The following is a 142,896-nucleotide window of genomic DNA, read 5'->3' as shown; positions in this document are numbered from 1 at the left end:
TTTTTGTGCTTCCTGATACAGATAAGTAACGCAAGACCGGCATTCAGTCTCACAGCGCTGTAAGCGCACCTGATTCTCAAAAACTGGATCCTGCTTGCTACTGTCGATGTAACTTAGGGTGCTGATGGCGACTCAGTGTGTTTGGGCTTTCAGTTTCCACCCTAAAGACAGTGAGTGTTCATATATATATATATATTTGGTCTTTTTGAGACAGGGTCTTGCTGTGCAGTTCAGGCTGGCCTTGAACTCACTTTGCAGCCCAGCCTGGTCTCAAACTTGCAATGATCTTCCTGCCTCAGCCTCCTGAGTGCTGGGAACAATGAGTGTTTTGCGATGCTGAGCATCACGAGGTCCTTGTGATGGTATTGGAGTAGGAACTCTCAGGGCTGCTCTCACGGGAAGCCTGTGTCGCACTGGTTGCCTGGCGTTATCACTCTTGAAGCTCGTTCTTGGACTCCTTGCTCCGAGCTGGAGAGCCGTGCGGGCCCGGCAGGCCAGGTGTCCACACCGCCTGTGCACATCAAGACCACGAACAGAGGGAGCTGCCTGATCTGGAGCCCACATTGGCCCTGTGCAGGCCCCCAGCTCAACAGGAATCACTTCCAGTGTGACCAGCGTTGATTGCATCTGGGTGGTTTGCTTTTCTAGCTCCATTTTAGGAGCAGACGACTGCAGGGTGCAGTGACCGTGTTCTTCGTGGGAGCTGGTCTGTGCACAGAACTCATCTCCGCTCTTGTGACATCCCGTCCTCCTCCCTCCTGTCATCCCTTGGTTCCCCTCCCGCTAACAAAAGATTAATCAGTCTGATTTAGATTTATTTAAATTTAAATGGCAGCACAGAGCTAGTGGAGCCCATGTTGGATGATGTGGGCCTGGAAGAGTCCTTGCTCGGTGTTGCTTTTTAAGTCTAGAACGTTCTCAGTAGGGACATCAAGCAACACGGCGTAGAACGGGTGACAGTGGTGGGCCAGCGATGGCATCTGTGTGCAGAGGTGACACCTGTGCTTCTCCTTTCAATGTACTGGGCCGTAGCCGGTTATCCATAAAGACAGGGAGACCTGGTCCCTCTTTTCAGGGTGCAGATGGGAGGCTCAGGCTTTAGCAGGACAGTGGATCAGCAATGCAGAGCGGTCCAGTCTGGAGGACACACGCACACACACTCACACTCACATGCATACACACTTGAATCCAGGGAAAACATGCACATCCTGATCAGTATTGATCCCTGTCCTGAGGAGCATCACCCACCACTGCACCTAGCTGTTCCCATAGCTCTGATCAGCAAGATATCTGCTTCACACACACACACACACACACACACACACACACACACACGCACAAGTGTGACACGATTGTCCTTGAACTGCTACCTGTTTGCTCTTACTGACCGCTGCCTGTTATGCAGGCAATGTGTGAGGTTGGGGAGTGGGGAAAGACACAGCTCAGTCAGGAGCGTGGTGGGCATCCTTGTGTGTCCAGGTGAGATTGCGTGGGGGTTTCTCGGCAGAGGCTGAGTGTGAGAGGTCACCCACACATCAGGGGAGGAGCCTGGTGACCCAAGGACCTTGGTGTCCTGACAGCGTGCTTTGAACTCCACATTCAGTGCTTGAAAAAGGTCTGCATGCTGATTAAGAAAGTGAGGTACAAGCCTGTCATCCCAGCACTCGGGAGGCTGAGGCAGGAGGATTGTTGCAACTTCAAGACCAGGCTGGGCTACAAAGTGAGCTCAAGGCCAGCCTGAACTGCATAGTGAGACTGATTGGCACAAAGGCCTCCCTTCTCCCTGCATTCAGATTTACTTTACTTTACTTTTTTCTCAAAAACAAAAAAGAAAGAAAAAAAGTGAAAAGGTAACCCAAAGCATAGGAGAAAACATTTTCACAAAAATCTGCAACATGAGTCCCTTTATGACTCATCAATAAAAATAAGCAAAGGATTCCAAAGATTCAATGGCCAATGAGCCAATGAGCATGCATAAAGCTGTTCATTAACCATTAGGAAAATGCAAATCCAAACCTCCAGGAAATACCGCTTCATGCCCAGTATAGTGGCTACAGTCTAAAACGTGGATAATTGCAAGTGTTGACAAGGCAGGGTTGATTTGAACTGTCGTACAGTAAAAGTGTATAGCACAGCCCAGTCGCTTCTGGAAAAGTCTGGAAGTGCACGAGAAGCCAAGCATATGACTTTGCAATTCCACAGCTAGGTGGGTACTGGGAGAATTGCGCACATCCGTTCTCACAAAGATTTGTCCATGATGACTCAAAACACTTTGATGCATGATAGACTCAAAATGGAAAAGCCCCTGATGTTCACCACTGATAAATACAGACAGGAGCTAGGGACCCACGCCCTGGAATGTTACCCAGCCACAAAGAGGGCTGAGTGCTGACCTACTCTGCCCACACGGAACCTTGAACATGTTCCACGCTGAGTGGGTCGGTCTCTCTCAGGGATGAGGGAGGCGTCCTGGACGTGGCTGTACAAGCTGGTGCAGACACTGAGGTCATATCGCGGTTCATGTTACATCCTGAATCCTATGGCATGGGGATTACATCTCAGGGTTTAAGAATCCTGTGATGCACATGTCATCTAGGTGTCCTCTGCCACGGAACCTGGTGGTGCTTTTAAGCACCAGGGTGCTGCAGCTTCTAATGGGATATTTCGGTCTTTCTAACCCTGAGGAATAAAATCTTTGATCAGTTCTGGAATTCCGTAGCCACTGTCACTACGCAGCTTACCTCCTTGCTGTGTTTTCTCTGCTCATACGGGGACTCCAAGTAGATGCATGATTCCATACTTACCTCTTTTTCCTGTGTGTTTTTTTTTTTTTTTAAATCTCTTTTCCTCTGTCCACAGTATACTGGGTGAGTTCTTCAGATTTACTTTACAGCTCTGCTTTGGGTGATATCAAATTAACTTTTAAATCATCTATGAAGGATCTCCTTGAGTTTACGTGACCGCCCATGTGGCGGGAATTTGGTCTCTGTGAGACCTTACGGTACCGTGAAAGCTCATTTCACCCTCTGCTAAGTGTGAGAATACCATCCTCTGCCAGGTTACTCTGTGAATGTTTTCACATTTGCATTTGCAAGCAGGCAAAAACTCCAGGCTTCTAACCTCAGGCAAGTTGGAGGTGTCTCTTCCCTGGGGCCGCTTGTTTTCGTTCCAAAGGGCTGTAAACCCTGAGGGCCCGTCCCTCTGCTGCCAGCTGGTTGTTTAATTACACAGCAGAAGTTTCCCTCCCTCTGCAGCATAGCCAGACGCAGATCCTACACAAGCTCACAGGTTCTCGTTTTTGGAGTGCCCTTCTGGTGGGGTCCCTCTGTGCATGCAGGGGTAAAGGAGCACGGAGATCATGACGTTATTGCTGCAGGAGGGTGACCGTCCGGGCTCTGTTCGGGACAGAAGCACAGCCAGGCACAAAGGCCTCCCCTCTCCTCCCTCCAGGACAAGCGGTCTTTCCACTTTGGTCTTCTTGTCTTCAGCCTCGTGCTGTGGTTCCAGCTGGTACCCTTTTGGACACTGAGATGAACAGTGTTGTCCTGCGCGTCTGCGGTCAGCGTTAAACCCCTCTGCACGCACTCATGTGTGAGTTACCTCAGTTTTATTTATTTTGTTTTTTATTTCTTAACTTGTCTGTGTTTGCAGTCCACAGTGGTCACCCTCATGGGGGAGCTGCTCCCTGGGCCCAGCCCGTTTTAATCCTTTCACCTCTCGTCCCCTCCCCTCCCCCTCTCTTGAATTAAGGACTTCGTTTCTGTGCAGCTGAAATGCTGTAATCTGCATATATTTGATCAATCTTGGCTCTGCCCATTCCTGAAACTGTCCCTAAGGTCAGTGTGATGAACGTTTTCTTTACCCAAAGGTTTTGTCTGTTGCTTGGTAAAACAACCGAGGGACCGCTTCCGTGGGGATGGTAGGGCACGATCCTGTCTCTGTGGACTCACAGTCTCTGGACTTTGGCGGAGCGGACCCACTCCGACTGCAGGCTGTCGCCTGGCTCCTCCTCTCGCTGCGGTGGTGTTGGGGCGGAGGGTACCGCCCTCTGCCTTTGAGCTTGTCCCTTTTATACACTTTGGTTTTGGTCTCTGAAGTCCGCTTTTTAAGTTTTCCCAGCTCCTCTTGCTCTTTAAGAGACATTTGACCCAGACTTCTGAGTTGTTTTTGGTAGGGAAGGTCAGGCTGGGCATCTCGTGTGTCACATGGCCAGAGACGGAGGTGGCACCCTTGGGTCTTGCTGAAGGAGGAGACCTCTGATCACCCTGACCCACAGATCTTCTCAATGTCTGGTCTCCTGCCCAGGATTATTCCTTCTGCTACTCTTTGCCAACATTTCTGGCACCTCTGCCTCATTATGGGGGACAGAGCGGTATCTAGAGACCTCCGGGGTGGTCTGAGGCAGTATTAACATCCTCCATGGCTCCCAAAGCCATTGGTCAGTTGGTTGATTGATGGTGGCACTGGGGATTGAACAAGGAGCTACATCCCCAGCCCTTTTTATTTTTTTATTTTGACATGTCTCACTAGGTCTCTAAATTGTCCAGGCTGGCCTCAAATCTGTGATCCTCCTGCCTCAGCCTCCCATGGTGCTGGGATCACAGGTGTACGCCACTCCTGGTGGCCCTTTTATTTTTTCAGTTTGGATGATTAGTATTTGAAAGTTCAGTGTGTACTAGGTCAGCAGACCAGCCCCAGGGCCAGAAGAAAGGAACTGGGAAGTAGAAAGGGCTCTGAGAAGGAGCAGGAGGCTGAGGCTGGCCTGCGGCAGCCCAAGTCTCCTTGGTTGTGTGTCCTTGTCCCTTCCATCCCCCTCCCTCCCGAAAATGCTAGACATTTGCTGTGCCCCGTGTTAGCATGGAGTGACCGGTGAGTGTCCACACTCAAGATACTCAGCACAGAGAAAGACTTGAGGCCTGTCATCTCCCTTGGAGCCTTCCCGCTCACATCTCACCCTCTCCCCCCTCCCCTCGTTCTCGTCACTTTCCTGAGTCTGAAGTCCTCTTTCCTGAGTGTCTATCAGGTGGGAACAGAAGTGTAGTGGACATTGCTCCCAGATGCCTTCTGCCAGAAAGGGAGACTCATAAAAATGTGACGCTGTGTCCTCCTCCATCTTGGCCACTGAATCTGGCACCGTGTGACTTCTGGTGCCAGGAAAGGGCCAGACATTGAGGCAGCCAGGACAGCGCAGCTAAAGACCCTCAGGAGAGAGCACTCCAGGGAGGCTGCAGGAAGCGGCCAGGATGGTGGGACGGGTGTGTTTGAAGTGAGGGGACTCGTGGCAGTGTGGCTTCCACTGTAACACATTTTTAAAACTAAACACTCACCATGTTTTCGATCATACCTGGCATTTCAGTGCCCAGCTCCTGTGGACACACAGGTCCAGCTGGAGGGGACCATGTGTTTCCTCATCCCCATGACCTCAGCACCCAGAGCAGGAGGGAAAGCAGCACAGGCTCAGCAGGTGTTTGTTCAGAGGCTGAATGACCCCCGAGTCCTCTGCCCAGATGCGGCTGTGCTGCAGGGTTTTCTCCCAATGTCCGGAGATTGGTGCCCAGGTGGGTGGGGGCTGGGCTGGCATGGGCAGGGACATTGCTGGAGGAAGAAGTTGCTCTGATGATGAAAAGGGCTTGTGACTTGGGGACAGGCCAGTGGCAGTTGGGGAGAGATGAGGGTGGAATGAAGGGAACCCCAGGCCTGCCCCAGGAGCTATGGGTTTGCTGAGCAGGCAGGCTGGCTGCAGAGGGTGTCCGGGCGGGGTGTTGTAGGATGAAGAGAAAGGGGGGCTGGATGTGGACTCTGGGGTGTACAGAGGCTGGGATATGTCGGGTGAGGAGACCATGGCCTCCCGGGGGGCCTTTCTGAATGCAAATCCCGCCAGTCACCTCCCACCTGCGCCTTCCAGCAGCTCCCACTTCCCTGCAAGGACCGTTTCAGTCTGATGCCCAGCTGCCAGCCAGCCCTGGCCCAGCCGTCGCCTTTGATACCTGGCTTTGTGGCTTCTTCCACGAAACCCTCTCTGCCTCTCCTGGCGCTGAGGTCTGTGCCCCTCGGCCTGCTGTTCCGCCCAAGTGCCTGCGGCTCCCTGCCCCACCCTCGGTGCTGGGCCTGCGTCTGTCGTCTGTCTCTCGAGGAGGACGCCCTCAGTGCTTGGCTGGCCGAGTCCTTCCTCTCCCTTCCCGCGGGCTTCCTCCTTCCTGCTCTTTCTGCTGGCAGTAAATGTTCCTTCACCGCAGCAGCTGAGGGCCTGGGGAGTCGACCTGGGACAGCACTTGTCTCTCTGGCTCAAGGTCTTCTTTTTCTTTTTCATGTACAAAATAATTTATCATAGCATCATCTAGGTTGGCGTGTCACAGTGAGTTTTCTTTCTCAGCAATAGGGACTCTAGGATGATTAGAGTAATAGGTTTTCTAAATTAAATCTCAGTTTTGGTTTACCTTTATTTAAAGGTACACACTGACATTGCAGTCATATTTACACAGTTCTGAGACATTCTACATGGTTATTACTGTTTTATTTACAATATGCAATAAAAAGCTACCTTCCCAAAATTGTTGGACAATATTATGACTTAATGGTTAAATTCATGATAGTTTAAATTCTCATTTTACTGAGAAACATAAAAATGTATTTAATGTATTTCTGCAATAGTAACAGAGTTTGATTTGTGTTTTCTGCGTTGTGACATACTTTAAAACATGCTTCTTAGGATTAACTACTTGTTAACATGCAAAACAATTAAGGCAAGAAAACATAATTCTTCTACGTGGGTTGCAAATCTACTTTGTGAAATGCAGTAAACCTACCAGTGAGCCTCGCTGACTAAAAGGCAAACCAAACTCATATCCTGAGTGGTCTCCCGGAATGAAGTAATCTTAATCATCTATAAAGCATAATTTTTATGGATATTACAAAATAAATAGTAAGAGATGAAAAATCAGGGTTTCAAAAAAAGCAAATTGATGTTAAATCTCACTGTCTCCTAAGAGGAATTCTATTTTTTAAAGAAATGCTAATACTTTAAAAGAAGACCAAAAAAAAAAAAAAAGGAAAAAGAGAGAAACAATGATAAAACAAATCAGTAAAACAAAGGATCAAAACAGATCCAGAAGCTGGGATGAACAGGAAATGACACTGGGAGGACACATACAACTTATCTTAAAAATTAAATTGCCTTAAGTATGATACTGAAGCCACAGTAGCTAGTACAGTGCTGATAATTTAAGAGTTTACAAAAACTGTAGGTGTATAAAAAGGTAACATTAACAGATGCGTGTGTAAGTTAGCAGTCACAAAAAGAGAATACACTTACAGGACAGTTCATTTAAACATTCTTTCCAAAAGTTGCATTTCACCCCTGTATTAAGATGTGCGCTGCAAAACACACTGTGAAGTAACTCAGTTTCCATCCTGTAGGAGCCAGCTTTCCACATGATCAGATTTCACCGGCCAGTACATCAGAGTTAGCCCGACGGTTCAGGGCCTGGCCCAGGACCTTGCACCGAGGCATTGCTTTTTCAGAGGAGGTGGCTGAGATTTGCAGTGGCGAAGGGACTGTAAAATCCCAAGAGCGTGTGTGTGGTTGTGCCTAGAATCTCACGGAGAAACCCACTCTGTCTCAGTGACCTTCGGTCACAGGAACAGCCAGCGCATGCCCCTGTGAGGGTTCTGAAGTGTGTAATGAGGGTTTACATTCCAAAAACTGTTACACTAAGGACACATGGCACAGACCCTCCCCGGGCTTCTCTCCGCTGCTGCACACGCTGAGCCTCGTGTTCCTCCGTTTTCTGCAGCAGCTCTGGAGTCCTCTTTCCTGAGTATCTTCGGGAGGTGTGATAAATAATTTGGTGACAGTTGCTGCCAGTTGCCACACAGCAGAAAGGCCGCTCGTGAAACCATGGCTCTGGGTCCTCGTCCACTTTACTCAGTGGGTCTGGCACCGTCTGACCTCTGGCTCCTCCCCAAAGCCACAATGGCCCGGAAAGGGAAATGCTTAGAATCAGCTTAGGACTAGAGGCAGCCAGGCCAGTGCAACCACAGACCCTCGGGAGAGAGGACAGCAGGGCCACCGCGGGGAGCGGCCGGGACTGCCGGCTGAGTGTATGCAAAGCGAGGAGGAGGATTCTGAGGGGAGTTCCTGGCGATGGGGCTTTTACCTTGACACATTTGTAAAACTGAAGTTTGGAGTCCCAGCTGGTAGATGAACAAAGCAGGCTGTGGGCAGCCTGGAGCCCGGCATGGAGAGTAGGTGCTCGTCAGTGGTCTGCTCCTGCCATGGCCTTGGGCTTTCCTCTGTGCCCTGCAGAACAGCGACAGGGAGGCTGAGCAGCACCCAGGGGACACAGACTGTCAACCCTGGGGCAGATGGCCGCCGAGTGTGGCTCTCAGGCCTGTGGTTTCTTGTGTCTCCTCATTCAAAACTCAGCGTTGATCAAGAGTGGCAAGAGCCCGACTTCCTAGACTGAAGAAGGCTGACCAAACTCAGGAACAAAGAAGAGCATTATGAGATAGGACTCATGACTCGAGGTAAGTGGACACAAGAAGCCTCCGTGATGCCATGCCTGATAACATCATACTCAACAATGAATCAAGCCCAGTGACATCATGCCCAAATGATGTCACACCTGATGATGTCATGTCCAGCGACATCATGTCCAATGACATCACTCCCATGACATCATGCCCAGTGATGTGGACTCTTGTGATGCAGTGGCTGATGACGTCATGCTCAGTGCCCAAGGGGCCTGCACTTGGACGATGGCCCCATCTCCCTCCCACTTCCTCTGTTCACACTGCTACGAGTCAGAGAGACCAGGATAAAATCAGGATGGAATTCAGCACCCTACTCATGTTCTTACAACCTTTGCTTTCTCAGATCTACAGCTGGGAAATAATCACCCTCGTCCTCTCAGGGGTTTGTTAGGACTGAGTCAGGGAGGAGGAACTGAGCTGTGCTACTGTAATCCCAAATACTGAGTATCATAATCCAAGTATCGTAACCCCTTTTCCAGCCTTCCTCTCAACCCAAAAAGCTGTGTTTGTAATCATGCCGAGGCATTATTAGAATTCCAGCAAGTCAATTCCAATCTACCACCTCTAATGGGCACACAGCGAGAGTAAAGACACCAAGACATCCTGAAAGGTAAGGGCGGCCAAAGGGTCCTGAGCCTGATACCTGTGAGGATGTGTGGATGGAGGCCCTGATCCTAGGCCTCTCTCAGGATTTATTATTACCCTGTGAAGAAGGGCTTAGCTCAAGGACGAGTGACAGTGAGGATGGCGGGAACTCCGAGAGTAACCTGAGCTGGCCAGGTGGGGAGAAAAGCAGATCTGCAAAGTGTGGGGAGAAAGACATGGAGAAAGGTGAGTCTGCATAACTCAAGAAAGGTAGCAACTGAATGGTTTTGGTAGCCTTTGCTTCCGTTTCTGACATGCAGACTTCTGTGCCCTGGGGACTCAGCCTCTTTATCTCCAGGCTCGCACCCAGCTGACATTTCTGGAGCTGACTGGCTCTGCCATCCCACTGCACTCGGATATTTTACAGAGGGCACCACACTAAGAAATGGAGAGGGTCAGGCTGGCCCCCAAGTTTACATATCTGTATTTTAGCTGGCCTTATTTGCATTGATTAGAGCCAGTCGAAGAAAGAAAGATAAACCACAGCCAGCTCCATACAAATCAGGATGTGGAAACAGACTCGATTTAACTAACACTGCAGTGACTGATCTGCACTCATCACGTGGATTAAAGAATGTCCTTTAAAACCTGTCAGTGGCCTGAGACGGCTTCCAAAGGCCCAGGGTCTCCAGCTGGACTTGTTGGGTCCAGCAGCTCAGCCCCATCTGGTGCCAGCCTGGCTCATCCTGCATCCTGCCCACATTGCTGTCTCTGTGTCCTGCCCACATGTTTGACAGATAGGTAAACGGAGGCACACAGCAAATCAGCAAACCTGCCCAAGGTCCCACAGCTAGAAAGTGCCAATGCATGAATAATGTTATTATAAGCAATATGTCCTCTCCGCCTCTTGGCCTGTAGCACAGTTGTGGGTGCTGAGGCACTGATCTGTTTGAGGTCTCATGCAGGGAAGTGAGGAGGGTGGGACTCCGGGCTCCTGAACCCGAGAAAGGACTGGGGAGGAGGAAATGGCCAGCGAAACCCGTCTCTGCCCCAACTCGTTGTGTGCCTGAGGGCAACTGCCCGAGGGCCTCGGTTGCCCCTCTGTAGTCGAAGCCTCTGTTGGTAGTGTCTGTCCTCCTGAGCCCCGGACGTGAGCATGTCTGTAGGGCACACAGAGCAGGGCCCACATCAAGGGCAGCAGCTGCGGTCCACCCGTGGAGAGGACCACGGAACGCGGCCGCCTCCACCTAACTCTTCCCTGGGGAGCATTCGTCCTGGCTTAAAATGTCAGAGCTGACCCCCAGCTAAGCTGTTCCTGCTCATCACGCAAATCAGGAAACCAGGACCGAGATGCAGATCACCGGGCAGAGGCGAGGCGGGATCCTGGGGAGTCTCTCAGAAGCGTGGGCCCGTCTGTCTGTCTGTCTGCCACAGGTTCTGGAAGACAGGACAGAGAGCGCCCAGAGCTGGGGAATCAGGCATCTTCTGCGACTGGCAGAAAAACCTTCCTGATGGATTCCAGGCAACTTCTCAAAGGCTGAAATGTGGGGCTCGAAGAGAATCAGGAATCCTCAGGACCCTCACTCACCTTCTAATTTTATCCTTCCCTTTTATTTCTTTCGCGTTCCCCTGGCACTGCTCCTGAGGAGTAAATCTGCCAAGTTAGGGCTTATCAGAAGGAGGCAGAAAAGGGAGAGACATTTCAGGTCGTCAGGCTCTATCAGTATGGTTTCATATTTGGAAGCCGGCCCAGCAGTAAGGTGTCTGAGAACTCGGCCCCATTCTTTACAGATCTGCTCCCAATTCCCTTCCTTTGGGTCAGGAGCTGAAGGGCACCGCACTGGTCCTCCTTTTCGCTCCCACGCGGCGACTCAGCTGCCTCCCGGCCCACTGAGCAAAGCGTGTGCAGGCCGCCAGTGGGACTTCTGCCCTGCACCGCTGCAAATGCAAATCATTGCAATTTTTTTCCCAAAAAGCAATCTGGAAATACAGTTTAGGAGGCTTAAAAACGCTCCTGCCCTTTCACCCGGTGACTTAACGCCTTAGGAACTGGGCCCCAGGAAATAGAGACAGGGCTAAAGGTGACACGCAGATGACTCCCATAGACACCATACGCAGCTGCTGAAAGGCAAAAAGGACCCAAGGGCAACACCTGACAGCTCAGAAGAGCTTTGCTGTCCCAGCCCACCCACGTGTGACTGCTCTGTGCGTACTCGTGGCGCGGGGAAAACATGAGGGGGAGAACCCAGAGGCCGAGGACCAGCAGGCTCCAATTTTGTCAGCCCCATCCCTTCCCCTCCCGCCCACCCTCACCCTCAGGCTACCGTGTGGAAGAATGGCTAGAAAAATGACTGAAAATACATAAATAGGTGAACTGTATTTTAAAATATTTTCCCACGTGTGTTTTTTCATTTTTATACTTTTCTGTATTTTCCAGTTTTCCTAGAGTGAGCACTCGTGCTTTAGAATAATAGGGGCAGTGTTAGAAGGAATTTTCTCTGCAGGAACAAACCAGCCCTTACACCTCCCGGCTGTGCCTTCTCCTGCCTTCCTCAGCCCTCCAGCATCCCTGCAGCTCTGCCCGAGGTGTCACTTTTCCTGAGCCAGTCCTTTATTTATGTCATTCTTTTCCTTAAGAGACTCTCTAGCTCCTCGCTGCATATATAAATGATGGTGGAATTCCTCAGCTTAGCCTTCCAGATCTTTGGCAGCCTGGCCCTGGTATCCTACCTGGATTCGTCACCTATATATTGCTGTGACAAAAACACCTGACACACCCAGCGTAGAGAGAAATGGTTTGGTGCACGGTTTCCGAGGTTCTAGCCCAGGTCCTGGATGGTAGGCCAGGAGCATCATGGCGGAGGGTGGGACAGACGGAAACTGCCCCCATCACACCTGCCAGGAAGCAGAGAGGAAGGGGAAGGGCCAGAGAAGAGGCGGGGACTGGGTCCAGTCCTCAATGTCAAGCCCATGTGCCCCCCAGACACACTCAGGAGGGCCTTTGCTACTCCCCTGGCCGCGAGGACCATCAAGGGGAAGGAGCCTGGGCTACCCAGTGAAACCTGTTTCAACAAACAGACAGACAGACAGAATCAGGGGAAAATCAGCAAGTTGTAAAAACAGCCAATTTACCTGAGCCACTTCATGTGCCAGGCATGGCGATGACACTTTTCATGCTTTTATTCTGTCAAAAACCTTAAGTGCGTTTTGAAGCAGGGTGACCACGTCACACCGCTCCGTCCTCTGAGTCCCCAGCTGCCCTGTCTCCCGCCAGACGTCTTTCCTGCTCTCTGCCCGCTGTCCGCTGTTCCTGTCCCCCCCTGTTTTGCTTCGTGGGTCTCTGCCATCAGCCACCCAGGTCCAACACTTGGGAGTCCCCTTCCTGCCCCTCCAGCCTCCCGGAACTCATCTCTGGGTCCCACCAATTCCACCTGCTCAATGCCCGTGTCCCCTGGCTCCTCAGATTCACCCCGGACTCCAGGGCTCCTTTTCCTAACAGCGACAACCTCCCCGCTGCTGTGGCCCACCCTAGCCCTCTAGTCTCCTTTAGTCCTTGCTAGGGGCACAATCTTTCCAAACTAAAGGTGACCCTGTCCCTCACTGCGTTCCCAGCCCTCTGTGGCTGGGACCCCATCGCACTCCCATCCTCTTGGTCCCTGCGCTCTCCAGCCTCCTTTGGCCACCTTATGTGTCCCCACCCACACTGGAGTTTGTGCAGGACGTGAGAGATCTGCAGAGCATGGTAGGGGACCCTTGGGGTCCCCAAGTATTAGGGGCAACTAAGTCAGGTAAAAACAGCACAGGCAGTCGGGTAGGAAGTCCGCACAGAAGGTGAGACGTTCCGCCCCGCCGCCCCAGCTGTGGCTGGAGGCACTTTGGTTGAAGGCCAGGCCTCAAGATAAAGACACAGTGACTCCACCTGCTCTGCAGGCCTGTGAACGTCCCCGGGGATAAACAACGACCCCTACTCAGTCACCTGGGCAAGGACCGTCCCTTCCAGGACTGCCTGTAGTAACAACAAAACTTTGGAAATAAAACCCGAAAGCACAGTGTTACTTAAAATTACCCCAAAGAATGCAATCACTATGACATCACAGACGTCACGGGTTTTGCCTGCTGAATTAAAAATCACATATCAAGGAAACCAAAGACACCTTCACTAAACGGCAAGACCTACTTTGTCCGTAGGCTGAAAGACTTAAACTAGCACAAATGTTAAGCTGATTGACAGGTTGAGTGTGAGTCTCAGCCAAAGCGAGGCTCCATAAATACAGATGAGCTGACTGTAAAATTTATGTGGAAAACTGCAGGACACAGAATAGTTTAGGAGTGTGTACTGATCTCCGATGACTGCTGTAAAAATTTACCACCAACTCTCTAATTTAAAACAACACGCATTTATTGGCTCATCGTGGTGGCAGCCTAAAGTCCAAATTCATGCCCCTGGGCTAAAGACCGGAGCAGGTTCCTGAGAACCCTACGATGACTGCCGTACCCCAATATCTTCCCACATGGGGCTGTCCTTTCCTCTCCTGTGGGCAAACCTTCCTTAGCCCACAAAGACAAAAATAGGTAAAGGTCCCATTTCTCAAGATCTGAAACTGTATCCGCCATCTAAGGTAACATCCTTGAATTCTGCTGGACATGGTGACACACGCCTGTCATCCCAGCCCTTGGGAGGCCGAGGCAGGAGGATCCTGGCCATTTCAAGGCCAGTGTGGGCTACAAAATGAATTCGAGGCCAGCCTGAACTGCATAGAGAGATCCTGTCTCAAAAAACTAAACAAACAGCAAAGAAATGTTTCCAGATTCTAAGCATTAGGGCCTGGAGATCTTTGGTGCCATTATTTCGCCTCCCCAAAGTGGGAGGAGTAACTCTAGCTCATGCTGAAGTTCCCCAGGTAGCTACAGAAATCCATGCAATGTTGTTCTGGTGGAGAGAGAGTCGTGCAGATGAATGGGGTAGAACAGGGAACCCAGAAATAGACCCACACAATTATGCCCAGCCGGCCGTGCAAAGTGTACGGTGAGAAGGGCCGGGAATATGGTCTTCTCAGCAAGCACTGCTGGAGCAGTGATTCATTCACACGTTCGTGAAAATTAATAAGCTTCTGAGGCAGGTTTCATACCTTATGTAAAAGTAACAAGGGATTGTGGCGTTGCAGACAAACACACAGCTATAAAACTTAGAAAGCAGAGAAAGCTCTTCGGACCTAGCTGATGAGTTCTTAGCAGCAACAACATAACCAATGAAAGAAAAGCTGGATAGATTCGATCTCATCAAATGTGAAAGTTTCGGGCCACCCAAGCTGCTGTTAAAAAGATGAAAAGACAATGCACTGGTCAGGAGAAAACACTGTAAAATCACGCCGACAAAGAATTAAGAGCTTCCCGCCATGGGTGCAGTCACTATATACTGCAAACAGGGACTGATATGAACTATAAAACTTAACAGAATGAAAATAAACACATAAAACCACAAGCTGAAAAAGGAGCCGGACACAGAACACACAACGAACTCTTAAACTCTTAAAACTCAGCTCTAAAAACCCAACAGTCCAATTAGAAAAATCATCTATACATCATTGAAGTTCTAGACCGGTGAGTTGCATGAGTAAAATGTTCAGCATTATTTGGAAAATACATTTTTATTCAGAGCCTCTGGTCCCTCAGCTTTTACAGGCGCCTGAAAAGTCCTACCCTGCCAGCCTCACCCGAAGGGGATGAGAGGAGACCGGAGGCTGTAAGAAAAGCCCAAGGGAAAGAGTGCTAAGCCAGGTCAGGGAAGACAGCGGTGTCCATCATGGGGAGGACGCGGGAGCACTGGCCATTGGAGCTGGGCTTGGGGCTGAGTCCTAGCCCCCTACATAGAGGACAGCTTCGCAGGGCGCCTTGTTCTGTCCACACTTGTTAAACTGCCGTGAGGTCAGAGTGTTTTCTGAAGGTGAGACATTTCACACTGAGGGGCTCTTACTAAAAACCAGTTCCAGAGTTAGTTACTTCCAACTGTTTGCAGTAGATCTGAACTGTCACAGTGACCACAGCACAGCATCACAAGGAGGAGCAGAGCTTCCCTGCTCACCCGTGGTGTGTGTGTGTGTGTGTGTGTGTGTGCATGTGTGTTTAGTCCTGTGACTTTTATCACATAGGTAGGGTCACGTCATCACCACACCACTCAAGACCCACATGACAGCATCACAGGGAGGGCCCCGCTCTGCTACCTTCCAGCACAGCCTCCTCCAGAGACACTGTGCAGCCGGACTGGGAGAGGAGGGGTGATAACCCCGCCGCCCTGCTGCCCACGCTGCTGGACCATGAAGGCTGCATTTCAGCTCTTGGAGGCCTGGTGCTGTGTGAGGCTGAGACCCAGCCTGGCTGGCAGGCCAGCAGCGGGCTGGGCCTCGGAGAGCTTGGGTGGGAGAGAGCCCTGGCTGAGAGCCGCCTTCTGGGCCCCTAAAGGAAGTGGGGGAAGGACGGCTTCGGGGGAGGTGGGTTCGGTGTGCGTGGCAGGCGTGGGCTCGGATTTGGGGGCACCTCGGATTTGGGGTGCCTCAGATTTGGGGGACAGGCTTCACAGGAAGAGGCAGGGTGGTAGCTCAGGCCCAGAGGCGGGGGTAGGGGGTAGAGCATAGTTTGTGGGGCAGAAGCCCAGCCCTGCGCCTGGTCACATGCAGAGACTTCCTCCTGCCCCGGCACACAGGGCCACCTGTTCCCAGACCCCAGCCCTGAGGAAGTCTGGCTGTGTTCAGAACGGGCAGGTTCTCTTTTCCTCAGGTTCACTCATTCCTCTCCCTCTTTGTTCTCCACTTCTGGGGTTGTTGAACCCAGGGCCTTCACACGGAGCTAGCTCTCCCCCAGCCCTCTGGTTTTTGAGACAGGCTTTCTGTAAAGTGTTGCCCGGGTTGGCATTCACAGCAGGTGATTCTCCTGCCTCAGCACCCAGAGCCCTGGAGCTACAGGCTATCACCCCCACTCTCCTACAGAGCCTGTGACGTGATGTTTTGATTTTATTGACCTCATCTTTTTCATGAGATGTTTTTTAAAAAATTAATTTTATTGGTGCAATTAAAGTACTCGTAGTGATCACACTGTGTGTTCACCACAGGGAATTTGTCCTGTAGGAGACACATCCTGATTCTTCTTCTCTCCTCCATCTCCTCCTCGCCCTCCAACCCCCACTCACCTCCCCTTTCCCAAAGCTGCTTCCATTCCATCGCATCTTTCACAGCTGTCACTTCCACCCTTTCTTTTATGACGTCTACCTCTTTGTATTGAGATTTTTCCAAAGAGAATTCAGCACTGCTGTTTTAAAATTCTCCACAGACAGTTCCGTCTGGATCACCTTGGTGTTCGTGTCCGAGGTTCTGGTTGTCACAGCATGGAGCCCTGGCTCCTGAGTCCAGCAAGCAGCCCTGTCGGGTGTGTGACGTCTGCGGGCCGGTGGCTGTCAGTTTCCCACTGGCCTCGGTCAGCACCCTGGAGGGAAGTAAGGCTGCCTCGAACCTCCTCCATGGAGGAGGGGGAGCCCTGCTGTGCTGTGGGCACAGAGCTGCACCCGGAACAGCCTGTAGGATCAGTGCTCCTGGACACCACGGAACTGCATGGCCGGATGTGGCCTCCTGTCCACGGGGCCTCTCTTTCCACCAGTGGTCTCAGAGTAAGGCCCTCGTCTCTGTCCCCTCTAGCAGTGTCCCAAGCACCAGTTCCCAGTCCCACCCTGGGCCACTCTCAGCGCTGTCCAGTTTGTCCCCCTGCCTTTCCTTGTGACCTGTTCCACGCAGGTTGCGTGATATGGGCAGAAAAATGACGGACTCCAAAAATTCAAAAGAAGCGCTTTATTAGCTGAGCTCAATGAGCCACACTGTCCCAGAAAAGCAGCCAGGGAAGTGTGAGCCCAAGCCAGGGCTGCAGGGAGTTATAAAATAGCAAGCCACAAGGGGAGGGGTCAGGGTCTTAGGGTCAGTTTGTGTCCATAAAAGGAACCAGGGAGGTGGAACAAGCAGTTACAGGAACCAGGGAGACAGGGAGGGGGTTACGTGGTGGGTATGTTACAGGGTTGCAGCTTAACTGGCAGTTATACAAGTTTTATGGAAGAGAACAAGTTATAATGAGTACAGCACATTTTGGGTTTTCGAGCTTCTAACATTGCAGGGGAGTGTCTTGCAGTGCAAACCTGACTAGCTGTGCTGAAACACTGGGCAATTCTCACTGCCTCCCTCCCGGGGATCAGTTCGGCTCCAGCTCTGCAGGCTGCTCCTTGCACCTCTCTCTGCCTACCTCCAGAGGAGGTCTGCGGTCTCTCAGAGCCCATGCTATGTCCCCAGCTTTGCTCTTGGTTATCCTGGGTGCCTCCCTTGCCCAGTCCCACCCTGCCTACCCCAGCTCTTGCTAGACCTAAACCATTCTGGTCACACTTCATGTTGAACTGGTCTTTTCATTTTGCCTCCCATATAATATTCTAGAGAGGCTCTGAGGATGCTTTATTACTTCCCCCCTCATTAGGAAGAGGGCGCTGTCCCCTGCTGTGAGCTCTTCTGGGCTGTGCAGCATGGGAGTGTTCAGGCCCTGATCGACTCTATGGTTTAACACAGTACTGTGGTCTCTGGCAGGTTTAATCACAGAATGGCTGGGCCAGAAAGGGGGCAGGTGGGAGCTCCAGCATGTGTGAGAGCCTCAGCCTCCCTTGAAGCTCCCTGGGGCCTTAGCTTCCTGCCTATGACAGGGAGGTGACAGCATGGGACAAGCAGACATTGCAGCACACAGTGGGCTCCTCATAAGGGTAACGGTGACCCTTAACCACAGAAGGCCGCACCTGTGCTGGGGCAGAGACGGTGATGACCCCTGGGTTGCCCCATGCAGGATATGTGACTTCCTGCCTGAAGAGCAGGGCTTTGGGGGCCATGGGTGACAGCCAATGCTCCACCCTCCATCCTATTCTAACCCTAGGGCTCCAGAGATCAGAGTCTTAGAGTATGCTCCCATGTAAAGTTTTCATTTTAATAAAAATGGCTAAGCTTCAAATAACAAACAAATAAGATAAAAGGCACTTTCTTCCATTTACCTGTTCCCAGTACTGGGTACCAAACCAGGGGCTTTGCCCTGAGCAAACCCCAGCCCTTTTTATTTTTGATTTTGAGACAGGATCTCATTCTGTCTCTGAGTTGCCAGTCTGGGCTCAAACATGCAACCCTCCTGCCTCAGCCTCCCAGAAGGGCTGGGATTTGCTCTATGTTGAGAAGCTGAATGACCTGGCGCCTTGGCAACTTGGTCACCACCAGATGTCGCACCCAACCCAGTCTACATGGAAACCAACCCCGGGGGCACGATGCCACCTCGGCAGAGGCCGATGGGCTCGTGGTGCTCACAGGACATCAACAGCTGCGAATATTCAGTTTACATCAGACACATGGTGTGCCTAAGTTCTACCAGAGCAAATGAGGCCGGGAGCTCAGGGAACGCTCAGGACCAGCACACCACACTGCCCTCCCCTGGACTGCTGAAAAGAGGGCGCCCAGCACTGTGTTTCCCGGGCACCCTGAGGTGTCCCCAGGCCAACAGGTGAGAGCTCTGCTGCCTCCCGGGGTGAGGTCAGCTCTGTCCCCTGCCCACGGTGTGGCAACAGCCTACCGTGTACTCTTGGCTCCAGACCCCCGCGCACCCCCAGTGAGCCCTGCCTCAGGAGCTCGGGGCCTGGCCTGTAACCTTACCTGACCACCTATGGTAACAGACCTTTCTTTGCCACTCTGCCCGGGGTTGGGGCGCTGTGAACTCTCTCTCGTCCAGCTCTCACCTCCCAGTACTGTATGCACTCCGACTTGCCTGGGGTGCTGGGGGTCGTGGGAATGCAGCTGGATAAGGGACCCTGTGACTACCAGCTCCCTGGCTGCGTGGGTGTCCAAGAGAACCTGGCCTGGTGGTGAGGCTGGCACGGCCCATGAGCCTGCAATCCCTCCGGGCATGCTGACACGGTGGGAGGACACAGGTGGGCCCGGCACTCCCTCCTGGCATCACTCATGAATGGCATTCGAGTAGCACAGACAGCAGCGCAGCCTGGTGACTCACCTTGGAATAATTAGGAGCGCAGCCAGCTGCACCAGTTTCCGAACCTGTGGGCTCAGGGGGGAAGCAGTCTCCCGGATCAGGTAGATACTTTGGCTCACCTTTATTCTCTGGGCATGCAGCACAGCGGGGCTCTACCCAGTCCTGATGCTGTGAGGTGTCGGAAGTAACCTAGGAATAAAGTACAGGAGAGAACAGGTGTAGGCTCTGTGCACACAGGGCGCTGCTTCACATTCAGGGCCGTGGGCATCGTGGGCTTTTGGTATCTTGGGGTGCAGGGTCCCTGGAACCCACCGCTGTGTCTGCCTCGGGATGACGATTTCCTGCACCGGTTACAAACGAGCAGCTTCAGATCCTGGCTCTGCTGTGATGTTTATCGAGCATCCTCAAAACAGACAAATCCTCACTGAACTGGTTTGAGAATCAAGGTGGTGGAGAGAGATCACAGAAATGTTTTTGCATAGTATGGGCAGCACGTTGGTGTGCAGAGGCTGCTTTCGTGTTGGCTACCTTGAAAAATTCTGAGTTTTTCTAAGTGCTATCTGCAGCACTAAACACGGCTCCTCCCACCTAAGGGTTGGAGTTCACCACCTAGCAGCGGAGTAATGAGTCCTCTGCCTCCTGTGTAAGGAGCTGTAGTGAGTACACTACCGTTTTTTCCAAAGAAAACTTTGGAAAATAACCAGGGCTGAGTACTCTGTTTTAGAAATGGATGACCAGATGAGGAGCTGTAGCTAAGAATTTTTTGTCTTTTTGAGACAGGGTCTCACTATGCAGCTCAGGCTGGCCTTGAGCTCACTTTGTAACCCAGACTGGTCTCGAACTCAAAATGACCCTCTTGCCTCAGCCTCCTGAGCTAACAATTTTTAACAAGAGTTTATAAGAAGCAATGTGGTGTAGTCACTTAGGCGTTTCCTAGTAACTGAGAATAATTGCTACAAAAGGAAAGAGGGAAAAATTTTAAACAACTGATTGTTTAGAGAGAAACCAAGAGAGGCATGTGGGGGAGGGGAGGGATGAAGAAAGAATTAAGCCATGATCCGCCCACAGGTCAACACTCAGTGAGGAACAGCATCCTCACGCACTGCAAACCTGTACCACAAACTGAAATACAGAAGCAGGAACGCGGGGCGAGCATGTTCAAGGCAAGTGGAGTGCTGTAGTCAGGAGCTTCGAGGGGAACAATTACAGACAGGACACAAGCTTTACAGTATTATTTTATAATGGTCACCCAGAGTTCAATATGAGAAAGTACAGGAAATCTGTCCAGGTTGGAGACCACTATGAAGTGGCTCTGAGCAGGATTTAAATTTTACTAATTGGCTTTCTATGTTTACCTGTGAGGCTGTCCTAGGCCTCGGCCCCTTACCTGGTGATGGGAGCTGATTCACAGTAAGTGAACCTCTATGAAACACTGGTCCTGGCTGAGGCCTGTAGTGGCCTGTGAGGCCAGAGATACCTCAGAGGGCAAGATAAGGTCACAGCTGCAGACACCTTGGCTATAGTACTAATTAAGTAGATAGAGACTGCAGCTGAAGGAATCTCACTCCTGCAGTTCATCCACTCCTACCATAAATGTCATCCTGGAGATAACATGGTTCTCCTAAATTGGCATAATTTACTACTTGGAGAAGTCTTTGAAATGACTCCCAAGATCCTGCTCAGTTCCTGTGCTTTCCTCAGTGTCCCCACTCTTTGGAGATGAAATAAATATGGGCAGTCCAGAGAGGTCTTTGTCTTAGCCTTCATCTTAGCCCTCAGTCTTGAACTCAGCAGAAGGGTTTTGAGTCTTTCGGCACCTATTGAAAGAGTTTTGGCCCAGACAGAACACTGTAGCTGGTAAAGCCTCAGGCAGAACCAAGGAGCTCCATCTCCCCCACCCCTAGAATTTACCTATGGTGCCAAAAGAATACCAATGGGCTACCTGTGCATCACTAATGCCCCTTAGGTCCCACCCCTAACCTAGGCTACTTATATGCCTCCACTCCACGTGTTCCACATGGAGATTGCTGACCCTGGGGGGAGATGCTGCGCCCCAGGGTGTCGGAGGTGTCTCTCCCCGCATTCTCAAAATAAAGGTCATTTATATTTCATACTTCTTATCTTTTCAGCCACTGCCGGTCCCCCACAGTTCTATCACCTATCTCACATAAGCCTTCACCATACACTTATTTGGGAGATTGGGGATCCCCAGTATGCCTACCACACTAAAGACCTAGAAAATCTAGCTGAGGCCTTGGATCCCACAGCAGTGTCCTGCATGAATCCAGCTGAAGACCCAGAGCCCATGACAGGGCCTCCCACAAGTCCAGCTGGAGGCCTAGAGCCCCAGTCAAGGACTCCATGCCAGTCTCTTTTACAGATCTGCACTGGGAAGGTCCAAAGGTCAGCAGTAGCTAAGAAGTCTAGGCCAGTTGGGTGAAGGAGCTGTGCCAGCAGGCTGAGGGTTCCACATTGGAGCCAAGAAACGATCCTCAAAATAAGGACCAGGGTTGCTATCATGGTTTATGTTGGTGGCCCCTTGGCCTCATGTATTTGCATTATGCATTTGTGATTGGTTCATTGTCTGGTGCTTGGATTGGGGGTGTGAGTGCTACACTGGCCTAGGGGTGGAGCCAGAATGTAATATAATGACAGAAAAAAGGTGTCTCTCTCTCTCTCTTGGGGATCTGCCGTGCTGTTTGCAGCTTCCATGAACTGTGGCCCTGCCATGCCACCCTTCCTTGGAGCCAACTGAGTGTAGACTGAAACCTCCAAAAACTGTAAGAAATAAACCTTTCCTTTCCCAACTTTGGGCATCAGGTGTTTTGTCTCAGTGATGAGTAAAAAGTAACTAAGACAGATGCCCTGAAAATTACCACAGCCATCTTCAGCAACAATGAGGTCCCGAGCTCCTCCGAGGATAATGGCCAAATCCATATTGGGCAAGCCAGCAAGGCAGCTCCTCCAGGAAAACTGACTGCTTGAAACAAGGGGAACCCACAATGCCCCACTCTTCCTCTCTGCATCTCCTTTCATGCTGGCAACTTTCCTCAGGTGGGCCATTCAGCTGGTGTTAAGATGACCACCAGGTTTTAATCCATAACAGGGAGTATTTTGAAGGCCATGTCTTTTCCTGTAACCCATGCTTTAGGCATCCGAGTTCCCCGTTTATTAGAAACCTTTATCAGATGTGGCTTCCACTTTAATATAAGCGATTTTGTTTGGTGCTTGTCTGTTGAGAAAGGAATTCTCTCTGCTGACTGCATGCAGGAAAAGTTTTATTAAGTCAAGGAACCACTCAGCCATGTAGCCTCCCGCTGAGGGTCACCCAGCACATCTCTGGCGAGCCAGGGCTGCTGCTGCAGATAGACGTCAGTCTTGTGGACTGGCAAAGGTTTTTGTCACAAAAATATTTCTTAGTGACTAAACACACAGTGGAAATAGGTAGCCCTGTTATATAGTAACTGGGTTACAGAAAGGGCTGTGATTCCTTTAAATTCATTTTGATATTTTATTCTCTTAAAATATTTTGTTAAATGTATTTTTAAAGGTCTTTGTCTGCATCAGCGGTGCCCCCCACCCCTGAAATACCAGTGTTAGACCATCTGAACTCTTGCCAGGCAAAGACAGGTGTTACAAAATTGTGCACATTTTTTGAACCGCGGGCATCACAGCACAGACCACGGAATGCAGGCGACGTGGTTACCGTGGGCCAGTTGCGTGTTTTGCACTCCAGGCTCAAGATAAGGCCCAGTTCACCAGCAGCTGCTCCAGGGCCCCGGGTCCGGGTGATGTCTCCCGGAGAGGCGCAGCGGTGTGCTGAGAGTTTCACGCAGAGGTCGAGATCTGAAGACCCCACAGCGCGCAGGAGGCGCCAAGCTCCACGCCACCCTGTCCCCCGCACTGCTCCCACCCCGTTCCCATCAGCACCACTGGGGAACCAGTGCAGATAGTCGCCTAGGAGCTCTCGGATCAACTCCTGGAAGGGCATCAGCGCTTCCAGCATCCCCCTTCTGGTGACCCAGTAGACAGGAGGAAGGCGTGGGTGGGCCCGAGCCGCTGCCAGTGCTTCCACCTCGGGGAACGCGGGCTCCGGGGGTAGACACAGTGTCCTGGACAGTGCCGCAGAGCCACCCGCGCACCTGCCGGTTGCTGCCCACAACACGAACACGAGGAGATCGCCGGCCGGGCGGTGACGCACTAGAGTGCACAGGAGCTGCAGGGCGAGCAGCCGGCCCAGGAGGCCGAGGCAGAAACTCCCCACGCGGGGTGCAGGATGGAGCCCCGGGCACACAGTGCCTGGGGGAGAAGGGGAGAATGGCTGGTGTGTGTGTGTCTGTCCCTGGGCCGCCTGGGGCCCCGTGAAGTCTCATCTTGTAGATGCGGCGCACTCCACAGACCCTCTCTGCCCACTGCAGACCGAGTGAACACGCAGCCTTCGTTTGCCCGCCCTCTTCCACTGCTTTATTGCCTCTTGGCGAGCTGGCGTGCTAGAGTGCCGCTCTGGTCCGCTGCCACTGCGCCCTCTCCGGCCCTGCTCGCACGCGCGGTGCGCCGCACCCCACAGCCCGTGCGGTCAGTGGGTCACACCACACCATGCCGCTCGGGCGTCCTGCACACTGAGCGAGGTCTGGCCTGTTGCTCCGGACCTGTGATCTCGCGCTTCTCACCTCGAGGACGTTGCTCCTGTTTTGGACGCGTAGGTTCCTACTCAGCGTGAGCTACGCAGTCCTCGCTCCGCAGGGAGTGCCCGCGTCGCCTTCAGGGTGCAGCCGTGCAGGGCCAGGACATGGCAACCCGAGAGCTCTCTGGGTGAGAGAGTCACGTGCTACGGATGCCAGAGCCCCGGGCCGGTGTCGGGGACATCACATCCTTCCAGAACAACGTGCCCCTTAACTTCCCCTGTGCAGCAGCGCATGGGGAACCCCACCCTGTCACACACGCTTCGCACCCCCATCCTTTAAAACGCAGAAACTTGTTTCCCTGTCCCGGGGCTGGAAGCAAGGAAAGTGGAACCACCAGCTTGCAGGCAAGTGGCTGTGGTGACAGGATTGGAGACAGCCAGTGCCTCTGAGCAGAATCAGCGGGAGGAGGTGCGCGCCGGCAGGGCTGGCCGGGACTGGCCTCTGGCCTCGTGCGGAAGAACAGCAAACCCTCCAGGCTGGCCCAGCCTGCAGCCCCCTGGCGTCCGGAATAGAAAGAAGCACGTGGAAAGGTTAAAACACGACACAACACAACACAGCAAAACAAAAACAAAACAAAACAAGGGGATCTAGAGCGGGATGGAGGTGGGGAAGGTCGGGGAGGGAGCGGTGTGGAAGACTTATATACAGGTTCGGGCTCCCCACCACGAGTGTGAGCCTGTGTCCTGCAAGCACGGGATAATAAGGAAGGATCTGGAAAAAAGAAATAAATTAGCCTAATTTTAAAGAGGGATTGCAAATATACACACACAAAAGCAAAACAAAAACAACCCCACCCTGTTGAGTCCCCGCCCCCCCATTCCCAAGGAACTAAAATTCAGCCTCTTTTTTTGGGGTGGGGGTGGTGTGAGTTCAAAGTCTTACTAGGTAGCCCAGGCCGACCTCAGACTCACTGAGATTCCCCTGCTTCAGCTTCCTGAATGCTGGAATTATACCCAGTCAGCTCTGCACTTTATAATCCCAGCTCTCTGCAAACAGACTCCAAATGGCCTTTTCCAGACTCACCTTCTGCAGACTTCTGTGCACCCCAGCTTCATGATGGGTGATTTCTGAGATGAAGGGCATTTCCATCTCCATTCTCTCACCCATGCACCCCAAAGCTACCTCTGTCCTTCAAGAGCCCCCCCAGTGACCCTGAAGCTGGAAGAACCCCCTGCACCCCCATTCCGGCTCCTGCAGTACTGTTCCCCCTTGCAAGGCAGCTATGCGTGTACTTCTTATTTTCCCCACAAAACTAGGTGCCTTCTGGGGCAGGACTGTGACTTGGATCTGATACCCTCCATGCCAGTTAGAGCTGGCACACAGTGCTCAGAGGAACCCGGGTGCCCCCCCCCAGGAAAGGGTGGCACTATGTGGAGAGATCCAGCCTCACCTTGGCAGCCCGGCTCCACTGTGTCTATAGCTTGGCCTCGAATGCCATCTTCCTGTGCTCGACCAGTGATGGGCACAACGCCTGGCAAAAGCCACCACACTGCACCTTCCGCAAAGCCCAGCAGGTGGAAGGCCGTTGGCATGGGTCACTCGCTAGCTGCAAAGCCCAGGGCCAACTGCTGGGTTTCCTGTTACCCATGATCGTTCTCTTTAGCTGCCAAGTGGGAATGGAGGATGCTCAGGCCATCCGTCAAGAGGGCACCCACATCCCTGGTGCTGCTGACACCAGTGCTCCTATCTCCGTGGTGCCTGTGGGCACAGGCAGGGTAAGGATGGGTGGCAGGGTTACGGGGACCACTGTACCATGCGGCTGGCATGTTTCACAACGTGGTCACCTTCTCGTGGAGGCCCTAGGTGATCTGGGGCCTTAACCATTAGGATTACGGGTTCTGCAGGCCCTTCCTGTCGCCCTTGTTAAAGCTCTGTAGAAAACCAGTGGTTGTGGCTTCCCCAGCCTTGGCGGGCAGCTGAGCCCTGAGTCTTTAGGATTTTGCACAGCCAAAAATCCCTTCCCTCGCCTCACCAGGGCGTCTGCCTTCTCCTGCTGCCTGTAACCACGCCCCTTGGTCCACTGGGCCATGCTGCCCCTCTGCTTGGCTCACGGGTGCCATCACCTGAGCCCAGGTCTGACCTGCTAGGACCTCTGGTGGGGGACTCAGGGGATGCCCTCTGCATCATCAGCCTGCAGCTGGGCCTGGACCTGCAATTTTTGTTGTTTCTTTTGCATTTCAATAAAAAGTTGAAATGCCAAAAAAAGGAATTACAGTAAATGTAAATTGAAATGCAAAAAACCAAAGTATTACAGTAAGAGATACATTCCCATTAATTCTCCTAACATCCCCCTCCCTGGAAATGCCTTATCCCATTAATCTTGCTACTTTCTACAGCATTTCTAGAAGTCACGTCTGCATTTTAACATCCTCAGGTGATCCTAGTGCAGGAGTGGTAGGGAGGGGCGCCGAACTCAAGCTGGTGAGATCTGGTTTCACTGACCTCCCCCCCCCCTTTTTTCTCTCTCTCCTGTTGCTCATGTCTCTCACTCTAACAGATTCTATCTCTTAGTCCAAAAATGTACTCAGGTCTCCTCTGAGGCACACACCTGTCATCCCAGCACTCAGGATGCCTTCTTGAGCCCTGCATTTAACTAGTGCCCTGTATTTGACCCAGGAAAATGGAAAATTACCAGGGTACAAGTCCCATGAGAAAAGCAGAATGAGTTGTACCTGCAGGAGAAAAATTAACCTGCTCAATAAAAGAAGCAGGATACAGGTGTCAACCAAAAATTAATGTAAGATTCTTGCTAAATTGTTTCCAATAGGATGTCTCTTGTGATTCTCTCTTTTAAAAACTCTGTAACTTTCCAGTTGGGGGCCACTTGTTTGGATCCTGAACCAGGTTCTGTATAGGAGTGGTCCCTCAGTTAATTAAATTACAAATGTATCAATTTGGCTTCTTGGATTCCTATATTGTTGTTCAGGAACCCCCCTCAATTCCAGCTGTTCATTGTCCGTGTAAGGAAAAAGCGATTGGTTTTGTACATTAGCATTTCATCCGATGGCCCTGCTATGGTCACTTGTTAGTTTTAGGGAACTAATTTTGAGATTTCTTCTATAGGCAGCCATGCTGTTAAAGAAAGACAATTTTATTTCTTCTTTCCTAATCCATATTCCTGTTTTTCCCTTTGATTTCCACTAACTAGGACGTCTTGCACAAGATTTAATAGGAATAACTAAGACATCTCTATCTTGTTCCCAATATTGCAAGGAATTTTTTCCCTTAAGTATGATGTTAGATGTGGAGTTTTCTACATGTTCTTTATTCAACCGAAGAAACTTCTTTCTATATTTAGTTGGCTGATACTTTTTTTCTCGTGAATTATCATTAATAATGGGTTTTATCAATAGTTTTCACTGAATCATTGCTGATAATGAGTTTCTCCTTTAATCTATTTTTAGATTTCACTGATGTTTTAAACATATAACTCAGCCTTACGGGCTTGTGATGGATCCATTTGGCTGTGATACAGAATTCTTTTTCTACGATGCTGGACTCATACTGCTGTTATTTTCTTAAGGATTTCTGCTTCTCTGATCATAAATGATATTGGTCTACAGTTTTCTTTTCTTACATCATCTTTGTTCCGTTTTTCTGTTTTGGTATTAAAGTAAACCTCTGATGTGATGAGCTAGGAAGTGTTCTCCCATGTCTGTTCTCTGAAAGAAAGCAGAAAATGTGTGTCCTTTCTTCCTTTAATGTTTAGCAGAATTCATCGGTGAAATCTTTTTTCTTGGTAGTTTCTTTTGTAGATGACTGTTAGTTATTGATTCAATTTTTTTTAATAGGTAGAGTGCTATTTAGCTTATCTGTCCTGTGGGTTTTTATGGCTCCTGACTTTTGAGGAATTTATATTTGAAAGATAAAGCTCATGGATGTGATATTGTTTGCTGTGAGCTTTGTTAGCCTTTCACATGTGACTGACCAGCAGTGATGGCCTCTGCTCTTCTTTCTCTTTCTCTTTCTTTTTAGGATGGAAGATTGAACCCAGAGCCTCCATTCTGAGCTACACCCCCGACCCGTTTTATGACTTTTATTTTGAGCCAGATTAGCTAAGCCAGGTTGGGCTTGAACTTGCAACTCTCCTGCACCAGCCTCCCAAAGTGCTGGGGTTAAGGTGTGTGTCAGATGCCTGGCTTCTGTTTTGCATTTGGTGTTGGTAATTTTCATCTTCTCTCTTCCTTTTCTTAGCCAGACTGGAGGTTTAAGAATTATATTGGCCCTTTCAAAGACTCAGGGTTTTGTTTCATTACTTTTCTCTATTGTTTTCTACTTGTTCTATTGTTTTAATTGATTTTTGCTATAACTTTTACTATTACTATTTTCTTTCTTCTCCTGACTTTAGGGTTATATTTCTCCTTTCTCTAGTTTTTTAAGGCAAAACCTTAGAGTACTGATTTTATATTTCTTTTTTTTTTTCTAGTATGGGCATTCAATTTTATAAATTTCCCTCCAAACACTAATTTTGCTGCATCCAATAAACTTTTGTAAGTTCTATCTTTATTTTTATTTAGCTAAGTGTATTTCAATTTTCTCTTCAAACTTATTTATTTCATATGTTATTTAGAAGAGCTTTGTTAAATCTGTAAATATTCAGAAATTTTCTATTATTCTGTTATTGATTTCCAAGTTTAATTCTATTGTGATCAAAGAACATACTTCACATGATTTCTAGTCTTTTAAATTTGTTCAGAAATGTTTTAGGTGCTAGCATATTGGCTTTCCTGATGCATGTTCCATGTAAATGTGAGAGGAATTGTCTTCTGCTGTTGTTGGACAAAGTATTTCGTAAATGCTAACTAGGTCAACTTGGTTAATGATTGCTGGTCTACTGAACTGTATTTTCCTTTCTTTTCTTTTTTCTCTCTTCTTCTTTCCCTCTCTCCCTCCCTCTCTCATATGAAACCCAGACCCTTGCATGTGCTAAGCAAGCGCTCTCATCCCCAGTCCTCGACTGCATTCTTAGTAATTTTCTGTCTGCTGAAGCTAGCAATGACCTAAAGAGCTTTAAATCTGCACTTTGTTAATGGCCTTTCTTGCAGCTCCAGAGCTTTACTTCTTGTCTTTTGGTGCCATATTGTTAGATGCACATATGTTCAGAACTGCTATGTATCTTGGAGAACTGAACATTTTATCACTATGTAAAATCCCTTATAATTTATCACTAATCATTTTCCTTGCCCTGAAGTTTGCTTTCTTTGAAGTGAATATTTCAAACTTCCTATGTTTAGTGTTGTTATAGTATACTTTTTTCCGTTGCTAGACTTTACCCTTTTTGTGTAATAAAAAATAAGTTTCTCATAAGCAATATAAAGTCAGATCTTCTTTGTCTACCCTGGAAGCCTCTGTCTTTTAATGAATGCACTTAGATTATTTATATTTAATATGGTTGTTGGAAAGAAATAGGGAAAGGGGAAAGGAAGAAAGGGAAAAAGAAAAAAATATATTTATACACAAGATAGTTAAGATAGTTACACAGCTACTTTCTCTTAGTTCATTGAAAAAAGGTTTGAGCTAATGTTTGGACAAGGTATCATGCCTATGTCTTGTCTAAATAACTACCACAAAGACAACATATCAGCTGTATTAATTATTGTAACTCTCCTATTAACTGGTTTTGAAATTATTTTATTATTTTTATTGTTTTCCTCTTTAAAGTAAAAAAAATAAAAAAATAATAATACGATTTCTGGCATAGTTGATTCAGTATTTATCATGTTTGTAACTATTTTCTATTTATTGTACTTTTTCCTTGTTTCTTTTACATTTCATCCTTTTTGACTTCTTTTTATTTATTTACTTTTAATTTATTGTCTTTTTGTGGCAGAGTTTCACCTTGCAGTTCAGGCTGGATTTGAACTCGCTGTGTAGCCCAAGCTGGCCTTGAACTCATATGATCCTCCTGCCTCAGCCTCCTGAATGCTAGAATTACAGGAATGAGCTATCAGGCCTGGCTCACCTTCTCTTATTTTAAAGCATTTTATATAATTATATTTTCTCTCTTTGCTTAGTGTATCAATAATACTTCAAAAAAATCTGAGTAGCCCTAGAATTTGCATTATGCATTAGTTATGAAATAAAATTTATGCTCACTTTCAAATAATGCTAGACCACTTCATATGCAGTACTCAAAACACTGTGTTCCCAGCTCATCTCTTTTATTGTTTATAATACTACTGCTATTTTTCCAACTTATATGACATAATCACTTAATACGGTACTATTAGCTTGAGCAGTTATTGTCAGTTAAGAGTGTAAAAATGAAAGATTTTATTTTACATTTATTCCATCTCCAACGTTCCTCTTTTCCTTATTTAAATCCAAGGAGTTGATACTTTGAAGATAACTATACACAGTGTACTAACAATTATCACTCTCTTACAATCTTGTTTCGAAATTTTGTGACATTGTTTCCAATGTTTTTCTTTAAAATAAAAAATAGAAAAATCTGAGTTGTGAGCTGTATTGTTTTCTCTCATCGTGAAGAATTTCTGCTAATTCCTGCACCACGTGTCTAGTGATAGTGAAATCCCATTGTTAAGCAGAGAAAGTCTTCGCTTGTCTTTCACTTTTGAAGGACAATTATACAGGATATAAAACTTTAGTTTGATTAAGTTTTTTTCCACAACCCTTTAAATATTTCATCTCTCTCTCTCTCTCTCTCTCTCTCTTTCTCTCTCTCTCTCTCTCTCTCTCTCTCTCTCTCTCTCTCTCTCTCTCCCTGTTTCTGACATTGTCTAGTGTAAGTTTCATACTTCTGTAAGGTGTTCTCTCCCCATTTTGTTCCCTCAGTGTATCTGTCTGTTATTTGAATGTGATACAAATAGGTTGATGTTTTCTGGGATTTATCCTCAATTTTTTCTGAAATTCTTGGATCTGTGTCTGAAATTAATTTTGGAAAAATCTCTGTCATTATTATCTCAAATGTTTCATCTGGTGTCTTTTCTTTTCTATTTCTGGCCTCCTAATTTGCTATCTATCTCACACCTCGTATATATTGTGCATGTGGATATTACACTTTTCATGATGTTCTCACAGTTGGGACATATTCTATGCTTGTCATCCTCTTCCTCCTCGTCGCCTCGCTGTATTTCACCCTGGGACCTTCTGCCATTGCACCTCAAGCTCCCCAATTCTTTCCTCAGATACATCTACCTGCTGTGAGCTGTGGAAAGCCTCCTTTATTTCTGTTGCAGGATGCTTTGTTTCAAGACTTCTTTTCCACCCTTTCTTAGAGCCTGGCTCTCGTGTAATATATTACCCATCTGTTCTTGAAGGCTGTTTGTATTTTTCCTTGACATATTGATCGTATATACTTAAAATTTCTTACCTTGTGATTAAAAAAAAAAACCTTCATCACGTTTGAATGTGGTTCTGATGCTTCCCGTTTCCTCGGGTGATGTTTGCTGCTGACTTCTTGTGTCACACACGTATGTGTCACTCTCAAAAGCCGAGTGTAGTGCATGGCACAACTGGAGGGCAGTAACCGGCGAGGTGGGCACTTGATGCAGGGCTGCTGCGGGATGTGCTCAGTGTTTGCTGCAGTTGCCAGTGCATTTAGTTTCTTCTGATGCCCGTGATACTGCCCGGTCCGTTTTCTTAGGAAGTACTTTTAAACACTCCTGCATCTCTTTCAGCTGTAATACTGTCATTAAATTCGCAGCAAGGTACAGGAAAGGGAACAGACCTAACATCTGTGTGCAGGATTCAGTTCTTTAGCGGCCCTGAGTGCTGTGCTTTGGATCTGTTTCTTAGGCTGCATTTTTTCTTTCTAGTCTGCTAGGTAAACAGGAACGCTACAGAGACCGGCTGCGGCTCAGCGCGCGCTTTGCCTAGGTAAACACAGCTCTGAGAAGCGGATTTCCTTCCCTGGAACCACAAACATATTCTCCTGTTTTTTCTAAATTAGCATTACTTTTATCTTTCACAGATAGTCTTTAAATCTGTGCATGTCCTGTGCTGATCTAGGTTTACCTTTTGTGTGGTGAAGCGTGCTTCCCATTGGTATCTTCTAGTCAGGCAGAGAAAGGTGGCAGTGGGCAGTGGGGATCACTCCCAGGACGGAGGGGACCGGAGGGTGAGGATCTGCTCCCCGGGACTGCGCCACACCGTCCGGAGTGAGCCTGTCAGGAAGCAGAGTGCGGGGAAGCCGCAGTCCAGACAGGAAGGCAAAGCCGAGAAGGCACCGAGCCAAGGAAGCAGCTATGAATGAAACAGCTGCTGAGCTGGAATCTGTCCTAGAAGTCACTGTGCTCTAATTACCTCGTTTCCGGCTGAGTAACGTGCCCAAGGTTACACAGCTAGAAAACTGCAAAGCCAGGATTCAAACCCAGGATGAAGCAGCACCTGTTTGCCCAGCTCCAGGAGGAAGCAGGGTTCTGCTCCAGATGGCCCAGCCAGTGGGACGGAGCCAGGGGTCCTGGCTCTCAGCCCCGGGCTTCTGTCCTTCTGCAGGTGCATACCCTGAACCCTAATTCATGCTCAAGAGTCTGTGGGGATTTAACAAGGGCGATGCCAGAGTCCGCCAGGTGGTGGGTCGGATGGCTCTGCAGGAACTGGGAATGATCCAGCCTCAGGAAAGGGGTCAGCAGTGCTGACCGGGGCAGAATGAGCTGCCAGTGTGGTTCTTAATGAGATGAGCCAAATCTTTCTTTGGATAGTTTTTTGAATGGAATGACGAGGTCTGAGGAAGAGGCCATGTGTGCCCTAGACCTAAGAGAGTGCACCTCACGACTACATCAGCTCCCTTGGGAGCCTCGGGGGGAGGAGTGGGCTGCAGGTCAGGGTCTCCCCAGCATCGTGCAGCAGTTCGAGGTAAAGATGCCTTGTTCACAATAACAGAATTAAAACACATTGCTGACTGAGGACAGTGATAAAATGGGAACAGACACGGGGTACAACAGAACTGGAGGATGGGAGTTAGGGTTCCACTGGGCCGTAAGGACAGCTGCCCCAAAATGCAGCCAGGAAGCCCAAAATAAAGGCTGCTGAGGGAAGACCCTCCAGGGACCTTGCACAGATATGTGCAGGTGTCCTGTGGTTGCCTGGACCTGCCCTGCAGGGACCAGACAGACCCTCGGCTCATGCAAGGGCCCTGGGTGGATACTGCGTGAACGCTGCATAGATCAGACCCTAACACGTTTGTAGCTTCCAATGGTGCAGAGTGTATGTTGGTTATAAAATAGCCTTGAGTTCCCTTCTAGACCCCTTAAAAACCCTAGGAAAGGGGCTGGGAATTTAGCTCAGCAGCATAAGCGCCTGCCTTGCAAGCAGGCAATCATGAGTTCGATCCCCGGGTACCGATAAAAAGGAAAAAGACAAAAAAAACAAAACAAAACAAAAAAAAAAAACCTAGGAAAAAGCCACCCTGGATAATCTATTGCTGAATGAATACCTTCCTCTAGAACTTCCTATTTCAGCCATTTTCCTATTGACAGGAAAAAGTGCCCACCACTCACAATTGAAAAGAGTAGGGGTTTATTTTGGTTCATGGCTTCAGTCTGTTGTCAGCTGGCTCCAAATCAGAAACAGCATGGTGAAGGGCCGGAAGGGCTGGTCACCACCCAGTGCTGGGGGCTGCCTGCTCAACCTAGGTGCCCCGGGCTGACAGCGAGGCTGGGGAAGGCGCCAGAGGTCATGGAGCAGCCCTACCCTTCTGGACAGAGGTCCGCCCCGCCCCACGTGGTCCCTGAGGGCTGGAGCTCATGTCCCAGCTCTAGGGCGGGCATTGGGGCTGTGTCCCTGCAGAACACTTTACAATTCCGCCTTTTAGAAATACCAGCAAGTTTCAGAAAACATGAAATTAAAATACCTTGTCTTCTTCCCAGGTTAGTGTTTTTGTATGAACATTTTTTTTAAAAACCCATGGTTTTTACAAGATTAACATAGGAATCAAGGGCTTGTGACAAAACCCCACCCCACCAGGTGACAGCATCTGTGTGGCCATCCTGACACCACAGGCCTGTGTCCTTGGCCGGGAGCTGCTGTCCCCTAGCTGGGTGATGGCAGCGCACACCCAGCACTCAGGCCGGTTCAAGGCCAGCCTGATCCACTTAGTGACTTAGCAACACCCTGGCTCACTATGAAGAGTGAAAAGGCTGAGGTTGAGGCACAGTGTGAAGGCCCTGGGCTCCGGCCCCAGTACTGAGGAAAGAAAAAGGAGGGAGGGAGATGGGGAAAGAGAAAGGAAGGAGGAAGGGAGGGGGCGGGGGAGAAAGGCAGGCTCCGAGGCCCCTGAGTTAAACCAAGCCGGTCACTCCCAGCGCTGTGGCAGGGAGCTCCTGTGCCCCACCGGTCCCTCCACCTGGGGACACTGATCGCCCCATGGTGTGGGGCCTCTGGAGGGGGCCGCGCTGGTGCAGCGCCATTCACTGTACACAGTGCCGAGTCTGGCGCTGCTGCCTAGTTAGGTCCGGCCCAGTCCTGTCCCTTTGGCTTGCAGAGCACGGCTAGACTCTGCAGTTTCCCTTGGGCAGTGCTGCTGTGGCTTGCGGAGGCCAGCAGAAGGCAGTGGGGAGCAGATCTGCAGCTGACCGAGGGGAACTGGGGAACAAACAGCCTCAGCCGGTCATTTGTCACCAGCTGGGGTGGCTGCGGGCTTTAGCCCCAGTGCCTGTCCCTGAGCTCTGAGGACAGAGGACAGAGGACAGACAGACCATTTCCTGAGCAGCTCCTGGAAAGCCTAGGTGCAGTGGACAGCGACCCATCTTGTCCTCAGGGCCCAGCCCCTGCACTCTCCCCACCTCATGGCACAAAGGGCACCTCCTGGGCAATGCCCGGGCCACCCTGGCACTGTCGGAGCGAGGTCCCGGAAGCCCTGGTGGCAGGGACCAGATGGCTCTCTCCCACGCAGTCAGCCCGGCTGCCTTCGGCCCCGTCTGCATCACCTGCCCTGGGACATCTCCCACGGCCACCGCTCAGCACTGGGGTCGCCTGCTGCTGCGGCCTTCCAGGTTTGCTGACCGTCTTGACTGCCTCCCACAGTCCCATTATCCAAACTACTATGTGGGAATAATTATTTGGAAAGATATTTTGAGATTCCTACAGAAAAACAAAGCACACATGCATGGACGGGTGAAAGGGAGAAACAATACAGAGGGAATGGCAGAAACTCAGAAGAATACTGAGCTATTCCTGGTTGACAGAGATGCCTTGCCCACTAAAACAGAGAAACTGCACATGAAGACAGTTACAAGTCAGCTACATAAAGACTTAAGAATTCTGTACCCCAGGAAGCACCAACAACCACAGTAAAAAAGCAAGACACAAACTTCAAAATGTTTGGTTATCCTCGTGCAACCAAAGGGGGACCCCTAAGACATCAGAGGGGAGCAGTGACAGATCTGAACTCCATCTCTGGGACGCAGCACCCGACCCTGTGGTTAAGGAGGAGAGGTTATTTTGCTCACGGTTTTGGAGGGTTCAGTCCGTGGACAGCTGCTCCGAGGCAGAAGTTCGAGGGCGGAAGGGAGCAAAGGGGCTCGCTTCAGGGTGGTGAGGAGAGGAGGGGCAGCACCCGACAGACTCAGCCCCAGGAACCACCTCCCAAGGGCTGCGCGTCCTAACAGCACACTCGGCCATGAACATAAGGGGACTGACCCACTGTGGCCCCATGACCCTGAGACCTGTCCCGGAGCCTCCTCACACAGCTGGATTGACAGTGAAGATGAAATGCTCTGTGACCAACCTGACAATACACAGTCAGTGGCTGTGACAACCAGGCTTCCTAGAGCCCTTTTCACCATCACCATATCTGCTCATTCCCTATCCTGCCTGCTCTGCCAGGTTCATAGGCTGCATGATAAAAGTGGCATCGATTATTGATCCATCTCAGGTACTTAGCACAGCACCTGATCAATGGTAAGATGCCCAGCATATGTGTGATGAATGAATAACTGACCGTGAATCCTAGTAACTCTCAAGAGTTGATCTTTTGCTAGGTATGGTGGTAGGTTTTTGTAATCCTACTACTCAGGAGGCTGAGGCAGGAGGATTATCAGAGTTCAAAGTCAGACTGAGCTACATAGAAAAGTTCGAGGCAGCCAGACTTTTCCTGTTTGGTTTTGAGGCAGGGTCTACCTATGCAGCTCAGACTGGACTTGAAGTCAGGTAGGCTTTGAGGCCTTGAACTCACAGTGCTCCATCTGCCTCAGCCTCCCGGGTGCTGGGAATGTAGGTGTGCCCACCATACCTGGCTAGAAATTGACCTTAGGTGACATCGGTGATGACTACTGTTATTTCTATTCTGGGACATTCGTTACATCCTGACCTGCAATAGTCCGTCTTGCCACCGCTGACGTCCTGGACAGTACGGGGTTGGTGAGGAGTCAGCCGGCCATGGCCTCACGAGAGGACACTCTGGGGGGAGGTCACTAACTTCACGTGGCAGGTGACACGTGGGGCACGTTCTGCACGCGGCTCATTGTGAAGGGGCCGTGCAGGGATGCTGCCCCAGCCTTTGTCTCTTGACACGCGTGTCCCTGTGCATGGGTGGATGGGATCGTGTCCACGCAGACCCACGTGGAAACCCCTTTGTGAGACCCTGTGCCCCATCTGGAGCCCCTGTGGGGCTGAGATGAGGAGAGGGTTGGGTTGGGGTTTCTTTTGCCTTCACTCTGGGTGTTTCGGTGGGATCTGTGCCCCAGAGGTGGCCCCTGCCAGTGTCTCCCTCCCTGGCCTCCTGCGGAGAGGCCCCAGGCAGTGGCCTCTCTGCCCCCTTTCCTGTGCGTCCTGTGCTCTCTGTGCAGACAGCATGAGTCACCCTCCAGCCCTGGTCTCCACATCCCTCAGACAAGCCCGGGATCCTCTGTCCACCTCCTGGTCGAGCCCATCTTGGAAAAGAATTTTCAGGACACTCAGGAAGGGGCAGAGGACTCGTTCTGCAGAGATTGAGGTGTACAAATGAACTGGGGTGGCCTCAGGCGACAGCGCAGGATTTCCTGGAACCAGGCACGTGTGTGCTTCTCTGGAGGGGTGGGAACCCTGGGAAAAGGCGGCCTGTCCCTAGTAGGGCACGGGGCCACAGCACCTGGATGGCAGGGCTGATTTTTCTGACGGGTGAGGTGCTTATTCTCCCAGCCCGACCCTGTATGCTGGGCTCCATCTCTGCTCCTTACCCTCCCTCCACACTGAGCCACTGAGCGCGCTTTGGGGCTGGCAGGACTGTGGCCTGGACGCAAACCAGTCGCTTTGTGTGACTCCGGTGGGGTCCCGGAGCCCCCTTAACAGGACGGTTCCTGGTTCTCACGTCCTCGCCTCCTGCCTGTCTGGTTCCTTCTCTCCCGGCTCAGGACTCTCCTGGCCTTCTCCACCTCTGACCGTGCAGTGTATAAGTAAGCACTCGCCTTGGTCCCTGCACTCCCTTGGGCACCCCGGTGTCCCTACAGTGAGGGGGTCCTGCTTCCCAGGAGAAACGGCCCCCACGCTGCTCACCCCATGCAGGGATTTGCTGGCGCCTCCTTGGCAAGGATGGGCACCCTGAGGTGGAGCTCTGCAGGGCTAAGGCAAAAGCACAGGTGATCTCTGTACATTCCCTGCAGCAGGGCTGGGACAGGTTGGGCCCTGTGACACTTGGCACCCACAGTAGCCTCTGTGAGGACTTTGGAAACCATGCAGTCCAAGAGCTGGGAGCACAGCAGCTTTCCTGGGGTCTCCGTGCTGACAGCATGTTGACCGCCCTGCATACCTGGCTTCTGACCCACAGGCAGAGCCAGGGCTGGACCTCACCGCCAGGCAGCAATAGCAGAGCCTGGCTCCCAGGTCCCCACCTTCTCAGGTCTGACTGGCCCAAGGGTTTGCTCCGAGATAGCCGTCATTCTCCCTGTGGCCACAAGAGGGCAGACGCCCGCCACGGTGGAGACCCTGAGCAGCCGGCCCCTTTTCCCTCTGGGAGAGCGTCTGGGGTGAGGTCCAGGCTCTGCCCACAGCGCTGCCCACGAAGGGAGCAGAAGCCTGGACTCTGCAGAAGCGCTCACGCTGCAGCGGTGACTCGGGAGACTGCGGTGCCCCTTTAAGTCCCATCTCAAGTCACTGCATGCACTGGGCCTTGGGTGACTCCTTATAAAATCACACCCCTACACACACACCACATACTCATACTTCCTGATTTCATGCACCGTGTGTGCCTGTGCAGGATGGAGCTGGACAGGTCAGCCCAAGCTGACTTTCGGTTCTTCTTGTTTTTGGTCCTGAGACTCGAACTCACGACCTTGCGCTTGCCAGGCAGGTGCTGTGCCTCTGAGCTCTATCCCCCCCCCCTCCGCAAAACTTCTGGTCCTAAATTCTCCAGTGACTGAAACCAGGCTGTGTCTCATGTGGAGAGGACTGAGTTCTGTATCATCAATACCTATTTTTAAATCTAAAGACATACTTCACGCATGGGATTTGTGTGTGGGTGAAGTGAAATCTTCCAGGGAGGCCGTGAAGTCTTCCTATACTGATAAGGCCCATGTCTGCTTCTCTAAGCTGGATAGCAGTTTGTGGACAAGACAGGCAGAAAAGTCAGCTGTGGGGAGTTAGAAGAATCCGGAGTGGTTTTTCTCGGACCCTCGGGCCCTGTACGGGAAGCAGTGTTCTGATGTGAATCTGGGCCAGCTGGAGCAGCATTGCTCCCCAGGATCCAAGGTTGGAAGAATGAGAGAACAGTGAACAGGGCAGCAGGACCTGGGAACTTTCTGGAAGCTGTGTCTGGAGGAGCAGACAGGAACCGAGACGTGGAGGCTGCAGAACACAGCTCTGAGTGAGTGAGGCAGGATGGACAGAGGTCTCCATCAGGGCAGCAGGGTAAAGACACAGGAAAGGCCTTGTCCTGACGCGGGTGGAGCTCACAGGAGGCAGGGAGCGCCCCACACTGGACGTCTTTAGACTGAGCTAGAAAATGCAGGCCACAGAGAGGGGCTGCCGTCCGGTCTCTCCCTGCCTGCCTCTTGCCTGGACTCTGCCTCCTGTCTGACGTGCAGGGAGCAGCTTTCCTCCGCCAGGCCCTGTACCAAGTGCCTGCTTTGGAGCCCGCTGACAGTGGACTAAAATGTGAGCCAAAAGAAACTTCTTCCTTACACTGTGGGTGTCAGGCATCCCAGCAACGAGAGAAGTGACTAGGACCGGAGATCGTGCACGGAACCTCAGACTTCATTTCTTCCACTCGGGGAAAATGTGGAATACACACAGGTAACCAGCACAAAACGGACTGTGTTTTCTACTTGGAAGTCACTGGATGTTACTTAATTTTTTAATATATTGATGAATTTTCTTTGTTCTAAAAAAAAAAAAAAAGGAGCATTCAAAAATTACATACTTTTCTACAGTATCTTTTTCTTTCTTTTTTTGGAACCAGGGATTGAACTCACAACCTTGTGCTTGCCAAGCAGGTGTCCATGCTGCTGAGAAAAATCCCTGGCCCTCTACAATATCCTTTTAAAGGAATTAAGTTGCTTTCTTGCTGCTGGGACAAAGTGCCTGATCCCCACAACTTAACAGAGAGGTTTCATCTCTCCTATGTGTTGGGTGATTCAGTCCGCGGTGGGTGGGCTGGCCTCAAGGCCGGCAGAGTGGCCACACCATGGCCAGTAGGAAGCAGAGAGCAAAGGGAGGAGCCAGGGTGAGATATGGATGCTCAGAAGGGACCTCCTGTGTGTGTCCCCGCCTCCAGCAGACCCACTTCCTATGGGCACATTGAGCCATGGACTCGCCCAGGGGTAAACTGTAATGCTCCCATGATCTCAAAGCCCACATGAGATTGTGGGAGGAACTTCGATATCTAAGCCAAACCTTGCTGTGATGACGTGCGTTTAAGACTGTGTACATGGCTGGCCATTTTTCCCCTAGCCTGCCAATCTGTAGTGAAAGCTTTTCACCACCTCAGCAGTTCCCGCTCACACTCCACTGTGGGGAGCTGGCTGGGCTCCCCTCACCTCTTTGGGCTGGGGGTGTCTGGGCCCCAGCACTCACTTCCTGTTTGTGGAGAAGCCAGGGTGCTCCCAGGCTGGGCTGCAGCCGCTCCCCTTCCCGCCTCAGCTCTCTGCTCTCTCCTGTGTCTGCCTGTTGTTTTCCTCCTAGGATGCAATCGTTCCTCCCTCCCTCACGCTGACTCCTCAGGGCAGCTGCTCCTGGACCTCTCTCTGGCCTTCCCATGACTATGTCACCTGCTCTGCGGCCTTCAGATCTGCAGACACGGTCCGTGTCCCTCCCTGACCGAGAGGCCAGCCTTGCTTTCACCAGCCGTCCTCAGAGCAGGCACCATTTCCCAGCATGGACCGCACTGACTCCGCTCGGCTCTCTGTGTGACCTGGGCCTTTGCTGTCCCAGGAGGCCACATGCATCTGTCACCCAGCCTGTCAGCCTCGCCCAGTCCTCATGGCTGCTGGGCTTTGGGGCGTCCAGCACTGCTGGTTCTATGACTTGGTGTTTTCTTGAGCAACCTCGACACCCAGTTTTCCACCTGACTCTCGTTTGGTTCCTCTGCCTTGGAGTGAGGCTGGTGCTGGCTCGCCACTCTGGCCCGAGATTTCTCCTGCAAGTTCTTCATGCTCTGTGTCCAACATCCTCTTCTGCAGTGACAAGGGCTGCTGTGTCTTCTGCTCATCACATTCTCCAGAGAGGGTTCTGAAAACAAAGCTCGGAGAGGCCCAAGTTCAGTCCTATGCCCAGATGACTCGTTTTCTCTTCTTTAGGGCACAGCAGTACTCCGTCCACCCATAGGTGAAGCCCTGCAGCCACGTGGCCCAATGCCCTGCCGGAGCCGAGTGACACAGGGACACCACTCAGCCACCCATGGTTTGAAGTGAGAGATAAAGACTTGGCTTCAGCCTCAATGGAGGCCTCCTCCAGGGCAGAGCTCAGCTCCTGGACCTCTTGCCTTGGGGCCATTTCCGGCGGCCTGGACAGTCCGCTCTGCCGGAGGCCAGCATGATGCCTGGAGAGCTTGGAGCTGAGGCTGTGGGTCCACTCCTGATTTCCGTGGTGCCTATGTTCTGGCCACGCACTCTGGCTCCTGCCTCCTCATTTCACCTCCATGGTGACCCTCACCTTCTCCGCAGGGTGTCGGCCGGGGGCCTCGGGGCCGGCCCTGCCAGCCGCTCTGGGCTCAGGGTCACTCAGAGCACAGCCTGGAGCCAGAGGGGGTCTTCTTACTCTCAGGGTTTAAAACCCCGCCGCTAGTTTCCTAAAGGTAAGACTAGAAATTTTATGCGGCCCCTCCTCAGCATCTTTCTGGGTCAAAGTCATCACGTAAGGAGGGTCCATGCACACCATTCACGGCAGCACAGCTCACAGCAGCTAAACCTTGGACATGGTCTGCGTCCGGGGACAGGTGAACGGATAAATGTGTTCACACACCATGGAGGGCCACTGTGTCCCAAGAAGGACAAATGAGTCACCTGCAGGAAAATGCAGGCCGCTGGAGGCCGTGATTAGGTAAATCAGACCCACAAGTTTTAAAACACTGCATGGCTTCTGTTAGATGAGAAATTCAAAGTCTAAATAACCCAAGAGAAGAATGAATAACCCAAGAGAGAGCAGGATGCAGGCCATGGAGAGGCGATGGAGGGGTGGAGAGGGGACAGGCAGGACAGGAAAGGGCAGGGAAAGTGATGGGGGGGGGCACATGTCCCTGTCATAGGGTCCCACGGCGAGGGTAGCTGTTACGTGTCACAAATGCAGAAACTCTGATGAAAGCCCTGCTGCTTCCGGCTGATGGGCGTGTGGTCAAGGGCTGCCTCACCCCGTCCTGGGTACCCACTGGGCTTGAGCCTTCTCTGTGTTTCGTTCGTCCTGGCCCTCATCTTGTGTGGCCTGGCACCCTCTGGCCCTGGGAAGATCTTGCTTTTTCCCGTTGCCTTCTGACCTCAGCCTGTGGCCTCTGGGATGAGCTTCCATGCACTCTTCAGAAGGCTGGGGAGCTGGGTGGAGGCCTCTTCCTGAGGTCTCTGGCCCACACCCAGCAACTGCTGCCCACCCTGCTGCCAAAACTCAGCTTAACCACCCAGTACATAAACATCCCCTTGCTGGCAGGAAGAGCTGCTGTCACCAAACGCCCTGACTTGATGGCAAAATATTCTAATTTCCCATAAAGCTTCCTCCCCACCCATACCCCCAGCCTGGGTCGGCCTGGATCAGCACCTCCCTGCCTGTCACTTCCAGCTGGAGGAGGGGGAGGAGGAGGAGGAGGAGGAAGAGGAGGAGGAGGAGAAGAAGAAGGAGGAGGAGGAAGGGGGCAGAGAAGGGGAGGGGAGGGGGAGGAGGGGAAGTGGGGAAGGAGGGAGAGGAGAAGGAGGAAGAGGAGGAGGAGGAGGGTGAGGCCCCATCTAGGCAGATGCATGTGGGTTTATTAAAATGACTGAATCTCTACTTTTGGAGAGTGTTTGAAGCATCTTATCAAAAGAAAACACATTTTAGGCAAGAGGTTAAAAAAGCTTTTCAGACCCAAAGGCCATTTAATACCATAAATCCTACTGGGTGGTTAAGCAAACATTTTTTTTAAAGTCACATCCGACAGTCGGTTAGTGCTAGAGACACAGACTTGGTTTCCAAGCGAAAATGCCTCTGGTCGAATAGACCTTCTCATGAAATTCAATTAGTTTGTATGAAGCCATAAAAGTAGGGACAGATATCTATGGAGAACTTAAATATTAACTCAGCAGGCTACTGGGTATAAATAGGGAAAAGAAGTGTCTGCAGAGCAGGACAGTGGGCCAAGATACCAGCACACCCTGGGCTGCAAAGAATGTTAAAAATCTACCCCGAATCTAAAACAGGAATAAAAAGAGTCACCATCCACTCGATACAGACCCCATCCGGCCCAAGCACCCCAGGAAGAACACCCCACACGTGAGGCCCCCAGCCGGCTCCCAGTCCTGGTGATCGTCGTTGCCAGGTAACGGTGCCCACGGAGCGTGAGTCTGTTGGAGTTTATTACCAGACCCATTGCCCTGGTGAGGGGCTGCCGGACCCTCCTGAAGCTGCTCAGGGGGCGGCCTGACAGGGTCCGCACCGCAGGTCCAAGAAGGCCTGGCTGGGAGGCAGGAGGGGCTGGGCAGGGCCCGGCGGGCAGCCCCCCTATGCTACTCCTGGGCCTCCTTGCGGGTCAGCTTGTAGATCTCGGTGGGCCCATCCGCATGGGTGATGGTGGTGGTCAGCTGCAGCTCCTCCCCGCTGTGGACACCCAGGTCGCCTGAAACAGGAGGGCGGTGTTAGTGGGGTGAAGGAGGGCGGGGGGGGGGGGACACAGGCTTTGTGTTGGCTCCTGTCCCTGAGCTGGGCCCCTGGGCCTCCCCCAACCTTTGCACTTGAGATTGGCAGGATTTAAAATATCATCCTGGGGTCCAGAGAAGAGCAAACGACGTAGGTGTTGGCGCACTGCTGAGGCCGTGTGTGGGAGCTGCTAACACTTGGTGGGTGCTTGCCTGGTGCCTGACCCTACTCTAAACGCTTTATCCGAGATCTTCCTTCCTTCCTATCAGGGCCCTGAGGGCCCTGAGACTGACACTGCAGCAACAGTATGGGGGGACAAACTGGGAGGTAAGAGAGACCCCTGCGGCTACCTAATAAAGCTAGCCATGAGGCTGAGGCAGAAGCGTCTCCTGTGGGCTGAGTCAGTACGACTCACTCCTGACTGGAAGGAAGGCAGGCACATTCACATTTGCTGGGGGGAGTTTACACAGTGGCTCTCAGGACAGAAAGGCGAGGAAGACGCTCTGCCTATCTGGACCACGATCCTGGGCAGGCTCCTGCATTTGTGAACACCCAGAGCTTTTTCTCTTGAGGAAAAAAAATGCAGAAATGTGCTGGGCATTTTCTTGTGCCCTCAGGGTTCAGGATACCCTGTGTCTTGAACTCACTCTCCATGGACAGAGCAATACTCTGCTAGAAGGATTACGGGGTCTTTCCTCGGTTAGCAGGAAAACAAAAACAAAACAAAACAAAACAAAACTGAGTTTCTGTGGCTTAAACCCTCTGTTTGTTATTTACCCTCAGACAAACACGCGAAGGTAAGTTTGCAGGAGGAACACGGGAGATGCCCGGAGCCATCCATCAGCTCGGGCAACGTGTGGATATTTGCATGCGGGAAAACCAGGGAGCAAGTTGAGCTTGTACCTTTCATCTTTTTTTAGGTGAGAAATTCTTTCATCATATTTAGAATCAAAATATCCCTTAAACTACTCACTTTTTGCAGTAAAAAGGGTAGCAAAACACAAGATCGCTGTGTCTAACTTTTATCTTGTGTACCATCAGTATTTTCTGGCACTGACATTTTTCCTAGTTCAACACATAGAAGAGGTAGATGGAAAGATTGATCGAACGATCAACAAAGAGAGAGAGAGACAGACAGGCAGGCAGATGGATTCCCATACCATCACCCTGGGGCAGCCTGCTCCCTGCTTCTACCTGGCACGGATGGGTCCAGTATTCTCCGAGCCCTGAGGTCACACATAGCCCTGCAGGGCGCCCCACCAGGTACAGCGTGGACCCATTGGTAAGGGCTGAACAGCAGGATCCGTCCTGTTCCCAGCTCTGCTCAGACTTGGGCACGAAGGCCCCAGAGAGGCATCCATCACGAGCTCAGGTGCTGAGCAGTGAACCCACAGAACTGGTGGCGCCTCTCCAGGGGAGGAGTACAGAGGCTGGCTGGGGTCAAGAGCAACCACTGCAGCACAGTGCAGGTCACTAACTCGCCTTCTTGGTGATTTCTTCCCCGTCCCTGGGCTAGGAGACTGCTTCACCAACCCTGTGGTAGGGGCTGGATCAGCTGGCTCTGGGGCCTACAAAGCAGCCCTGACCTGCATGTCTCTGCCAGAGTCCTCGGAGTTTCAAAGGCCCCTGAAGTCCAGGGAAGGTTTCCCCAGGGAAACCCTGAACCCTTCCTAGAGCCCTGGGGTCCCTTTAAGCCTGAAATGTCACTCCAGTAGGCAGACCCAGTGGAGATACAGCCAACACTGCTTTTTAAAAACAAATAAATAAATGAAAAGGCCATCTATATTACATCGCTTAGCACAGTACAAATGTCAATGCACTAATCCTTGTGTCTGTCTTTGGACATAGGCGCTGTTATCAGCATCTGCGGGTGGAGAAACTGAGGCATTGAGAGGCCAGGAACCTGCCGAGGCCAGGTGTGATGCTCAGTGACGTGAGATTCAAGCCAGAGCTGTGGGGTTCTGCTATCCATGCATCCAGCCTTCAGGAGCATTCCAGTGTCCAGCTGCCGTGACAGAGGAAGCCCACAGGCAGCAAACAGCAGGTGCAAATGCCCAGTGGAGCCAGCAGGAGGAATGCTTAGCCCTTAACTCTGTTCTTTTTTTTTTTTCTTTTTCCATTTTTTTTTAAATTTTATTTAAGGAGAAAAGAAAAAAAAAAGCAGGGAAAGGGTACAAGTTATACAGATTTACAGAAAAAAAAAATGAACAGTAGGAAATCACTAGTTAATGGATTACATATTGTCATCTTAGAAATAATTGTTCAAGTCACAAAATTAAAGCTTGTAAAGTGGACATTCCATCAATGATACTGCAAACAGTTCTGTTCATTGATCCAATAAAACTCTGTGATATCATTTTCTATCTTATACACTTAAATATACATGCAGTTATATAGTTTGGAGCACTTTCTTTTCCTCTCTTTTGTACCATGACTATTACACATTTTGGGTTTCATTGCTCCCACGGTTCTTATTACTTTTTTGGAAGAGAGTAAAACCAAATGTGACATAACAGAACAGAATCGGTCAAGTCAAAAGGGTGGACATAATAGATAATGTAAAAACATAATACAAGGTGATCAACAATGGTTACTATAATGCCTCCCGCTATCTCTAATACAATTGCCTATATCGTTAGTTATAATACAATTGAACAAAACAGTAAAGAATAAAACCGACAAAACCAAAACATTGGAGACATTGTAGTTCTTCAAAAGTAGATAAAAGTCTACAAGAATGGGCGTCATAATGAATCTCATTATCTTCACAGCTGATGCCTAAACTTTCGAACCTGATACTATCCAGCAAAACAGAATAGGGGAACATCAGTTAAAAACCAGATGGTGAGAGTAATACAGGGCTTTAAATCAAGGTAATGAAAAGTCAAAGTGGGTTACTATAATATATCCTGCTATTTTTTTCCTTTAATTAAAAGGATAAAGATAAAAAAGTAAATAATGGAGTGGAGATTGAGATAAAAGAGGGCATAACAACAAAACAGCGCAGATCAAAACATAACCATTTAAGCAGAATAGTGTTTCACCACCACATAATCCTAACCTAAAGGTAGTTACCATATTGTCTCTTTCTTTGAAATCCTTGAGTACAACTTCGTATACTGTAGCATTAAGTATATCAAAACAATGTAAAACCATTCAAGAGAATGACAGCATTACAGAGTATTTAGAATCGACTAACAGAAAATGAATAATGGTTTCTGTATAATCTCCTTGTCTTTACAAGGTTTTTGCTTATACTATTGTACATAATAAAATCCAGTAAGATACAACCTATTTAGACCATTGGAGACAGAAGGACAAAAGCTAGATGAGACTTCAAAACAAGATGATACTAAATCAGTATTACCTATTAAGATGTCATTTTCTCCAAAATAGCTGTTCCTATCATCCAATCTTCTCTGCCTCATTTCTGTTGAGCTCTTTTTCTGTCAGTAGCTGTCAGTTTGTCTTCTTCATTTTGTTCTCTGCTCCATTCGTTGTGGCCTCTCTGCCATTATTTCTGGATTCTTTGTATTTTTCTTTTTTTAGAATATCCTGCAATACTCTCTGTAGAGTTGAATTGGTGGTTGCAAATTCCCCCAGTTCCTCTTTATCCTGGAAGCACCTTGTTTTTCCATCAATTTCCATGGATAGTTGTGCAGGATATCTCAATCTTGGCTGGAGATTGTTATCTTTCAAAGCTTGAATTATTTCCCCCCACGCTCTTCGTGATTTGATGGTTTGTGCCGAGAAATCTGCTGTAATTCTGATGGGTGTTCCCTTGTAAGTGGTCTGTTTCTTGTCTCTTACAGCTTTTAATATTCTGTTCTTGTATTGAATTTCTGGAATTTTTATTATTATATGCCTGGGTGTTGCTCTGTTTGGGTTGTAGGTAGCTGGGGTCCTGTATGCCTCATACATCTGAGTATCTTTACCTTTTGCTAAATTAGGAAAATTCTCCTGGATTATTTCTGTGAGTAGCTTTTGTAGTTCACTTGTTTGTGTCCCTACTTCTTCTTTTATGTTCTTAATCCTTAAGTTATGGATCCTCTTATCATCTTCTTGTCTTTGTATTATTGCTGTTTGTTTCTTTGTTATTTTTAAGAAGTTTTTCATTTCATTCTCCCATATTACAAGTCTGCCCTCCAGTTCAGATAGTCTGTCCTTAGTTTCTTTCAAGCTGTTATGCCAGTCTTCTATAGACTTCTTAGTATCTTGGTAGTCCCTTTGAACCTGCTTCACGTATTCTATGCTTTCTCTGTTTTCTCCATCAAACAATTCTCCCCTTTTTTTCTGTTCTTCCATTCCACCGCCTGTTTTTTCTTGGGTGGTACTTAGCATTTCTCTAACTATTCTGCATACTTCTAGCTTCAGGTCGTTGATAACTTCGTTCCTGAATTGGTCTATGAGGCTCTCTATATGGTGCCTTATGTATATTGGTGCGGTGTCTGCTATTGCCTGTTTCTCAGAATTGGGGGCCGAGGAGCCTTTCTTGTTGCTGCCTCTTCCCATGCTGCCTCTTCTTCTCTGTTCCTTATATATGCAAGCTTATATAAGAGGCCCAGCTTCTCTCCCAGTCAGACACAGCCTGATTGAATTGCGCCAGTTAGGTGTTCCCGCTCACCGCTGTGCACCAGGGAGTTACGGACCAGGCAGCCTACGCGTCTCCCCTCCCGGCCACCGTCAGGCTCTGGGATCTGGGTTGGGACAGCCTATCGGGTCCGCCGGCAGAGTCACGCAGGCCAGCCACTTTTCACCAATCCCGCCCGAGAGGGGGATGTGTGGCTGGAGTCGCCACTGCGCCCTGCTCCCGCAGGACTGCTCGGGCCCAGAAAGTCCTCTGCTGGAGTCAAACTGTGGTAGAGTGTCAGCTTCTCTCACTCACCTCACCACAAGTCAGTGCACGCCTCCCTGCCGTTCGCAGATTGCCGTTCTCAGAGCTTCTGCGTGTCTCTCTCCTTGCCGAGCCACTGTAGAGGCAGCCAGCCGCCGCGCGGCGGGAAACCCAAATCGCGGCTTACAATGGCGCGGGGTCCAGCCTCAGCAGTGAGACTTTTCTGTTCCTGTTTTAGCACCAGGACTGCATTCCAAGTTGGTTTCTCTCAGCCCAGTTCGTTCCTGAGTCAGCAGAGCATAACTCCACCTGCTTATGTCTCCTTAGTCCGCACCATTCCTGGCTTCTGAGCCGAGTCTTTCAGAGAGCCTCCGGTAGTTGCTGTTATCTGTCCGCCATGTTCTCCCGGAAGTCCTTAACTCTGTTCTTACAGAGGAGCCTCAGTGCCCAGCCAGTGCCCTGGCAGTGCAGAGGGCGGGATTTGGGTGCATTTGGCTGGATTTGCCCCTAAAGTGCAAGACACCGAGGTGCAATTCATTTCTTTAATGGGTGGATGAAGACCCAGAGCAGGGGACCCGAGCCAGCAAAGCCTTGGAGACTTATGCAGGGTTATTTACTGTGTCCTCAAGGGCGACCGAGCCCTAGGGATAGATGGGATCACACACTGACCTCTCTTACCTCAGCATCGAAGCTACACTTATATGATGACTCCGTGGTGAGGTCGCTGGTTTACAGCGGAAGGAGTCTGTAAAGCTAAGGACTGTCAAGGGAAGAGTGCCGTGCTCTATGTGCTGAATGTTAATGTAATTATCATACCTAAAGAAGATACATTTTCCACTTTGTTTTCTTTTTCAAGGAAGTAAACACCCCACACAGAACTTAGTGTGTAGTAAGTGATCTGGGGTGGCTGGGCCTGGGAATCCTCCCTAGGGTAGTGAGGCTTTGGTGGGACAGGGTGCTGGACCCTGAGGCCCAGTCATCTCTCACTTCCTGTCACCAGGGGACAGGGGACCAGCGCTTGCCATGAGCATTTCCTACACACCTCAAATAGGCTCCAGACATTGACAGCCACACACCAAGTTCCCCAGGGAGACAAGAGACACTCAGAAGTGTGGGGTGAAATTCGGGTGTCGTGGGCTGCACTGTGGCCCTACTCCCCCAAAAGTCTCATGTTGAAAGCCCCCTACCAACCCCTTGGCAGGCATTCAGAGAAAGGGTCCAGAAAGGGGACATCGGGCATCCCCGGGGGCTGGTTCTGAGAGTCACTGGTGTCCCTGCCCAAACTCTGAAGGCCTCTACAGAACCCTGTCACCAAATACTCTTCTCAGGCATGCGTCCCATCAGGGCCGGGCTACTGCTGCCGCCTAGCGTGACACGGATGGATCTGAGTGAGGGTGACAAGATGCCTTCACTCTTGGGACCCTGGGCCGACAGAGTGAAGACAGGAGGTGGCCAGGGCCAACCCTCTACCGGCACCCAGCACACGTGCCTTCCTCTGCAAAAGCTGCTCTCAGCTTGAGGTCACAGCGTTCCCACAGCATCCTAAGGGGCGGTTCAGCAGGCATGGGGGCACACACCTCCTACCCCAGTGCTCTGGGACACTGGGGGCGAGGGAGGATGGCAATTTCAAGCCCAGCCTGGATCATTAAGAGATTTACGGAGGCTCTGCTGTAAAATACAAGTGATTTTTAAGGAAGGGTTGGGAACATAGCGCCCTCGGAGTGACCAGTCAGCAGGAGAGCCCAGGTGTGGACAAACATCTACCACGTCCACTCAGGTAAAGTGGAACCATTATCCCCAGGTCTGTTGCATAAAGACAGTGGCTCTAAAAGCCCTGCTTTGTGGGACCAGGGCTCCAGGGACATTCAGGGATACAGAAAGGCTCTGTTAGGCCAGCCTCTGTTAATTATTCACAGTGCACACTAACCTAATGTCCCACAGCATGAAGATGACCATGGTGACAGCCTCAGTCCTGCTCATAACGGAACTCAGACTGACCGCTAAATCCTGCCATGCCTCTCAGAAACCACAGCGCTGGCTTCTAACGGGGTGGTTAGCAGCTGCACGTTCTGGTCTGGTGAGACCTCAGGGTGCACCAGCTCTAAACCACAAGAAGGTTCTGGGGAGGGGAAGAGGGCTGGGGTGTAGCCAGGTAGGAGATCACTTGCTTAGTAGGTTTGCCCCCCAGCAATACAAGCAAACAAACAAACACAAAGAGGAAACCCTTGAGAGAAAAGGAATGGGAGCGGTAACCCCTTCCACCCGCCACCCTCAGGGCTCCAGTGCCCTCCACCTGGCATCGCAGGACCTCACCTCTCAGATGGGAAGATGAAATGCGGCAAGTACTTGTTAACTGTTGATTTTGTTAAAGAAAAATTCAAGACGGTTAATTTTGATTCTTTTTGTACTAAAACTGGGACATATTTTAAAATAGTACAGAGCTTGCCTCTCTGGTAAGCGGCTGTGGTGTGGCAGGCTGCGGCTGCCCCAGGGCGAGAACCACCATCTCTCCTGAGATCCACACCATGTTGGAACTTAGGGTGCTGGGAAACCAAGCAACCAGCTCGCCTCCCTGCTAAGTGGTAGTGAGCCTACCAGTGCACGGGCTGAGAATCAAACATCCCACCCCAGCCCTGCTAGCAAATGGGAGCCAGAGGTCTGAGCATCTCTTGGGAAGCTGACCATATGCAATATAGCAAATAGGGGGCATTTCCTTCTACCATCCCTTTGAAGGCAAATATTTTTACCACTGTTTTGCTTTATTCTGACTAATGGTATTGCTCTATTCAATATTCTGTTTTGATAAGTTCTATAATGTTCTGTATTTCATTTTATTTTGCTCTATCTACGATATATACTATGGTACTTATTATCCTGGTAACCTGCTATGAAGTTCTGTACCAATTTCACTACACTGTCTAAATTGGCTTTATTCTGTGTTGTTCTGTTGTATTTTGCTACCTTCAAAATAATAAAAATTAAGAAATAAAATTAAATAAAAATTAAGAAATAAAAAAAAAAATTGTACAGAACATCCTAAATGTATTTTAGAGATTAAAACATGAAGACTTTGAGAGCTGCCTGGTGTGTGCTTGGTCTTACTGCCCCCCCCAGCATCCTGCGGGTGCTCACTTCCTGTCCCCCAGCATGAGGGGCCTGGGGGAGTGTCTCACTCATGAGCCCGGAGCTCTCACCCTGGCAGCGGTGCAGAGGTGGAGACTCACCATGGGACTGGTCCTCCCCGTAGCTCTTGTGGGACGGCGCGTACAGGAACATCAGTGCGAACACATACAGGTTCCACATCCCGTAGATGCCGGTAAAGAAGGCGCTACTCACCTCCACCGTGACACCGCCCCATTTCCAGTGGCCCTCGGTCACCTGCACAGAAAGAACAGCACTGCTAACAGGGACCAGGCAGGAAGGTGCTGCAAGCACAGAGCCCAATCCCCAGGGACGCAAGGCCCTGCGGGTCCAAAGCCAAGGCCGCATCAACCCTGTCCTTGTCTGAAGCGAAGTTGTACAGGCAGAGGGCGGTGGAGGAGACCCCAGTGCATGGTCACCCCTAAATCACCACTCTCCCCACCATCACAGCTCCCCTCTGCTGGCCTCTCAGATGCAGTAATTCCCCGCAGACAGAGGGCAGCTCTGGCTGTCTGTCCTTCTTCCAAGCCCACCACATTCCGGGTGCCTTCAGATTTGTTCTGCTTCCTAAAACAAGCAAAAGGAAGCCTCTGGACCTCAGTTTCCTAAGCATAAAATAAAAACTTGCAGGGTTGCATGGAGAGTGAGGTAAAACTCTTTCCAGAAATTGTGTGGGCCCCATGGCAAACGATAAATCTCACGTGAGGGGGGTCAATGACCAAGTAATCATGAAGCATTTGCACGCTTTATAATTCTGAAGAGACGGTGTGGAGCTGCCCTGTCTGCCTGGGAGGCTCAGTCACTGTTTTAAGGGCTGCCCGAGGTCGTGGATGGCGCTGAGAACTGTAAGCACAGCCGTGGAGCTGAATGACTAATAATTTGTGCCAGCTCTGAGATTACCAGAATGACGTTGACCACTGCTGCTGGTTGTGGGACATTTGAAGTGGGAATGAAAGCAGGTCCTGGACACGTCTTTCTGTGGTGGCCTATGGAGGCTGAGTTACACGGACCCACCGCTCCTTGGTGAGGTGAGAGCCAGGTCTACAGGCAGGCAGCTCCTCTAGCGCACAGTGGGTCTGCATTCCTGCCATGCCCTCTGCATTCCCCGCTGCTGTGGCCTGGACCTGGAATTTCCCCAAAGCCTGGCACATCTAGAGCTAGGGCTTTGGGAAGGAGGTTGGATCGTGGCTGTGTAGACTGATTGGTGGACTCAACCATGGTGGATAGGTTACTAGGAAGTGAGTCTGTTTGGAAGAGGAGGACCCCTGCAGGGCATGGGCTTTTTCTAGGGGGTGTGTATCCCCCTGGACTCCTTTCTTTTCGGCCACTGTGATGGAAGCAGCTTTTTCTCATCAGGGAACCCTTCCACTGTTTCTCGGAGCCAGCCACCCTGGCACCAGGAGAGCAGCCTCCCCTTTAGGCTTCAAGGGCTGAATATTTGAGAAATTAACTAAGACACCAGCGCTCCACGGGGTCACAGGCCAGGGAGGTGCAGGTGCAGCGTTTCTCTTTGGAGGATCGGTGGACTGGGTTATCCAACTGGGTTATCCAACTGGGTTATCCAACTGTAACCCTGGGTGACACATAATTGTGCATTTTGTGTGACTCATGGAAAAAAAAAACTACAAAACACCCCAAAAAACAAAACCAAAAAACATGAACTCTTAGTTTGGGAAATAATTCACTTTGAAATATCTGGGCATGGTTTTTGGCCAAGAAGGACTTTATCACCATGACTGATTTTAGCCCACGCATCAGCATGCCAGCTACTTGCAGTATCAGCAAAATGTCCCTAGATGTCACTCTTCTTACCTCTAAGTGCAGGACATCCTAGCTTTACATGAACTGTAGTACCCGGGGGGCACCTCACAGTGATTTTTGATGTATGTAATGGGAGGCGAAAAGAAGATCTACGATCTCATGTGAGGGGAAGATTCAAATTCCTGGAAATATGTTTTGTGCTGTCCTGACCCGGGAAGGTTTCTGCATGAGGTTAAGGAGGGGAGCTGAGGCTGAGGGAGCTGTGAGCCCGAGGAATGTGGTTTCAGGGGTGGTGGGGTGTTTAGCTGGGAGACAGTCCCAGAAGAGACCCCACCTACACCCTCTATACACACTGGGGTACTCAGGAGGGGCATTTTGATGGAGTTGATTCTTGCTAGGGTTGGGGCGCCCAGACCTTCTCAGGCAACATCACCTGTGGGTTTGGTACCCGCGGTGCTCAGCAGACGTCTGCTGATTGAACGGGGTCAAAGCACAGGAAGCTGCAGGGACCCCAAACAAACAGAGACAGGGATTAGGACAGAAACAGCTGCTCTTAAACAGCTGCTGGAGAACGAAAGAGGAAAACACTGTAATGCAGAGTGCATTTGAGATGAGAAGAGACGCCGAAGGTGACTAGAGTTGGTTCCTTTAAACACGCTCCCTGACTACCCCTCGAAGCAGAGACCAACGCAGACATTACCAGCAAAGCTAAGATTCTTCTATAATAACCACTAGATGACCACAGTCAGCATTTATTCCATACCTCTGCTGTGCCAGCCTGGGCTGAGCATTTTACACGGAAGGTGGTATTTATTTGGGTAATATGTCCAGGTAACACACAGGTCCAGCATGGTATGAAGAAGTCTTGCCCAAGACTGCTTTGCTAGAGTGCCCTGAGTCTGACTTGAGAGTCAGCGCTCAGCACAAGGTAGAAGGGTTATCTTAAGGTGGGTCTGTCACGGAAGGTAGCATAGGAAGCCAATGCTTGGGAAGGCCCCGCTTCCGCAGGAGAGTGGCCTCAGTGCCTGTGGGTCTGCCCAATCTGTAGTCATACACATGCAGCGTGCATCCTAGCACCATGTGTGAACACACAGGCTGCGTGTACAAAGCAGAGGCCCCGCTCCCTTCCTGCACGGGCCCTGGGACCGGTGTGCTGCTCAGGACCGAGTCTGCTGTCTGCTGAATTTCTCATCTGTAAATGCCTTGCTTCCTGCAGTGGGCAGGGCTGGGCTGCACAAACGAACCACACAGATCTCGGCCTCCACTGGGGGATTGTGTTCCCAGCTTCCCTCCCACCATGCCTGAGATGGCCCGAGCTGGGGGCACATTCCTACCGATAGGAGCCTCAATTAGCAGGCTCCACAGATCAGACCTGAGGATCCCAGCCTTTCTGATGTCTAGGACAGTGGGGACAGTTCTCTCCTTTTAACTTTCAGAGGTGAAGATCAGGTAGCGCCATCCAAAAAAAAAAAAACCCAAACAAACAAAAAAATTGCTCTGCCAAAGTCTTATTTCTTAGTGCCCAGTTTTTCCTGATTTTTACATTTCAATAATTTACTTTTGTGTGAAACCACCCAATTATACCCCGGCAGCCAAGCAAAGGTCAAATCCCTTCGCACCCAGTAGTCTTGACAACGGGCATTCCGCCTGGCGACGAGGTTTCCAGAGCTGGGAACGCTCTGTGCCAGCAGTCCGGCCACTGAAGTCCTGGAGTAAAGTGATCTTGTGCTAGAGAGCAGTGATAGGCTCATGGGGCGTCAAATGTCAGACACCTGGGGGTCCCCTCCTTGAAGGTCAGACACAGTGTGGCCCAGATACTGCATTTGTGTTCCCTGCGGCCACCACCTCTACTGAACGCCTCTTTCTCTTCCAGAAGGAAGGGGTGAGGGACCAGGCGCTGATGTGCCAGCCCTTGGTTGCTATGACTGAGGCCATTAAAGTGGCAGGCATTGAAAGCCTGCACCTCAGTCCCCAGCCACAAAGCCGCAAGGTCACCGCATTCCACCACTTCCCTGGGTTTTTCATTCCCGGTCTCAGAGCCTTGACATCCCAGCAAGACCCCCCTCCACCCCACCCCCCAACCACATTTCAAGGGGCTTACATGCCAAGATCCCAGCGTGCCCGGAGTACAATGCAGGCTTTAAAACATTCCTTTTACCTAAGGCTGGGATCCATCTCAAAAAAGCTACCCAATAGGTTTTCTTTCAGGTGAGCTCACTGCTCTGATATTCTGAAATGACATTTAGAAAATAAATCCTCTGATGACTATATTAACACAGGATGGGGGCACTGAACGTTTTGCTGGAAAATGTCTTAGATGTCTATAAATACACCTTGAAAAAAACCCAGCAGGAGGAGTGTGAGGAGCTAATGGAAAATCCACTCCAGCCCAACTATGGCTGCAGACATAAGGAGGTGTGGGGCAGTGGGTGTTAATCTTTTTCTCTAAGGGAAAGCCACCAGCTCTGCTGGTTTCCATTGCTTTCAAACGTGCATGAAAGATGCGCAAAGTTAAACTCTGCCTTGAGGACATTGGGTGCAAGGACTCGGCAGAGGCCGGCCCCACGAGGGGTCCAAGGTTTCAGAGACACATTGCTGGTAGGACACAACGGGCCCCATGCTCGAGGGCTTCTGACCTGCGGTTCCCTTGGATGGAACTTGAGGTGGGGGAGTCCCTGAACTGGGATTGGAAAAAATTATTTTGATTTTCACGGTTTTATCTGCAAGTTAGCTTTTTGTGTAATTGTGATGATAGGAAACAAATTCCTGTAGAACTGGCACTATGGTTTTATCAGCAGAAATCACGGAAATTTCAAGTGACTTAGGTTTTGAAGACACCCATCTGTGATCCTCAAGGAATGTCTAGCATGTGTGTAATTACATATGCTGCAGATATACACACTGCCAAGTTATAAATGAGTATAGGTAGATGGTTGCCTTTGAAGGCTGGAATATTCTAATGGACGTATGCAGACGCCTTCTGAGACTCACAGGCTTCCCCAGAGGGCCTGGAGCCCACAGAGCCCCTGGACCGGAGGGGACGTTCTGGCACAATGAAGCTGTCTCACACTAATGCTCTATCTGTCCCCACAAAAGTCCCTATGCTGTCAACTGTCTGGATGACAAAGCACAGGCCAAAGAGGCAGAAGGAGCTAGCTCTGGTCCCCGCTTGTCTGTATTTTCACAACACATTCAGTCGCTTGCCCTGCTGTTCACACACACAGCTGGGGTGCAGCAGGCCCTGCTGGCCCGCTAAGCACTTTCCAGCAGTGCTTCCCATCCCGCCACCCTCACGGCAACCTTCTCCTGTGCTCTTATCGCTGAGTAAGGAAAATTAAACCCAGAACTGTAAGCCATCCACACACTCCCAGGTGGCTGGAAAACAGCAGAAATGGGAAATGTCTCAATGCTATTGGATTTTATATTCTGGCAAATGGGGACATAACCGTTCCTAACCTACTTCAGAGATTTTCGTGAAGCTCAAAAGAATGACAGATGCAGCACAGGCCTGGACCCAAGCCTCTCTCTGTGAGTCAGTGCCATTCGTGGACTGGGGAGAAAGAACAAGGCCACACCAGCAAGCAAGAATAGTCTAGGAAACAGCCACCACTGGACTGGGAACAGCCAGACCCAGGCCGCTTCTGGTACTCGGGCTGGCAAACAAGAAGTACCATCCTGCCTGCCCCACGTGACCGGCTTATCTGGGAAACACAAGCTGTGGTGTTGGCTGTGGAGGTGAAATGCAATAGGGTGCCTGTGGTGCTTTGGTGTTTCACTGAGCTTGCGGTCTAGGGCCAGTGGTCTGATCATGGGTTCAGAGGATAGTGGTACACAGTGTGACATCTAGGGGAGTTTCCTGCTGAGGGTTGCAGCCACCATGACTCCCTATGGGCTTGGTTTGACATCCTATATTGTTTCCATTGGGTTGTGTTTTATTCTCTTTTGTTTTGTTTGATTAAGTTAAATCTGAGGGCAGGAGCAGCTATTTCAAAGATAGCAAGACATATTATGGTAGCAATTTTGGATTTACTATTGGCTTATTCTGAAGTCCTTTATTGCATTCATTGTTTTGTTTTTATTGTTTCTATTCTATTCTGTCCTGTTTGAGTTTTACTATGTCCAAAGTTACATGCAGCTATTTTGAAGACATCAAAAGGCATTATGGTAACTTTTGTTGATTTTATAATATTTTTAGGCTTGTAGCTCTTACATGGGTTTGCTTTGATTGGTTTTATTCTGCTTTATCCTCTTTAAAATAAATTAAAAAATAAATAAAAGAATGATCTATGCTTAACAGGTTAGATTTCAGCAGTACTTCCCATGTTCCAAAGCAAGTTACCAATATTTTTCAATCACTATTATCACTCCTGAGATTTCCAAGCTCCACTGACATTTTGAGCTTGGGAAACGACCAATGGAAAGGCTGCCCCAGTGGGACTTTTGGAATTGCACACTGTGTTTAAGTGGCAATATAATTACTACAAAGCGTGGGTGATGGGCGGTAAAAGGGTCTACATTAACGCTGGATAAGGATCCAAGCAAATCAATTCTTGCTTGTTAGTGTAGCGCTGTGGGGCTTGGCTCACAAAGTTTATTCTCTTCAAGAAATGAAACATGTTCTCCTCAATCTGGCTGTGGGGTTTTAATTTATCTAGCAACTGCTACCACCTGGCTGCCCTGAAAGCGTTGTACAAAGGTTGACCAGCTGCCTGGAGCATAAGCCCTCTGTGATTTCTGTGTGTGTGCAAGAACCTCTGGGGACCTTCTCTCTGGATGTCTGGGGGTCACTCACCTGACTAACGATGAAGAAGATGACAGTCATCGCAGCACAGGCCAAAGTGATCAGCATGAGGAATTTGAACCTGAAGATCAGCCCCTGTGCAGGCAGAGAGAAAAGCATTCAGTCTTTCACCAGGCCTTTTGTTCATATAGAAATCCAAGGAAAGCTCCTTGGAAAGAACTCTGAATGCAAATCCTATGAACGATAGTGAAACAATCCTGCATTTCTCCTGCCTAGGTGAGGGGGCTGACACTTCTGCTTCCCAGGTTCCTTCATCTCCCCAGGGAGTGCTGGAGGAGTCCGGGCAATCTTGCTCCTAACATGGAGGCTGCTAATCCCCCTAAGCTAGCCAGGCTTCTCAGCAAGGACCCTGAGTTTCAAAACCCAAGCTCTCTGTAGTAGTAACAGTTCTGCTCCGGTGAACAAACGGAATTGTTGGGGCTAGGGATTTAGCTCAGCGGCATAAGCACCTGCCTTGCAAGCAGGCGGTAGGTGGTAAGTTCTATCCCCGGTACCCATAAAAAAGATTAAAAAACAAACAAACAAACAAACAAAAAAAAAGGAATTGTGCACATGTGTCAACGGGAAGTGGTTTGGTTGGATTTGCACGTGTCACTCCAGGTCTGGGTACAAGCAAACCTCAGAAAGTCCCTGTGGTATACCAGAGCGGGACTGGAGGTTTGTGAATCGGGCTTTTCTGTGCATTGGGAAAGCACCGGGGTTCTGCCGATTCTCCTGTCAGGAAGCATCAGGCCGGGCTGGTGTCTTTAAGGACGGCAGCCACTTAGGCACCGAGGAAGGGAGCCTTGGAGAAATCAGGAATGTGTGGGTGTGGAGTCTTCTCCCCAGAGGAATCTAACAACGTGCAGAGGGCTGGACACTGGCTGATCACCTCCTGGCTATTTTAGGAGGATATGGGCTATCAGATCTGGGAAGCAGCTTGAGGCTCATTCTGGGCAAGCGAAATCTGCTGAAAGCCTCACCCCCAGGCCAAACCCCAAATCCTGCTGCCCGGCTGGAGCCAGCCAGGGCCCTGGAGCCACTCACCTCGTAGTGCAGCCGTCGCACCCTGCTCATGGCGGGCAAGCTGGACTGCTTCCCGCTGATGTTCCGGAAGACCTGGAACACCATGAAGCACAGGAAGAGGAAGTAGAGGCACAGGCAGATGCCGGCCACGATGATGAAGGCCATCTGTCAGCATGCAGTCAAGGAAGAGGCGGGTGTACCGTGGACCCGAGCGGGGGACCCAGGCACTTGTGCTCCTCCCAGAGCCACTGGCCATGCTTGTGTGGTCTCCAAGTATTCAGGGAGTTTTGAGGGGAAAAACATGACAAGCTTCCATGCCAAGGTCAGTGGGAGGTCTTTGGACACGATCATTCTGCAGAGGTGACCAAACTGTTTCCCAGGCCAGGAAACCATGAGCTGGTGTGGAACCTTCAAGGACAAGACCCAGATGTGTGGAAGGGAAAGGTCAGTGGGAGCTACGGGCAGCGGCCACCAAGGACCTGGCTGGAGGCTGAAGACCTTCAGGTCAAACCTGGAGGAAGCCCTGGACATCATCTGTTCTCACTGCTGACAGCCTTCTCAGATGCAATGGGGATCAGAAGGACCTGTGGCAATGATAGGAGCTGGGGACCGGACCACCCAGGAGGCTCTGCGCACACTGTGGGGTCCAGCAAGATGACCACCACGGCTTGGACAGCCTTTCCTGGAGTGGGATCGGATTGGCTTAACACCTGCTCCTCTCAGCTGCAACAACCTCACCCCAAATTGCTTGTATTTTAAAAAACCATTTTAACAAGTGTGAGCGCAGCCAATACATGAGGCATGGTCAAAAATATGATAGGTGTTTACATTTTAAAATGTGCTAAGTTAAAGACCCATGGCCATGAGTCCCTCTTTGCTGCCAACACCCTCCTCTCATGGCTCCTGCCGGAATCTGGAGAGCTCTCTCCTGGGGGTCTTTAGCTGTGCTGTCCTGGCTGTCTCAATGTCCTGATTAGATTCAAAACATTTTCCTTTCCTGGTCACTGTGACCTTGGGGAGGAGCCGGAAATCACACCACACCAGATCTGGTGACCGAGGAGGATGAGGAGCCAGTGTCCTGTCTCTATGAGGCTGCCTCTCTGCTGGCCGGTGGTGGCAGCAGTCACTACATTTTTGATCACACCTTACAAAGCCCCTTGGAAATGAGCACTCCAGAGCTGCTGCGGAAAGTGACAAGGGCTGTGTGATGAGTTTGATGCAGGAAGGGAGGGTCCTGGGAGGCATTCATGTGTCTACTGCACATGAATAAAATACGTATTTATTTACTTTTGATACCAGGAACCAAACTCAGGGCCTCGTGCTTGCCAGGCAGGCACTTATGCCACTGAGCTACATCCCCAGCCCTAAAATAAACTTTTATTTAAACATGTGTCACACTTTTTGATCACACCCCACATTCACTAACCAGTATGAAATTTCTCCTTTCTAGGACCAACGGGACTCTGGAATGAAGCAAAGGCGGTTATTTCCTGCAGACCTTGGAGTTTTCCTTTCTCCCTCGACTTCCTTCCCCATCCAAATGAAAGAGTGGAACCACATGACCTTACCAAGGCTCCCTCGCTGAGCAGCTAGCGTTTCTGGAGGGGGCAGCGGGGCAATGTTGGAGGAAGGCAGACATCTGCTGTCTGCTCAGTTAGTTTGTCACAACATTCTTGTGACACTTGGAAACCAGCATAAGCCTCAGTAGCGGGAGATAAAACAGTCAAATCCAGCATCCTGAAAGGGGTAAGGCAGGACTGTCACCACAGCTTCATAAAGAAGCCTGGGATGTCTCCTGGAACATCATCATCGCCCCCCTGATGTCTTGGGGATGGGCAGAGTGTCTGGGTGTGTCTGTATGCACACCCAGGTCACTGCCAGGAATCTTGTGCACATGTGACTTCAGAGACACACTCTCGCCACATCCACCCAGAGGTGTACCCTGGGGGCCGAGGGAAAAGCTGGTCACGCTTCAGCCTGCAGTAACTGATCATTCGGACAGGTTGAGGGGAAAACCAGCCACTGTGCTCCTCTGCTGTCAGCCAGGCTTGAAAGCAAGCAGTGATTCTGGCCACCAGTTGCCTTAATTCTACCGTTATCACGGGTCTCAGGAGCAAACCCTGGCTGTGCACATATGGAAAACATCAGCTGAGTTCTGGAACATGATCTTGAGAACCTGGCAGCTATGGGAACAAATAAAACCCCGAGCGCATCATGGAAGGATACAGCCAGCTCCGTGCCAACGTCCGTGGTCCAGATACTGTAGAAAGGGTTGGTGAGCTGCACGCCTCTACAGAGACAAAAGGGAAAAGAACCAAGAGGGAAAGCCGGGGTGTAACTGCTGCTAAGGCGAAGCAGCTGGACTTTGTTTGCTTTCCATCTCTAGCTGGGGGAGGAGGAGCTGTGCCCTGACCAGCAGCATCACAGAGAACAAATCCACAGTGAAACAAGCTGGAGAGAGCTTGATGGCCCAGAAGTTTTGCAACTCTAAGGGGCTATGCATGGACCTGGGGCTGCAACAGGACCTGGGTTGATCCCCAGTGCTGGGAAAAAACAAATAAAGGCCCACAGCTTGGACTGAAGCCCAGTCTGGACCTGAAGACATGACCACACCCAGTGACTTCCTAAAGGCTCCCAACCACCTTCTCAAACTGACCCTTGGAAGAGATTGGGGGAGGTCATGCACCTTTTGTGCTGAGGCCTGGGGCACCTGCTCACCTCTCACACATGTCAAATACGAAGAGGCAGAAGGAGCCAACAGCGATTGGGCCAACCTGCTTCCAGTAGCCGGCGATGTGGTTCCGCTCGTGCTGATCCTGCAGGGAAGAGGAGGTCAGGCGGGGGAGCAGGCAGGGACAGAGGTTCTCCTGGTGAGCCAGCCTTGTCCCATGGTATGTGCTGTCCACCACGGGCCATTCGAGCTGGACTGGGGTGTCTGAGAACAAGGATGGCAGAGGTCCCCTTCTCCTAGATCCTACTCCTCTGGGGACAGGAAGAAACCATCACGAAGCCCGTCCTTGAGGACTCTGATGACAGTAAGAGGACAGGGCACATGGGGACATGAGGTAAAGCTCATTTAGGGCTGGTGGCTGGCTCAGTGGTAGAGCACTTGCTTTGCATGCACAAGGCCTTGGGTTCGAGCCCCAGCATCTCCTCAGGAAAAATGGAAGATCATCAGCTGGAAATGACTGGGGTACAGTTGGCCTTGTCCTCCACAATCTCAACAGGCAGCTCCACTCCTCTCCCAGCCCCCAGCCCAGAACTCAGTCCTCCCGGGCCCCTCTGTGGGATCCTCAGCATGCAGTCAGGTAGTGGACAAAGCCTCCTTCTCTGCCCCTCCAAAGCCTCGAGTGGTCAGAAGACTTCCTCAGAGGCTGAATCTCAGGTAACTGATTCATAGTCTTGCCCTGTGAGTCAGCACAATTTGCGGACTACAGTGGGAGAGAACAAGGCCACTCCAGCACGGAGGTCCAGTCTGGGAACCAGCACCACGTGTGGGCTACTGCTGGACTGGGAACAGCCAGACCCCAGCCCCTTCCAGCTCACTGGTTGGCAAACAAGCAGTACCAATCCCCCTCTCCCCGACTGTAAGTGACCAGCTTATCCGGAGAAACACAGGCTGAGCTGTGCTGATAGCTCTGGAGGTGAGATGCAGTTGGACGCCTGTGGTGCTGTGGTGTTTCACTAACATCGCAGGTCTAGGGCCAGTGCTCTGATCACGGGTTCAGAGGGTAACAGTACGCAGTGTGGCAAGATTCATACTGCCATGCTGGGACTAAGGTAGGGGCGTGGGGTCAGTCCACTGACTGGACCGGCACTGCCCTAACGTGGGACAGAAGGAGGCTTGTCTGGACTCCTTTATTGCTTCTACTGTCTCCCACTGACTGCCATGAATGGGTGCCCCTCTGCCTCGGAGGGGCCTCGAGGCCACCCTGCCTCGGAGCCAGCCGGTTGAGGCCCGCACCTCTGCAAATTGAGTTGCCTTTTCTCCCTTAATTTGGGTGCCTTTGTCTCAGCAGTGGAAAAGTAATGAGACAGAATTCTCTGCACCACCCCGCAGGAAGGAGCAGGTTGCAGCGGATGACCTTCATGGTCAGGCTACTGTGGAACTGAGAAATAGCCCACTGCAGCACGAAGCTCATGGCCTGGACATGAGCACGAAGCTCAGGTCACATCTAAGCCACCATGTACAGATGGCTCCAGTCTTGTTTTATTCATGGCACCTCAGTCTCTCTTAAATTAGGGTCTGATGTCCATGTGACAAGGTCTGGGGTCACTGGGTCATGGAGACAGATGGCCGGCTGCAGGGGCTGTGCCCGTATGCACGGTGGCCACCCTGTTCTCAGGGGCACAGCTGAGCCACAGGATGGGAACTAGGACCATGCACGAGAATGAGGATCCTATCTTCTGGGTCACTCACGGTCTCGTTGGGTTCTCACCCAACTCAAGCTGTGAGGCGGTGACGCAGTGACCCGAGGCCCTGCCCGGCCGCTCACCATCATGTGCTCCCCGCAGAAGATGACCCAGAAGGACAGCAGCACGGCGTAGAAGACACCCTGCCGGATGTCCCCAAAGAGCAGCATCCAGGTCCAGTCGAAGCCGATGGAGAACCACTCCACAGGAACGTTGATGAAGGTCATGGAGATGCCCAGCGCGAAGATGACCCTGTGGGGAGGAGGCACCTCAGAGCCGGCTGAGCCGTCTGCAGGCTCGGAGGAGGCTGCCCCTTCCTGGGACCCGGCCAGCAGACTGGCTTTGCAGCAGACACAGTGAGCGCCCACCCGAAGTGCAGACAGCCGGCCACCCTCACCCCAAACACCCGCTTAACTTTGGCTTCCTCCACCCTTCACCTCCTTAGACAGACCCCAAGGGGGCCTCTATCCCCGACTGTTGTGGACAGGGTGTCCATTGTCCATGAAGAGCTCAGGTTCCCACTGTGAGAGAGACACCAGCTACGAATTAGGTAACCACCCCTGTCTTGCTAATAACCCCAAATGCGCAGGAAATACCAACTCTCTGGGCTGTTGCTTGAGGCTTTATTTTGCTTTTTGCTGTCTGCTTGTCCACTGCCACTTCTCTGTGACAGTTGTGTTCCTGCATCTCAATTTATTCTGATTTCTTTTCACACCCCTGAGATATGGCCCACGGGTTTAGGAAGCACAGACACTATACCAGGAGTGGTGCTAGGAGACAGACAGACCCCGAAAGGACAGCTTGGGCCTCTCGGAGACATGCTGAGTTGGGGAGAGTGACAGGCACACTAAATGACCAAAGTGACAAGCAGCATCGCCACGCTGTGGTGACCAGAAGGCTGCCACCAAGACTGGGCTCCTGGGTAGGGACAGGCGCTGAGCCTCAGTAGCCCAGGTGAGGAGCAGGAGGGAGCAGTGGGGCTGGGCTGGAGCCACAGGGGCCCAGAGGAGCTTGCAGTACTGGTGATCTGTGAATAGCACATCAGGAGACCAGGGGACAACACAGAAATAAAGAGGCTGAGCTCCTCAGTGCCTCACATACTCTTCAGGGAATTGGAACTTATCTTGAGAGACTGTGAATCCAATTAAGAAGCTCAAGAGTGGAGTTACATGATTGAATCATTCATTCAACAAACGTCCATTAAACTCCTTTGTCCAATCTATTCTAGACATGGAAGATAGTCATGAATGAGAGAAGTAAAGACCCAAACAAAGCTGGGTCAGAGGAGGAAGAGGGATGGGGGATGAGATTTTATATAAGGTGGATTTGAAAATGCCTCTAGGATGAGAAACATCAGATAGCCGGAAAGGACCAGCAAGTGCAAAGGCCCTGGAGCAGCCCGCAGCAGGTATCAAAGGAGCCAGATAAGATCATAAGATCAGAAGAGAAGAACAGATAAGATCAGAGGTGGCCGAGGGCCAGATCATTAAGGGGTCTGCAGACAAGGGCAAAGGAGATGAAAAGCATGCATGATGTGATCTGATTAACACTCAGCAGGAAGCACTGAGGCTCCTGAATTAGTCTAGGAGGAAACAGCAGAAGCCAGGGGAGGAGGTCCCAGGCTGCTGTCGTGGACGTGGACGGGCTCAGGTGGTCCCCACAGAAATGGTGAGATTATCCAGTGGGTGAGAGAAGTGGAGAGAGGGAGAGGGTAGACAGGGTGATCCCCACCTTTTAAGCCTCAACAACTGAAAAGATGGAGTTGCCCTTCACTAAAATGGGGAGCACTGGGAGGAAAGCGGGTTTGGAAGGAGAGAAAATCAAGCACCGTTCTGTGTACAGGTTACATTTAGAACGCAAGTGGAGATGTCAAGTAACAGTGGGGATATTTGGGTCTATCGCTGGGAGAAACCGAGGTTGAAGATGTAAATTTAGAGTCATCGGAGGGCTGGGGATACAGCTCAGAGGCACAAGCACAAGGTCACGGCAAGCCTAAGGTCATGAGTTCAGACCCTGGCACCAAAAAACCAAGCTAAAACAAAAGAGTCACCGGAGGGCAGAAGTTTGGAAGCCCTGGGAACCCCTGCTGAAAGGCAGGGGCACAGCATGGCTGGTAAGAAGGGGCCCCAGCCTGAGCCCTGGCTCCCAAGTCGAAGGGGTTGGGAGGACGAGAGGGAAGTGTAGCAGAGCGGGGTGCAGACCCCGGGGGCTGCTAAGTCCACCGCTGCTAACCGTCCGTCCAGCAAAGTGAGGGTCGGAAGTGACCCTTGAGTGGTTTTAGAGGAGCTGCAGGGAGGAGTCCAGGCTGAGAGGGGCTCAGGAGAGGAGTGGAGGAGATGAGCACAAGGCTCGGAGGGTGCCTGTAGAGACGAGGCAGCAGCGGCTCTGGAAGGAGGTGGGGAAAGCGACTCTCACTCAGGGTCAGCCTTACTTCTCCAGGAGCACCGGGGGCCGGGACATCATGGAGATCCTGCGCCAGTACCACACCATGGCCACGAAGATGCTGGGCGTCAGGAAGGTCTTCATGGCGAACCACACCTTGGTGAAGCCTCCATTCTGGTGGATTCCCTGGACAGACACAAGCAGGATTTTGAGGGTGGATACATCTTTGTATTATTATTATTATTGTTTTTGCTGTTGAATGCACTCAGGTTACAGGTGAGTGGAGAGTCCGTGTGCCAAGCTCTGGAGATCAAAAGTGTTGCTAAGCGTGGCAGGAACAGCCTTCACCTGCCCCCTAAGTGCTCCTCCAGAGCTGCAGAAACACGTACGCTAAACAGCAGAAGCATGGATCTGTCCACGAGAAGGGAAGGATTAAGAAAATGATCAAAGACTTCTGTAGGGTTTTCGCCCTAACATAGAGTGAGATAAGGTTGGCAAAATGCCTGAGGGTGAATCTAGGCAGCAGCATCCATACCACGGCAGGAAATGAAGAAAACTCAAGGAACACAGGTCACTCGGTGTGACCGCCTCTTTAGTAATGAAGTTTCCATGCAGAAGCCTTGGAGGGAATGGATCCAAAGTTCAGTAGAGGTCACTTCACTAGACACTGGGATGTGGGTGTGACAGGTACCCGCTGGGACCCGCCCAGGGGCTTCACCTAAGTTTCCCTTGTGCGATGGCTCTGAGGCTTTAAAACATGTTCTCTTCACTCCATGTTTCCCCCAATTAAACTAATAAAACAGGGAGAACCTGAGCCACCCCAGGCTCCTTGAACACCTGGGCCCTTGGGCAGGACACCTGCACAGTGCTTCACCTGTATCTCGGTGCCATTGCCAGCCTGTCATCGCGACCCTATCACCATCACAGCGGTTCCCGGCATCTGCAGCCCGCTGGAAATATCTGCACTGGTTTCCACCTCTGTCATCTCTTGCTTTGATTAATTTTCACTCTGATCTCGCCTGGCAGGGCCGTGGCATTCACTCCGCATCTCAGAGGCAGCTGGGCGAGGGGGTGCACAGATGTCCAGTGTGGGGGGTCCCTCAGCACACCTGTCCCTGAGCTGCATCCCTGGCCGGCATCCTGCCATCCCCCAGGCTTCGGAGTCAGCACCATCCACTCACCACCAGCCGGATGTCCTTGATCTCTCCGATCCCCACATTGATCTTCTTCTTCTCATTCACGGGCAGCCGGATGTTCAGCAGGTAATACTTGTGGGCCACGGAGCCGATCTCCATGAAGGGCAGGACGTCACATTCGTAGTAGCGGCCCTCGTGCTCTGGGGTCTGGAAGAACAGCACAGGGTCTCAGGCAGTGGCTGGGTCCCAGGATCTCCCATCGTGCACCCAAGGACCTTAAGGCTTAGCAGATGCTCTGGAGGGCCGGATCGATTGCTGGGGGTCCTGCTGCCATGGTGTCCGCCCAGCTCTGCCCACCTCAACAAAATAAAGATTGGCCACATTTGAGGCAGAACAGTTTTACAAAAACAGAGATCTCTTGTATATCTCAGTGCAATTCTCTGCTCTCTGGTCCCTGACACAGCCTCACCCCAGACTGCTCTGGGCCAGGGGCGACGGTTCCTTGTCCACAGGAGACCACTAAGGCTGCATGGTCAGTCAGCTCCTTACATACTCCGGGAACGTGCCCACTGGAGCCACTACACTCTGAGGAGGGCCAATGATTATTATTATTATTTGCCCATTATTGTGGTTATGATTATTATTTGGGCAGTCAGACCTGGGCATCTGTATTGAGCTATATCTCCAGCCCATTTTTATTTTTGAGGCAGAGCCTTTTAAAAAGAAGATACTTTCAACTTCTTTAGCTTCACCGTGAAAATAATTAGCCACTACCTGCAGGGCCTGGTGTGCACAGCTGTCATCCCAGTACTCTGGAAGGCTGAGGCAGGAGGAGGTAAGGTTCAAATCCAGCCTGGGCAACTTAGTGATTTTTGTGAAAAAAACTCGGGCCAGTCACCCGGCCAGCTCCAGCCAGCTGCCCCCGCCCACTCCCCCACCCCCGGCCAGCTCCTCGGAGGGAGCCGCACTTCAGGAGACACCAGCTCTAATTTGTCACATTGCACCAGCTGAGCAGAGCCGGGAGGGAAGATCTGAAACAAAATTCCGCTGCTTTCCCAAACCCTGAGTACAAGTGGGATTATTCTTCCTGTATCAGACTCTCTGTCTCTCTTTTTCTCCCTCTCTGTTTCCTCTCTCTGCCTCTGGCACTGTGGATTAAACCCAAGGCCTCCATGCTGAGTTAACCCCCAGCCCGTTTTTATTTGACACAGGTCTCTCTTAGTTGGCTAGGCAGAGCTCCAACTTGTGATTTTCCTGCCTCAGCCTCCCCCAGGCCTCCTTGCTCTCTTGCACTTACAAATCAGGACTAGTGTCAGGCTGTGCAGGGCACTAAAAACACTCTAGGGGCTCTGATTCAGCCTCCCGGCACTAAAAGCCCGCCTGTCCTCTGCGGCTAACAGCACAAGGTCAGTCTGCGACCGCTCCAGTCAGGACCCCATTTGTGCATAGAACCCCAGGCTTCAAGGGGGAAGGGAACAGACTCCATGGGGTCCAATACTACTCGATGGGTGTCTCTCCCAAGGTCCCCAAAGCAGCAGCAGAACTTGGCAGTGACCTGGGCCTTCCAAATCCAGCTGTGCCACACTGCTGCCTCTGCCTCATGGTGGGGGACAGAGGCTGTGACCCCAGGACTGTCTTGCCCCTTGCTGGACACCTGGATCAGTCATATCTCTGCCAGGTAGAGCCCAAGGTTGATAAGAGGGTCATTGGGTCATTACTCCTTGTGGTGTGTGTCCATGTCGAGGGTCACATTACCATCGGGGACAAGGAATTAGAGACCCCAGCTTCCACGCTGGCTGCCGTCTGATGCTGGACACAAAGCAGCAGTGAGAGGTTTTTCCTGTGGCCTCTGCCAGTATTTAGGGCATTTAAGAAATCAGACATCTCCTCTCTCTCTTTCTCTGTTTGCTCCCCCACCCCCTCCATCCTCCCAGGCTCCGGCATGAGACCGGCTAATTAGGACAAACTGCAGCAGGTGGCAACTTGACTTGCTTTCTTTCTTTTTCTTTTTTTTTAACTTCACAATCCACCAGGGACTAAAAAAAGCTTGAAAGCAATTTCTCATTTAATCTTCAGACTGAAGACTAAATTTCACTGCAATCAAAAAGCACAGATTTGATGATTCATTTCCTTCCCGCCTTTCAAGGTTTAATATGTCTCTCCAAAGGGATCAACACATCCTAAAGATAATTAAGAGACTGTCACCAGGCGGGGGCAGGCATTCCCACCCCTCTGTCCTGCCCTGCCCTCCCTGTGTGCTGGGAAGGTGGAAAACACCACAGCATCCTTGTAAAGGTTCACCTTCTCAGGGTAGAGCCTGAGGTTATTAAGAGGGTGCCACCCTCCCTCTGGGGCTCTGAGCAGGGTTGAGAACAGCGCTCAGACCCTGGCCCTGGCACCTGAGAGTTCAGTCCAGGTTGTGCTGCAGTTCCTCCTTGGCTGGCGCTGAAATGAAAGTGTGACCGAGTTAAGGGGCTGTGGGTTCTAGAGGCGATGGGGCCTTGGGGCCCTGCCTCCTGCAGCCCATCCGCTGTTGCAGGAGTGGGTTAGTTACAAGAGGCAGGGTCGCTGCTGTTGGGACCCTGTCTGGTCCCTTCTGGGCAGTTTGGTGCTGTACCAAGGACCCTGCCAGGTGTCACTGCTGTGACTGTGACCTCTGGGGCTGCAGAGCTGTGAGCCAGGGGAACCTGTGCTGTCCACCACGTGCCCAGCCTGTGGGATGCTGCAGAGCAGTGGACGGAAGGAGCGTTGGGACCATGGCCGTGAGGTGCGGCCCGGGCAGCCCGGGAATCTATGTTCCCTATGCGCTTGCAGGGGTCGCTGCAAGGCTGCAGACCCTTCTTGGGGTGCGCTAGTCTAGCAGGCTGGGTGGGGGAGGGAGGCTTGCTGGGCTCCAGGTACTGCATGAGGTCCTTAGGAGAGAGTGGTCTGCCCACGAGACTAGGTGTGGACCTATTGTCCAGGCGACCCATCTTGATAACACCCCCAGTTCATCCTCAGAGGCACCCCCAATGTGATGTACATGGTAAGGTCACCCCTGCTTGTGCATGATCTCATCTGCTCCTCACCCGGTCCAAGGCGGGTGTTAGTATCCCATTTTGCAGGGTGGGCACCCAGCTCAGGCAGACTGTGTATGCACACAGGCAGGGTCATGGTGGGATAGGACCTTGTAGACTTTGGGCTTAGCTTCGGTGAGGACTTCAAGACCTCCCTGCCTCAATTTACCATTCTTCTGGGAAGGAAGGGTGGGGCTGGGGTGTAGGACTCAGAGGCTTCTGCCTGCCATTCTTCATCTTGCAGGGATCCCAGCCTTACGAGGACAGGCAAAAGCAAAGTGAGGAAAGGCCAGAGGCTGGGAGAGGAGGGCAACAGAGATCTCTACACGGTGGAGATCACCAAGCTGTCCAGGTCCCTCGGAGCTGCAGATCTGAGGACAGCCAGAGGACAGACATCATCGGGACAATGTGGCTGTTCTTGCACTGCACACCAAGAAACCAGGGTCCTTTCTGCAGCGGACAGAGGGACACCAGCAACCCTCTGGCTGGTGGCACCCGTGTAGAGCCCCTGGGAAATCGAGTAACAGAGCACAGAAGTCCTTGCTCTGTCTCACCCGCACAGAAGCTTTCAACAGGGAGAGGGTGGGCGGAGAGCGTGGAGGCCAGCGCTTTGCCTATGAAAAGCCCCACGCCATTCTGGTGTGCTCTGCCACAGAATCCCATCGTCCTTTGGGGTCATTGTGTTGATCCCTTAGGAGGAACGTCAGGATCCTGCACACAAGAAAATGCCTCCCTGCTTCTAAGAGCAGGACCATGACATTCTCCCAGCCAGCTGGACAAGCTCCCCCGAAGCACCAGCGAAAGGGGAATCCAAGTCTTGAGTGAAACCGGATTTCCTCTCTGGGTCCTCCTTGTCCGAAGTGACTTCTGGGATTGTGTGCTCACCCGTGACCAACCATGCAGCCCACAGCTGCCTAAGGCACCCAGCAGCAGGTGCAAGTACTGGCCGTGCACGGTGAACCTGAAATAACCTAGCAACCCCCTTCCAGCACTACAGCTGGCTACTAAGGAGCTGACAGTTGCTCTGTGGGATCATCTCAGAGGCATGACTGACACATCGGCAGATGCTCCTCCTCTCCTGCTGCTCTTCCCTCCTGGGAGGGACATGCAGTGTCTGTGCTGTCCTTCCCCAGAGAGACGAAGGATAACGATGAACCCTTGTCCTCAAGCCTGCTACGTGACAAGGGACCCGTGGGTGAAGTGTAAGCAGGTCTTCCCACACACCGGCCAACTATGAAAGGTTCTCAGCTGCGACATCCAGGCGTCCTACCTTGGGGGAGGGGAAGGTGCACTTGAGCTTCCTTGGCACTCTCTCGTGGGCCATTTCAGTCCATTCAGCAAGGGTGTCGTCACGGTAGGCCAGGGAGACATCCATGGACACTTCTGCATTTTCTCCTGCAAGGGAAAAGGCACACGGCTCAGAGAAGGGCTTTGGGAAGATTCTCTGGAAATGGCTCAGACATTCTCCAAGGCTGCGTGTGGGAATCAGCAAGACAAAGGTGGTGCACTGGTTCTTAAACTCCAAACCTGAGCCACATGGAAGTCACAGGATGGAAGTTTGTGATGGATACTGGATCCCTTCCCTTAGGCAATCTACCAGAGTAAAGTATTCCACATAAACTCCTCCAGAGACAAGGGCCTCACTGGCTCTGTGGCAGCTCAAAAGGCCAGGTCCTGCATCAGGTCGAGGACCAGCCCTCCTGGACTCACGCCTCTGGGCCTAGATCTGTGCACAGGAGCCACATGGAAGGTGAACGTGGAAACACTGGATGAATGTTGGTCTTGCTGAGTGGGTTGGGTCTCTCAGGAGGGAGTTAGTTCCCTCAAGAACAGGTCATTACAGGAAGAAAGCACAGCCTCTCCTCAGCCTCCCACTTCTTATCTCCCCATGGGATCCTCCATCCCTTTCCCACCACTCCCACCATGATGCCGTCCGCCATGTTGGGATGGAGCCGGAGGCCTGCACCAGAGGCTCTGCTGACGGGGCTGCCCGATCTTGCCCTGATAGCCTCCAATGCTGTGAACTGCTGAAACCTCTTTCTTGGTCACAGTGCTGTATGTACTGACATGCTGCTCAGATGTGAGGTGAGTCTCTCTGGGGCTGCACTCCTCTGGATAGATGCTGGCCTAACAGCTTCTTTCCTGAAACTCTACCCAAGAGACCCTCAAATAAAGAATATGCTCTGTAACTCAAAACCCCTTCTTCACGCTGTGGACAAAATTAATGCAAAGGCAAAGGGCTCTTCCAAAATTACAGACTTACACACAGATCGAAATAAAGAGCATAGAACAGCAAAAATAATATTCATACTTGCTTCCACATCAAATAAGGGCCATAAACTCATATCTCATTGAGGACATCAGATTAATAAAAAAATGTCACCTGATCTGTCAGTTTTATACTATATTAAGTTCAAGAAGAGAGAGGTCTTAAACAAACAAATAGCACAAGTCACATTTCCACAGCAGCCACCACCGGGGGACTCCTAAGTTTGGACTCCTCACTCTTCAGTAAGTGTACATACCCTACAAGGGGTCAGGTTTGTGGAGGCACCGTATGCTGCCCTGGACGCAGTGGGTGCTTTGTAAATGTTTACTGAACTCGAATACGCAAAAGGAAAACAGATAAGAGTGATTGCTATTGGGAAACTTAGGACTTTTCTATGCACTGGTCTAGTGTGGCCTGAAGCTGGTTCACTTCAACGATGTTTTAAAATTAAATGGAACAGTTTCCAGATAGCACATAATAAACTGCCACAGAGGGAATGTTCTGGAAAAACGAGCCTGGGGTTTCACTAGGAACAGCACTGTCTTGCGCTTCTTCAAAGCTCCTGCTCTCTCTGGCTGTCCTCATCTGCCCCTACTGTCCCCGATCAGGAGACCCCGCGGTGAGGGGGATGGGAACACATGGGGTCCCCAGTCCTCTGTGCAAACAGCTCTTGACCCTGCTTCCAAGGCCTGTGAGTCCTCTTCCCCAGATGTGGGAACTCAGAAACTCAGTACTACTTGGTTGGTCCACTGGGTGGTCAGGAGAGATCCAGAGGCTGCTGTCCACCAGAAGACATGACCAGACCTTGCCTGAGCTTGGAGGCAGGGTGTCCACACACAGGCAACCAGGTGCCAGCACTGGGGAGCAGAGAGGCCTGGAGGCTCATACTTCCTTGTTAGTCACGTTTTGACACAGAACCCCAAAGATGCCATGAATCCCTGCTTCAAACTTGGCCTTCCAGGCCATTATGAAGCTTATGCGTGATAAGTGGAGAAAGGAACAAACATGGCCTAACCGCTGGCGGCCTCCATTGGCACTTTTAAATATGCAGACACAGCACAGGTGTGCCCTCAGTGGTACTCCTGCCCTGGGCCCCACAAATCCTCGGGGTGAGCCTGGTTTAAGCAGGTGCCTCAGAGAGACAGAGACAGACTGCTTGGCTGCCTGGTCTGGGCCCAGCTTCCCTAGTAGTTCTAATGTGTTGAGGACCCAAAAGGGAAAATTGAACAAAAAGTATTAAACTCACCCATAACACATAACTGCTCCATATGAAGCCCCAGTGGCTTCTGGGATTTCATTTAACTTACCTGAGGTCATTTCCCAGCCACTCAAAGTCCTTTTGATTACCTCATCAAGTGAAGGTCTCACCTATTCAGCAGCCCACAGGCAGTGACCCTGAGGGCCGTTTTGAAACCACTGGTCACCTCAGGCACCTGTTTCTTTCAAATCTTTATGGTAAGATCAGTAATTTAATGATCCTTCACCGCTTTAGTACAGAACATCACGATGGATGCACTAAATACACACCATAAAATTAATTTTTAAGAAAGCATGATCATTTTTTTTTCATATCACTCAGAGAAAACTACCTTGTGCCAAATACAGCTCCTCAGATTGGTCCCAAAATACGAGTATTTTAAGTCTGTAAGGAGAGCTGCCACTGTCCCAAGGGAAATGGCCCGGAACCCGAGGCCAATCATGGTGGAAGTGGGCTCAGCCTCCACCTGGGCCACCCGGGCCTTCACTGCCCTCTACAACCATTGCCGGGAGAAACCAGACAGAAGCACCACAGCTGGGTGAAATGGCCTCTGTGGAGGCTGCTCAGTGCCTACCCTAGCCCCTTTCCTGAGCGTGGTCACTGGGAGATGCCAGCCCCAGAACCTGTGAGGAGCAGGCCATGCAGAGGAGACGGCCGCGCCCTCGGCCTCAGTCAGTGGCCGCCATGATGGCCCACAGCTCGGCCCTAACAAGACTTCTCGGTGTTCAGAAGAGAAGCAAGAAGTGATCATGAAACATCCTCCAGGTTTGAAATGTCAGTAACTGAGAGCCAAACTAAACCTTAGGGGCAGGCCTGCTGCAGCATCAGGAGACTTCTGAGTTACTCGGAGGAGGAGACACCAAACCATGATGGCCAGCACATCTCCATCTTTTTCTTATTTCCCTATCAGATCAAGTTCTGCTAATGCTGGCCGTGATTTTTCACTGAATTTATACACCTTTTGTCCCATCCTTACTCCCCACCTAGTTGGTCCCCGAGTAGCCTGGACAGAGGTCCTGCTATTTCTGAAGATGAAGTATAGAAGCCAGAACTCAAAGCCCGAACCTGGGATCACTCTGCATCCTGATGGTAGTCTCAGAAAAATGGGAAGACTGGTCTCCTCCAGGGACCCTCTTGTCCCCTGCTTATGTTGTATTACTCTCTGGACAACTGCCTGCCTTCCCTAACTGTTAGAACGAGAGTTATCTCGTAGGATTTTGTGATTAAATTAGTTGCTACATGAAAAATAGTGCAGAAAGCAACCCAGGTTAGCTAGTGTTTCTGTCACCAAATTAGGTGTGAAACTCTGATACTGACTGTTAAACAGTTCTTATCCAGGTGTCCTCAAGAGCCTCCTGTGCTCACATGAGGGACTCTGAGGGGCTGACAGGGTGATGGCGTCTCTTAGTGGACTGACAGGAAGTGGGCCCTGGTCAGAAGGGGTGGTCACTGGAGGTGTGGCTTGGAAGGGCTCCTCCTTTTCTATTTCCTGTCCACCATGCTGCAAGCAGCTTTCTTCCACCAGACCCCTGTGTCACGCTGTCCTGCCTTGGGGCCAGTCAGCTACGGACTGAAACTTCTACCTTTCAATCAAAATAACTGCCAGGAGTCAGCATCTTAGAGCCCAGAGCTGGAGCACAAAGCTCAGGGTCAGGAAGGTGCTGGGCAGAGAGATCCAGCAGAGCTGTTCAGTTGACCCCTAGGTTCTCCGGAAGTGAGGAAAGGAGACTCTTGGCTTGACTAACACTTGGTCTCTTCTCTCCATGAGACATGGTATTAGATCACCAGGATGGTATAAGAGCACAAATCTGGGGGCACACAGAGCTGGTCCTGAATTCTGTCTTTATCTTCCCAGCTGAGCAACCTTGAATTTGTCTCGATTTCCTTTTCTGCAAGACAGAAATAGTGGAACCCACATCTCACACTGGTCAGTCCCTCTGACACCTGGCCTCCCTGGGCAGTCAGATTATATTACTGACCAATTAGGTGGAGCCAAGGGGATGGGAATTACAGTAGACAGGGAATAAAGAGTTATTTCATGGCTGTCAAAAGCTTTTGGGTTCCTAGAGGAACTTGGATTTTCTTGGGTCTTTGTCCTGGAGAAAAAAAAAAAAAAAACTACAGAGGTTTCCAAATGCCTGAGTGCACTGCAGGGGGAGTCACTCTCCAGTCTGTTGATGTGACCTCAGTGGGGGCGAAATGTTATAGGACTTAACAGGCTGTTACCCATTCCAGGTTCATAACCCATGGACCTCCTGCATACCTGAAGTCTGCTAATTATAAATTGGGCTGTGGCTGGTTTCTTCAGGTGTGTGTGGGAGTGTTTACACACACACACACACACACACACACACACACGAACACAATTATTGTGCAAACCAGCCTCTCAGTTCAGCTCTTACTATTTCTCTGTTAGGCCAAGTGTTTGCATGGCTGAAATGTTTTCCATGGGCAAGAGAAATGGTCCCTTGCTGGACACTGATATCTGTGCTGTCTCTTAGTTGAAGTCAAACAGCTGTCAGCAAATCGTGACGAGGACCTGGGAAAACACTGTTGGTCTTGGGTCTTGTTTCGGGGTCATCTTCCCTGCTAGGAAACATTCTTCTTGCTTCTGTGGCCAAGGCTGCTTCTGCAGTGGCCGTGCAGCCGGAGAACAACAGGGGCAGCCCGTGTGTAATCCGAAATCGCATAAACTTTATCTGCATCCTGTGCTGGTTGAAAGGCAGCTCATTTGGCTTCCGACTCAACACTCACCCTGAGGGAGGCATCGCCACTGGGATTCTAGGGTCCCCGTCAGGTCCAGACTTCCCACCTGAGTTCTGTGTCCACGGGTTCTGCCCCTTATGTCTCCTCTCCCCTGCTTCACAGAGCCCCACTACCCACATGGGTCCCCTTTCTCTGACAAGAGCCCTGTCTGCTTGCTGACCTTCCCACTGGTGACTGAAATGCTCATCTGTTCCTAACTGTAACACTTCAACTGGACACCTGGAAAACTCTCTATACTGCACAGAGTCCTAGGTCTAAAGCGAAATGTTATAGGACTTAACAGGCTGTTACCCTTTCCGGGTTCATAACCCATGGAGCCTTCTAGAATCCTGCTGGCTTCCCTCCTGCCTTTTCTTGCCTGCAAAGCACAGCACAGCACCCCTCATCCTATTCCTGCGGGACCTGCTGGCCCAGCAGTGCACGCCTTATCCTCCTGCAGTGTCCTGCCCCTCTGGACCTGAGCCGGAAGGGCTCCCAGCTTTACCTCCATAGCTGTCCCCAAGACATACTCTGAAATATTGCCCAAATCAATGAATGCCGTCTTTCTTGTTCAGGTATTCTTACAACCCCAAATGTCCTGTCATTCTATCACCTCATCACCAATCAAGTGGTTTGCTGGAATCTGGTGACATCCACATTGTTATGGTTTATACCTAGATAAGCCTCCAAAGCCTGGTGCAGTCAAATGGGGAGCCTGGGTGGGATTTAAGGGACACAAGGTTTAGGAGGGCTTCTGCTGTCACTTGGTCTAAAAACAAAACCTTACAGGACATAACAGGCTGTTACCCATTCCTGGCTCATATCTCTTGCCTGCAAAGCACAGGATAGGTTTTTCTGTCTTCTCCCAGGCCACATTGCCTTGGAGCCAGCTGATTATGGACTGAACCTCTACAAACTGTGAGCCAAAATAAAGTTTTCCTCCTTGAACTTTGGGTATTAAAGGTCTCATTTGTCTCACAATGAGAAAACTACCTAAGATACACACTTTCTTCTTTCTTTCTCCATGGTCTGCTTTGCTATTCTCAACTTTATTTATACAAATGCAAGCGCACACACATACACACACACTCAGAAAGAGGACAGTCCTCTAACTGGTCCATGGGGTCCAATTGTCCTGCTAAGGAATGCTGTGCCTGAGAACTATCCTGCTAGCGCCAGAAAGGAAACCACAGAGCTCCAGAGCCTTGGCCCCCAGCACAGCCTCCCTGTGGAATTAGCATTCCTCCAAATCCTCTCACACTGCATAGAGAAAGCATCTCAACTCGCTCCTCCACCTAAGACTGTTTAGCATCTCCTGGTTTCCACGCACAACAGAGGCAATCGAAGGTCACGTAAGGCAGCCACTGCCCTCAGACTGTCCCCAGTGTGGTGGGAACGGCAGGCATCCCACAGGCAAGCCTGGTTCTGTGCAGTTCACACTGCACTGAAGAATTCAGAAGGCGTGTGGGACGGGGTGAGGACAAAGAACACAGATAGGTCACCCGTGCAGCAGAGGCGATGTCCACCTGTGATGCGATGAGCTCACCAGGCAGCAGGGTGGGCCTGGTGAGACAGAGGAAGGCGCCTATCTAAGAAGTCAGGTGAGCACCAAGTGACATGGTGTCATTGGGGGAAACCAATGTGATAGGGCAGGAAAAGAGGAGACTGGAGGGAATCGGAAGGCAACACAGGCAGGGAGAGGGGACGTGGGGACCAAGCGGCCGCTGACCGAGGCAGGCTCTGCTTAAAAGGATGAGCTGGGATTGAGGGGGCGTGGGGCTGGTGAGCGCCATGGAGAAAACAGGCCCAGAGCAATGCCCACTTCCTGTGTGCTCACAGGATTGCATGCCACAGAGGATGGCACCGCAAGGGTGCTGCTAAGGAATTCACTTCCCATGGAGCGAACTCCACGAGGAGCCCATCTTTTCCTGACAAAGCTGGAGAAACTGGATGTGTCAGAGGCTGGCAAGTCTTACGACTCCAAGAGGCAAAGGCGGCCACGGCGCTTTCCCATTTGACTATAATCAACACAGAGGCACAGAGAAAACAACCAGGGAGGAAAACCAGACGGGCGTCTTTGCTTCTTTGCTCTCGGCTTGGCAGAGCTGACTCGGTGGCTGTGAAATCTACCTGCCTCCCTCCCCCACCTCTTTCTCTCTGAATGCAATTAGAGAAAAGGGCTTCATTCACACTGCATCTAAAAATAGACCCTGGCAGTGTACTCGGTGTGACAGCCTCATTCTCTCCCTTCCAGTAAGTAGGGAGGGAAGGGGCTGATGTAACCCTGCAACTCCCAAAACAAATGCCAAGGAAGCCAGGAGCCAGCAGGAGGAGCCCACAGTGAGGTCCACTCTTCAAAGGCAGAGGAGGACTCTGGGTCACTGGGCAGTGGTTTATGAGTCCTCCCAAAGCCAGAGGAGACCACCTCGGTATTTTGCAGAGACCTTCCCAGAGGCCTGCAAGCCAGAGAGGCCACTGCTACGGGGCAGAAGGGACAGGGCAGTTCCTCCTAATGGGCTCATAGGCAATGTAATCAAAAACTACAGTGAGGAGTTGAATTAAAAATTTCTTACAGTAAAAGACGCAGTGGCCTAAAGCCCCCAACATCCTCCTCCTCACTTGGAGCGCACTCGTCCCACAGTCCCAGCCACGTCCTGCAGCCGCTCTTGGAAAGCTCTTTCCCCAGGGTCCTTGGCTGCACTGTCCTCGATGCCTTGGTGTCCTGAATCCATTCAGAATGTTTCCCTCTGGGGTCATTCTGACTTTGGGGAGGAGTTGGAAGTCGAGTGGGTCAGAGTCGGTGAATAATGAGGCTGAGGCCACAACGTAATGTTTTTATAAGCTCCTTTTCAGCTGGATGGCGCTCCTTAGTGGCATTCATTGTATCTTTGATCAATCACGTTTTGTAAAGACCCTCAGGAAAGAGGACTCTACAGCGGCTCAGAAAATGGCAGGAATGATGGAATGAGGGTGTTCAAAGCCAGGGGAGGATCTTGGGGTGATGCCCAGCAAGGTGCTTTTTACTGTAATCAATAGTTTTTAAATTTAAACATTTACCACATATTTTGGTCACCCCTCACTCATCACCTAGACACCCAAGGCCCGGAAGAGTCACCCTATTTTTCAAGGTAAGAGGACTCGAACTGCTCTCTTCCACTTTCACCTTATCCAAATTGCACACTGCCTGGCCTGGGGCATGAAGTCCTCAACCCAGGAAATCAGCACCGTGGTGATCAGACCAGTAAGATCTGCCTGCCCTCGGCAGGAAATGATTTCACTTCCTCTGCAGTGGGCTTTGCTCTGGGAAGGGATAAATTTGGGCTTCAAAAGAAACTGGGGAAAGGTGTGGGTGGGAGGCAGGGCCTGGCTCTCAGGGCCAGCTAAATAAATGTCCCCTCCTGCACCCTCATTCCAGGGCCACACCAGCTCCATCGCCCCGTGACTGAGCTGTTTTGGCAGCTATGTTGTTGCTGGAGCCGGGCCAGCCCAGGAGATCTGGGTTCCACTTGCAGATAAGGCCTGTGACCCTTCAGGCCCCGCATTCCATGCCATTCGGCTCTGGTGGCCCTGGCACAGTGTCCTGATGCCCAAGAGGTGGCCGGATTCACAAAGTCATCATCAGGGAGAAGAAGGGTCTACAGGTAGGGACTGAAACCAGGGCCTTGGCGCTGAGCTCTGTTCCCAGCTCTTTTTGTTTTTTATTTTGTTTCTAAATTGTCCAGGCTGGGCCCAAACTTGAGACTCTCCTGCCTTAGTTTAGCCAACTGTCTTCGTCTTTCCTTTGCAATCGTTTTATCTGCTGGTTCCATCGGCGGCTCTGGGTCTGATTCTCGGGGCTCTTGCCCTGCATGGCATCTGTCACCTTGTCCACCCAGGGGCTCGTCCTGCAGCCCCAAGCCAGGTCCCTCATGCTCCAGTCACTGCAGAAGCTGTGGGTCTGCTGTCCTCAAGCCCTCCGCCTCTCTCGGCCCCCAGCCTCTCACTGTGCTTATCCACACCAACTCACTCATGTTGAAGGAGGCAGGAGAGAGTTGGGACATTTCCTGTGGGTGGAACTAGCTTCATTCCTGGCCCAGCCCCACCAGCCAGGTCCCTTGTGCCCCTCAGCAAGGGCGGCGCCTCTCCTCCTGCTGCGTGGATCTCAGAAATGTGAGTGAAAGAATCTTACCCTAGGCCAGACACTGTAGCTGGGAAGAGGCTGAAAGGTGGAACCAAGGGCTCTATCTCCCCCACCCCTAGGAATTTACCTGTGGCGCGAAATGAATACCAATGGGCTACCTGTGCATCACTAATGCCTCTTAGGTACCACCCCAAACCTAAGCTACATGTATGCCCCCACTCCACAGTCCGATGGATAGAATGCCAGCCCCAAGATAATGCCAGACCCCAGAGGGTCAGGGGGTTTCTCTCCGAATTCTTAAAATAAAGGTCATTTATATTTCATACTTCTTATCTTTTCAGCCACTCCAGAATTCTATCATATGGTTCCCTGACCGGGAATCCAATTCTATCAGTGAGGGCTTTTTTTTTTTTTTAAATAAAGGTAACAGAACTTGTAAACAGTGGCTTCTAAGAGCACTCATCTCTGATGTCTGCAATGTGAGGATGTTTTCACCCAGTAACTGTCAGACAGATAACAATACCCATTGCCAGCTGAGAGAGAGGAAAGTGAGGCACAGATGGACCCAGGGCTGTGTGTGCCACAGGGCCAGCGCAATTTCTTTGGGTCACCAGGTCAGGAGTTTGGGGTCCTCACCCTCGGCCTGAAGAGGTAGCCTACGGATTTTGCACCTCTCACTTGAAGTAGAAGTTGGGTCACCTGGTTCCCAGGGATCCTCCACACCCCACAACTTCACAAATGTAGGGATCTAAACCACTCCCCAGTGCAAAAGACCACTATGCCTGCCCTTGGGCCACCTGTGAAGGCAAGCAAAATAAATAAATTAAAGAGCAAAATGCAAGATGGATCACAGGAAATAGGAGACAGCTCTTGCAAAGGGGCAGGGACCGCGAGGGGGAAGGAGGCCAGGGAGGAGAGGAATTCAGCCCCTTCTGCCCAAGGACCAGCTCCTCCCAGGAATGCGCTCATTATGCGCTGCGGACATGCGCCAGGAGGAATAAATTGCTTTTTAAAAACTTGAGTTTGACGAATGCAAGATTTTTAAGAGCTGGTGAATTCAAAAAGACCACAGGAGCAGACACAGGGAGGGCAAGGAGAGGTCTGGGGCTGGAGGAAAATAATAGGGCTGGTGACTCCTGACCCCCGGGCTGCCAGCCAACAGAGAGGCAGCATTTAATTGTGGAAAAACCAGCCTGGCGCTCCTCTTATCTATCTCCTCTGTGACTGCAACCCACAATTACCGGCAGCCCTGCATTCCGACAGCCACTCAGCTGGTGGTGGCGGCAGAGGCTGGCTGTCTGCTGCTGTAAAGTGAGAAAGCTTCAGGGCGGTGGTACCTGCCTCCCAGCTGGAGGAAGCCGGCTCTGTGCCTTCCCCACCACAAAGCTGTCACAAACCCTCTGTCCTCATCAGACCGACCACCACCAAGGGCGAGTGCAGGCAGGCAGAAGAAGAGAGCGATAATTTAAAGGACCTGCGTGATGAGGCTCGAATTCCCAATTCCACGTTCACTTCAGCCCCATGCATGTGACTTTTCAATTCCTCTTTGCAAGCATCAAACTCCCCATTTCTTAGCTGGGTTATCGGGGCCTGTTTGTGTCTGGGAATTTATCTTTTTCTCTCTAATCTGGACATTTTTCTGAAGCCTAATGCCTGGGCTCTCTGTCCTGTCACAGTTAATGTTTGATTTTTATGGAAAACATTTTTATGGAAAAAGATGAGTCTCAGATTTGACTTTTTAACCTGCAAATCAGAAGACTTCCATAATTTCAGTTTGCAGAGCTGTAAAACCTGTTCCCTGGAACAGGCTTCACCAAGCTCGGTAAAGAAAAAATGAGGCTTAGGGCTGGGGAGGCAGCTCAGAGCCTAGGAAGCTGGGGGAAGAGAGGGAGGGAGGAGGAAAAGAGAGAGGGAGGGAGGGAGGGAGGGAAGGAGGGAGGGAGGGGTTGCTTCCTCAGCCTCAATGGCTTTGCTTCCTTTTCATCTGGTCCTTCTGGTCCTGTTCCCCTCTGCCCCTCTAAGAGGGCGCCTCCCACACACTCCCCACTTACTCTGTTTCACCCATCTGAACTCACAGCTTCATCTGTTTGAAGTCACACATAACAAAATCAAGCCCCGAGGGCTTATTTCTTGGAGGATGGGGTATTTTTGGGGTATTCGCCAATTGCTTAATTGATGATCCACATGCACTTTGGAACCCTTGGCACCAACCCTTTGGGGGTTGCCACCTGGGATTTACCAATCTCTGAGTTCTGTGGCTGAGCTTCAGGGCTCTGGTGTAAGAACTGATACTAAGCGCAGAATGAGGCCAACTTTTCCTCCTAGGATTAAAGACCTGGCCCCGAAATGCAGAACCAGTGACCAAAGTGAGGCAGGCAGTGGCCTGCACCCACCCAGGCCTGGTTCTGCCCTCTTCCCGCCTGCTGTGTCTCTGGGCTCCCCTGCTGTGTCTCTGCATCTTCCTCCACCCCATCCAAGACCTGGCGCCCCAAAGCACCTCCCAGTCAAAGCTACCCAGGTCCTGCTCCACTGTAATTTTCACAGTGACCACAGAGAGGGAGCGGGCTGTTATCTCTGTATTATAGATGGGGAACAGGAAGCCCAGGAAAGCTTTATTGGCTCACTTGCCAAAGGTACCATTGTTTAAGCGTCAGCCCAAATGCTGTTCAAAGACCATCCTAAGTTACTCCACAAAAATAAGGCTGCCCGAGGCTGCTTCGTGCCTTCACACAGAATCGGGAATTCCGGCCGTTTCTGCTGTAACTCTATCTTTCCAAAGCTAACCTGAAAATTTCCTTTTCAAGGAGCCAACTGCTTCCCCTCCTGTATTTCTAGAGCACTATCGCCCTGAGTCATTGGTGTCATTTAAATGTTTTGTTGTTTTCACTGTGAACTAGGCTGTGGGCTCCTAACTGACTGTACCTTGAGTGACCCTGGGGTATTTACTGTGCGGAGGACAGGGTTAAGTGAAGGGCATAAATGCGGGACAATACCCAGTCCTGGCGCTCCAAGAATTTGGTCTGCAGGACAGATGAAACTAGAACAGAGGCCGTGGTAGAATGATATTCTCAGGGATAAGAATTTACGTTTCTTTCCCAATCCCTAGTGAAATGCTTCACTCAGAAGCCCAGTGAATACTACATGAGGAACAAAATCGGGTGGTGCCCTTCGGAGGTAAATTAAAGATCTACCAATCCATCATGGAAACTCCGGTTATTACACATGACTCACCTCAAACCTGCTTCCTGTGTTGGTGTCTATGACACATTTTTTAATGTCAGATTAAAAATATACTCCCAGGGCACCAACTCTGTCTGTCTACCCAAGGACTAGATATGAACACAAGGTAACATGGCACCAAAAAGTGTGCAAGGAAAGTCATGTCAACACCAAGCTCATGCAATAATGAAGGGTCTCTTCCTCGGGGCGTCATCTTCTATACTTCATAGATGAGGGTCTCTAAAGTCAGCTGTGTACAAAGCTGAAGGAAGAGATGCTCATGAGAGTTTTATAAATCAGAAGGGTATTAAGAAGTCCAGTCTGGGCATCGCAGAGGTACAGATGGGACCTCAGAGGTCACTGAGTGTCACTTTCCATTGAGAGCCGAAAGCTAGCAATAGATGAAGGGGGGGACCAAGGCTCTGGAGCTCTAAGGACACACACACACATAACCCGTCAATTCCCAGCTCGGAGGCACTGGATAAATCGTTTCCCTCTCACTTTCAGCTTCCTCTTTCTGCCAGAGAATTGTTAAGATGATCAGAAGAAATAAAAGCCAAGTCAAAATCAGAGATCAAGTCACAGGGTTCCGCCCACTCTAGCTTGAGCAGAAATGATCTGGAAGGTCTCAGGACACCTGGGGCAGGCAGGGCTGGGAAGCCTGGGGGAGCGGTAACCAGAAGGGAAGTCGCCTCTGCTGGCTTAGCACCGTCAGTCCCCTCGGTCCATCTTCTCTGTGCTCCCCTTTCATCCGCCTCCCTGCTCTGCTGGCCCATTGCGTGTGGGCAATGGTGGTGGCCTGCAGGACTGTCCAGTCTTAGTGCCAGTGCAGCTAGCACTAGGTTTACGGAACCTCAGTTGCTCACAGGCAAGGGTGCAGCTGATTCCTCTGGGTCCAGGGTCCAGGGTCCAGCCTGAGCAGCTCGGCCATGGCTACAGACATCGCTCAGGGGCGTGGTGGGCACCCCGAGAGGATACGAGGAAGGGACGTGAACGCCCTGCCAGTGAACAGCAACAGAGTCAATCCCCAGTGTCCTTGGTGCAAAAGGATTGGTAAAGAATGCACCATGCAATGCAAGCTACCACCGTGGTCAGCTCGGGCCACCATTTCTGACTGGTGCTTCCGCATTGCCAGACAACGTCAATGATGCAAACCTGTTTCATCGATGACATCTTTCGAAGCTCCTAAATTTGATGTTTTGCAAATAGGAAAGGGACCGGGAAATAAAGGGAGGTGGGAGCGAAGGCAGGGAAAAGGGACGTAAAAAGAATTAAATGTGTTGTGTGCGTGTACTAAGCTCCCCGCGATGAGGGTCAGCCGTAATATACTACAGACACGGTGCACTCATAAAACAGAAATTAAAGAAAAAATCGTGAGTCTGAATATCTACAGTCTTTTACCAAAGTGCAGGAGAAGCTGGAAGCAACTCCAGCACCCATGCTTGGACCCCAAGCCCGCATCACATAGGGAAAGGGTTTCTCCCCATGCTGAGGTCCGTCACTTCTGCAAGGTAAATTCTGCATCGCTCAACAACAGAGGGTTTCTGTAAGCTTCTTTTGCTTTGAAAACAGTAATCCAGAAAATAATCTTCCTTCTCTCTCTCCCCACCCATAGACTAGACAGAATAAAGGTGTGATTTTCTATCCCAGAAGCTCACATTGTCAACATGACCAGCTGCATTTAAATGCTGTCAGGAATACGTGGGAAGAGGAGGCGGAGAACCAAACACAGCTTGTAACCCTCTGCACCTGCAGCTGTTGGCTGCCCCTGGGTTCACGCTGCCCAAGGCTGGCACAGGGCTTCTGTTTCAGTAACCAGGACAGACTTGCTATGGATGCAGAGAGAATCTCCCCATTTATATTCTAAACCCTGCAGGAAAAGAGACAGCAGGATGACCTGCATCTGTGGTACTATAATCAGGACCCACCTCCGACCTCGTCTAGATTCTACCTCATCTAGATTCTAGATGGGGCCACGCTTCCTGAAGTAAGATCAAGAGAGTTTCCAACCTGGAAACACAGCTTTTTGTGTATGTATTTATTTTTATTAATTATTTTTGGGGGAGGTATTGGGAATTGAACTCAGGACCTCAGGCTTGCAAGGCAGATGCTGTATCACTGAGCCAAATCCCCAGCCCCAGTACTTTTTGTTCACTTGTTTTTTCCAGTACTGGGAATCAAACTCAGGACCTTGAGCTTGCCAGGCAGGCACTTAGGCCACTGAGCTCTAACCTTGGCCCCTGAAATGCAGGTTTTTTGAAAGACCAGTGAAGCTGCTGCCCACAAGTGTCACTGTGCATGGTCCCATGTGGGGACGTTCGTGTCCCTGGCTGCCAGTACCTCCCATGTACACCCAGGAGCTCAGCCATGGTGGGTCAGAGGCAGGCACAGCCGAGCTTAAGTTCTGTCCATCTGGTAAGTTAGATTATTCCTTTAACCGGTTGGAGGTTCACTTGCAAGCGTGACAAAAGCTACGAAACCTCTTACTCCAAAATGCAAGTGAAAAACATGATCATCACTTTATGTGGACTCGGGGCCCACCTAGTGCTTCCTTCCACAGGCTGCAGGCTGAAGGTATCACTCAGTGTTCCTGCTCCTGCTCAGGGGCTGCTGGGAGAAGCTGGGTGCTCAGCGATCATTTCTACTAATCACTCACCACCATAGACTGGTGTATCGTTGAGACTGGGGTCCACCTAATGCCATCTACTTCCCAGTGTAGAGTTGACCAGTACGCTAGTGGACAGCTACCGGACAGTGTAACAGCTACCGGACAGTGTAACCATGAGACAAAGCAGCTGTAAACCTTACAGGCTGCATACGCCTCGTCCAAATGCTTGGGGCCGGAGTGTGTGTCAAATTTCAGTTTCTTCTCAGACTCTGGCACACACGCAGCTGCACACTCGCAGCGAGCTTTCTTGGCAATGGGATCCATGTCTAACAGTTGAGATTGATCTGGATCTCACAGGCACCTTCTGCACGGTCTTGGGCTGATTTTATGCCCGAGCTCAGGGCCCCGTGTGTTGAAGGTGATCTGTAGATGTGGTCAGGAGTGTGTTTTTCTATGTGTAGCACTGTGCTGGCACTCAGAAAGCTTTGGATTTTGGAGTATTTTGGGGTTTCAAATTTTGAAAACATTCTCAATCTGTAATAAAACACCTTGGAATAGCTTTGGAAAAGGCTTGCTCTGAGTTGAATTTTTTTTTTTAATTCTTTTTGAGACAGACTCTCGATATGTAATTCAGGCTAAACTTAAACTGACTGTGTAGCCTGGGCTAGCCTTGAAAGTCATGGAAATCCTCCTGTTTCAGCCTTACAGTGCTGAGATTACAGGCATACACCAGCACGCCTCACTTCTGGGTTGAATTTTTTCATTTGTAAATGCACAATACAGTACCACAGAGCCACACAGAGCCTCAAAGTGATGCTAACACACAAGCTGGTAGCTTTACCACGATGCTCGCCAAGTACTATGCCTAGAAAACAATCACATTCACATGAAACAGAGCCGAAGGCTGTCGGCACCTGCCAACCTAAACATGTCCACGGCAGCGAATTCCAAAGCAGGAGCTGTACAAAGGCACCTGAAGGTAATCCGTGAAAGAGAGAGGATGGACACCATGTCCTAATCTTCGCTAGCCTTCGTGATGCAACAGCAGCTGCTCCTTTCTGTCCCCAATCAGGACAGGGAATTCCAGGTGCTCACCTGGCTGTGGGGGAGGTGCTCTGGTCTCTGGAGAGACGCAGCCTCCCTGCCTCCTGCCCGGCCCGGCAAACCCTGCTCCACTAAGTCTCTGAGATCTTTTGGTGTGTATTTGGAGCATTTTAAGCTAACCCTTTTTGGGGGACACGAGAAGTAGAGAGCAGAGGGGAACTGAGAAGTTTTTATTTTTTTCTTCCATTGATTCTAACTGTGGCAGAGGAAGAAATTTAAAGTGTAAGTTACAAACACCATAGCCAGGTCTGTATTTGGATAATCAAAGCTACTCAATCAGAAATGATGTGTATGAACAAAGACAGTGACAAGGTGTCCCTCATCTAGGGAAGCCTCCATAGGGGAAGGGAGGGGTAGGAGGATCTCCAGCAGCCGGGGAGCTTGGAAAGCCAGCTGCGAAAATCGGGCGGCAGAGGCCACCTCGGCCTTTGATGGGTTGGAATCCTCTGTCCCGAAGACGTCTTTATGGACCATCTCAAAGCCTTGGATCACAGAAGGAAGGACCACAGCGCTTGCTGATGGGCCAGAAGTCTGTTCACAGGATTTCCCAACTTTCTTCCTTCTGCAAATTCTCCTCTTGCTGTTTGGAATGTGAGTTTGCTTTACACAGTCAACAGATGATGTGTGTCTTCTCTCAGTGTCCACCCAACAATTTATCACAGACACGATCACAGGACGCTTGACTCTCGCTTGAGATCTGACTGAGTAATAGTTTTACTCTAAATTCTCTTGTCTCGAGAAATGCCTTCAGCTTGGGAGAAAAAAATCGCTCACTGCTTACAGACATTGAGTCATTAATAATAGTGAAATTAGCAAGAAAAAGTCACACTGGGTTGTATGTAGTACACAGCCCAGGGGGCTCAAGGCCAAACTTGCTGCCTTCTTTACCTAAGAGGAGGACACAGCTGGGCATGATGGTGCACGCCTGTAGTCCCAGGACTCTGGGAGGCTGAGGCAAGAGGGTCACAAGTTTGAGCCCAGGCTGGGTAACTTGGTGACTTACTGAGATGCTGTCTTTTTTCTTTTATATAGGTACCGGGGATTGAACTAACGACTGCCTGCTTGCAAGGCAGGTGCTTATGCCGCTGAGCTAAATCCGCAGCCCCTGAGATGCTGTCTTAAAACAGAAAGTAAAAGAAGACGTGGCATGCAGCTCAGTGGAAAGCTCTACCACAAAGGAAAAGTTTTTAAAGCACATGTACAACTTTCATCCACCCCATATTACTAGGTGGTCTGTGTTCAGCCTGGGAGACTCTCTGACTCCTAAAAATCCTTGCTTTGCTTCAAGTCAGGTCACCCCAGGTAATGCTGGGGAGCAGGGCTTGGTCTTACCCAGGGACAGCCATCCTGAGATGCCACTCCCCCTCTGCCAGCACTTGTGAGGATGGTGTCACCCAGGAGGCGCTAGGGCTTCAGAAGCCAAAGGTCACAATGTCATGCTTCAAGCTGCTGCTCAGTGTAAACACAGGACGACCAGCCAGGTGAGGGAGCGCGTGCCTGTGATCCCAGCTCTTTGGAGGCAGAGGCAGGAGGATGTGGTCTGGGCCAGCTCGGGCTGGATAGGGACCCTATCTCAAATACCAGCAGCGCTTTGTGCTTCCACAGTGAGAAGTAGGGGCTCTTTTAAAATGCATTTTAGGGGGCTGGGGATTTAGCTTAGTGGCATAAGTGCCTGCTTTGCAAGCAGGCAGTCCTGAGTTTGATCCCTGGTACCGATAAAAAAGAAAAAGACAAAAAAAAAAAAAAATTAAAAAAAAAAAAAAATGCATTTTTAAAAAATGTGAATTACTTTCCGTTGCATAATATGCATGGACACCTTCTTTCTCAATAATTAATATACTATGCACCCTCCCTAACCATTTTATTAGCATAAATTTCCTGTAATGGTACCATTTTCCTCCTACAGGCACTGACCTGATTACATTTTGGAAGTAATGAAACAATGACCAGCTCTAACAGCATGGTGAATGATATTCTAGCTTCCTAAGGGTTTGCTAAGGATCTCAAATCCTAGCCACCCAGCACACACAGGTCCAAACGCTGACAGTCTGTGTTAGCACTCCCAGCTTTAACTACAGAGCTGAATATGAATCTCCTTTGTTATTTCAAATCTGAAATGCATTTTATACACTGTCTGGACAAGGATTAGCTTTCATTTTGTTCCCTTTAGCTTTTGCTGTTGTTTTAAATTTTATTTTATCCTCACCTTTCTCTGCATTTCAAGTCACACGGTTACCACGGAATCTGGGAAGCAGGAAGCCCCTGCACATAATAAGGTTTGTTTATCATGCATCCAGCCACTTTTCTGAGCTCTCATTTATGTGCTTCAGGAAGGCATCCAGGATGGTGATAAAATGTAAAAGTGTTCTGCTGAAGGCAGAAGCAGGAAACTCTAGACTGGTCATGAGTGCTAAGTATCGTCATCAAGACGGCTGTGCGGTACCTGTGCACCTGTCCACAGGCACCGACTTCTGGTTACTCTTTCATTAAAGCCTCGCTCAGTGTTCGCAATCAAACACACAGAGGCTGAATCTGCGGGAAGGCAAGTAGCTCAAGTTCCTCCTGGTGGTTCAGGTGCCTTAGCCACAATTTCATAAATATAAGCCATTGGTGAACAGCTACGACCAGAACTGGGTGTCGGGGTTGTTCGTCATGGAAATGCTATTCAAAGGTGAAATCTTTGCTTCACAGCAGGAAGCAAGCACCTCAGTCCGTTCACTGCTTTAGGCTCTTTTTCTCTTTGGCAGAACAAGGCGGTCCAGAAATGTTTCCATCCACAGCTTCACAAACGTGATGCATAATCTGCCCACAGAGGTCACGAGCTGGAGGAGGACCCTAGGAAATAATCCACCGGGTGGAGCTGGGGCTTGGGCTCAGCGGTAGAGCGACCGGCCGGCTTGCAGTGGCCGAAGGGTTTTGCATGAAGAAACAGCAGATTCCAGCTCAGCTTCCTTTATGAAGACTTAACCCGATAACTGGATGTAGCAGTAAGAATGGGAAAAAGGACCCTGGTAAGACTGGAAGGATGATTATGTCAACTTCTCTATTTTTATTCTTTCATTTTAAAATACTACTTATGCCTTGAGAGGTTTCTCTAATTTACTCCTCGGAATGATTTTGCCAACTAGGAACTGTGATCTCTATTTGGCCCATGAGGAACCGCTGGCTAGAGGACAACACTTGCTCTGGACAGCAGGGTCATTAAGGCACAGTGCCAAGGTGTCAACCCCAGAACTTCTCCGGGCTCCCAGCCTGTTCTCCTAAGCGTTCTGCTCCCCGACCTCTGGATCTGGACAAAAATCAGGAAGACTCTGGCTCCTCTGAAGAGGACCCCACAGACCGGCAGCTTCTGACTGTGAGTGAGCCCTGGAACCCGGGCCCTAGAGTGGCACCTGTCAGAACACAGGCTGGCCACAGCCTTGCTACCAACCAAGGCAGTACAGTGGACCTGATGGCCTGGGGTTTCTGGCCAGCAGCTTCCCACAGGCTGCCCGCTGTGCTGTGAAATCCGCTCCCCCTGGGTCCTCCCCATGAGCTATGCACAGTCTCGTTTGTGGCCTGCAGTGTCCGTGTTCCAAGCGTCTCCCTCCCTACTCCTTGCAAAAACATATCTTGTGAAACCTTGTGCGTCGGTGCCACTTGCTTAAAGTATGCCTGGCGTTCAGTACAGTTTGAAGGAGTCAAAGGCTCAATGTGTTTTGTAATCAATAAACAAACTAGTATGTCCACAGGAGGGCGATGGGCGGGGGGGGGGGGGAGCATCACCTGACTGCGACAGGCTGCAGTGGGAATCTGGGCCTTCGAACCAGCCATTTCCTTCTAGAACTCTCCTCCTGATGACTTCTCAACTCTATCCCTGTCTGTCCTGTCACCACCATGATTTGTCAGGCTTTTCCTCTTTAACACTCACCTCAAGTGTCTCACTGTTTACTTCTCCCTACCCATCACGAGTGGGCTCCAAGGTGCCCCCAAAGGTCCTTCTCGTTACCGCGAGGCAATGCAGACTAGCTGAAGGCAGTGGGTCCCCGAAGCGTGACCCTGGGACTGTGCCCTGTCCTCATTCTCTCCCTTCTAGCTCTCTGCCCTCTCTCATGCTGTGCTTCCCAGCTGCCATGAGTTGATTGTTCCATACAGAGCACTCAGCCACGAGCTTTCACATCACCTCAGCCAACAGCAGTGGAAACCAAAGCCCTTGGCCTGAAAGCCTGGAAGCTGGGAGCCAAAACAAAACTTTCCTCCTTTGTGTAGGTGTCAGGCATTTTGTCACAGCAACAGAAAGCTGACTGATATGGCCCTCTCCTGTCAACATTCCTGTCAGTCCCAGCTTCCTGTCCCCTGCACTGAGGCCTCTCCTTACATGCCCTTCACCTCTTGGTGTTCCTTGGTCACAACATCCGCCATGCCACACTGCGTCGACTGGAAGCACTGAAGGTTGGCCTTGCCACCTGTGCCTATGGGGTCCAGTCATGGGGCACCCAAGCCATTTGACACGGTGGCTCAGATGGGGAAAAGGAAACCTCATATTCTGAAGATCATCTCTGCTCAGTCTGCTCATTCCGGACAAGAGGCCGAGCACCCAGCCAGACTGCTCCCAGTCCTGAGCGCAGTGGAAAGGACCCAGTCATGTACCGTCCACATGGGAAGTGGGAAGCGTGCAATGGTCTATGGACAGGGATGTTTAGGGCTGCCTTCCACGCTCTTGCCTCTGGCCTGCACATTCCCGATTCTGTTTTGACCTCAGATTCCCAGTGCTACGCCCTGGTGACCCCAGGCCTCTGCTGAGAAATCCGCCCCCTGGCTCCTCCCTATGAGTTATGCACAGTCCCGTGCCTTGAGGTTCTGCAGGGCTATCGAACAGGCTGGAAAAGTAACCTGGCCTGGTGGGGAAACAACTGCTGGCTGGCTTTCCTTTCCATGTAGATCTGCTTCCAAGGCCAGGACCTCCCACAAAGCCAGGTGAAAAAAGGCACTGAAGAACAGAAGAGCCTCCCGAAGCTCTCAATTATGCAGCAGAAGGAGCACCCTGGAACTGAGATCATCCTGACTTAGGGCCTGGGATCATCACTCTCTGATCTTCCGATCTTGGTGCCCTGTGATTTATCTGCACACTGAAGCAGTATTAAGCCTTACTTCCAGGGACTGCTGGGAAGACTGCAGGGTTTAAGACAGGTCAAGTCCTCAGAAAGGGCTCAGGAAACAGTGAAACAGTAAGCCATCAGGTAGACAGTAAGCCTCCTACTAGGGTCACTCCTGTCTTTCCTGCCATGAGGGGACCGTGAGGGGCTCGCACTTACGGATCTGGTTGTTGAGCTTGAAGGCGATGTCCAGCTGCAGGAGGAACAGCATGAACTGGAACCAGGGGCTCATCTCCATGTTGGGGAGCGGGATGTGCACGGAGAACACGATGTCATTGGCCTCGATTTCCCTGGGGATGGCTTCCTCAATGTGTCGGATCTTGTCACAGTGGTTGGGTCCCCATGGCATCAGCCACTTCGCCTTGTGGTGATTCTTGCGGACATCCACGCATTTCACAGACATGTAAGACACCGCGGTCGTGGGCCCTGGAGCTGAAAAGAAGAAAACCATTTTCTGTTTCAAAGTGTCTGTCTTGGGGTTGCTCCTGGTTAATTTCTTCCGCTGTGTGGCTCCTGCCTGGTTTGTGCACTGCCTTCTGCAGCTGGAAGCCACTTAGAACCAGTGAGCATCCTTCAGTGACTTCCAAAGGGTCCTTAAAGGCATCCCCGATCCCATACCCGGCTTCCAGCACACATCTGAAAACAGCCTGGTTCAGTCATCTCTCCACTCCCAACTGATGTCCCAGAGGTTCAGTGATCCATAGCCCCAGGTCCTACCTGCCTGGCAGCAGGGCACTGGGGCTTCCTGGAACAGGCATCTGAACCCCCAACTGGGTTAACTTGGTGCTAGCTTCAGCCTTCCTATCTGAGACACAAGATAACTCATTTCGAAGATGCCTCCTGGCTTTCAGATTCTCTAACACTGAGCTGGCTAACTTGACCTTAGGCCAGGAGACGGGAACTCCGACCTTGACTGATCCTCCCAAACTGTACTGAAATAGGATCCGTGCAGGTCAAGGAATCTGATTGGAAATATGTACTATTTAAACCTTTACTTAGGGACCATCGAATGGTCCCTGGCTGCATTATAATATAAAATTTGCAAAATGTAGATGTCTTAAGTTTCAAACAACATTTACCCCAAATCCTACTAGAGGAAAAATATCCAAACACTGTCTGTTCTGGTATACAATTATATATAATTTGACCCACAAATTAAGACACATGTACGAATATTAGCATGTTTTTACAAAATAGGATCAAATATATCGCTTTGTAGCTAGGCCTTCTGATTCTCCTGTTAAAGCAGGGTGGCTTCTGTGGACGACCTTGCTGGTGCCAAGTCCAGGCTCTCCTATTTCTAGCTGTGCTGCCACAAATCCACGCTGGGAAAGTTTCAGGTGAATTACTAAGCCCATCTTTGTATTCAAGCCACCATTTCTTAACAGGCAACAATAATACCAGCACCCATTCCTCCAAGTCCCTGCACACATTAAACAAGTAACATGGGAAAAGCACTCATAACAGCTCTTGAATTCCCCAAAGCTATAGGATTGGTGTTAGCTACTGTAAATTAGTTCTCATACAATTAAGAATTTTCAGTTAGTGATTGCAAAAGTCAGTAGTGTAAGATACCAAATTTATTCATCAGTTTGTAAAAGTGACCTTTAAATAAGTGTAACCCTAATTTTTTGTTGGTGATTATTCTCAACTTTTCTACCTGGTATCTGAATCTGTTTATGGCACATTTTAATACAGAGAAGTTCTAAAATCCCTCCTTTCCTTTACGTTTTTTTGTTAAACCTTTTGTGCTTAATCTCCAAATTAAATAAATAGCCATCTATACCAACTCCTATTTACTTTTTAAACATTTAAATAGTTGACTGATCTGGAATTGGCTTTGACCTAAGGTATGATGTGAAGTTATTGACTTGGACTGGCCCAGTCCAGGCTAGAATTCTGTGAACTGCTGGTTGATATCAATACCTAATGGACTTAGTCCCCTCTACCAGTCGATTTCAAATACATATGTTTTTGCTGAAACTTCTATCGTGGTGGCATTAATCTGTAAACGAACGTGGATGGAATCAGCACTGTCTCTCAGCATTTAGTTTTCCTGTCCAAACAGTGCTTGGTTTTCTATCATCTAGAATTTCATTTTGGGTTTCTTTAAAAACTTTCCCAGTTTTTTTTTTTTTTTTTTTTTTTTTGGTCTTTTTCGTTTTTATCGGTACCGGGGATCGAACTCACGACTGGCTGCTTGCAAGGCAGGCGCTTATGCCGCTGAGCTAAATCCCCAGCCCCCCAGTTTTTTTCATATGAGTCCTGTTAGCATGGCAGGATTTAAAAATGTATCTATGAAACTTTCTTTGCAAGTTAATAATGGAAAGAAAACAATAAATCATGGTATACTGTATGTGAGGCTTACATACGTTGAATTTTATGCATGTGACTCCTTGCATGATATGTTAGACATTTTCTTAGCAGAAATTCCTTTCCTTAATGGAAATCAGACAGTAACTAGAAGAAATCTACAGAGTAAGAGGCAACCATGTAGGGGCAAAGTGTGTCTCGTTAACATTTTGCCCTACTTCAGTGCTCAGATCCACAGTTTCATATCTCCAAGTATCTATCATAATGGTAAATTTTGAGTAGTAAAATGTTGCATTTGCAGAAAGTTGGGCTAATGATAATCAGCACTTCCAAGGAAATTCAGCACCACTAAGCCACAGCTGAAGCATCACTGTGAGAAGTTTCACTTTAAAATGCAGAAGTGAAGTTGGGTGTGGTGGCACATGTCTGCAACCCAGCACCCGGGAGGCTGGAGCAGGAGATGGCCAGGAGTTAAAGGCCAGCTTGGTCCACATAGTGGGTTCAAGGCCAGTTATAAAGAGAGAGTCTGCTATCCAACAAAATAAAACAAAACAAAACAAAGCAAAACAACAACAATAAGAACCTCCCCAAACCAAAAAAAACAAAATAACTTCAAAAGTGTACCACAGACTTTTTATGCCTGAGTCATGTGAGATCAGCCACCTGGCTTACCATCAGTCGTAGGAACCCAGCATGCTTTGGTCACCCTGACTCAGCTGGATGGCCCCTGACAGGAGAATGACCAAGTGGCACTTTTCACTGGACCCCTTCTCATGTGGTTGCAGAAATAAACAAGGAGACCAAAGTCATGAATTCTATTTTGGGCTAACACATGCAAGCTGACTATTTGCGGTGGAAAGCAGTTACTACATTTTAAAACTTCTCCCAAAACAGACTTAACCTTTTTTTTCTTTAAAACTTTTTTCCTAGTTGAAAAACAAGTCTCTGACTCCTCAGACCAAAATGAAAATTAACGGGAAGCAGCCGAGCCCCGCTGCTGGATTCCCAAGCCCCACTCCATGGCCCAGATGCTGAACGGCGGTTGTCCTCTGGGACAGCAGGCCACGCCACCTTCACTTGGCCTAGGGTTTTGTCCATAAAGAAGAAAATCCCAGGAATACTAACATTTTCACGGAGATCCTGGTGGTGAACTTGGGAGATGCCTGGCATGCATCTTAAGCTTTCTTATAATCGTGACATGATTTCTTCAGTGGACTAAGTCAGTTCTCTAGCTAAAAAAACATTTTTGCCTGACTTAAACACCTGCAGATGACTCAACATTTTCCTCCTAGTGCTTAAAAGGAAAAACAAAATGCCTATATTGTTTGAGAAAGCAAACTGACAATCCCAATACTCAAACACAGACAGTTAATGTGCACCCAATAAAGTTTTATAACCCCGCTTCCCGCTGTAGCTGGAAGTCAATTCTCAGCGGGTTGTTTAAGGAGAAGGCAAACGGAGCAGAGAAGTAAAGTTTATAGCTCACAGCCGCTAACCTGGCATGGAAGGTTCTTCATTCATTAGCTGTCGCCCAAATGTGCACCATAAAAAGGAGTCTGGAATCAAGAGAGATTTGATTTCATTTCTCTTTAAGTTTTTTAAAGTGACTTTATTATAAAAGAGAAGAGCAGGATGCATGGAGGAAGTTGAAATGATCAAGATTCAATCAACTCCCAGACAGGCCTGGCGAGGGCGGCCTTCCTCAGTCACTAACCAAGTGGCTCCGGGAAGGAGCAGAGCTTGTGTATTTAAGAAGGGGTCAACAAACCCAGCCCTGTTTGCTCAGGTGAAAGCTAAAAATAACCTCGCCTCAGTACTACAGGGTAGTAATGCAATATCACCAGCTGGCCCGCCACACATTATAATAGTCTCTTCTGCCCATCACTGGCCAGTGGTTTAGCGGAAAACAAGACGTCCAAAAGCCACTGCCACCATTGGTGCAAATTAACAGAGCAGTCTGGTCTCAGATGAGCTTGTCCCATCGGTTACCTTCCATGGCGGCTGGCAAACACATCCCTGAAAATACACACACAGGCCAGAGAACCAGGAGCAGAGCCGCAGTGATGGCTCAGCCTCACTTGAGGTCGAATGTAGGCCGTTTTAGCCTTTCTCTCTCTGTATTTCAGTGCGGTATTTTTGGCCACCACGTCTCAGTGCCAGTATGGAAATGGGAGAATGTGACACTTCACTGCCTTTAAAGTGAGGTGAAGAAAAGTGAAACTCAAGGTTGCTGAGAAATTCACAACCCCACTTGATGCCTCTTTGAAAACCCAGGGGTCCCTCACACACCTCACACCTTTACTGTCTTGAGCACCTACTAAACTGTTACAGCTGGGATGCAGCTGAGGGACCTTAATTGTGCACAATGGACAAATCCTGGAATCCTGAAGTTATTTATAGTAAAATCTACAGGAAAATCAGTAATAACAGAGGTGACTGTTACATTCGCCCAAACATTACGGAGAAAGGCCAACAGTCTGCTATTTAGGATGTGGGAGAAATGGATACCCTAGAATGAGACAGACTGTTCAGTCGCCACCGCAAGGTGATGACACGGACGGACGTCAGTGAACAATGACTAACCCGCCCTTCACAGAAGGAACATGCCTGGCTGTGGCTTCCTGCTAGCTCAGCCCCAGCACCGACATCACCAGCCAGCCTGCTGCCACCATCGCCCCTGCTCAAGGCTGAGTCAACACCAAGCTGTGAGCCCAGACTCCCTTCAGAACCTGTGATTAAAAAGCTGGGCAGAGAGAGACACAAGACTCAGTGGCCTCCTAGAAAACTTAAACTAAAGCTAAAACAGCAGCTGATGGGACCCCGGCTCGCCACTCGGGCCCACACGCACTTTCTTTGCTTTCCTGCAAGCAGCAAAGGGTCCTTTAGCAGCAGCTGCCTGGAGTGGTGCAGTTTTCTGGGCTCTGTGCTAACTCAGGGCAGGGACCTAGGAGTGCCCCAGGCCCGCAGAGTCTGGTGTGGGAAGCTGGGGTGAGGGTAGGGCGCTCCTGACTGACTGGACCCGGCTCCGGGGCTTGCACGGTGCTTCCGTTACTGGAAGACCTAAGGTGACGGCTTGCAGGGCTCGGCCTGGGAGGACAGCAAGTGCCAGGTGAGGGGCGGAGGGGACATGGAGAGAAGGGTCTGCACAGGAACCCCGTTTTCTGCAGATGTCTGTATCTGAGAGCTGAACAGCTGCAGGCTGCTGGGAGCAGGGAAGAAGAGGGGTTTGTGCTACCTCTGTCCCTGCAGCCAGGCCCCGAGGTGCCTTTGAAGTCTCAGCCATCGTAATAACAGCCTTCCCCTAAATTAGAGGAAGAATGCCTGCCTCACAAAGGAGATGAGATTTGAAGGTGAGTCCGCTTTGGACTACACGGGCAAGGAATGCAGAGGGCAGGTGGGTTGGCCAGGGTGAGTCCTGTTACGGGCATCAATGCACAGAATCCTGCGACAGGTAAAGTCATGAGTCTGGAAAGGTCAAGGGACTGAGAAATTTCTTAGAGAATTTTATTCATGCAGTAGCATCTGGCCAAGAAAAAGGGCTGCAAAACAATAACACACAATGTTTATTTTTCAAATATGAAAATATTTGAAAATTTTCATATTTTTCAAATATGAAAATCGCTACCAGATCTTTCTCTTCTACTGACCTGAGAGGGAGGTTGATTTAATCTTGAATTTAGTCTCCTTAAAAATCTACCACTATATCTGCACCTATAAAAATATGCATGTTTGATTTATTATTTATATTTTATAATTTCATTTATATTCTGCTTTGTTGTACAAAAAATTCGGGGGGGGGCAGAGGTATTAGACTTTATTAAACACCAGATGGCTATCGCCGCAGATGTATGGGAAAAAAATGGTTCTTGTTACATCAGTCTTTTTACCAATGAAATTAACAAAAATCCACCCAATGGGACAGTCATGCAGACACCACCCATGGTTCAAGCTTCAAGGCAGTGATACATCTGACTCCACTCTGAACTAAAGAAATCACAACTGGGGCTGATTTAAAGAATTCCTGAGGGGCAAAAGCATTACGTAGTCCTTATCTGCAATTTTTTTTAGTACAGAATAGTGTAAGCTTCCAGAATTATCACCTGAACTACAAAGCTATCCAGTATCGATTTCACTTAGAAGGTACAGAAGATTTTCATTGTCTGGCTATAAACGATGTTTATAAGAAGTTAACAACAACCATAAATAACCAGTATATATCTGAAATGGTTCTAAAACCCTGTCCATCCAAATACCTGTCTTGCTTTAATAAGAAGCACTGTTATTTAGATCTTTGGATAATTCCAGAGGTTGCTCAGCATGTTTGGATGGGCATCCTGGAGGAGAAGGTACGAGGGGGTAGAAAGGAGCACAGAAGACAGAGCTGCACATGAAAGCTTTTAGTTACCTACACAGCTACGGTTTTACCCAAATGCCCCTCTCCACATAGCGGAATCTTCAGCTATATTTAGAAATCAGCTTTCAAACCTGTTCCACTGGGTCCTCTCAGACGTTCCTTTTCCCTTTCTCCAGCTCAAAAGCCTTAATCCTGGTTAAAAGGAGTGTACAGAATAGAAGTTTAAGCACGGTTTAAGGGGCCAGGTCACATTTGCTGGTTGAGTGGCGAAGCTTTAGACACTAAAGCTTGCTGGAGTCCATCTTGTGGGCTGCCCACCCATGCCAGTCCTGAAAGATCCCCTCTTCCCTCAGAGCTGCATATCTGAGTCTCACAATGCTTTCAAACATTTCAAACTAAATCTCAAAGACAGTGCACATACTTGTGTTAAACTACTTAGTACTTGGGAATTATCTGGCACAGTCTGTTAATTCCTTGCCTGAAATTGCTCTGGGGTTAATAATGGTCACGGTCCTGCCTCCTCCACTGCCTTCTTTACGGCGAAATTCTCCTGTGTGTCAACCGCACCGGTTAAACCTTACCAGATCACTACATAAAGCATTAATTCACAGTTCAGTCTCAGTTCCTAGAGAACTGAGATGTCTGTCAGCCTAACCTGGAGGAGGGATTTCTGGAATTACTGGAGCTCTATTACAGTGCGTGAGGTGGGATGCCATAAGCAAAATGCGTGATTCAGTGAGTAGGTAATCATGCTGACGTCTATTCCAGGAAAGCCAAGCCATTTCAAAACAGCAGTGCACTCCTGTACACCAGACCACACTGCCCAAACCCACACGCGGGCAGGCACACCCCGTGCAGAACGGAATGCAAGGTCGAGAAGCTATTTTTAAAATAGTTCCCTATAACATAAACATGTGAATAAATGACAGACATTTTGACAGCAATGTTTCAGACATGGTAGCAAACGTATGTGTAATTTATTCTGACTCAACAAAATACTTTAAAATTGTTTATGTTTATACCACAGGTGAGGATGTTAAACAGTTTCCTCTTGCCTCTGTCTCAGGGTGTAGAAGACCCGCTCTGGGCTTTTCAGAATCGGCCCACCAGTGGTGGGCAGCACCCCCTCGGCTTTGGTTGGGGCCTGGCCGCGCCCTGTGGAATGCAGGAGCTCTGGGGTCCAGAGGAGGGAATTCGGGTGCTCTGGAATGCAAAGCCAAACACATCTACCGGATTTGAGTCTGGGGTAAATGTGAAATCGTTTTAGACTCAATTAGTGTCAGCTCTGCTTCTCTTTTTGAAAAAATAAAAGTAAAAAGCTCATCTCAGGTCCCTCCCAAGGTCTGGCACAGGAAACCTGCAGCTGCAGACGCTAAGCAAGGCCGTGTGTCAGAGCTCAAGGGATCCCTGGAAATGTCTGCAGTGACCGCTTCTCCATCGCTCTAGGTCTTATCAGAACTGCAAAAATGAAACACATGGGAAGAGAACACAAACAGGCCTCTGTGGAAAACCCAAAGGGGCCCTCTGTGTATACCACTGCCTCGGCCTGGCCCTACCTGGCAGAACCAGCCAGCCAGGCTACAGTGTAGATTTGGGCCAGCACGGCAGAATCTGCTGCCTCCCCGCCAACAGGGGACAGATGACAGGCTGGAGGCAGCACCACCTTTAGAAAGTAGACTCTGGGCTCCTAACTGCCTGCTGGGCCCTGAGCTCCTACACCACACCTGGGGCCGGCAGTGTGGGAGCCTTGCAGCCTCTCAGGACTGCTGCTCCAGGCCACTGTGTGCAGGGGGTGACAGAGACAGCCAGCCAGCTGTGCTTCTGGGGTGTTCAAACCTCAGGTACATTTTTGTATTGGATTTTAGGATTGGGAAACCCCCAAATTAAATCTTCTAGGAGAAACAGCTGCTTTGATCGGGTGTAAAAGCCCCAGCCTTCCCTGCTTATCCTGTTATCAGGCACTGTTATTTACCAGCGATGAACCCTCTGGCTTTATCAGCATCTTCACTGTTAACGGAGATGGAGATGTGCACAGGGAACCCTCCTGGTAAACAAGTGACCCTGATCATCTGCACCGCACACTAGGGAGACTGTTGGGTTTTGTCTCACGAGTAACGGGCAGAGCTAGGGCCCCTGGGACTTCATGCCAGCGCTCCTCCCAACTCACACTCCGCTTCTCAAGTACTGACTTACATTAGTTAGCTGACTAGCTCTCCCTCCCTCCCTCTTTCCCTTGCCTTTCCTTCCTTCTACCGCAGCACAGAGGACTGAACCCATGAGCTGCATCTCCAGCCCTTTTTAAACTTTTACACAATGTCTCACTAAATTGCCAAGTTGCCCAGGCTGAGCCCTCACTTGCGATCCTTCTGCCTCAGCCTCCCAGTGTTGGGGCTACAGGTGCGCCCCATCACACCAGGCCTCATAGCTCCTCCAGTGACCTGATAGGTAATGCTGAGAGCAGGGGATGGAGGAAGAAGACTGCGTGCATTCCCAAGGCGAGGCCCTGCGCAGGTCCATGATCTGGGAGGTGCTTGTGTGGTCAGGGGCACCAAACCCATGGGGGTCAGTGGATTCCCTCCCGTGTGCCCTGGGGTCGTCGTTGTGGCTCCATTTGCAGGCCGCATCCCACACTCTGGTTGCTGGAAGTTCTATGTCAGGACCACAGAGCTGCACTCGAGCCCTGTCACAGAGTTTGTGGGCACAGTCAGAGATGGAGAGAGGAGGCAGAGGCAGGCTGACCTCCTAGCAACCCACGGAAACATCTGTTGATCTCTCAGGGAGCCAATGACCACACCATGGGGCCTGTCCGTGGGAAAAGCCAGAAAGTTGCTGTGCAGACAGCAGTGGGGAACCTGGATGGGTGGAGCAGAAGTTCCTCCCCAGCCTCCAGGACATCTGAGGCTCCTCTCCACGCAGGGGCATGCTAACAGAAAGGAGCTCTGGGCCCAGAAAATAGCTGTGCACAGCATGTTACTGATGCCCCCCATTTTAGGCCAGTTTCAGAGGGGGGCTGCATACAGACAGCCATAGGCACATGTTCCAGCCTCCCAGATTGGGAGGACCAACATGTACTTGTCCCAATGTCCTCCACTGCACACAAAGAAAAGTCATTTAGAGGTCAAAAGAAAGGGGGCACCCTATGCTCCGGGAGGCCAAGACAGGAGGACAGAGTTCAAGATTCGCTGTGCACCGAGTAAGCCGGAGCTGCAGGCCAGCCAGGCCCGGCAGTGACCACCTGTACCGATGTCCACAGATGCCAAGGCAGTGAGGTCCCCCCGGGCCACTCGCAGAGGACCGGCCCTCAGAACGGAGGAGTCCCTAGAACCGACGCAGAGCTTCATGTGCAGTTCACCTGCTGCTTTAATATGCACAGTCTTAGGACGCGTTCCTTACGGACACTGAAATGGCAAAGTCAGGCAGAATCCCTACGCCAGGGTGACATGTTCCAGCACTTCATCAGTCCAGGCTCCAGCTCCAAAGCCAAATCCTCTGTCCAGTTTATTAAACACCTCAAACATGCCAGGTCCTGAGGCTTCCTCTGGGTTCCTGTTTGTCTTAAGTGAACCTCGATTCCTTGGCTACTGATGTCATTTGCTGTGCTTTTCTGAACTTTCTTCGTAAGTGCAGCTCTAAATCCTGCACAGTTCCGAGCTCCTACAGGCCGGGCTGCATCCTCTCTCCTGGTGGCAGTTAGCAGGAAGAGTGAGGCATGCAGATCCTTTACACCCGACGTATTTACGACATACAGTCTACAGGTAGTGGGTGTAGTGATGTCCTGTCACCCCAGCACTCTGGGATGCTGAGGCAGGAGGATCCTAAATTCAAGTCCACCCTAAGCAACTTAGCAATGTAGCAAGACCCTGTCTCAAAAAATACAAGGGGCTGAGGATGTAGCTCACAGCAAGAAAGCCCTGAGTTCTTTTTTCTTTTTTTTTTTTTTTAATTTTATTTAAGGAGAAAAGAAAAAAAAAGCAGAGAAAGGGTACAAGTTATACAGATTTGCAGAAAAAAAATGAACAGTAGGAAATTACTAGTTAATGGATTACATATTGTCATCTTAGAAATAATTGTTCAAGTCACAAAATTAAAGCTTGTAAAGTGGACATTCCATCAATGATACTGCAAACAGTTCTGTTCAATGATCCAATAAAACTCTGTGATATCACATTCTATCTTATACACTTAAATATACATGCAGTTATATAGTTTAGAGCACTTTCTTTTCCTCTCTTTTGTACAATGACTATTACACATTTTGGGTTTCATTGCTCTCACGGTTCTTATTACTTGTTTTTTTTTCTTTTTCTTTTTTTTTTTTTTTTGAAAGCCCTGAGTTCAAACACTGGTTACACACACACACAACGTGACATAGGTATATTACATCATAACCAATGTAACACTAAGTTATGCTGGATGTCTTGTTAGGCACCATTAAGAAAACACCCCAGAGGTTACATAGGTGGCCTGCCTGCATCCGTGTACATTTAGGACCAACGGGGAGCCCTCAGGAAGAAGCCTCCTCGCCTGCCCGGGCTGCAGGGGGTGCACTTCTGCCCCAGCCAGACCCACTTCCCATGCGTACTTCTGGTCATTCGCAGCTCTGATTGGTCCACACAGAAAGGAATGCTGATTCTGAGGACCAACATGTACTTGTCCCAATGTCCTCCACTGCACACAAAGAAAAGTCATCTAGAGGTCAAAGAAAAGGGGGCACCCTATGCTCCGAGAGGCCAAGACAGGAGGACAGAGTTCAAGCCCAGCCTTAGCAACTTAATGAGACCTTGTATCAAAATTAAAAAAAAAAATTTTAAAGGGATGTAATTAATGATAAGGGCCCTAGGCTCAATTTCCAAACCCTAAGAAAAGGGGGAGGGGGAGGAGTGAAATTGAAATGATTTTATTCTTTTTTTTTTTTTTTTTTTGAGACAAAGTCTCACTATGTAGTTCAGGCTGACCTCCAACTCACAGCAATCCTCCTGCCTCAGCCTTCTGAGTCCTGGGATTACAGGCATGTGTCACCAAACCTGGTTGAAAAAAATGACGATTTTTGTAACACTGTTCCCAAAGGGTTTCTAGGCAATGCTGATATTACGGGCACACATTTAGGTAACCACTTGGTGACATGGCTCCTGGAGAATGAGGCTGTCAGAGCCAGGACTTAGTTATTTACCTTATTCCCATGCTGTAAGGACTGTGTAGATGGGAAGCAAACGGGAAACAAAATAAGAAGATGCATCCTGTCTCAGCCTTCCATGTGTGTAAAGTTTAGCTGAGACCCATATTATTTTGGTACTGGGAATCGAACTCAGGACCTTGCATTCACCAGGCAGAGGCTTATGCCACTGAGCTACACCCCCAGCCCCATGGGGCCCTCCAGCCAGTATTCTTAAGCCTGCACATAGAGAATACCATGGCCACTTCATTAACACCTTACACACACACACACACACACACACACACACACACACACACACACGGCCAGAGAACAAAAGCAAACACCCTACCCATGTGCTGCCAAAGGTTCAAACACCCTACAGAACAGGTTTGGACAGAAGGACAGGCTCGGACAGAAGGACAGGTGTGCTGCTGGCCCGTAGATCCAGCTGGGTCCTCCCGGCCTCAGTTACCTGGGAGAGCACCAGCATGACGGAGCAGCAGACCAGTGCTGGAGAGGCTGCAGGGTGAAGGAAGCCCCCGGAGTCTCAGGTGATGCCAGCTCCCACAGGTCACAGTGGGTCCTCCCCTGGGGCTGGGGGGAGGAGCTCCCTGGGAGGGGCAGTTTGCAAGTCCCATTGCTTCTGTTGGAATGGAACCAGAGACAGAGACCCACACAGTTCAAACACAGGCAGCAGAGATGGGAAGGGACCCGATCAATATATCTGTCTGTGTACCACCAGAGGAACCCAGAATGGGGATCAGGGAAAGATGGCTGCAGATGAGGCTCGAACACACGGATGGCTAAGAGATGGGACGGGGTTCAGTCCGTTCTGGGTAATCCTAATGTTGCTCATTGCAAGGAAAAGAAATTGGTGATCAAAAAATTCAGACTGGTAGTTAGCAGCAAAGCTAACCAGACCAAAGACCATGAGCCACCCCAACTGGGTGGGCAGGAAGGGGCCATTGGACCGTGGACAGGGACAGGAAGATGACCTTGTGCCTGCCCTGGCGGTGGCATTCTGTGTGTCTGCTTCGTTTACTTGTACATCAATTTCGGCCACACAGGGGCTGCTACCCCAAACTTCTACCCATCTAAGGTGAGGACCTCGGTGGAAATGTGTGGAATTAGCGTCCTCAATTTGTCTTTTTGTGCCAGGAAGCAGGCACACAACACAGCTGATCGTGGGCTTCGTGTTCTCAGCTTTGGGCACGATCCTAACTGTCAGACATTCCCTGCCCGGCAGCCCTCGGGTTCCGATGGCATGGGTGCGCTCTGTGCTGGACAGTGAAAGTCATTCTTTGACAGTAAAAAGAAAACACTCTTCAGTGAGGGCCAAGTTGTCTGCCAGGGGCACAGACTGGCTCCAGAACCTCTGAACCTCCCTGCCTGGTCGTTCCCTGCCGCATTTTGCCATTGGTTGGAGGCACAAACCCTCGTGGCTGGCTGTGTTTTTTGCTATTGTCTGGGACCTAAATGGGTTCTGAGTGTTTTCTTTCTTCCAACAACCGAGGAGAAAAGACGGACTTCACCTGGCGGAGCTCCCTCTAGGGAAGTGGAGGGAATCCCTCTAGGGAAGGCGGCAGTCCAAGCACAACAAAAACCTCCAGAGAAAAATAACAACAAGAGAACACCCCTTCTCACTCCCTGCCCTCTCCTTCCCCTCCCCTCGCAGGCTGGTCCCACACAAAGACATTCCACTACAATGAAATAATTTGGATCATGGCCAGACTCTATTTTTTAGAATGGCAGAAATAAGCTCACGGGCTAAGCCTATTGTTCCAAAGAAAGGAAAGTCAGGCCTGAGCCAACAGCTGTCACCAAAGGGACACCAGTTCATCAGTTCATCGCATTCGTGAGGGTTTGCATTCCAATGCGGTGGGGGCTTCTGAAGGTGTTTTAAAATGTACCCCATTACCTTGCTCCTCCCCAGCAAATTAGCTAGGGAAACGCCCCTCGCCTCGCAGTGGGTTTGCCTTCCAAGCTATGCAGCCGGCACCTCCTTCATAGACCTAAATATACATTTTCGTTACCAAGGCTGTTAGCAGAGGGAGGACACGGCCCCTGTCCTACCCCTCTTCTGTCTCCTTCCCCCGAGGGACCTGCTTCTCTCTACTTCAGGAACCAAAAGACATGGGTCTTGGGTACGAGAAGCAGGTGTTCTTACTTCTCAGTGGCAACTGACAGAGCCTGGACCCCACCAACTTTAACTTGGCCGTCTGGTTTCTCTGATGAACACCTCAGCTCTCTCACCATCTGAGACCCTCTGCTCCCCCTCCACCGTCCCAGCTCCCACACCCCATCTCTCCATCCCAGAGTCAACATGATCTGGAGCCAGAGAGCCGTTCCAGGGGCAGGGCAGCAGGCGTCCCTGGCATCTCCCCACCAGTCGTGTCTTCTTCCCTCCCCTGTCAAGTCCTGACACTAAAAATATCCCCAGAAATTGCAAAATATCCCCTGGGGAGACAAATGGCTCCCAGTTGAGAACTCCTACCTCACACTCCTCCAAGTCCCTCTGTGCCAACTCTCCTTTAGGGGATCAGGATTCCAAGTGGCCAGCAGCTATGCTTGGGCTGCTGCCAGCCAGAGGGCACAGGTGACATCTAGGAATCATAAATGATAACGACGGCACTGTTTGTGCGTGACGGAGGCTGGCGCAGCTCTCTCCATTTGGACAGGGCTAGAAGGAGGATCTGGAAAATGGAAACTACTTATTCAAGGTTGTAGCTAGTAACTGGCTGGCACTGGGGGGTTGAACCGAAATCCGTCTGCATCCGGTTTCTCTCTGCATAGACCAAACCACTTCTCCCAGTGAGGAAAATGAGTGCAGGGACCCATGCGCAGTGCTTCAGCTGTGGGCACTGGGCACCAGACTGCCCAGATCTGTGTCCAGCTGCCTTGCTGTCTGGTACCCTCAGTGAGAAGCTGACCAGCAGTGCGGATGTCTTTGTCCTAAGCATACCAACCAGCTGATCACTGAAGTATGGATTTTTCTGTGAAAACCAGCAAAAGGTGGTTTTCACCACTGAAACAAGCTAGGTAGTGGTTACCATGGCAGCAGAGATAAACTTAACAGTGAGCGGAAGTCCAGTCACCTGAAAGGGATCCTGGGGCTGTCAGGAGCCCGAACCAGTCAGGGAGTGAATCATTGGAAGAAGACAAAGCCCAAAAAAAGTGACAGTCAGCTTCAGTTATGTGACTAGTTAGTCGGGCATCTAACAGCAGGGACGCCCCTGTTGCAGATGATCCTGAAGGGAAAATGCAGGGTTCGAGGGTGGACATTACAGTGCGTCAGTGGGAGACAGTTCTCCACTGAGGAGGAATGTGCATTTGCTGCGGGGTTTCAACCGGATTAAACCACTAAACAAGAGATCTGAAGAGGAGCTTGTGGTGAGCACAGAAAGGGGTAGGTGGAGAGCGGGGCTCCGCTGGGAGACCCCACTGTGGGTGAGAAGGACCAGGGCAATTCCCAGCCTCTTCCAAAGCCAAAATCTTGTTTCTCTAAAGAGTCAGTGGAGTGTGGGTTCTGCGTGGGAAATATCCACAGGGAAGGTGGAGGATGGGGTTTGGGGTGGGTCTCTGCTGGGAAGGTGGGGCCAGCATCGCTCATCCCAGGACAGGAGAGGGAAACTCTCAGTCTCGCCCGGAAAGACCGTGTCACCAGGTGAGACTGGACGCAAGAAAGGAAGAAGCAGGAGGAAGAGTTTTCACTGTGTCCTGAGCAGAAGACCACAGGAGAGGCAGTGAGGGCCAGCAAGAGACCAAGAACCAAGCAGATCTTTTCCACCGTCTTCCAAATCTTCCTGCTCTCGTGTTCTTTCTTGAAATTGCAGTAACGTGTCAACCATGTTATCTGAAAACGCTATTTAATTTTTAAACGGAAATGGACAGCCAACCAAGTACGGGTTAGCTACATAACACTGGATGAGCTCTTTTCTAAACATGCACCTGGCTTCAGATTTAATAACTCTTCATAGCCCGAACCCAACGATTCACTATAAAACATCTCGTCAGCAAAGGGACAGGTCAGCACTACACGCGAAGTTTCCTCTTGGAAATCCAACCTCACTGCAAATTTGGAGGCGCTGTCCTGAAAACATTAAGCTCTTACAAAGTCCAGCCACTCAGAAAATACACAACCTTCCTTGTCAATGAGCGATGTCGAAGGGGTAACAGGTTTGCCCAAATCGACAACAGCAAAAATCTCTCCTGATTCGTTTTTCCGTGTTAAATCTGAATAACGCTTAGGAGAAAACGGTCTATCTCCTCATCTCCAGGGAGCCCAAAGCATTTACAGCCTCATTATTGAACATCACACCCATTAAGTGGGCACCAAGAATCATTATCCGCCTTTGATTTCCAAGAAAGTGACAGAGAGATTAAACAGGTTGGCCCAGGTCGCTGGGCGAGCGAGGTGTTTGGATTTTCCCCTTAGCCTGAGTAGTAAGGACTTAGCACAAGGGGGTGACTGGTTCACTTGACCAAAAGCCCTGTCTTAAGGATCTCTTTCCTAGTTCTCACCACTGAAAAAAACTTTCATCATCTAAGCATTAACTGCCCCCAGGACAGCTAGGTCAGTCAGGTCAGCACTAAGCCTGCAAGGAGCCTTTCTACCTGACCTGGCCTTAGGCTCACTGTTAACAGAGTCCTTCATCATGGGAGCCGATTCTGCCTGGCTGCTTCTGGGAACATTTTAACCCCTTGATCAGCGATTCACAGTTGGTTTAACTCAGACGAGACAGCAGACAAAATAGGAGTGGCTTTAAAAGGTGTCCCCTCCATTCTGGGGACAAAGGAGACATGATTAAGGGAGTTCCCTTTGTCCCCAAGCTCCATTCTGAGAGAGAGAGAAAGAGCTTTGCTCCTCTGGCTTTTTTGATTTCTGGGTCCTTCCCTACTTGCCCTTCACCCACACAATCTGTTCACAGCCCGACGAGACAATCCAGCCAGTCTGTGGAGAGTTCCTAAAACATGTCTGTGAAGACAGACAGGAGGCGGGAGACCTCATCTCCACAAAGGAGGAAGAGACACTGGGCAGAAGAGTTTACAAAGGGCAATCAAGACAGAGGCCCAGGGCTGAACGGCTGTGCCCACAGCGGCTGACACAGGGCTGATGGCCCTGACAGGGACTCAGCCTTCTGGTCAGTTTCCAGCCACCTCCAGGCTTTGGTCCCTGAACTTCATTGCTTTTGTTTTTTCTTTTTTAAAGAAAATCAACAAGTTAACCAAGTCCACACCAGTGTTTCAAGGATCCTTCAGTTTCTGTGGAACTTAAAAGACAGAGAGTTAGGCACAGACTCTGGCCTCCTTCAACCAACACAGGAAATGGAGACAATGCCTACAAAACACAGCACAATGGCAACCTCACTCCAAGGGCTTGGAGCAAATCACCCAATACTCTTGCCATGTTCTGTGCTGTTTTCTTTATATTTGTACACACGTCCTGACTGCCTGCTCGCCTTACCTGCATGTGGTACACTATCCACATAGCTGCTTAACCTGCATCACCTTCACCCAGGTTAGACCAGAAGGCCACAGGCTGTAATGCAAGCTCCGGTCTCAGAGCAGGCAAGTGGCAGATTCTCTGACTGATGGCTCAGTAATTTCTTTTTTTTTTTTTTTTTTGTCTTTTTTGTTTTTATCGGTACCAGGGATCGAACTCACGACTGCCTGCTTGCAAGGCAGGTGCTTATGCCGCTGAACTAAATCCCCAGTCCCTTGGCTCAGTAATTTCACACCCAGTACTTTCGTCTGGTAACTCCATAGACGAGCACGTTCCCAGGCCTTGAAGATCTTGCTGGTGTCCAGAACTGAGCAGAGCAGTCACAATAAAGGAGTAGACAAGTGGGAGGTACTTGCCACAGAAAGCAGCAGAGGTCCACTTACCAAGCAGAGTACAGAAGGACCGACCGGGTGGCAGTGTCTGAAGAGGTGAGTGCTCTAGGGATTTCTTTGGACTCCTTGCTAGTGGCTTTTCCTGTTAACTTACTATTCCAATAACAGCTTAGAGGAGGGGGAATCTTGTCCTAGATCAAACCTGGTGAGTTCAAATGATCACCCCATACTTTAATAAAGATTCATATCAAGTCCTAATTATAAAAAAATCTTTTTATCTGCTCTAAAGCATGTTCGAACTCTTTGTCCATTGCACTCAGCCTTCACGACAGTGGTCATCTTTTATTAATTTTGTCTTTCTTATCCAGTGTCAGCTGCCCACGCTACTGTAGTCCACGGTGAGCCGGGTTCCGGACCGCAGTGACAAGTGTGGGCCCATGTCATGGGCTCCTAGATGTCCTCAAGAAACCTCTGGGGAGTCATTGTGGCCTCGAGTGAAATTTTCCAGCCCTCCCCAGAGCTGCTGCCCTGCCCCGGCAGTCATTAAAGTGTCTCTTCCACTGCCGAGAATTTCGCTTCAGCTGCTGTGGTATCACGTTGCCACTGGTGTCACACAGCTGTCCAGCCTGGCAGAGGCAGGGAGCTTTACTTCAAAGCTGGCATCCTGGCAGAGTTCCAGGAATTGTCACAAACACCCCTCAGTACTGGGCCCTGAACACACAGGTGCACACACACACGCACACACACACACATGCACACACACATAGAGGCACCCACACATCCCACCTGCTCTAATTACAGGAGCTGGCGGAACATAGCCTAGCTCCACCCCCAATTTTATTTTTAACTGTCGCAGAAGACAGATTCTGTCCACACACTGTAATATAGCAGTGGTTTCCACCAAGGAATCTCCACAGGGAAGATACAGGAAGGAAATGCGTCTCTTTGGGTTGCAAGAGGCAGAAAACTGCTCCAAGATGCTCGAGCAAAACCTAGTCAAACAATTAGTAAAGTGAAACCAAAAAAGTGCCCCAAATCTGAGCAGCCTTCCACCGGCTTCCTTGAGGAATCAAATCACATCATCATGTACCGCTCTGCTCCCTCGCTGAATTCTACCTTGTGCATTGCTAGCTTTCTCCTCAGGGTGCATGAGAGTTCCAAGCTCTCAGTCTCTGAAGTTCAAATTCAGTAAGAAAAAAGGAAAGGATGTCTTTTCCTGGTAGGCTCCACAAAAGTCTGGGAATTCACAGATTACACAAACTGGACCTTGTTACACGCCTCCCACTCTGATCAGAGCCAGCGTCTCTAAAGTCACGTGGACTGAGAGGGGAGAGAAAGCTCCAGAAGGCATTCAGGATCCTACTACCAAAACACAGTGCAGCCTCCCCAAGAAACCAGAACTCACTCTCCCCAATAAATCCTAATCTCGGAGACGCTGCATGACCAGAACACTAAATTTTAAAAACAGGACATTCAAGGAAAAACACAACAAGGATGTCACCAAATAAAAGAGGATCATCCTTGTAATCAGTCAAAGGAATGTAAATTAAAAGAAATCTGTTTTGGGTACATTGGCAAAATTTTTAAAAATTTTCTTAAGGGTAATACTTAGTGCTGGCCAAGCTGGAAGGAGATGGACACTCCCAGACATGGCTAATGGGTTGATCATCAAAATCTCTAATGATATAAAATGTACAGAAGTGAAATTGATTAGAAAATAAATACGGATGGAAGATTTTATCTACAAAGGAAGCTTTCCCCATTTTTAAAAAATATTAGCTCCCAAACTGGCCCCATTGTAAAAGTTCAAGAAGAAGAGATTGAGTAGCTTAATTATAACATTCTTTCTACAGGATAGCATAGAAACACCGAAAATAGCTTTTCAAAGTATATTTCTTGGCATGGCTTGAATAGGAGGGAAAGGCAGGCCACAGAAGAGTCAGTCCTGTGCCTGGCCGCGCCATAGCATCCCTCACTAAGCCCTCATCCCCTCAGTGCTTCCTGATTCCCCTAAGATTTTCCCAAGATTCCAAAGACCCAGATTCTTCCAAGGCGAAGGGCAAACATCTAGCCCTTTCAGCATGACACAAGTCACCAAGTGGTCATGGAGAGCCAGGGCCGGGGTGCTGGCACACGCCTGAAATCCCAGCCACTCAGGAGGCTGAGGCAGGAGAATAACAAGCTTGAGGCCAAGGCAGTGATTTTGCAAGACTTTCAAAATAAAATCAAAAGGGATAGGGATATGGCTTAGCATCGCCTGGTGTCAATGTGTCAGGCAGAGGAAGGTAAAGGGACCATAGATGACATTTATTGTCCTAGCGGAGCACCCCACAAACACAGTGAATTCTCCATCTGGGGCTCCACATTAAAATGTAAACATCCCAGGTGGACCTGCCTCGCTCACAGTGCTGTTGATTAAGATCAAATGAGTTGATTTTTACAACAGTGCTTTGAAGGAAAGATAAAAGCGCCACCCAAGTGAGGCAGCAGGAATATCAAACGTATCACCTGGTGTTGGCAGACTCTCAGCAGAGAAGCAGAGAGCGCCTGGCCGGCCTCCAGCTCCGGCAGGACCTCCTGGTCCTTTCCCTATGTTTGGTTCTTTCCCTCCCATCATGTCTGAAAACCAGACGTCTGCTGGCACAGAAGGGCAGACTTCCTCTCACCCTCAAATGCACCAAAGACTGATTAGAAAGCATGATGTTTCTAGATGTGGAAACTTAGAGAAATGCCAAAGATCATATGGACAGGAGCAGACACACCTGCCGTGGACTGGGACCCTAAAACGGGAAAGCCCAGAGCTGGAGGCGTACAGGGTAGCTGGTTCCCATACCATTTCATTCAAGTCACGACAATGAAAAACGCCAGAAGACATAAACGTGGGAAAGGAGTACACAGTCCTCCTATTAGCAAAGTGTCCCAGCACCCTCTATATTTCCTCAAAGAAAATCTCTACTAAAAACCAGAAGAAGTTGTTTGTTATAGGGCTTTGCCTCTAGCCTATGGATCGGCGCAGCAGCCTCCTCACATTAAAGATGGTTAAAAACTTCACATGAAGCGTGGGATGGGTCAGCGAGGTCGGCCGTGCCCTTCCTTTCAATCCTTACCCCATTACGTCCCTCCCTGGAGGATATTTACAGTCCCCCATGACACATGCTCCGTACCTTCTCGGTTCAAGGAAAACACACCTACAGCATTTCAAATTAACTACTGACCCTTACTCTCCCACTATAAACAAACCGTTTTCACAATCTCAATTGCATTGTGTCCACATTGATTAAAGCTTGAGGCCCAGTGACCTCATGTGGTGTTAACTTCTCCCATGCACCAACAGCATTCCGCCTTTCTACTCAATTACCCCCTTCGGTGCCAGGGGATCGCTACCCAGTGCACACACACAATGGGCTTCTGCTTCATTACACTAACCAACAGCGGGCTGGAAACAAGCAGAAGAGGAATAAACAAGCTAATTTATCACGAGGACAGAGCAAGCTTTCACCAGGCTCTCCCCACGGTAAGTGCCGGCGGTTAACGGGAATACCAATAGTCCAAGGGCGATGGTTATGATCTTACAGATTGCAGCCAAAGCCACCTCAGAACCGCGCTGATGACAGAATTCTGCAGCCTAGCAGGTGTGAGCACACACACGCTCACATCATGGCCCGCACACTCCAAGGTCCCGCAAGGAAACCTACTCGATTGTTACTTTGGGACACACCACCCTGGGCTTTGGAGCCACAGACAGACGCCCTGGTAATTTGGCCCAAGCGTGCAGCCTGGCTGAGGGGCCTCTCATTCATCTCTGACGAGGTGGTCAGAAGGGACCCGGCCTTTTTGTGAGAAGGGTCCGCCTGCCCTCTTCATTAGGCTTGGCGAGGGCACAGCGGTTGATTAAATTAACAACTTTGGAGGGCTTCGCTCCCAGTTCCCAGACATTAACACCGCCATCCAGAACAAATTAAAGAGTCTCACAGCAATTAAGCCGATTTTGAAAATGAATTTCCCATGGTTCAGTGGCTCAACAGCGATCTCGAGTTAAGTAGTGGGAGAGTGCTTGGAGGAAGATTGAGGGAGGGCTGCTTAATTTCCACGGGGACACCCAACCGGCATGTGGAACGTGGACAGTAAATTCCCATACCTCTGCTAAGTTAGGCTATTGAGTTTCTGGTGCCTACAATTGGAAATATTCCATCAAAGGTGAAGGGAAAAAATTTTAAAGAATTATTGTGATACAAAGTGGATTGCAAAAGGGCTTCTTTTGTTCTATTTCCTCTGTGGTTGATTCCTCCAGTATCACTGTGTTTGTTCAAAAATATAAATGGTGGCACATGCCTATAATCCCAGCACTTGGGAGACTGAGGCAGAAGGATTGTGGTGAGTTTCAGATCAGCATGGGCTAAAGTGAGCTCAAGGCCAGCCTGAATTGTATAGCGGGACCTTGTCTCAAAAAGACCAAAAAAAAAAAAAAGAAAAAAGAAGAAAGAAAGGAAAAAATACATAAATAAATATCAAAAGAGACAAAAGTACCCATCTTCAGCCGCTTGGTTTGAAACCGGAACCTGATTGAGGCACTGGGACGAAGATGGCCAGATTCTCAACGGGTGAGGCACCCTGCTGCTAGCATCTAGTGCTGCTGGCGTCCAGGGCTACTGGCCTCCAGTGCCACTGGCCTGGCACCTCCAAGAACTCACTCCCAGGTGAAGAGTACCATCAGGAGGAAATTATTCCCTGTCGCTTCCCAAGGGTTTCCTATTTGCCTGCTATGGTACTGAAGTCTTCTCCTGGATTCTGGGGTCAAATCCTCCAGACATAACCGCAGTGGGGGGCCTCCTCTTCCCTCTCAGAAGGTGAGGATGCTCCAGCTCTGCGACCCAGCACCTGCTCAAGGCTCAGGGCAGCAAGTGCCAGAGCCAGGGTTTCACTCCAGTCCTTCTGCCCTCAAGGCGCTCACTTACATTTACAGTAGCAAACGCTCATTTCCTCTGGGTTCATCTGGTCTCTGGGCAGCGATGGTTCATGGAGAGAGGGGAACGCCCTTCCTTTAAAGGATCCCAACCTTGGGGTGCTGGCCGGCACAGGAAGTCTCACTGGGAAGTCCCGCTGTGTAGCTTTCGCCTAGTCTTTGACTTCCTCCTGGCCTGCACCTCTGCCTGGCTCTGCCCTCAGGCCCTCTGGGGCTGCAGGCACACGTTCCACACAGCCTCCGGGAGCGTGGAGGAGGGCGTGGACTCCTCCACACCCAGGCTCCACGGAAGAAGATTGGTTATCTGCATGAATTACACTTTCTCATGCAGCATGTGCATGAAAGTTGACATCATAACTGTATTACTGGTCTCAAAGAACGACTACAAAATTCTAGAAGGGAAATTTAGAAAGATATACATTTCATCTTTAAGAATTGATACTAAAAACCATGGCATCTTCTAAAAGAAATCCCTTCAAAGGATTTCTCCTGGGGGCAAGAGACAGACACTAAATTCCTAAAGACAGGAGATCGCAAAGTTTGCAGCATTATTCGACATTCGAATATTTGAAGTCTGGAAATCCACGCAGAGGGCTGTGCTCCCTTCCTCTCCCTGCACTTGATCAGCTGGAACAAGACCGGCCACAGTGAATTCCCTGCGTTTATGGCTAAGTTAGGATCAAGGAATCAGACGAGAGACAGCGGCGGTCAACAGCGTGGCCGTCCTGCACCAGTGGTTGGGAGACTTGTCCATCTCAGCCTTCGCTGGATCTTAGTTAGGAGAAGACTCCTTTCCAACTCCGAACAACTCTATGGCTGTTGTAACTGTGAGCGTACACACCATGAAGGTGCTGTCGCCTCCAGGGAAGCCTCGGAATGTGGAAATGAGACTAATCTGGAAGGGAGCATTGCAGAATTCACAGCAGCCCTTAAAACACTTCTGCTTCCTCTACGACTGATTCCAGAAGCAAAGTACTTATCCGTGCCTTTATGGCACAGATGTGAACAGCCACCCACACTCCCCTGGTCCAGGGTAACACAATCACCCCTACAGGGAAGCCCGTAACCATCCTTGGGCCCGGGCAGTCCTGGGTGGGTGGGGGGACCTTAATGTGCTTTGTCGTTTATAATTTTTGATGATACAGCACTATCATTTAGCTAATGTTTCAATAATTAATATTTTATAAGCAAAAGATCACTTTTCCTCCTCAAAGTTTGACTTTCAAAGGTCTTTGTCACACATTTTATATCCAGAAGGAAAAAAATAGTTCCAGTGGGCAATGACACCAGTGTCACACGTAAAGTAGAAGCAGCTGGGGGGATTCATACTGCACATGCGTAGCCGGAACAGGTCCTCCCAACGCATGAGTGGCACTGAGGTCCTGCTACCTGGGTTGTTAGGTGCTGGAAAGAACACAGTAACACGGGCCCAGAGTTCAGAGGAAAACACTTCTGATTCAAATTAGACCTCGTGAAAATTACTACCGAATTTACCAGGTCTGTGAATGGCATGCTTTCTAGGCTATTGATAAGCCCGGATCATTCACCACAGCAGGGCTACCAAGCAGGACCCCTGGGGGGGTGTGTGCTGTGCACACATGCATGTGTGTGTGTGCGCGTGTGCTAGAGACTGAACCCCAGGCCACGGATGTGCCAGGCAAGGGCTCTACTTCTGAGCTACACCTCCAGTGCTTTTCCAGTTTTATTTTGAGGCAGGGTTTCGCTATGTTGCTCAGGCTGGCCTTGAACTTTCTGATTCTCCTGCTTCCGCCTCCGTAGCTGTAACACCATACCTGGCTGGATTGCAGGGCTGTAATTATATTTTATCCATCAAGGGGCAGAAATAACCTGCCTTGTTCTAAAAAGACACACGGTGATCCACATGTATATTTTTTTTGTGGTAACTCGTCATACAGACAACTGGCTCTCCTATCCCGATTGCTCTAACAACACCCCTGCACAGGTAAACACAAAAGTTACCCTTTCCCGACCACAGGCTCCCTGGGAAATGGAATATTTTAGAGGAGGAAACATTTTTAGATGACACCTGCAGCCTCCCAGCGTGTTGGGCCTGCAGCCTGTGAGCTGTCTGTCTCTTGCTTTTGTAAATGTTATGATAAAAAAACATTTTTAAAAAGGAAGTTTCCTACTTCTCTACGTGAAGTACGATGTATATTTTGTACGTGGCCCAAGACAATTCCTCTTGGCTCAGGGCAGCCCAAGCCAGGCAAAATGTTGGACACCATGATAATGGTTTGTTCAGATCACAAAGCAGGTTTGACCACAAGCAGATAAAGCCAATCACTGATAAAACAGCATTCTCTTAGTCAGAAATCTGATCACTTTGAATAGAAAGATTAGTATATTTTTCAATGAATGAAAACCATCATACAGAAAAACTCCAGCTAATATGCCGGTGCCCTGTAGTGATACGATTTCCCAGGAACCCTGGACTAATCAACAGGTAAGATTCCACATTCCCAAAGCACTCCACCGAGGAGGAAGTTAATGGTTCCGAAACAGAGCTGGTGTAAACGTTTCTGTCTTCTGTCTGCACTGCCCCTGGCAGTGTTAAGATCCCTAACTGGTCACGCTTCCCTCGGACTATTCCAAGGACTCTTTACCTTTTCTAAAAAGTGGGCTTGGTAGGGGAAGAGGGCCAGGGAGGAATTCTTTTGTTATTTGTAAAAGCAGAAACAATGCTACTTAAAAGCTGACCTTAGTGCCCTTTGAGTTGAAGAACCCCAAATTAAAAATTATTCTGCTGTGGATTTTTTTTTTGTCCTGTTACCTAGAAACGTCATGTGTTCTGTTTGGATACAAAGCATGAGCCAGGGATTTAACAGAGCGTGCTCACGGATGGACTCTGCGTATTCAGGGCCAGGGCAATGTGTGAAAAGACATCTAAGGCCCCCAGCTGCCCGACCCCCAGGGCTTCTGGAGGAGCTGATCCCTCTGCCCACAGACGTGTTCCCCAAGTGATGGCTAGGCCCAGGTGCACGGCCTACTGCAAGCCGCAGCACAAATCTTATCTGCAATTTCCTTAGGCCTGCGTGCAGGGGCAAATGCCGGCCTGGCTCCTCCTCCCAGCCAGAACTAGCTCCTCTGGAGAACACAGAAAGAAAGGAATGTGGGCCCTCTCTTCCACGATGGGGCATTCCACTCTGGGGTGAGTCACAGCCTCCAGGAGAGCAGATAAAACACAGCACACGCACAGTAAAGGATCTCCACCCCCAAAGGCCAGGTCCGCCCCAGAAGGCTGGAAGGAACTTTTTGGCTGAGAGATTTAAACATCAGAGTTCATGTCAGCTTCACGAGGTGGTGCAGAGAAAGCACAGCCTTGTGACTGCCCAGTTTCAACCAAGAGGAATTCATGGTAAAAGGCTGGCATCCTTCAAATCACCAAAAAAAGAAAAAGAAAAAAAAAGCTAGCGTTCTCAACATTTTAAGCCCAAGTTTGGCAATGTGAACTTCTGTTTGCAATTGGCTTCAGAGTGAAAAAATGGTAGTGATGGAGGAGGAGACTTTATGGCTTCTCTTGTACAAAAATAACACCCTATGCCCTCCAAAATACGGGGCCATGTGATCTCTCCCCCCTGAAACTCCAGGCATCAAGGCTGTGCCAACCACAACTCTCCCCAGGTCAAGGCAGCCTCTGAGTCACAAAGTCTTACAACTAAACCCCGATTTTTGAGTTTAAATTTACAACATTTCCCCATGCAGGAGGAAGGGAATGCACCACACCCTTAGCAAGCAAGCAAGGAATTCAGGTTTGTTTCTGGTCTCTAAATTCCAAAGTGTAATTTAAATTCCACATGGAACAGGAAAAAAAAAACCTACTGTGTATAATTCTGTTGCTCCACACATGACTAGCTAAATTTACTAAGAAGGCAAACTGGCAAGCGAGGAGGACAAGGGTCCTGCAATCTTCTTCCCAAGGACTGGAACAGTCTAGTCCAGCAAGCCGTGAGAAGCACAAGCTGGGAAGCTTCCACACAGTAACTCCGTGGCTGCCCAAGGCAGAGAAGTGCGGAGCCCTTCACAGGCAACTCAGAAGGAAATAAACCTTCATGGCAGCGATTGGATGAGAACCAGCCAGGGTTTGGGGGATGAGTGACCTCTGTTCTGGCCACTGGGATTCCTGCTGGACTGAGGCAGGGTGGGAGGGGCTCTGCGGCCTTTTCATCTTTACAACCCACTGCCCAAGGGCACAGCCAGTGTCAGGATGAGACCACAAAGTGCAGCTGCCTTGGGAGCAGGGGCTGCTGGGTACCAGTGACCTCAGAAGCCTGCACATGGCCATTCTGGTTAGACTTTTCATTGATCTTGTCTCTGTCCTCATGTGACTGCAGCCCTGAGTCCCAATTGAAAAGCAGGGATCCTCGGCCACCAGTCCCAATTGAAGAGCAGGGACGTGGAAAGTACAAGTAAGCTTTGTGACAATTGTGTGCAAAGCAAAAGCCTCGGATCAGAGTGAAAGCATGAGGGCTTCTCTCAGGAGTGAAGTGTGGACCTATCCGGAGACTGATCTGGACTTGTGTGATTCATTAGCCCTCTGTGGCAGTGTTAGGGTTTATCATCTGGGGACAACTCCTAAGGAGATGTTCAGATATGATACAGCATTACGACCAGAAAGCAGGAAACTTTCCCCGGATTTTCAAGCCGAGACCTCGTAATGCTTTGGGTCATCCCCCCTCCTTCTTCCTCCATAGACTCATGAATCTGAAAGGTACCCAAGGAAGACAAAGAATGGATGTTAGCTCATGTAGGATCTAAGAGCAGAAAGGGGCAGAGAAAGAAAAATCACAGGTGATGGATAATGGGTTTTAAGCAGGTGGGGTCAGTGCAAAGTCCTTTGGAAATCGTGCCTCTGTGGTGCCCGGTTCACTGAGACACCCAACAGGTGCCAAACCTTCAAGAGAGTGGGCTCCTTGCAGTAGCTGAGTGTTTGTGCCTTGAGATCATGGAGTCCACACCTTGCTTGGGGGAGTCCCAGCAAGACTGTCCCCACCAGTGGATCCTCCTTGGATACCAGGAGCAACCCGAGGTCAGAGCCAGGATCCAGGAGCACTTAACTGGCCCCCCGTTAGCTCTCAGGAGCTGGGCTTTATCAATCCAGGCCTTGGAAAAAAGGAAAAAAAAATGGAGCAAATCACTTTTAGACCAATTATCTCCTTTCTAAAGGAAAATCATAACGCCTTGCCAAAACCAATGTGGTCACTTGGGCTTTCCTTTCAATTAACTCTGCTTTCTTGGAAGTGTGGATCTGTGGATAAACCCCTGAGCTAACCCAGGGAATAAACCAAAAACTTAAGAAGGCCCTGCCTTTCCTCCAGCAGCTGTGTTTGGGACTCCTGCAGGCACACTAAAGCCCAGAGCCATTCTGCGGGGTTGTCACTGGACTTTCTTCCTGTCCCAACCCTCAGTGGCCCTCTTCTGTATGCCGTGGTAGCTGTGGGAGGGGACCTGTGACATCCTCAGGATCAGCCCTCCCCAGCGTGGCAGTGGGCACCATCCGCCCTCCCCACCAGGGAGTTACTGTGGGTGCTTGCCGAGGAAGCAGCCAGGTGAATGATCAGGGGTCACAGGGGTGCTGGGTTTGGAGGGGGGTCCCAGAAGTAGAGCTCAGCTTTCATCTCCCGTCTAATCTGCCTAGAATGAGTTTCCTCGTGCTCGCTCCTTTGTTCCCCATAGAAACGGAACGGACAAAGGCCTGAGGCTTAGAAGCCAGGCTTAGGATTCCATCCGGGATCATGGGCTGACTCCTTAGCCTTCTTTTAGCTGCCTGTGTCACTTCAAAAGAGTCCTCTACAGAAGCCGGGGATGTCTGAGAATGAGACAGCAGCCACAACTGCCCCTCAGCATTTTATAATCCCTGAGGGAGGCGATGCACAGAAAGGCCACACGGTCACCCAGGGCATCCTCACCGAGCAATTGTCTCACTAGTCACCTCTTCCTCCTGGCCAGGTGTCACCTGCTTGTGACCCCAGCATGGGTGGATTAGGACCAGGGTGCAGTGCAGGCAGGTGGTCAGCAAAGCCTGGAGACCGTCAGACCGTCATCCAAAACATTAGTTCCTCCTTGCTGGGACTAGGCCATCGTTTTCAATTAGTCTCTCGGTGCAGAAAAGGTTTTGTAATCTTCTTTGAGAATTTACATGCCTCCAGCTCTTCCTCTCCCCTCTCATCCAGAATAGGCACCATGAGACTCCTCAGGCCACCACCCCAAAACTCACAGGTGAGATCCTGGTGGACAGACAGGTGAGATCCTGGTGGACAGGACCACTGCTTCCTGTCTTATTGCTCTGCCTCCTGTCACCTCTTAGAGGGTCCTGCAGAACGGAGGGCTACAAATCCTGCAGTAGAGAAAATCGTCAGTGTCCTCCCCACCCTCAAAACATAAACTATGCAACAGCCAAAATCCATGGTGTCCACACAGTGACACCCATGATTGGGAACACTGACATTTTGGACACGTGTGTGGATCCACACAGACCTGGTGCTTTCCCGGAGGGATTTTGGCACTTTGGGGAGGAGGCTTCTCCCTTAACTGCTCTTCATCATAGCCAATCCACAGGCCCCAAACCCTCTCCAGCCTCAGCTGATTCCTCTGAGAAAATCCAGCCCTCCTGTATCACTGCATAAATAGGTTAAAGCCACAAGCCTGGAAGATGGAATCAAAGTAGCCCTCCTCGGAGGAGCAGAATCTCCAGCGCTTCACAGCTAATGAACTTGTCTGCTCACTCAGGGGACTGGTTAGGACTTGCAAGGAATCGGCTGGACAGGCATCTGCGGCTTCGAGGTCCCTCCCCGGGCCTCAGCCAGGGCGGCTTTGGCTTTGGTCTGCACAGATGGGCCCATTACAGCACACCAAGTGTTTGCTCTTAGCATTTATAATCCGATGATTCAAAACCAAGACACTGGTTCCCCTCTGTTGCTCTGCTTTCAAACCATTTCTATTCAATCTAAAAATCAAAATCTGGGGAGCAGAGCGGGGCATCACCCAATGGCTGGCGGGGATGTGAGACTGCTGGAGTGGACGGTCACCTCTGACCGGAACCAACCCGGGTGACCTGGAGAAATTCTACCAGGTCTTTGTGCACCGAGGTTTACTGACATGTAATACAGGTGTAAAAATGCCAATCCGACAGGGCTCTTTGTGGAGTAATCTAGATATTATTAGATTGTCTGGCAAACAATACAAATTTAGGCACATGAGACATTATATTACTTTATCCATATATTTATTTCAGGAGGAAACAGTAACATAAAGTTGGAAGGTCTAATCAGCAGGGTATCTAATTTCACATGTTCTCAAATTCCAAGTAAATAAATAAAAGTTACCTTGGTGCCAGACAGTACCATAGGACATCTTTTGCTGCTAAACTTGGATTAAGAGAGACTTTTCTCTTCAAGGCGTGGCGTTGCACATTTAGAATCCCGGCCCTGAGAGAGGCTGAGACCGGAGGATCACAAGCTTAGGACTTGCCTGGGCAATTTAGCAAGACTATGTCTCAAAATGAATTATAAAAAGGGCTGGAAAAAAAATAAAATAAAAAGGGCTGGGGATGCAGTTCGGTCACAGAGTGATCACGAGGTCTGTCCAAAGGATGGGAGTGGCTTCCACAGCTGGGACCGCTCTAAGCCTCCTCTGTACCAACCCTCTAGGCATCTCAGCTCCACCCACCCTGAGCATGCCGCAGGCCCCAATAAAACAGATTAGGTAAATGGCACAGAAACCCTTCATGCAGTCTTAACATAAACTCTAAATCTCCATAGAAATACTTTTAAGAAACACTTTTAAGAGGAAAATAAGGTAAGAATCTTTCCTCAATCTATACAGATATTTTTAAATTTAAAGGCCAAGTTATTAAAAAGTGTCAATGATGCTCACTGTGGTGGTGCAGGCCTACAATCCCACCATTTAGGAGGCTGAGGCAGGAGGATCTCTGTCAACGTGAGGCCAGGGTTACACAGTATGTTCAAGGTCAGCCTGAATTACATGGGCTATCCTAAGTCAAAACAAACAACAAAACAAAACATGTCTGGAAGGTTTTAAATCTAGATCTGGTTTTCAAGCAGGGGTTCTGAAGGTCCCTCAAAGCTACCAGTAACATTGTTTCCCAAAGAAATGTTTCTCATTTTTCTGGTGGGAAGAGAGAGTTCCAGTAGAAAGTTAGACAGGCTACACTGAAAGATCAGATGAGCAATGATCATAGATTAGATTGTTCCCACAAGCACGATTTCTTTGCAATAACCAAGCAGAAAGCTCAGCTTTTTAAAAGTAAAAAAATGTGATTTCATTTGTAAACCAAAATCACCAGTCCTTAAGAGATGAACCCCACAGTACTCCTTACAAACCTCACTAGATAACAAAGAGCAAAAGACAATGGTTTAGTTAGATACAAAATTTTACAAAACAAGACTGAGTCAAATGCTGAAAATCATGGATAAAAATCAACCAAATTCCAATTAACTAATGTAGTTTTACATTCTCAGCAGGTAGCTGAACACTACAGGATTACAAATGGTGCCTCATTGATATGTCAAAATATATGCAAAAACTTAAATGGAATATATTGGAGAACAAATATCTACTCTGCATGAACTGAAATTTTATTAAATTTAAAATTCTGCAACTTTCAAATAAACAATAGCAACAGAAATGAGAGCCCATTTGAATGGCCCGCAATCCAGACCATCAAGTTTCTGTGTAACACAGCAGCAGACAGGAGTACGTGCTATATTTTTGAAGGTAGATAAATCCATGCACCATTCGGAAAAAGGTTACCTGTGCATGTGGGCAGGTGTCTGCTTACGTCCATTACATTAGTGTGAAAGACATAGCGAGCATTCCTGAGGAAATCCTAATGGCCGGGCTGTGGGTGGATGTGTGGAATGTTCTCATCTACGGGCACACTCCATCAGCAATTTTCCTTTCATCTCACCCTGATCTTCATACCCTTAATAGTTTTGGAGCAGTGGCGAAAATGACCTGCTTTTTCAACCCTATCCGGTAGACGTGACTAATTGGAAGCTGAGAAAATTGCACGTAATGGGCCAGGGATTGAAGTCCAAGATTTCTAGTCTGCTAGAGTCTTGGTGAGGGCGGCAGCTGCCTCTTCCGAACTAAACTCACCAAACATGAAATCAAAGGAAAATTATTTTTAAATTTTTCTGCATGCTTATTTTTAAGGAGGATTAAGATTAAGCTGTATCTTTTGAAAACATATTCTTTTCCTTCGGGGTTCTTAAATTTTAAAGTGAATGCTAAATACTAAAGATGTCAGCCACTTGAGAAGCTTTCTGTGTCTGGAAGGAAACAATCAGATGTCTGATTTCATAGTGGCTCTGAGCTTTTTTTTTTTTTTTTTTACTAAAGCATGATAGAAATCACTGAATTTTTAAACATTCCAAGTTCTTTCATATTAACTTCCCGAACCCCCCATCCACCTTTTTTGTTTTTTGCAAAATACCATTAAAGGTGTAGCAGCATATACATACTGCAAAGAGAGATAAACACACAAAGTAAACAACAAACAAACAATCAAACTTGGCCCCAAGGCTACTGGGGTCAGGAAGGATTTAAACTGGCTGAACCAAACCTCCAACTTCCCCATTTGCTTTACAGCTAACATTTTTCACACCAATTCTAGAAACTACAACCAAGAATCAATCCAAATATCATATAAACTAAAAGGATCACACAACGAGGACGGAAAGGGACTTTAAACTCATTCAGCCACCAACAAGGAGACAAGTCCACTTTGTACCAAGTCTCTGGGGATCCTGGCCTGGCACATTTTCTGGGGGGTGGCTGTGTGTTTTCATGCTGGGGAGCTCTCCACATCATGAGTTCTGCAGTCTGGACCCTCCCTTCTTAAGCTGCCACCAGGGGCAACCATGGTCCCCATGGATCTTGTCCGTGGTCAGCAAGCAGCACTGCTTCCTCTCCCTTGGCCTCCCGAGGGTTTTTTGGGAGACACCTCACCCAAGACTCGTGGCCCCTTAAGCAGCAGCAGTAGCATTGGGCATTCTGTTCTGGGCCTGGCAGAGAAGAGTTGGGTTCTAAACTTCACCTCGACTTTCTGGGTCATAAATTCTTCCCACTACTGATCCCACATTGCTGAAGTTCTCTGCTCAGTTTCATTTACAGGGAGGAAGTTGGGCGGGAAAATCTATTACTTACCTTTTTCTAAAATTCCTTTCCCATACTTGGGTCTTGCAGCATGCCTTATGCGCTTGGGTTTGTCTAAGAGCCAAAATATTAACTCTCCAGCAGGTAGCTGGAAAGGCTGAGGCATTATTCAGCCCGGGCTCAGTTAGTGTGTCCAGTTTCAAACTAGCAAGAGAGGAGGGGAAGATAAGGGGTAAACTTAAACCATAGCAATTTCCCCACAAGGATCAGAAGCAGTTTATTCATGCAGAAGGCCTCCTGTGGACTTTGAGGTCATCTGCCTTGCTCACTAACCAAGTTCTATGGGAAAACAACACTTGATATTATGTACCCCTGCACAAACCCTGCTTCAACAAACATCTCTTGTGAAGCCAGGCACCTCCAGTGTTCAACAGCCCCTCACAGGCTCCTGGGACCTCCTCCTTGGCAGTAATAAGATTCCAGAAATCCTGCTCCTTCCAGAAGCGTCTAGGAATCTGCACCAAGAGAGCCAAACCCAAGAGATCAGCTTCAGCAACAAAAAAAGAAGGGCACACTAGTTAGCACCAGGAAACTATGTGTAATGGTTCACTGCTTGTGCAAAAACCTCAAAGAGGATGAAGGTCAGGCAGGGATAATAGGCCAATTTAATTCTGAAAGCACGAGGTGCAAGAAATTTTAATTATGGTCTGCCACTGAAATCACACAAGATCCAATGGCATCTAACTGCAACTGCTCACCAAGCCAGACAAGAGGTGTAATTGTAACCGCTGCATAATCACCGAGGGTGAGGCTTGCGCTCCCAGCAGAGAAGGCATTAAGAGCCTCGAAAAATCCAATACAGGGAAACAGAGATTGTGCGCAGTCAAACAGGCTCTCAGCACACAAAAGCCAAACCGGCGTGCGTGCGTGCGTGCGTGCGTGTGTGTGTGTGTGTGTGTGTGTGTGTGAGCGTGCGCGCGTGCATTGAGGGTGAGGGTTCCAGAAATAAAAAGCTGAAGTCGTCTGGCCCACCTCGAGGAGAAGAGCGTGAAAACTCTGCGCCCTTCCTGCTTTGGGGACAGAAGCCCTCCGAAAGGCGCGATCTCCCGCGGGAACTGCACTCCTCTTAGAAGCTTCACGCGCTCTCCTTTGTCTAAAACAATTAGCTCGGCTGTTACAGGGATTTCCAGGGCCAGGCTGTCTGTAACGCTATTCCCCCGTCAGACCCAGGTCTGCAGACCAAACGTCCCGCACGCAGCCCGAGGCGCCCACGCCGGTGCAGCCCTCGCGGTTCCCGAGGGGACGCGCGGGGGACCCCGTCCGCATTTCTCCACTGGGCAAAGTTTGCGGGGCCTGCAAGGAGGCGGTCAAGCCTTCACTCCGCGCTGCTGCAGAGTTGGCGCTGAAGTTCGCGCCCGGATGTCCCAAACGTGCAGGGGGAAGGGGGACGCGCGCGTGGAACGCGCGAAAGGATGGATGGAGGCGGAGAGGCCGCAGCAGGGGAGGAGGCAGGGCTTCCCGAGTGGAAGATGCGGAGCTTCTGAGCTCCAGGTCCCAGAGCGCGTGCCACTGGGGGTCTCCCAGAGTGGGCGCCGTCGCCCCAGGCTCCGAAGCTGTCACCTGCGGGGGACCAAGAGCTCCAGACTCGCTGGCTCCCGGGCTCTACGAAGTGGGGGCGGGGACGGCGGGCCTAGGCAGCACCTTTGGGGGTGGGGTGGGGGAACGCTTCTTCTCAGCGAGCTTCCCGGCTCCGCGGGGTGTCAAGGACCTTCACACCCGCCCTGTCCGCCTCACCTCCAGCCCGTAGCAGCTAAGATCCATGCAGCGTGGTCTTCCGAGAGCGCGCAAAGGCTGGACCCCCCCCCCCCCAGGCAAGCGTCACCCCGAGCAGAGCTACGGGCTCAGAAGGAGTCCCGGCTGCGCGCCGGGCGCAGTTTCCCCGACTCTCCTGTTGTTCTCCCAAAGTCGACTACGCTGCCCTCCCTCGGGGAGCTGATGGGAAGGAAACGGAGAGGAAAACGGGTCGGGGGGGGGGAGCGGAAAAATAAAAGCGGGGCCCGGGTGGAGTAAGGGGCGGGGGTGGGGGACCCACTCCGGCCGGCGCCTCCCCGCGCGTCGACGCCATGCTGCGATCGGATCCCCGCCCGCTGCCCTTCAAGTGGATACTGAAACTAGGCCAAAACTTTTTCCCCTCCTTTTCTCTCGGCCACTAGACTGGATTGTGTCCCACGGAGCCCCATGGAGCTCTGCTTTCTTAAGCACAATAGCCGGACTAATTAGATCATAGAGGCGAGGCAGTGATACTGTAACAACTCGCCCGGAGAGGCGAGCGCGGAGGGGCCGGGGACCAGACCCGGGAGACGTTGAGTCGGGGAGGCGGCGGGCGGGGAGGGGAAAGTTTTCGGCTCCCGCACTCACCGATCAAGCCTCCCACCAGAAAGGCGACGACCTGGAAGGCCAGCAGGATCCCGCCGACCACGCACAGCTTCCTGGTGCTCATGTTTTCTATGATGGCCCCGGCCATGGCTGCGCGTGGGCCCCCGAGCCGTGGGCTTGACTTTAATGTTTTTTCTTCTCCCCCACCGCACACCCCGCCTTGCTTTTCTTCTCGCACTCAGCGCTGCGGGGCGCGTCGGCCGCTGCCTCCTGCGCGCGCCCCTGGCCGGGCGCCGCCGCCGCGAAACTTCCCGGTGCGCGAGCGCTGCGAGGATGGGACCGGGCGCGGGCGCCGCTGCCAGCCCGGGCGATCGCGCCCCGCTCGCTGCCCGGAGCTGTGATTGTGGCCGCTCCGCCGCCTGTGGACGCTGGAAGGAGCAGGAAAGCGGATCACATGACGCCGCCTCCCTCCCTTTCTCTCCCCTCCCTCCCTCGCGCGCTTCCTCCTCCTCCCGCACCGCGCTCCCCGCCTCTGCCCCTCGCCCCGCCGGTGGGGCGCGCGGCCCGGTGCGGCCTGCAGCCCTGCGCCCCGCGCCGGTGACCTTGAGGCACGGTAACTGGTGATCGTTACGTGGGTCCCGGGCCCGGCCTCCTCGCTAGCGTCTGGCCTCTCCGGGCTCCCGGAGTGCGCGGTTCCTTTCCCTGGGCCCCCTGGAGACCTGAAACTTACACGCGTTGACTTTGGAAAGCGATGATCCCCACCTCCCATGCTGGGCAACTCGGGAGGAAAGAGCAGGAGAATTTTTTTTTTTTTTTCAAAAGGAAACCAGTGGGTGCGAAGTCGGAGCCCAGAGATGCAGTGTGAAGTCTCAGCCCTGCTTCCCTCCGCGACTACTGGCCTCGGCCTCCGCAAGCTCAGCGGGGCGCAAACGCAGCCGTCCTCGCTGTGCGCCTCTGGAGGGACCTCGCTCCCAGCTGCGATCCTCCGACGTCCAGGCCTTGACTCCGCTACTGCCTTAAAAATTTTTTTTTAAAAAATAACTGTTCTACCCCCATCCCCCACCGTAGTTCTAAACTTGAGTCGGACCCCAAATTGTCCAAAACTCCCGTCTTGGTCTCCCACACCACCTCCAGGGATATCTATGAAAACCCTGGAATCTCACCTCCTACTCTGAGGACCTGTGTGTGCACACCTGGCTGTAAATCCCTGGGAACAGAGACCTCGTCTAGTCCCCAGCCGCCACCGACCCCCCCCCCCCGCTGTGTCACACCCCTGGGGCCTGGGACCTTCCTCTGCAGGGGTCCTGCATAACTTTGGGAGATAAACAAACAAGAGTGGGAAACCAGCCGAATCCTTCTGCATTTCAAAGGCCTAAAGGGCCTTGGCGATTTCGAGGGTACACATACTAAGTTGCAATAATGTTTGCTCCTGTCTTTGTGAAGATAAGATGCATAGGTAACCGCTAGGAAAAGCGTAGAGTGGCGTGAAGGGCTTAACAGACTCCCGGCTGTATCTATGAAGCCTAAATTCCTGGCCCGATTCGTCCCAATTTGTCAAAGGCGGCCGGTGCTATTTATGACCCAAGGGGTTGGGAATGCGGCTCCCAAGGCAGGGTGCCCACTCCTGCTCTGGTACCTGATGTCTCGCCCCTTCCTGTCCAGGGACACTCCTAGTGATCCCTCACTGTCTGCCAGGTCACTGGCCTTGCAGAAGCCGGTCAGGCTGTACTGACTTCATGGATGTGCGATCCTCTCTGATCCTGGAATATGCACTCAAGGCTCATCCTGGGCTCTGGGTGTGTGAAACCCGAGCCACTTGGCCCCTGCGGCTCTTAACAGTCCTGGGGCTGTGCCTAACCCAGGTTCATTGGCCACTCTGCCCTTGATCAAGCACAGTCAGGCACAAGCCCAGGCTTCCTTTCTAAGCACTGGAGGCCAGCAGATGCCACAGCTCCCGTCCTGTCCTGGAGGTGCCCAGTCTAGTGGCCGTGCAGTGGGCAAGGCTTGACTGTGTGGACTTTGAATATCGCCAGGTGCTCTCAGAAGAGGAGATAAGCAGGTAGGACTGTAGTCCACACAGGATGGGCCATTGTGGGATGTTTACCTTCCCTCTGTCTTCTCTCTGCTTCCTAGCACAGGCAGCCATCAGGATACAGGAGCCAGAGCGGCCGGCCCTGCTGACCCCAGGGGCTCTTCACTCTGCATGCTGTCCTCTTATCTCCAAAAGCTGCTCAGTTTCCACACACTGGAATAATTAGCATGCTGCTTGCGAGTCAAAACTTCTTTTTTTAAAATACCAACAGATTTTTTAAAAGTAAGGTTGGAGGGCTGCAAGTGCAGCTTAGCATGAGGCCCTGGGTTCCAGTCCTAGCGCACATGTGCACACACACACACACACACACACACACACACACACGACTGATAGAAATCAACGTATTTACTGTCCATTTTATACCACATTTCAGCAAGAGAAAAGCCTAAGGAACATATTTAACCACACGTTAGTGACATGAGAGCCTTCAGAAGAACAGGCAAAAGCCCAGGCGAGGTCCCCGACCTAGTTCTTAGGTTTTATGAAGTAGCGACAGCCATGCAGAACTGAGACTGGAACAAGCGTGGGAGCGCATGGGAACAGACCAAGTGCGGAGACCCAGCCAGGCCTGTCTGTCCAGATTTTTCGTGTCCCTCAGTTGTGGGGCCCCTTCCTCGAGGGGCCAGCTGTCTTTATGGGCAGCGGTGGTGTGGAATGGTAGGGAAGGGTTAGGACAGTGTTGCTAGGCTCCAGGGCTGCCTCAGAGGGACCAGAGACACTGGCTGAGACCCTTGAGGATGGACTGGGAAGGGAACCAGCCACCTCATGATCCACCTCCTGATCTCTCTGCAAGATCTGAGTCTTCATAGTGATGATTTTAGGAAACATTAGGGAATCAATAACCTTGTGTTTGAAGCTGGTGAAGTTGGTCATTGAGTAGTTTTTTCTTTACAATTTTATTATGCTTTGAATACTTTTTGAAGTCTATTTTTGCAGAGGTCTGGAGGGTTGACTTTACTGACCAAGGTGCTCATGAGGATTCCCTTGAGTACTGAGCGCTGAACACTTAGTGAATTTTAAGGCAGAAACATTCCACTCTCATGGTTGCTCCTAACCCCCAAGCATGCATCTGTGGTACTCTTAGGTAGCATATCTTAGAGACTGGAGTAATCCAGGGGGCACCCCAACCCTACCAACAGAAACTCATCACTCCTGCTCCATTCTCTAAGTGAATAGCCTGATGTGTTCATCTTTCTTTTTTCAAAAAGTATTGGCATGTGGAAGCCATAATGGTGATTGGTGCATATTTGTTAATAGATGGATGGATGGACGGACAGATGGATGGATGGATGGATGGATGAACAGATAGATGGATAGATGCATGGACAGATGGATGGATGGATGGATGGATGGAAGGATGGGTGGATGGATGGATGGATGAACAGATGGATGGGTGGATGGATGGATAAGTCTGCCCACCATGGATTCTTATGTAGAGTTTGCTGCTTATTTTCTTACATAGTGCCTGTGTACTGGGGTGCTTTGCACATACACCTGGACTGTGGGGTGTTACTGAACAACCGATGTGTGAATTCCTTAAGCACAGGCAGACTTTAGTCACCTTCAGAATCCCCAAATCACCTTGCACAAGGCTGAGAATCCCCCTGTCTTCACAGTGTATGTAACATAGAGATCTAAAAGAATTGCAGACTCCCCTTAGACACCTGTTTTGCTTCCCAGAGGGGCCCAGAAAGAACAGTGACCCCACTTAGAGGAGCCACTTGGTTCTCATATAGAGCTTTTCTCCCTCAAAGCCCCCCCTGTGGCTGGTGGTGCTTAGGTGTAAGCAGATCCTGTGAGTTCACACTCTTGTTATTCAGTGTCACTTCACTACAGTGTGCTTCTGTGAGTTTCCATGCAGAGTTTCTCTTAACATGATTTTCCCCACACAGAACCACCCCTTCCTTCCTTCCTGGTGTGTGGAAGCAGGGGCCCCCTTATCTTGTTTTGTACGGAAATAAGAGACCTCTCCTGACACAGCCTTCCCTGCACTGACAGTAGGTGGAAGCCCTGCAAACCCTGACCTCCAGATGACACTGTTTAATCCACACCACTGCTCCACGTTCTTTGTAGACCCCTGATACTCCCCAGCAGACTTGCACCCAGTTTCCTTCACCCTTCCATGTGCTCCAGGGAGCACACTTATCCAACCCCAGCTGTGTGTCTGGCTGGTGGCGTAAAGAGACTTGGGGGAATTGCTCACCTTTGGATCTCATTTTTTCCCTCATTTCTTACAAAGCACAATATCAAATTCATAGCTTCTTAGGAGCATTAAGCAAAACCATGCAACTAGTGCACGGCATCTAACACAGAGTGGGCGAACGCAAGTTGCAAATATTATAAGGAAGGCGGTTTCTGTTCCCAGAGAGCAAAACAAAACACAACAAACCATAAAACCTCTAATTACAGTCCTGCTTGTGAAATCGCCTCTTTGAACCCAGGCAACCTGGAAGGGCAGGTAAGGCACTTTATAGGTGTCCAAAGCCTCCAGTGGGAGGCGGGAGGTGCAGCAGCCAGGTGGCCCCCTCTGCGGTTCCCCAGACTTGAAAGAGGCGGCGGAGCGGCTCAGCTCTGAGACACCAGTGCCGGAGGCAGGAGCAGAGCCCGGCACAGGGCCTTCCTCCTGCTGCTTTGCACAGTGAAAGCCACATGGTCCAGCTGGCTGCACCCATGGGTCCCATGCCCCCCACTCTCCCCCCATCTTCTCTGTTCCCCTGTGTGCCGTGGCAGTAGGAGGAGACAATCCTACCCGGGATGGGGTCCTATGACACACTGACAGTGGCCAGCTCCATGGCACAAGGTCAACGGACACCATGAAGTTTTATTGTTATTTATTTGTGGTACTGGGGATTGGACCCAGGGCCGTCACGCTGAGCTACATGTCCTGGCCTCTCCTTTCCCTTTGCTCTGTATTTAGAGACAAGGTCTCACTAAGTCACTAAGTTGATCTAGCTGAGCTCCAGCCTGCAGACCTCCTGCCTCAGCCTCCCAGAGTGCTTGGATGACAAGGTGTGGCCAACACGTTATACTTGTCGCAAGTTTTGCTGAATGCATGAATGGAAAGTGAGCAGGCTCCTATCCACTGATAAACAACTTCCAGTCCCTGGTTGTCCAGGGGCTTAGTGGACCCCTGGGCAATGGCAGGAAGTGAGGTTTAGAGGCATCCACAGCCCGCACTCAGCCAGACCGAAGACAAGCTCTGACCTAGGACCCTACTTGGTCTCTTCCCCCCAGGAACACCGAGATGACCCAAAATGACCAAGTCCCTCAGTGTCCAGGGTAGAGATCCATCAAAGCACCTCCAGGCACCTACCTGGAAGATTGAAAAAACAAAGCAAAGGTTTTTGAGGGTAAAACACACAAGAATCAAGAACCTCTCGTGTGTCTGTTTTGCACAAAAACTGGAATGGTGGGGAGCCAGGGAGGACAGATTGCTCCCCAAACACCGGATGCAGTGGAAGCTAACAGCCCTGCCAGCCCTGGTGGTCATTATAACAGTGGCAAGGACTGTGTGGTTTGCTTTCTAGGCACCAAAGGCCCAGCTGAAGTCTGTCTCTGCCGTATTCACATCCATCTGCAGGCCTGGCTGTGAGCTAGCAAATGTGTTCGTCCTTCCAGGAGGCAGTGGGCTCAGTGGGTGAGGACCGTTCCCCTGCCCAGACTGCTGCTGAGGCTGAGGGCACCGTCCATGCCCATGAGATCCAGAGTCCGTGATCATGGAGCGGCACTGGCTTGGGTGCTGAGGGGACCAGGGAGCCCTGCCAACTCCTGGTCCTCAGGGAGTTTAGTACGAAAGCCAACAATAGAACCTGAGGTTCCAGCTCTTTTGTGTCAGCTGTGTCCTGGCAGCCACTGCAAGAATGTACCTCACTGGCCTGTTGGGGTGGGAGAAAAAGAGGCTCTCCATGACGGTTATCCCAGGGCCCTTCCTGCCAAGGCTGAGACCAGCACTGCTTGTGGTTCGCCAGCTTCTCCTTCGTTCACCGTCCACCTCTGTCCTCCTGAGGTAAGTGCCCCCTGTCCGGCCCTCCTTCTGTGCAACCCTTTCTTCCCCAGTGATGTTTACTACCAAAGGCTTTTCCAAGCTGAAGATTCATTTTCAAGCTCAAGCGACTCAGGAGACAATTTGTTAAGTATAAACCGAGGACACTCTTGAAAAATGCACCCAGGAAAAAGCCACAGTACACAAGGTGAGTTTGGCTTAGGTGATCCATAGACTGCTCCCTCCACCACGCCCTGTTTCACTGTTATTTTGTGGTCATGACACAAGTCTCCAGTGGAGACACTTTTTGCACAAGAGTTCAAGGTATCTTAGTGTCATTCGTCTGTGTGTAACAAGGAACGGGGAAAATTTTCTTTCCTGATATGCATCTTGCTTGGTGCCTGGAGCCTGGATGATTTCATGATGCTTTCTTTTAGTTCATGCTTTCTTTTTAGTTCATAGATATGCATCACGTGGTTAGCCAGGTGTGGCAGGTACTAGGATACAGATGCAAACAGGACAGGCGCACTCTTGCTCTTGCACGAAGCAGACACTCAGGTATGCAAAGGGAGTGGCTGTGTGATGTGGTGAGTCTGCCAGCCGAGGCCAGAGGTCCTAAGAAGCCACCCGTGTAAGGGGCCGGAGGATTGAAAGTTCGAGCCCAGCCCAGGCAACTCGGTAAGACTTGGTCTCAAAATAAAAAAAATATGAAGTCTAAAAATGAAAGAAAGCCAAATATAAATTCAAATTTATAACCGAGAAAAATCTGAGAGCAAATACTCACTCTGAAAGTGTTATAGAGCTTGCTTACCCTGTATACCGCTGTTAGTTCAATCCCCAGCACCCCTACCACCATCAGAAAGTGTGTGTGTGTGTGTGTGTGTGTGTGTGTGTGTTCTTCTAAGTGACTGAGAACCTTACTTAAAGATTTCTTGGAATTTTAGATTTCTCAGATCATTTAACAGTTATTTTAAATAACTTTTAGCAGGAAGAGAGAGTCTTTATGTACATTTAACCATTTGACTAACTCAGCAAAAATTTATTGAGAAATGTCTTAGTCTGTTTTCTGTTACTATAACAAAATACATGAGACCAGGTGATTTATAAAGACCTGAAGTTTCTGGCTCAGGTACTGGGGACTGGAGGAGCCAGGAGTATGCACTGATTTTCATTTATCCTGGAGGGAACCTCCTTGCTTCCTGGCTGAGTAATCAAGGGCACTCAGATTGAGGGTGCTGGTTTGAGTCTCCCTTCTCCTCTGGAGCTATTTATGTGTTTTAGGGCTTCTTCCCTGTCCTTACCTCACCCCAACTACCTCCCAAATGCCCCACCCCAAATGCCATCAGTCTATGAGTTAGAGACCCAGGTTCCTACCCAGGAACTTCTACGGCCACATTCAAACCACAGCGGGTCTCTGCTTTCCACAAGGCACGAGACACAGCCTGAACTTTGGTATTTGCTTCTCGTGTGACTTGGAAATTCATTTAGCCAGCTGATGTCTCACTGCTCCTCATAGCGCAGAGGTCTCTGATTGCTGTCTGGATATCACATTTTAACACACAGAAAGGACCTTGCTGAGCGCCCAGCACATGGTGATGCTAAGAGAAGTGGCCCCACCGGTGGTAACCATAGCAACAGCAGTAGCTGTCCTAGTATTCCCACAGAAGGCCGTGGGCCCTGGAGAGCAGGAGCAGGGTGAGAGGGTTGCTTTACACTGGAGGGCAGGAACAGGTTCACCCAAGTCTTTAGGCTGAAAGCTAGCTCTGGACAGGTCGTAAACAGTGAATCAGGGTTTTGCTGGTAGACGTAAAGGAAAGAATCAGGGCAAGATTCTGACTAGAAAGCAGCCACTTTAAAGGCCACATGTCTGGCTGCTGTGGCATGTGTCCACAGCAATGCACGGTGGAGACAGACGGTGGCCCTGTCACCTGAGACCATGTGAGACGGGTGGAGAAGTGATGAGATTATAGAGCCCTACACGCCAGCGTTTGAAGTCAGGTTTGTTACCAGGCTCCTCTATCTGAATAGCATCATTTCAGTGCTGTTTAAGACGCTGTCTCAGTGATCCTCACCGCCTGGGAGGTCTGGCCAGCGGCGGCCATCAGCACTCTGTAAAGGGAAGCAGGAGTGCAAAGAGGGGAAGCCAGGCAGCCAGGTCCTTCCAAAAGCCCGATAGCTCCAGGCGCAGGACCCTAACGTGCAGCTCCCAGAAGGCCCTGCTAACAGAGCCGTACAGTTCCTGCCCCGTTGCTCTCCTTGTCTTTGGAAACAGGGCCAAATGCTGGGGTAAAGCAGACAACACTGATTAAAAGACAATCAGAAATGAGGCTAGGCCACGCAGAAGATATGAGATGAGCCACCATGCAGGTTTCCAACGAGGAGGAGGACAGATGTGTTGGGAATACATTGGCCTCTTTACCAGAAGGAATTGGAGCTGATTTAAACTGCTTTGATTACTGTATAAACTGACATAGTGTACCCAAACCACAGGCGGCACAGTGACGAATTTTTGCCTAGGAATACAGTGTTAGTTCAGGCGTGGTGATGCACACTAGCGATTCTAGCACTTGGGAGGCTGAGGCAGGACGATTGCTGTGAGTCCAAGGCCAGTCTGAGCTACAGAGTGGTTCAAGCCCAGCCTAAACTGCAGAGTGAGAGCCTGTACGAACAACCACCACCACAAGAAGGAAATACTGTCTAATCAGGACTTCCATAACAATACAGCACAGTGGGAGTGGTTTGAACAACAGAAAATAAGTAATTTATTTCTTGCACATCTGAGGTTGGAGGCCCCAAGGTCATGCCCTGGCTGCGTGGCCCAGGACTTCTCCGTGGGGCCTGGAGGCTACAGATGATCACCTTGCTGCTCTTCTGGGCCCCGTTCCTCTGCACTGAGCTCACGTGCCCCCTTCCTGTGGCCTCAGGAGGACTGGACCCCTCTCCACCCCAAAGGCCCTTAGCTTACCCACCTGTGGCAGATCTCTTCTTCACAGAGGGTCTGCTTCGGGGTCTAGAGTGGACTCAACGTATGGGCGAGGGGTGCAGCTTAGCCAATGATAGCCACATCCATCGCTCTAAGACCCCCAGCTCCAAACACAGACCTTCCCTGCCTGTGCTCCCTCAGTCCAGACTTGGCTTCCCTCGTCCCAGGATGCACCTAAAATGCACTTTTCCACATGGTCATTGTAGACAGCTATTGCCCACATTTGAGTGTCATGTTTGTGTTCTTTTTTTAATTTAATTTTATTTTTTTGTCTTTTTCATTTTTATCGGTACCAGGGATCGAACTCACGACTGCCTGCTTGCAAGGCAGGCGCTTATGCCGCTGAACTAAATCCCCAGCCCCTATGTTTGTGTTCTTTGGCTATTAATCTTCTTCCCTGGGCCATGCCTGTGAGTTTCAGCCACGTTATTGCCTGTGACTTCCTTCATTTCACTCTGTAAAAGCATCACAGTGTGTCTAACATTTGAGTTGCTTCTAGTTTTGGGTATCATGAAGAAAGCCATGGTAGGGACCCTTGCATTTGTCTTTTGTTGGAAATAATCATTCCATTCAGTTACCAACACATGTGTACCTCTGCATACAAAACAGTCCATAAATACACAGACTTATCATAGATTTAACATTGCTATTCACTGCAGAACCATTTTCCAAAGCAGACATGGCAGCACACACTCCCACTAGCTACATGAATTCTAGCTGTTCCACATCTTCACCACCACTTAGCATTGTCAGTCTTTTCAGTTTGTGGCATGCTGGTGAGGATGCATAATGTTAGCATTTTATATTTGTATTTCTCAAGACTAAATGTCTCAATACTGCTTGTATTGGACATTTAGGGTTTTTTTTTTGTGTGTATGAAGTGTTTCTTTAAGTCATTTTTCCTTTTTAAAATCTGTTGCCCTTTTCTTACATATTTATGGGAATTCCTTATATATTGTAGAGGCAGAACCATTTTTTAGATTTGTGCTATAAACAGTACCCTTCACTCTATGGTTTGGATTTTTCTCTTTTAACAGAATTTTTTCACAAGCAGATATCTTAGTGTTAAGTAAAACTAATGTATCAATCTTTTTTGTGGTCTATGTTGCCAGTCCCTTTAAAAAAGTCTTTTCTTATCTGTTCGACATAATGGCCCAAGCCTGTGATCCTAGCACTCAGGAGCCTGAGGCAGGAGGATTCCTGTGAGCTCAAGGCCAGCCTACATTGCATAAGGAGACTCTATCTCAAAAAAGCCATTGTTATCTTACTCAGTTTCCTAAAGATAATTTTCATCTTGAAGTTTGATTATTTTACTTTCCACCAATGCCTATGATTCATCTTAAATTAAATTTTTACTGAGTCTACGCATCGATCCAGGACCAATTCTTTCTCACTAAATTGCACTGGTAGCTCTGGGTGAATCAGGTGACTGCATTTGTGTGGATTTGACAGGGGCCCCTCTGCCTGTCACATCTTAACCAACGCCCAAGTTTAATTAAAATAATGCTAGGCAAAAAATAACTTTGTCACTGGGCAGGCCTTTGTAAGGATGTTTCAAAAGTTCTCCTATCAGACAAGGAGAGGTTCCTTTCTAAATGTACACCTTCAATTTGGTCCTAGGGATTAATCGGTTAAGTTTGCTATTTTATCAGTTTTCAAACTCTATGCACCAGAATGCTGCCAAAAAGATAAGAACAGATTGGGAAAATGTTTGCAATAAATATGACAAAATATCTTTAATACACAAGAAAGTTCTACAGATAAGTGAATAAAAGGTAAAAGACCAAGTTAGATACTATGACATGTAACTGTGACCCCAGCACTTGAGAGGCTGAGGCAGGAGTGTCTCTGTGAGTTCATAGGCAGCCTGGGCTACGTAGCAAGACTCTGCCTGTTTATCTAGATAAACAAACAAATGAACATTTGCAGAAAAGATACCAGTAGACAACTAACACAAGGGTACTTAATAATTTTCACATTTTAAAGTGAACAAATTGAAACAAGAAATAAAAAGCATTAAAAGGTGAGGTAAGGTTGGGCTGGGGGTGCAGCTCAGAGTGGGGGGCACTTGTCTAACATGCATGAGGCCCTGGGTGTGTTTCCCAACACTGGAAACAATTTAAAAGGGTTGGCTAAGCCCATGGCTGAAGAGAAATAGGTACAGCTATATACCGTTGATGGAGTGAGTTGCGGTAAACTTCTCACAGGGAATTTGCCATTGTCTTAGATACTGATGAGCATATCCTGTAAGCTGAAATGTATCCTCAAGTGTACCCACGGAAGTGTTCAGAAATATATTGATAGGAATTATACCTTTAATAAGGTTAAGGACTGCACATGGTGTATCCCCAAAATCTGTAATGCCAAACACAATTCTACCTCAGTGTTTTGAAAGATGTTTGGAAAGTGATTAAGATGACTTGGTTACCCAGGATCCTGAGGGGCATTGGGGCCCTGGCCACAGGGGTGACAGCACAGGGGCAGCCACCGTCTGTCCAGAGCCCAGCAGAAACCAAACCTGCTGGCATCCTGACCTCGGACACCTGCCGGAGAGAATGAATGCGTGTGTCCTGTCCAAGTCACCCACGCCAGGGTATTTTGTTCCCAGGCCCTGGGAAATTATTATAAATAGTGAAAGTGACATTTTTTCAATGGCTCCAAGTAGAGGAAAGTGTTAGCAGTGATTTGCAGAGTGAATATGCAGTGTTTCCAGAGAGAGGAGAAGATAAAAGGCAGTGAAATTTTATGTTTTACCTTACACTTACTTATTTATTCTGCTATTTAAAGCATTGAACCGAACTACGGCTGCAGTAAAATAAACTAGCTCATTTGAAGAAGTCACGGGGAATGTGTGCCAATTTTAACATAGCAGGAAAAAAATCTAGAAATCGCTTTGAAATCGACATAGACTTTCTACTGTTTTATTTGTCTTTTGTTTGCTTTTTGTTTCATGATGTAGACTTAAACATAGTACAATTCACTTCAATTGCTGGTGATTCAGCAGTATTTTTCTTTGTTTTTCTTTGCTGGACCTTTGAGTTTATTCTCTTTCTTTCCAAAACTTGGGAAAGTATTATTCAGTCCTTTCTAGCTTTGCACTGGGATATTTAGAAAAACGCCTTGGTCTAACAGTTGAGCGCTTTATTTTTTAAGAACTCATCCATCAGCCTACAAGCAAGTACCTGGGGTTGTAATCCCTCTGCCTTTGAGTTACTTCTCAGCCACAGGGGCCTGGAGAAGGTGCAGGAGGACACCGCTGCGACCCGGCAGTGCCCTATGTTAGACGCAAATCCGCAGAGCCCTTTCCATAACCACGCTCAGGTGACCGAGGGCCAGGCATCCCTGGGACTCACTTGCCTTGAACGTTAGTAGGACCCTAAAGCTAAAGTTTGCTTTCTCCATGATAGGGGAACATTACCCCACGACAAAGTCTCTTGTTTTGTTTACAAAGATGGCTGCAGAGCTGTCCAGTAGCTGGTGCTGCTTCCCCAAGGGGTAAGGTGTCTGAGTGGAGTGGATGGGACCAGGGTGTGGACGGCACAGACATCCCTGGTGGCGCGCACCTGTAAACCAGTATTCTGGGAGGCTGAGGCAAGGGGACTGCAAATCTGAGCCCAACCTGGACAAGTTAGAGACCTAGCAAGACCCTGTTTCAAGTGAAAAATAAAAAAGGCCAGAGTGATACTGGAGATGTAGCTCAGTGTGAAGGCCTTGGGTTCAATTCCTTGTATATATATATATATATATATATATATATATATAGACACACACACACATTCGGCATTAGAGTTTTGGGTTGGAAACCATGGTTTTATATTTTATATCATTATTCTGACACCACAATGTAATATTCCCATTTTACAGATGAGGAGACTGAGACTCAGAGGGGTTACATACCTCATTCAGGGTTTCATCCCTAGTAATTTACACAGGAAGGGTTACTTCTGAGATTCTGACACAGAACTGTACTTTTAAACTTTGGCCTATGCTGTTGTTCACAGATGGCTTTCATTAATTTCTAATAAAATTCCCAATAAGCAAAAACTCATAACTTTATTCCCTTCAAGTCTTTTATTTTTAATTTTTCTGATAGTTTTTGTCTCTAATTCATACAAAAAAATCAAGCATTTTGCATTTTTTGAGATAACAGATGCTTTTCTCCTAGGAGGCTGAAACCTTATAAAAGTTGCTAGTTTTAAATAATCAATCTCATGGTGGACATGAGGGAAACCCCGGATGGCACCGTGTCTTAGTGGCTACCGGTCCTGTGTCGGTCGGTGTGTGCCGACACCCAGAAGGCAGAAAACCTCATTGTGAGGGGGTTTTGTAGGTTACACTGAGAAGGATTATCCGGAGTCTCACGCGGGCAATTGCCATTGGCTGTCCAAGCCCCTCTGCCTAATATTAGTCATTAGTTAACCACTTTAGAATTGGTCTTGTTGCTATCAAAAGTAGCAAAGGTTGCATCACTGTCAGAATGTGAATGTCTATCTTGATTAAAGCAGATGTGCCTATTTGCTTCATTTTCAGATCAGGATTTGATAACCCAGTGGTTTTATTTTATTTTATATTTTATTTTATGTGTCCCAGTGTTTTAAAAATGAAACTAAAGTTTAAAAACATGAATAGCTGCTGAGTGTAATGGTACACGCCTGTAATGCCAGCATTCTGGAAGGCTGATACAGGAAGGCTGCAAGTTCAAGCCCTGCCTGGGCAACTTAGAGATTCAGTGAGGAACTGTGTCAAAATAAAGAAATAAAAATTAAATTAAATTCTAGGTAGCTGGGTGTGACAGTACACGCCTATAATTCCAGCACTTGGGAGGCCGAGGCAGGAGGATTGTTGCTAGTTCAAGGCCAGCCAGGGCTACATAGTCAGTAAAGGCCAGCCTAAACTGCTGTGTAAAGCACAGCTGTATTATTCCCCCCCCCCCTCTCAGTCCCTTTCTGGCTCATAAAGGATCCATCCCTCCATTTCCTGTTATCTCTTCTATTTTGCTCTTTAATTTATTTCTGCTTTGGGTATAAAGTATAAGACAAACCATGCAATATTTAAACTTGTGTGTCTGATTTATTTCTCTTAACATTATGTCCGCCCTTATTGATGGCAGAATAGTACTCCGTTGAAGGAAGAGAGTTCACAGTTCCAGAGGTTTCAGTCCTCGGCTGACTGGCTCCCAGCCAGGAGCATCACGGTGGAGGACTGTGGTGGAGCAGCAGTCCAGCTTCCTGCAGGCAGGCGGCACAGCAGGGCAATGGTGGCAGAGAGGAATGGGACTCTACAACACCCAAGGTGTCACTTTCACAACCCATCACACACATCCGGAAGTGTGCGTCACCAATCCCATGGGCAGCCCTCAAGCTGACAATTGGTTTAGCTGATGCGGTGGCCACACTGTCTTTGACCATGTGGGAGGGAAACACACCATCAGAGTGGGAGAGATGGAAAGAGGAGTTGGGCTCGAGATTTGCAAAGGATAAACCAGGCTCATCTTGCTTTTCCCAATGACTGTTTTTTGTTTTGCTGAGGGAAAACTTACGACCTTGCACATACTAGACAAGTGCTCTACCACTGAGGTACATCCTTGGTCTAGTCCAGCTGTGATTTGAGGGGCGCGGACAGCAGATTAAACATAGACACTTTGCGCTGAGCCACATCTATAGTCTTTGTTTGTTTGTTTGTTTTTGGAGACAAGGTTTTGCTGAATTGCCCAGGCTGGGCCCTTGGAACCTTGGGATTATTATTGCCAGTTATAGCTACAATGCTTCACTGACCTTTAATTTTCCATTGCAATTGCTGTACTCTTTTACTCCTTAAAGTAGAAATGATTTTCAGTGGATTCAGATGAACACACGGGCTCAGAAATCATGGCCACAAACTCAAAGCGTGCCGAAGATTTGTCTGATAGCGAGCTGCTCTCAGGATTACCTGGTGGCCGAGCGATTCCCCAGACTGGGTGTTCTCTGAGTGAACAAATGGCTTATGCCTTACTCGTCTTCCCACCTGACGGTAGCTGGCCTGGATGCTGGTGGACTGCAGATGCCCCATGAATAAACGCCAGGTCAGTGCTCTCAGGACAAAGAAGGAACAAGGTGAAAACCCTGGCCTCTGGCTTTCCCAATCTCACGGGAAAAAGCAGGGCTGATATCATCCAGCTGGTCCACTCGGTTCAGAGGTGAGCACGTGATCAGGGCCAGGCCAATCAGAAATGGGCATTCTTGGATTGGTTTGAGGTGCTGGTAAAGAGAAACTCCCTTGTTAGGGTGTCCTAGAGCCGCCAGGGATATTTTGCTGCCAGAAACGAAAGCTTCCTGAGAATAGAGCCGCCCAGAGGAAAGACCAGCAGAGAGAGACCAAGGCCAAACTTTGAGGATCTTGTCTCTGCCCTGGTTCAGTTTGCAGTTCTACTCCTCACATTTCCAGTTAAGTGGGCTAATAAATTACTTTTTGGCTCAACATGGTTTCAGTGAATCCTAAGTAGCACGAGGGAGGTTCGACGTTCCAGTTACGGGTGCCAGACCCACCTCTGGCCTCGGCTCTGGGCTGTGTGTCCCAGGCAGCACACTGATAGGCTCGGATGTGATGATTGCTAGGGTCTTTTCAGCTCTGATTCCCTTGAGTCTTTCTCCACGTGTGTGTGAATTAGTTAGCACAAGACCACTGTGGAAGGAGACAGATGCGTCTAAGT

The 142,896-nt window shown here is 49.9% G+C and overlaps 1 protein-coding gene across 2 annotated transcripts; it reads right to left on the bottom strand.

Moving 5' to 3' along the window:
• Nucleotides 1–42,244: 42,244 nt before the first annotated feature.
• Wls (Wnt ligand secretion mediator) lies at nt 42,245–127,584 on the bottom strand. Of its 2 annotated transcripts, none has more exons than XM_003478822.5 (12): nt 127,194–127,584; nt 92,178–92,450; nt 70,831–70,955; nt 66,550–66,711; nt 65,418–65,554; nt 63,070–63,238; nt 61,292–61,389; nt 60,800–60,863; nt 58,595–58,738; nt 57,560–57,643; nt 51,090–51,243; nt 42,245–43,011 (listed from the first exon to the last, which is right to left on the bottom strand). In XM_003478822.5, exons 1-12 carry the CDS (start codon nt 127,297–127,299, stop codon nt 42,902–42,904), a joined length of 1,626 nt encoding a protein of 541 aa, XP_003478870.1. In that variant the 5' UTR covers nt 127,300–127,584; the 3' UTR covers nt 42,245–42,901. The 2 variants fall into 2 exon arrangements, with proteins under 2 accessions (XP_003478870.1, XP_063114655.1); XM_063258585.1 differs by lacking the exon at nt 127,194–127,584 and adding an exon at nt 126,570–126,588.
• Between the last annotated feature and the right edge of the window lie 15,312 nt (nt 127,585–142,896).

The sequence above is a fragment of the Cavia porcellus genome, unplaced genomic scaffold (assembly GCF_034190915.1).
Source record: "Cavia porcellus strain 051 isolate PalLab524CR breed Dunkin Hartley unplaced genomic scaffold, mCavPor4.1 scaffold_1, whole genome shotgun sequence".
Taxonomy (NCBI): Eukaryota; Metazoa; Chordata; class Mammalia; order Rodentia; family Caviidae; genus Cavia; species Cavia porcellus.
The sequence above is the reverse complement of the archived record's forward strand: the minus strand, read 5'-3'. Positions and strand labels throughout refer to the sequence as shown.

What these genes read in the sequence shown, in the direction of transcription:
- Wls (XM_003478822.5), bottom strand. Translation starts at nt 127,299, where the DNA reads ATGGCCGGGGCCATCATAGAAAACATGAGCACCAGGAAGCTGTGCGTG. An exon ending in GCACCTTCCCCTCCCCCAAG is followed by an intron (nt 66,712 to 70,830) that starts GTAGGACGCCTG and finishes CTGTTCTTCCAG; the next exon opens with ACCCCAGAGCACGAGGGCCG. An exon ending in TCAAGGACATCCGGCTGGTG is followed by an intron (nt 65,555 to 66,549) that starts GTGAGTGGATGG and finishes GTGTCTGTCCAG; the next exon opens with GGAATCCACCAGAATGGAGG.